Source organism: Moschus berezovskii, chromosome 15 (assembly GCF_049115385.1).
Source record: "Moschus berezovskii isolate FMDL1 chromosome 15, NW_MosBer_1.0, whole genome shotgun sequence".
NCBI classification, from domain to species: domain Eukaryota; kingdom Metazoa; phylum Chordata; class Mammalia; order Artiodactyla; family Moschidae; genus Moschus; species Moschus berezovskii.
The window spans coordinates 23215981-23359594 of NC_142474.1; the positions used below are offsets into that span (position 1 = coordinate 23215981).

At 43.3% G+C, this 143614-nt stretch overlaps 7 protein-coding genes across 8 annotated transcripts; 5 read left to right on the forward strand and 2 right to left on the reverse strand.

Moving 5' to 3' along the window:
- Nucleotides 1-17509: 17509 nt before the first annotated feature.
- On the reverse strand, nt 17510-29932 carry REM1 (RRAD and GEM like GTPase 1). Of its 2 annotated transcripts, none has more exons than XM_088843885.1 (5): nt 29830-29932; nt 28434-28807; nt 27260-27342; nt 22880-23081; nt 17510-21436 (listed from the first exon to the last, which is right to left on the reverse strand). In XM_088843885.1, the coding sequence occupies exons 2-5, from the start codon at nt 28771-28773 to the stop codon at nt 21165-21167; spliced, it is 897 nt and encodes a 298-aa protein (XP_088700011.1). In that variant the 5' UTR covers nt 28774-28807; nt 29830-29932; the 3' UTR covers nt 17510-21164. The 2 variants fall into 2 exon arrangements, with proteins under 2 accessions (XP_088700011.1, XP_088700012.1); XM_088843886.1 differs by having other exon boundaries at nt 28434-28962; nt 29830-29902.
- A 4133-nt stretch (nt 29933-34065) lies between these two features.
- Nucleotides 34066-36828, forward strand: DEFB124 (defensin beta 124). The gene is made up of 2 exons (XM_088843642.1): nt 34066-34132; nt 36680-36828. The coding sequence occupies exons 1-2, from the start codon at nt 34075-34077 to the stop codon at nt 36826-36828; spliced, it is 207 nt and encodes a 68-aa protein (XP_088699768.1). The 5' UTR covers nt 34066-34074.
- An 18771-nt stretch (nt 36829-55599) lies between these two features.
- Nucleotides 55600-65881, reverse strand: DEFB123 (defensin beta 123). The gene is made up of 2 exons (XM_088843643.1): nt 65824-65881; nt 55600-55745 (listed from the first exon to the last, which is right to left on the reverse strand). Exons 1-2 carry the CDS (start codon nt 65879-65881, stop codon nt 55600-55602), a joined length of 204 nt encoding a protein of 67 aa, XP_088699769.1.
- Nucleotides 65882-72884: 7003 nt separating this feature from the next.
- LOC148775385 (beta-defensin 36-like) lies at nt 72885-78896 on the forward strand. The gene is made up of 2 exons (XM_088844381.1): nt 72885-72977; nt 78692-78896. Exons 1-2 carry the CDS (start codon nt 72920-72922, stop codon nt 78841-78843), a joined length of 210 nt encoding a protein of 69 aa, XP_088700507.1. The 5' UTR covers nt 72885-72919; the 3' UTR covers nt 78844-78896.
- Nucleotides 78897-85502: 6606 nt separating this feature from the next.
- LOC148775386 (beta-defensin 122-like) lies at nt 85503-91935 on the forward strand. Its single transcript, XM_088843644.1, has 3 exons — nt 85503-85560; nt 90558-90691; nt 91822-91935. The coding sequence occupies exons 1-3, from the start codon at nt 85503-85505 to the stop codon at nt 91933-91935; spliced, it is 306 nt and encodes a 101-aa protein (XP_088699770.1).
- An 11405-nt stretch (nt 91936-103340) lies between these two features.
- LOC148775387 (beta-defensin 121-like) lies at nt 103341-104649 on the forward strand. The gene is made up of 2 exons (XM_088843645.1): nt 103341-103395; nt 104522-104649. Exons 1-2 carry the CDS (start codon nt 103341-103343, stop codon nt 104647-104649), a joined length of 183 nt encoding a protein of 60 aa, XP_088699771.1.
- Nucleotides 104650-130424: 25775 nt separating this feature from the next.
- On the forward strand, nt 130425-132025 carry LOC148775388 (beta-defensin 119). The gene is made up of 2 exons (XM_088843647.1): nt 130425-130428; nt 131832-132025. The coding sequence occupies exons 1-2, from the start codon at nt 130425-130427 to the stop codon at nt 132023-132025; spliced, it is 198 nt and encodes a 65-aa protein (XP_088699773.1).
- The last annotated feature ends 11589 nt before the right edge of the window (nt 132026-143614 follow it).

Here is a 143614-nt window from a genome sequence, read left to right on the forward strand (position 1 = left end):
GCTTCTGTTTGACCAAGGGCAATTCTCCAGAGAAGGTGGCAGCTGAGTATTTCTTAGCCAAAACTCACAACAAGTAGGGGTCAGGTCACTATGTCTGGTAAAGAGCCTCTGAATGGGGTGCCAACTACATCCCTTACAATACCCCTGACCTCCTCAGCATTTGTAGATGTTTAAAACATAGTGCTGAGCATTAAGAAAAATGTGTGATACGGTTTATGTAAATTAAAAGTACATATCACATTGATAAACCCTAATGGAAAAGAATATGAAAAATAAAGCATAACTTAATCATTTTGCTGTACAATATAAGTTAATGTGCGTGCATGCTAAGGTCGCTTCAGTTGTGGCCAACTCTTTGTGACCCCATGGACTACTAACTCACCAGGCTCCTCTGTCCATAGGGATTCTCCAGGCAAGAATACTGGAGTGTTGCCATGCCTTCCTCCCGGGGATCTTTCTGACCCAGGGATGGAACCCATGCCTCCTGCACAGCAGGCGGATTATTTGCCGCTGGGCCACGGGGAAAGCTCCCATGTAAATTAACAGAATGTTGTAAATCAATTATACTTCAATAAAATAAATTTTAAAAGTATGTATTGCATAGCAACATTGCAAACCTAACAAGGATATTTACATATTAAAGAACAGATATTGAGCACATTAGAATGGCTCCATACAGAGGGATGGGAAAAACAAGCAAAGTAAAGTAGGGACCTTGTGGAAAATAGTGAAGGTAGACTACTATGAAGCAAAGAGTATGATGAACTCATCCCTCTACTCCCAACTTTCAAAAAGGAAATAAAAGATCTTTGCAGACTTTAAGAAAAAGTCGTCACTTTGAACTCCCTTTCTTCCTTGTTGGTTTGGGGACAGATGCTGGGTTTGCCAAGGGAAAGACAGTGCTGTTCTGACAGCAGTGAGGCAGGGTGAGGGCTAGAAGACCAGCCGGATGCACTTTATGCAAAGGTAGGAATGTACGGGTTCTAGAACTCCTAGGAAGAGGTGAAAACCAACCCCTGGCTGGGGCAGGCAGGGACAGAGCTGGGCTTCAGTTACCCACTCAATACCGGGATGTCTGTATTGTCAGGATCTTTTCTTGGCTTTTTTCCTCACAGTGTCTTTATTTTCTTCCCTAGCAAACCTGTGCGTGACAATGGCTTGAGTTAATATGCTGTGTTTGCCTCAGGAACCCGGAGGCTCTCTCGACTCAATGTGGTCAGGGTGTCTAGCTGTACTGACACAAGTCTTCTTTTTTTGCGGGGAGGGGATAAAGCTTCTATTACATGGTCTGAGTCTGGGGTCAGTGAGGATTTACATAATCTCAGCCCATACCATAGGATGTTGGAATGATGGAATGTTAGTCATAGAATATTAGCACTGCACTGTACTCAGGTAAAAATGTTACTGTCTTGGCATTGATATTTTTCCTGGGGAGGGAACTGTATATATATATATATATATATGTATGTATGTATATATGTGTAGTATGCATATATACACATGCATACTGTACTATATATGTGTGTATATATACATACACACTGTACTGTATATATGTGCATATATATACATACCTGTGGTCATGTATGGATGTGAGAGTTGGACTGTGAAGAAAGCTGATCACCGAAGAATTGATGTTTTTGAACTGTGGTGCTGGAGACGACTCTTGAGAGTCCCTTGGACTGCAAGGAGATCCAACCAGTCCATTCTAAAGGAGATCAATCCTGGGTGTTCATTGGAAGGACTGATGCTAAAGCTGAAACTCCAATACTTTGGCCACCTCATGTGACGAGTTGACTCACTGGAAAAGAGTCTGATGCTAGGAGGGATTGGGGGTGGGAGGAGATGGGGACGACAGAGAATGAGATGGCTGGATGGCATCACTGACTCGATGGACAGGAGTTTGAGTGAACTCCGGGAGTTGGTGATGGACAGGGAGGCCTGGCGTGCTGTGATTCATGGGGTCGCAAAGAGTCGGACATGACTGAGCGACTGAACTGAACTGAACTGATACGTACCTACTGTACTGTATATATGTGCATATATATATATATATATATATATATGTAGTATGGGAAGAAAAGGCTTCCCAGGTGGTGCCAGTGGTAAAGAACCCGTCTGCCAACGCAGAAGACATAAAGATGTGGGTTCGATCCCTGGGTCAGGAAGATCCCCTGGAGGAGGGCGTGGCAACCCACTCCAGTATTCTTGCCTGGAGAATCCCATGGACAGAGGAGCCTGGCAGGCTGCAGTCCATGGGGTCGCAAAGAGACAGACATGACTGAAGCGACTTAGCATGCATACACGCGTGGGAAGAGAACCTTGACAATCTGCTTGAGAGAATGTGAGACCCCAAGAACCCTCTCTGGCAGGTGCCAAAGAAACAGAGATGGCAAATATGCTTTGCATTAGAAATGATCCGGAATTTGTGGGGAAAACAAGACAGACAGAAATGAAAGGGAGGATGGAGAAAGGAGAGGAGCCAGTGAGACAGTGAGGCTGGGACACCATGTGGAGAGAGGGGATGCATGCCAGTTGTGGGCGTGCAAGTGCATTTGTAAGGCTTTGATGTGAGCATCTCTTTTCTCCTGAATCTTCATACAGTTTCCCATGCCTGCAGTATGCCCTGGGTGGATGGGGCTGTGTGTACATTGGGGATTTCCCTATTGGTTCAACATTGAATGGCATGGGGGGCTTCCCTGGTGGCTCAGCTGGTAAAGAATCTGCCTGCAATGTGGGAGACCTGGATTTGATCCCTGGGTTGGGAAGAGTCCCTGGAGAAGTGAACGTCTACCCACTCTAGTATTCTGGCCTGGAGAATTCCATGGACTATATAGTCCATGGGGTTACAAAGAGTCAGACGTGACTTTCACTTCACTTTACTTGAATGATATGGGGAAATATACACTGAGGAGAAAGGATTTTGGAGTCAGAATATACCATGAGCACTCTGCCAGCTGAGTGGGAAATGGATTGGCCAGGACAAGAATGAAAGTGAACAAACAGACCAAAGGAGAGACGGTGGTGGCTTTGGCTAGGGTGTAGCTGATGGAGATGGAGAGAAGTGGACGTGATTAGATATAAGGACATTCCTGATTTAGGATTTGATTTAGAAAATAGGATCAACAGGACTCCCTGGTGGGGACCGAGGGAGAGCTACTGGATGATAGAGATTCTATTAACTCAAAGCGGGAAGACTGGATGCCAGCCAGATATCCTCTTTTACTTGAGAACTGTGATGCTCCCCTTGCACTAGTCCACTCCTCTGCCAGTAGAGGGCAGCCAAGGCCAGTTTACAGATTGGGCCCTGGGTGAAATGGGGATGTCCAAAGCGGGCCTGGCTATGGGAAGGCCACTGCCTGGCTGATGTAAAAACAGCAGGTCTGCTCTGAGGCTTAAATCCAGACTTTGATTTTGAGGCCGATTCAGATGCAGAAATCTGGGCTGTCCAAGTCCAAGGCAGCTGGCCAATCCAGGACACATCACCTCTTCCAGGCTATTTTAACAACTTCCTTATTTGTCTCCTGTACATCACATCTCTTTCCTTGAGACCCTTCAATGTCTCCCAAATGCCCCTGAATTGACTTTATGCTCCTCACTATGGGCTCTGAGGCCCTGCTTGTACTGCCCCTGCCCGCTTGTCCAGCTCATCCATAGCTGCTCTCCTCTTTTGCATTGAGCTCTTTTCTGCCACAGGCCATTTGCATAAGCTTCTCCCCTTGCTAGACCTTCTCTCTCCCTGATTGTTAAGCTAGTTCCTTCTCATGGATTTTGGCTTACTTCACCTTCCCTGACCACTTTCCTATTTTTTCTCAGCCATTTAAATAAAAAAAAAAAATCCTCATAGCATATCGCCCTTCCATGTGCAGTGTGCTATCTACCAGGATAACCTGATATCTTAATTTTTTTTTTCTCCTTCTATTTTCTCCTCCCCTTTCTGTATCTCTTGGAGTTTTCCCTGGTGGCTCAGATGGTAAAGAATCTGCCTGCAATATAGGAGACCTGGGTTTGATCCCTGGGTCAGGACGATCCCCTGGAGAAGGGAATGGCAACCTACTCCAGCATTCTTGCCTGCAGAATCCCATGAACAGAAGAGCTTGGGGAGCTGCAGTCCATGGGGTTGCGTGAGTCAGACACGACTGAGTGGCTAGCACTCTCAAGGGAGGCTGGGTCATAGGATTCACAGCAGAAGTTGCTTCCAAGACTCTTTCCTTTCGAGCTTCATTTTCCGTGTGTTTAAACCTCATAGAGCAGATACTGCGAACTGCATTTTACCCTGCTCCCAGATGTGTTCTGTATGACCTTCACCAAGGTCTAACAACTGTGTTCACTCAGTTGCCAAAGTAATAAAATAGAGCAATTTCGAAATAAAAATTTGGGTATTTGGCTTTTCTTGAGTATTTAGAATATCTGGCAGGCTCAGCCCTGCATTTTCGTGCAATGGGCACTAATAGTTACTGAGTACCTACTAACTTCAGACACTGTTCAAAGTGCTTTCTCACTTGAAGTTGTTGTACAAGAGGTATGAGTAGTATTCTTTCTCATGGTTAGGAAAACAGGCACAGAGTGGTTAAATCACTTGCCTAAAAACCCACAGACACTAAACAGCAGCATCAGAATTTGAACCTGGGCAACACAGCTCTAGAATGTGGGCTCCTAACCACCAGGCAACACTGCCTTATGGCAGTTTGGCGAGCTGAACTGCATTGCCCTCTTTAGGTGGGACATGCTCTTCAATCACCAAGTCTCACACTTGCTTTTTTTTTTTTTGGTTGCCTGTTTGGTCCCTGGAGTCTTAAAGACTTTGTAAACCTTTGGTGTAGAGAGGGTGCTCATTTCTTTGGAGGTCAAGGATGGGGGAGAGCAAGGAGCTCTTGGAGGTTGTGAAGTGAAGGAAGGTCAGTGAAGTCTGGGATCAGGGGATCCTCCCCATCTTGGCAGGGCCCCAAGAGGTGGCCAGACTGTGGGGATTAATGGACAGTGTGCTACTGAGAGGCTGGACCCAGCCCTGGTGATCCCAGTCTCCATCAAGGCTCCCAGGTTCCTCCTTGGCTTGGAAGCAGGGGCTGCTGGACCTCAGGCGCCCTTGAGGGCTTGGGTACTGTACTGAGAAGCCTTGAGTGGTCCAGTGCCAGGGAGAGCCCCCTCGCTTCCCTCCTTGTCCCTTGGCAGGAAGTAGCCTCTAGTAAGGATGAAGATTGAATTTCCTTTCAATCCAGAGGATTAGGGAATAGGAGTAGAATTTAAGTTGGTTTTTGAGAAAACAGGGAAATGCATATTTCTTGCCCACCTGAGTTTGGCAGTTAAGATTTATATCTGATGCAACAATTTGTAATTATTATTATTATTTTGGTGAAGCACAGTTAGCAGGGTCTTAGCTCCCCAACTAGGGATTGAACCTGTGCCTCCTAAAGCGGAAGCCTGGAGTCTTAACCACTGGATCACCAGGGAGGTCCCTGCAATTATTTTTACTGTTTCCATTTTTATGAAGTTTGAGGCTTTCAGCTTGTTTCCCCCATTAGACTGTGAGCCCCCTGAGGGCAGAATAATGTACTGTGTTTACCAGGGTTCACACTCTACATCTACTGTCTAGAGGGTGCCAGGCACATAGTAAAAGAAAAAGTGTTAGCACATAGTGAAAAGTGTCAGTTGCTCAATTGTGTTCTACTCTTTGCGACCCTAATGGAATCTCATTATTTATCTCTTCCAGTCTCTGGTTTGGAAGGATGGTCCCCATACAGGGAAGAGCTTGAGCAAAAGCAGGAGCTGGAAAGAATCTAGGAACCTGTGAGTAGTTCACTTGTGGAAGTGTAGCATGTAAAGCTAGGAATGAAGCCCGTCAGGCTCCTCTGGCCATAGAATCCTCTATGCAAGAATACTGAAGTGGGTTGCCATTTCTTTCTCCAAGGGATTTTCCTGACCCAGGGATCGATCCTGGGTCTCCTGCATTGCAGGCATATTCTTTACCATCTGAGTCACCAGGGAAATTTAGCACATAGCAGATGCTCAGTAATCATAATTATAGTAGGCATTTATGGAGCACCTGTTGTCATTCATTGTGGCTAACATTTACATGTATGTATTAACTGACTCATTTGAGTGTCACACCACCTATTTATGGGCAGGCATCTTCACACAAGTGGAATTTGAAATACAGAGAGGCCAAATAATTCACCCAAGGTCACACAGCTTGGCTGTGTCTAACAGACATTCGTTGGATCAATGGATGCACCTTGCTCTCTTTGTCTCCAGGCTGTCCCTCATCTCACTTAGTAGTATCCACAATATTGGAATTAAGTGGGTCAGACCCTGGAGGGGGACTGTCTCAGAGCCTTCAGTGAGTGCCTGAGGCCCACTGGCCAATGTCTTCACCCCTGGGGCTAGTGTGACTGATCCTTTTAATCACCTTTGAGCCCTCCTGTAGTCTCTCTTCATTCCCAGCTTTACACCCTACACTTCCACAAGTGAACTACTCACAGGTTCCTAGATTCTTTCCAGCCCCCTGCTTTTGCTCAGGCTCTTCCCTATATGGGGACCATCCTTCCAAACCAGAGGTTGGAAGAGATAAATAATGAGATTCCATTATTCTGGAAGATGCTAACAGGAAGATAGCAGGAAGTTCTTTAAACCACACCACCCCATTTCTGGTGATACTCCAATGCCAGATTGTATCTGGTCTCCAGCCACGTTATGATGGTGATGGTGATGGAGGTGCTTATAGAACACCATATGCTCATCCCCATCTCTCTGGTGGGATATGAAGTCCCAGAGAAGAGAAGGAACTTGATAAAAGCAAAACAGGAGACCAGATTCTGAGTGGGGCTAGAATGCAGGTTGCTGGCCTCCCAGCCCAGAGTCCTTTCCACAGTGAGGCAGCTCTCTGGCATCACAGAGGGTCTGACCACCCAGAAAGAGCACCTCAACTCTGAGCTAACAGTGCCTGAAGTTCTGCCACTGGAGATCTTTTCCTCTGGGGTGCTTAGGGTGTTGAAGGTTTTTCAGTCTTCAGGGAAACCCAGCTAATGATGAAAGCCCCTGCGATGAGTCCTCCACTAAGCTCATGTCAGCCAGTTCCCAGGAAGATGAGTAGCTGACAGGCAGCCAAGGGTGAGATGCCGTGGGAAGGAGATCTTGGCTGAGAGCAGGAGGAATATGGGAAGCACTAAGGCAGGCATAAAAACAGGGGCAGGGGTGGGGGTGTTAGCCATGGAAAAGGCGGGGCAGCTCTGACCTAGGGCTCGGAACTCAGGAAACTTGGCTTCACCAGTGACTTGCTCTGTGATGCTGGACAAGTTTCTTTCCTATGCCGAGCTCTGATCTAGGTCAGTGCGGTGGAACAAACTTGCTTCAGGGTTTATCTTAGGGCACTTGGTGTCAGGAAGTTGGGGCTCTGGGTGGTAATTGCCATGACAACTATCTCTGAGGTGATGGTGACCAAAGAGACTGTTGCCAAGTCTATGATTACCAGGTCCAAGAACCAAGTGGTTGGCTCTCAGTTCTGTCTTGGGACAGGTTGCTCCCTGTCACCTCCTACCATCACCTGCTAAAGTTTAGTGTTTGTGGGGCCAGAAAAGTTGACACCCAGGGATTTTTCAGGAGTCAGTCATTGTGTTCTAGTGCCCTTGCTTATGCTGGCAGGCTGTGTGACCTCGGGCAAGTCTCTGCTTTTCTCTCTGCCTTAGTCTCCTCATCTGGAAAATGAAGGATTTGCATAAAGCCCTTTCACCTCTAAATTTCTATCAATTTGCTTTGAAACAAGAGACAAAGTGAAAGCGAAAGTTGCTCAGTCATGTCCGACTCTTTGAGACCCCGTGGACTTTCCAGTCCATAGGATTCTCCAGGTCAGAATACTGGAGTGGGTAGCCTTTCCCTTATCCAGGGGATCTTCCCAACCCAGGGATCAAACCCAGGTCTCCTGCATTGCAGGTGGATTCTTTACCAGCTGAGCCACAAGGGAAGCCCAAGCAAGGAGGTCATTTCCAGGAATATGAAAAGTGTTAACTGTGATGACTGCCACTAACTAATGTATCCACACATTATGGGCAGGTACTAAGTCTTCAGTGGTTGTAAGTGGGGAGGTTTGTGTGGTTCCAGGGGAGGGTCTGGGGTGGCCATTACTCGGGGGGTACTTGGGGGCATTCGAGGCAGGGGTTCTTAATAGCTAGTAGCAATGTATCTAAATATTTTTGACAACCAATATGACCATACTTTGCATCCTGGCTGAACACCGGCCCCAACCATATCTGTGATGGTGGAATTGTAGGCATTGTGAGCAGCAAAGAGAGATTTTCCAGGCAAAGGGGCCGCACTGGTGAAACCAATGACTCTCAAGTCCAGCCCTGGTCAACATCTCTGAGAGTAGGATTAGTCCCTCTTCCTGGCCACAGCACCTCCCTGAGTCAGCTGTGCACAGTCCCCAGAGACTCGGGTTTGCCAGTGTCTCAGTTTCAGGATGGCTGATGCCCAAACAGGCGGACAGGGCACAGCAGGAGCTGGCAGAGCAGGAGAGCCCAAGGAGGAAGCAGGGAGCTTGGGGGATGCCTGCTCCTCCTCTCCCGAGAGACCAACCCTTGGGCCGATGCCAGACCCTTGGCCTCCCGGATCTGGTCCCCTCCCCTCTGCTTTCACCTCCTTGCCTCTCCCAGCAGGACTTTGCAAACAGCCTCTCCGGATGGGGGTGGACACGGCTGCCGCCTCCTCCCTGCACACTTTCCATTCCCAGCCCTGAGCCTCAGCCAGGGTTCCTCAGGAAAATTGGCTGAAAGAGACATTTTCCATGCTCTTGACTCCTCTTCTGGGTGGCTGTCCCTGCCTCCTCTCTCTTGTCTCTTTTGCAGCTGGTCACCCAGACCCAGCAGGAGGGGAAATACTTGGTCAACGGGTTGCTGCTCACTCACAATTTAATTTTATATGTTATTTTATCTCCCTGGACCTCAGTTTCCTATTCAGTGAGATGAGCTAACTACCCTGGGAAGCAGGTTTGGGAGTCAGACATCGTTGATTTAATCCTTAGCTCTGCAGGTTCCTAACTGGGTGACTTCGGACAAGATACTTAGTCTCTTGGAGCCTTGGTTTTCCTCATCTGTAAGATGGTGACTGATTCAATGTTGTGAAGATGAATGAAACAGCTCTGGTAACTAGAAGAAAGAACACCCCTCTACTCCAGGCAGAAAAGTATGAAGAATGGAGTAGCCCAGGCTAAGATTTCACTCCAGGACTTGGAAGCTGCGATTTCAAAGCTTTACTGGGATTTTGGGCAGTGAATAGGCACAATCGTTGAAATATTGCTCAACTTTTGAAGAATCAGAGAAATGCAAGTAAACAGTGAGACACCTTTTCTCCCAAACTTCTTTTACCCTGTGCCTGAGAGAACGTGTGTGTGTATGTGTGTGTGTGTGTGGTGTGTAGTGTCTGTGTTTATGTGTACTTCCTCATACCAACAAGCAATTCTTGGACACCTTGCTGGTATCAATTCTGACACCATCTACCCAGAGATAGCATCCGATCATGCAGGCAAAGGGCTCAGTCCCAACAGACCATCCTCCATTTTGGATGCCAATTGCCACTCTGGGTTGTTACCTGTTTCTGGCTGACTGGCTATAAATCAGAGGTTCCCACAATCCCCTTGGGCTTGGTGAATGGCTCACAGAACTCAGGAAACCCTTTTACTCACTAGATTACTGATATATTACAAAAGATATTAAAAGGACATGGAATCAACAGCCAGATGAAGGGTACATAGGGTGAGGTCCTTGGAGTCTGCCAGGGAGACACATGGAAATGATCTGGTTTCCCAAACTGGAAGCTCTCTGAATGCCCCCTGTTGGGTTTTCACCTGGGCATGATGGATTAACCCATTGGCCATTGGTGACTGATTCAACCTTCAGCCCCTTACCCCTCCCTGGAAATCATAGGGTGGAAACAAAATTTCCACCCCTTTATTCAGGGTTGGTTCCCCTGGCAACCAGGCCCCATCCTTAGATGCTTTCCAAAACTCATCTTCATGAACATCAACCGAGTTGTGACATAGGGTTTATGGGTGACATAGGGTTTATGAATAATAAGGAACTCACTTCATCTTTATGGTTCTGAAGCTAGTTCTCAAGAAACGAGGACAACAGACCAAATATTAAAACATTCTCCCATTGCTCTTATGACTTATCCCAAGAATTTTGGGATCTGTGAGGCAAGAGCAGTGGATGAAGAGCCAATATATATGAAGAATATATTTTGGTTGTCTGAATGACCAAATATATATTTTCTATAAATTACAATACAGCAACTGGTAAAATTTAGTGTAGGGAATTGGGCACTGTTGATTTGAATATAAATAAAAACACCTCTCTTGGAGGGCAAGCTGGCAGTCTGTCAAAATGTAAATGTACATGCCCTCTGACTTAGTGAATGTGAATTTGGTAATTTCTCCTCTAAGTTCAAGAATATTTACTGCCACACTATAAAACAGTTACATTAACCTAAATTCACTCACCTTTGATTGGTAAAATATGTACATCCATATTGTAGAATATTTTGCAGTGGTGAAAGAGAATAAGTTAAAGAAAAATGGATGGACTGAAAGAAGAAAAAGACCCATCACAATCATAATAGAAGATTTCAACACTCCTTTCTCACAAATTGATAAAACAAGTAGACATAAAATCACTGAGTATATAGACGACTTGAACAGCATGTTCAATCACTTAGCCCTAATTGACATTTTAAGAAGACTACACCCAACAATGGCAGACTGCGTATTATTTTCAAGTACATGTGGAACATGAATCATGATAGACCCTATATATAAAACAAATCTCAAATTCTCAATTGGATTAAATTAGAAATCAGTAACAAAAAGGGCATATAAAAACCTTTCAAATATTTAGAAATTAATATATTTCTGCATAACCTATGGGAAGAAGAAATCACAGAGAAAAGGGAAAATATTTTGAACTTAATGATAATAAAAACACAACATACTACAATTTGTAGGATGCATCTAGAGCGCTGCTTAGAGGAAAATTTATAGTTGATAGATTTTTTTTAAAAATATAGCTTTATGTGCTTATATTATGAAAGAAGAAAGGTCCCCCCAAATAATCTAAGTTTCTATGTGAAGAAGCTAGAAAAAGAAGAACAAAATAAATCTCCAGATAATAAGGTTCATCTATTTGTACTGGCATGGATAGAAGGGCAGGATAAATTAAGTGAAAAAAGCAAATTATAAGGACTTCCCTGGTGGTCCAGTGGCTAAAACTCCGCACTTCCAGTGCTGGGGGCCTGGATTCGATCCCTGGTCAGGGAACTAGATCCCACAAGCCATAACCGAGTTCACATACTGCAACTCACACCACAACTAAAGATCCTGCACACCACAACGAAGTTCAAAGATCCCGAGTGCTGCAACTAAGACCTGGTACAGCCAAATAAATAAATATGAAAAATAAGAGCAGATTATACATAATATGTATCATATCAAGGGAGAAATATCAATAACCTCATACATCCCTGGAGAAGGAAATGGCAACCCACTCCAGTATTCTTGCCTGGAGAACCCCATGGATAGAGGAGCCTGGTGGGCAAAGAGTCAGACAGGACTGAGTGACTAAACACATGACACCACCCTTATGGCAGAAAGTGAAGAGGAACTAAAGAGCCTCTTGATGAAAGTGAAAGAAGAGAGTGCAAAAACTGGCTTAAGACTCAAAATTCACAGAACTAAGATCATGGCATCCGGTCCCATCACTTTATGGCAAATAGATAGGGAAACAATGGAAACAGTGACAGACTTTATTTTCTTGGGCTCCAAAATCACTGCAGATGGTGACTGCAGCCATGAAATTAAAAGACACTTGCGCCTACACAGTGTATTAAAAGCAGAGACATTACTTTGCTGACAAAGGTCTGTAGAGTCAAAGCTATGATTTTTTCAGTAGTCATGTATGGATGTGAGAGTTAGACTGTAAAGAAGGCTGAATGCTGAAGAATGGATTTTGCACTGTGGTATTGGAGAAGACTCTTGAGAGTCCCTTCGACTGCAGGGAGATCAAACAAGTCAATCCTAAAGGAAATCAATCCTGAATATTCATTGGAAGGACTGATGCTGAAGCTGAAGCTCCAGTACTTTGGCCTCATGATGTGAAGAGCTGACTCATTAGAAAAGATACTGGGAAAGATTGGAGGCAGGAGAAGAGGACGACAGAGGACAAGATGGTTAAGTGGCATCACTGACTAAATGGCCATGAGTTTGAGCAAGCTCTGGGAGATGGTGAAGGACAGGGAAGCCTGGCGTGCTGCAGTCCCTGGGGTCGCAAAGAGTAAGACACAGCTGAGCGACTGAACAACAACAAAAATATCAAGGCAGCAATAGCTTGCTGCCCCTTGCTGCCCCTTCTTTCTCTAAAACATAGAATCCCTGATATTCCCTGATTTCGAGCTGGTATATGGCTATTCAGAAATAAAGTATCCTAGACTTCTTTGCAATTAAGTATGCTGATGTGACTAAACTCTGGTCAATGGGATATAAGCAAAAGTGATACATACATTTTCGGAGCGGTAGTGCTTTTTTTTGAGCTCCTAACTACTTCTTGTTGGCTGAAACGTGGATGTGACTACTGCAGCTTGAGCAGTATAATGGATCAAAGATGGTAGAGTCACAAGATAGAAGGAGCCAAGCCAGCCTTAGACTGTCTGCTTCTGGATTTCTTTTCCATGAGAGAGACACATACTTCTATCTTGTTTCCATCACTGCTATTTTGGATTTCATCTCTTCCAACTTTTCAGTCCCTTGTAGCTTTCATCCCTATGCAACTAAACACATATAACTATGACTCCATTTATGTGGGGAAAAACAGCAAACAAACCTATATATGTGTGCTAGATGGTTAATTTTTGACTTTGACACAGAAATCCCCAAGGTAATTTGCTTCAACATTGAAGATGTATTATCTTATGTGACAGTAAGTCCAGAGGCGGGACAGCTTCATAGTTGGCTTATGCAGTGGCTCAGTTTCATCACCAAGGACTCAAGGGCTTCCCATCTTTCAGCTTTGCCACCTTCTGGCTAGATCCCATCATAATTGCAAGATGGGATCAAGCTCTGGGAAACATGTTCATACACTTCAATGACCAGAAGAAAAAGGACTTCCCTTTTTTGCTGCAACTCTTTCGTTTGCTTGCTTGTTTTTCATCTCTTTTTCAGAGGCAAAGAAACTTCTTCTAGAACCCTCCAAGTTTCTAGGTCCATCTTTAATTTTATTTAATTAATTAAGCTGTGTTGTGGGGCTTGTGGGCTATTAGTTCCCTGATCAGGGATTGAACCTGGGCCCTTGGCAATGTGAATACTGAGTCCTAAACACTGGACCACTAGGGAATTTCCAGGATTTGTTCTTTATTCCAAGGTGGAAAAGGAGAACAACAGAGCAAAATGTGACTCTTGACAGTGTGGAAGAAAAGAAATATGGCCAAATGTCCACTACAATATATATATAAGTGGGCTGAAAAATCAGGATGGATACGCCCCAAACTGCTAACAGTGGGTACTTTTGGGGAGAGGAGTGGGATGGGGGGAGAATGAAAGGAGTCATGTGGAAAGTACTAAAACTGTTATCCAATAAACCTGACCCACTTCTCTGTTGCTTGCAAAAGGGATGACTCATTGGCTCAAGCCAGGTGTGGTGATCTCATGCCTTTTTGACTGATAGTAGCTTTCTCAAAGTCCCTTGCAGTTAGTGATGGCCATGAGACTCAGTCTTGTAAGTGAAGATACAAAAGGAAACTGTCAAGGGAATAATTTCCTCCTTAATAAAAAGAAAACCTCTTTCTGTTCTTTCCCCTTCCATTCTTGCTTGAAATACTGGTGTGAGGATGTGATGCTTGGAGTTGTGGCAGCCATGTTGCAACCATGAAGGAAATGCCTAGAGGTTTATGGAGATGCAGACCCAGTGTCCTGATATTATAAGGTAGATGAATCAACCTTAGAATTGCTTACTTCTGGACATCCTATAAGAAAATATCCTTATAAGGATTTGTATTGTGTGCAATTGAGGGCAGCTTAACAGATAAATGCATTTTTACTTTTACCATATCTTTTATGTGGTTCTGATTTATCTTTATCATTAAAATGTATTATTTATGTAATTCAAAGTTCAATTAAAAAAATGTACCACTTGGCATTGGGCACCTTTGGAATCCCAATAAATCTGAAGAGGCACTCTTGAACAAAAAGAACAAACTGTTCTTTATAATTAAGTACTAACTTCATGGTATGAGCGGGGACCTTGCAAACTGGGGGGTGGCTTAAAATACATTTCTCTATCACTATTTGGGTTTAGACCAAAGGTTACAAACTCTCAGCCTCTGGTCAGAATCCTACTGAGGGACGTGTTTTATTTTTCCTGTCTAGGGCTTAAAAAAAATTGGAATTAGCAGTAATTATTTAGGAATTGGGATACTTCACATAAATATCTGGCTTGTTGCCTTTCTTAGAAAAATTGAAATATCTGGCAACATGGGGTTCACATCCTAACAGGACTAACAGGAAGCTTAGTTCAGGCTCTCTCTTTAGGCAAGGCAGCACTTCAGTCTGCCACAGAACTTGATGCTTCCTAATGCCTGTTACCCAACTGACATCACTGATTTATATTCTCTGATTCTGTGAGCACTTGCATTAGTGACCCTTTTAGGTTTTGGAGTCACTGTGCACATGTGCATACATACACACGTGTATATAAGATTCAACTGTTTCCTAGACAACAGACTGTGAGAAAAGGCATGGAAACTTATTCACACAGGTGGGCAGACCTTAAAAAGGACTAAATCTGGAGTGGTCACATTTACTGTGGACTGTTTTGTAAGACTAGAAGCGGTAAAAAGAGCCAAGAGCAACCTTGACTGCCCTGCTGGGCCACCCGGGGTCTTAAGTGAAAGTCGCTCAGTTGTGCCCAAATCTTTGCAACCCCATTGACTGCAGCCCACGAAGTTCCTCTGTCCATAGGGATTCTCCAGGCAAGAATACTGGAGTAGTTTGCCATGCTCTCCTTTAGGAGATCTTCCAAACCCAGATCTCCCACATTGCTGGTGGATTCTTTACTGTCTGAGCCACCAGGGAAGACCAAGAATACTGGAGTGGGTAGCCTAGCCCTTCGCTAAGGTTTCTTTCAGACTCAGGACTAGAACCCAGGTCTCCAGCATTTCAGGCAGATTCTTTACCATCTGAGCTACCAGGGAAGCCCAATAACTGGGATCTTAATCCAACCCCAATAACTCAGACTTCTGAAGATTACTGCTGAGGGAGGGGGATAATTCTGAGGCAAGACTTACATCTGTCAGTAGGGAGTAGAGTTTTCCGAAAGGTGAATGGAGATTTCCTCAGGGTAGGCTTGAAAAAGCTGGTGCTTTTGGAGACAAGCATGGGCTTGAAAAAGGAAGACAAGGTCAGGCAGTGTCCTGTGACCCTGACATCCCACTAGGAAGGAACCCCTTTACCCTAGGGCCTTCTCTGTGTATTCATTAGAACAAGACTGAGTTTGTGTGTTGGGGGAGAGTAAAAACCTGGCCACAATCTTCCTACAGCCTCCACTTTATCCTGCCGTGGGTTGGCTTCCCCCTCCCCTCAAATGTCCATGTCCTAGTCTTTGGAACCTGTGAATATGTTACACAGCAAGAGGGAAATTGAGGTCACAGATGGAATTTCAGGTTGCTTATCATCTCACTTTAAACCAGGAAGATTATTCAGGATTGTCGGGGAGGCGGGGCTTGGTGTAATCATGAAGGTGGAAGTGTGAGGCAGAAGAGAGAGAACCAGAGAGATGGCAGCATGAGATGGACTTGGCTCCACAATGCTGGCTTTGAAGATGGAGCAACGGGTCACGAGCCAAGGAAAGCGGCTGACTTCTACCAGCTGAGAAAGGCAAGGAAACAAAAACCTCCAGAAATGAATGCAGCACGGCAGACACCTTGGTTTTAGCCCAGTGAGACTCAAGTTGGACTTTTATTCAATGGAACTATAATAGGGCTTCCCAGTTAGCTCAGCTAGTAAAGAATCCTTCTGCAATGCTGAATGGGTTCGATCCCTAGGTTGGGAAAATCCCTTGGAGGAGGGGATGGCAACGCACTTCAGTATTCTTGCCTGGAGAATCCCCATGGACAGAGGAGTCTGGCTGGCTGTAGTCCGTGGGATCACGGAGTCGGACGCGACTGAGCAACTAAGCACCCACATAAGATAATAAGTTTGTGCTGTTTTAAACCATTAAGTTTGCGGTAATTTGTTACAGCACCAACAGGTAACAAAAGCACCAGGCCGCCTAGAGAGGCCACGTGTAGGTGAGACTCCACTTTACTGCCAGGATCAACCTCCTCCAACGTGAATGATACCAGCTCGACATGTGAGATCATTCTAGTCACTCCGGTCTTTGTGAGTTTCCCAGCTGAGGTCCCAGAGAAGCGCCGTACCCACTTTGCTCTGCCCAAATTCCTGACTCACAAAATCTACGAGTATAATAAAACAATGTTTTTATGCCACTAACCTTTGGGTGGCTTGTTATGCAGCATAGAAGCTAGAAAGAAGAGCAATCCATCTTAGCCTTGAACTTGAATCAGGTGGAACTGGGGATAATGACACACACTGCTGAACCCTGAGCTCCCATCCCATCGTTAATATTATTTTTCACTAAACCCTGAGGTGAACAGAAGGAAACAGGGCCGAAATTAAAACTGGACTTGTATATTTTTTCAAGCTGTTTCACTAGAATATTCAAATATTCTTGAGACAGACGCACAAAGAACTCTACCCTAACCCCTTCACTCCATATATTTTGATTTGCCTAAGGTTACCCAGTCATGGCAGAGCTGAGACATTCTTAATCTTTAAAAAGAATTAAAAAAAAAAAACCACACGGCAGCCAATTGTGTCTGTCTTCCTTAACTTCCTTCAGAGCACACGCTCTTGTCAAAGTTTGAATAAAGGAAGGATTGAACTGTGCCTGTGAGATCCCACCATCCAAAAACGAGGGAGTTCCAGCCTGAACCTGATTCCTTCCTTGGGAGTCCCTGAGTGGAAGCTCCATGCCCTTGGCTGAGAAGCTGGAACTTTCCATCCAGGCCAGGATCAAATACGGATCCTCAGTATTTGAGCAGCTAGGCTGGGGTGTGTTGGGATCCAGGTGGCCTTCATCTCATCTGAATCAGGCCAGCACAGTTCGTGGCCCTCCCCTAAAGCAAAAGGAGCGGGGGAGACTCTGAGGAGACTTGGGTCCCCTGGGGAGACATTCATCTTTCCAGAGCTTTATCACTTTTTCCATAACAGTACCCTCCCTTCAAGGTGGAAAGTCCCAGCTGGCGGCTGAGGATACTCTCAATGTGCTTTTGTTCTTCACCCTGCTCCCAGCCAAGGCAGCAGGGTGCTGGGCAGACACCAGCTGCGCTGAACTTTCTGCACCATCGAACAGCACCATATAGATGGCCCCCCACAGCATGGGACTAGACTGTCTTGATTCCAATCTTGGCTCTGCTATTTGCTAACTGTTCAACCCTGGCAGGGTTTGAACCTCTCTCTACCAGTTTCTCCATCTGAAAACTGGCATGGTGATGATATGACCTGTTTTGAGGATTTAATATATGAAAAGCACTTAGCACAGTACCTGATATATGATAAGAGTGAAGGAACTGTTTTCTGTTATTATTACATAACCTTAGGCAATCCTCCTTTCTCTGGGCCTCTGTTTCCCCATATGTACAATGAAGATGGCAGTTCCTACCTGCCTCTTGACAACTTATCTTGTTGTGAATCCTGACTACCCTTTCTTGCTGTGTGGCCTTGGACAAATTTCTTCAGTTCTCTTAGCCTCAATGTGTTCATCTGTTATGTTACTTAACGATAACTATTAAGTAGATGGTGATGATGAAATGAGAAAACGCGTACCAAATATGGAACATGGGGACTACTACATAGAAAGAGCTAAAACAAAGTTAGCTTTTGGGTTTTTATTTTGGTTTGTTTTTATGTCTGAGAAAGAACTTTCTAAACTGTCATAGGCCATGTCCCTGGGAGGAATATTGTGGCTTTCTGGCATGCTTTCCCAGCCATGCCTCATTCACAGACTCCTAGAATCCGAGAGACTGGGATTGGAAGGGCCCCTTTACAGATTGGTTAATAAATCAATTCAGCAAATATTTACTATGATGAGTAGTGATCTCCTACGATGACACAGGTTTTTTCCCTAAGGTTTTAAGATATGATAGTAAGAACCAGCGGAGAAGGCAATGGCACCCCACTCCAGTACTCTTGCCTGGAGAATCCCATGGACGGAGGAGCCTGGTGGGCTGCAGTCCATGGGGTTGCGAAGAGTCAGAAACGACTGAGCGACCTCACTTTCACTTTTCACTTTCATGAACTGGAGAAGGAAATGGCAACCCACTCTAGTGTGTTCTTGCCTGGAGAATCCCAGGGATGGGGGAGCCTGGTGGGCTGCCGTCTATGGGGTCGCACAGAGTCGGACATGACTGAAGCAACTTAGCAGCAGCAGCAGCAGCAGCAGTAAGAACCAGCATTTACTGAATCTTCCTAGACACAGGAACTGTTTTAAGTCCTTTACACATCTTAAGTCATTTAATCCTCCCATCAATCCTGAGGGAAGGAACTGGCATGAATCTCATTTTATGGATGGGAAAACTAAGGCACAGAGAGATGGAGGGGGGCAGGGGTTGAACACCGAACCCCTGGTTTAGGGTCCATGCCCTCCACCACTGTGTTGTCTTGCCGTGTTGGCTGCATACCCAACCCTGTATGCAGTCTGCACTGTTTCTTTCACTTTTCCCTCCACTTCCTCCCCCTAATCCTGGTCTCAACAATTTTTCTCCACAATCTGAGTAGCTTCCTCTTGCTTTCGGCCCTCAGTTTCCCCATCGGTGAATTGAGAGAATAGGATTATTTTCATGACAACCTGATTTTTAGTGCCTTATCAGTCTGTAATTATTTTAAAGTGTACTTGTTTTCTAGTGTGTTCCAGGAAGTAACACCCTAGTCCTTCTGTTCACCACTGTCTCCATAGAATCTGGCACTCTGCCCTGTACTTAGTAGGCCCTCAATTAATATCTGTGGGTGAAGAAAAGAAGGAATCGTGGTGCCCGTCCCCGGGTTTTCCCAAACAGCTCCTGTGCTCTCTCCCCCGCCCCTCTTCTTGTCTCAGTCTGTGGGGCCTCCTCCTTCCCTCCCCCCCTTCCACCTCCCAGGGCCGGCTTGGGCCCTCCATCCGGCCTGCATTTTTCCGGGTTTGATATCATTTTTTCCACTCTCCCGCCTGCTGCCGGCTGCCTCTGCCAACTTTCCACAAGTGTAGCCCCTCCCCCATGACCACAGGCCTCCAGAGACCGCTTGGGGTGGGGGAAGACCCTCCTCCTTTTCCCTTCCCCAGGCTGAGGTTGGGACAGGAAAGCTTGCCATCACTGCCCACTGGCAAGATTGGGGGTGGGGGCAGGTCATAGCTGGAGGACATGGTGGCTCGCCTCCCTGTGCTTTGGTGTCCTGGCAGCAGGGACTCGGCCCACGTGCGGGGCTGAGGCATCTGAGCAGGCAGCTGGATGGGGGCAGGGGTGTCAGGCATCAGGGACACAATGGTCCAAACCGTTTGCATCTTGTTCTCCTCTCAAAGTAGTGTGACACCACTTCCCTTTAGGCTGGAAACTCCTGACCTGACCCCCAAGGCCCATCCCCAGCCAGACTGGATGCCTCATTCCCTCCTACTTCTCACACAGACGTCGGAGAAGGCTGGGCCCTGGGGTCTGGTCCTTACTCTCACTGGCAGGGTGACTCTGGGGCACTCACTTCTCCTCTCTGGGCTTCAATTTCCACAGCTGCAAAAATGAGTGAGTTGTATTACATTGCGGGTCCATCCTGGGGATTAACAGACTGAATTTCATGGAGTCCACCCACCCCCTTTATATTGTATGCAAAACTGTGTTTGAAAGTCCATTTCCCTGACAGTCTATAGTTTTTTTGTCACATTCGCCAAGAGAACGGTGGGAGATGTGAGGGACAAGGAAGCCTGGCGGGCTGCAGCCTACAGGGTCACAAAGAGTTGAACATGATTTAGTGACTCAACACCACCGCCACCCAGAGAGCTATGGATAAGATGGGCCCAGCCTTGAGGTCTCACAAGCCTGGATTGAATTCTGGCAACTTCACTTACAGCAGCTGTGTGATCTGCAGCATAAGCCTTCACTGTTTGTTCCTCTGTTTTCTAACTAGTTAAACATGGGTTGTGAAGATTAATTGTTGTGACAGCTTAGTATCCAGTCAGTTCCCAACAAACACCAGCTATTATATTGCTAGGGTGCGGGCTAAAATTCCTTTCAGAGAATATTTTGTGGATTTAAATTAAAAAATGGATTAATGAGAAAATAGGAGGTTATCACACTGAACTGTGATTGTTTGTGCTCTGCTAGGTCTCCCTCAGAGTTGTGGGGCAGGGGTTGTGCCCAGCAGTTCCGGGAGGAGCCTGAATACACAATTTGTCCAGTGATCTTACTGACTAACCCTGACGTCCAGAAAGTGAAAGTTAGTCGCTCAGTCCTGTCCAACTCTTTGGGACACCATGGGTGGAACTCTCCAGGCAAGAAAACTGGAGTTGCCATTCCCCTCTCCAGGGGATCTTCCTGACCCAAGGATTGAACCCGGGTCTCCTGCATTGCAAGCAGATTCTGGGCCACCAGGGAGGCCCCTACCCTGACACCCAGGTCAGCAGGCTAACCCAGTCTGCAGCCCTGTGTACACGGTTAAGCAGGACATGCAGACACCTGGACGAGCCCCAAAGAAGAGGTCTGGGCACTCAGACAGGAGATCCTTCTGGTCTGGTTTATTGTGGGGGGCATTTCTGCGGGTTGGCCAGAGCCCAAGGACAAAAGAGTTTTTTGCTTTTTTTTTTTTTTACAAAAAGACACCCACCGCATAGAAAACCAAATTTAGGCTTTGGCCCCGTAGTCTGTCCATCACTTCCCTAGGGCAGAGAGGTCCATGAAGATGTGGCTGGGGTGACGCTCTGTCCCTTGGGGCAGCGGGCGGCCAAGACCCAGGATACACTAACCACCAAGACTCTGCCCCTCGGTGGTGCTAGTGGAGCCTAGAACGCACCCCAGTGTCTCGTCACTCCTTGGAGGGCGGGTAGGCGGCCTCAGAGCACGGCCAGGTTGTGGCAGGACTTGGAGCGGGCCTTGAGAGCCCGCCGGCGTGCGCTGCGGGCTGTTAAGCGAGCCAGGAAGCGTCGAGCACGCTGCCCCAGGCTCGCCCTTCGCCTGGGCGCGGGCGGCTCCCCGGCTGCGCAGTCCCGGCGGCGCAAGCGCAGTTGGCGCACCACGCCTTCGAAGAGCTCCGCTACGTTGTGCTGCAGCGTGGCTGACGTCTCGATGAACTTACAGTCGAACACCACAGCGCAGGCGCGGCCCTCTGAGGGGGAGGGGTCAGATAAGCCAGGATAGAGCCACAACCGGAAAAAGGAGATAAAGGTAGCAGAAGGTGTGGTCAGTTTCAACCAGGGAGCACAGTTTTTCCTTTCCCCATACCTCATGCTCCATGCCAGGGGACTCAGACATAAATCTGGCTTTGAGGAGTTAGTTCACAGGCTAGTGATTGATACTGGTGGCAGAAATGAGGCTGGGAAGACAGTGAGGTTGGGAGCAGTTAGGTCCCACAGAAGAGTCTTGAATGCCAGGGAAGGGGTCTGATCTGTGCATCAGAATTATCTGGGGGAGCTTGTTAAAATGCAAGATTGCTGAGCCCAGCCACGGAGATTCTGATTCTGTAGGTGAGGCTTGGAACCTGCAATTTAACACAGTCTCCCGGGGGTCATGTTGCAGAATTTCGGGATGTCTGCTTATAAAGCATATGGTCCTCCAGCTGCAGGATGCCACTGGACTGGATGTAGGGCCCTGGGGTCTGGTTCTCAGTGGCTGGTGGCCTTGTGGAACTGGCTTCCCTGCTCTGGGTCTCAGGTTCCATAGTTTTTAGATTTTGCCCTATGAGTAGGGCCATTTTAAGATCTGTATCTTGGGATTTTTCCAAGGTGACACAGGGAATTATGGCAGCATTTGCCCCCCGATCTGTCTAAAGTATACACCTCATTCCCATTCTACTAGTTAGATCATCCCAGCCCTTCTTCCTCAGCCAGGGTCTCAGTACCCTGAGAAAGACCTGTATCTGTCTCACCTGATACATCAATCATATTAAAATATTCTTCATCCCACTTTAAATACAATTTAAATATAACTTTAAACATTTGGTTTGCAGTTGCTGGCTGACAAATATTATGTTTTGTAGACAAAGCTCTGTGAAATATGAATTTCTAATTTTCTAACTATTTTGGAGCCAATAATTGTCTTTTTCAGGTCTCAGAGGTTCCCTGAAAAGCTTATAGGCACTGGGCCTGTCATGCCTGGTGACTTGTGTCTCTGACTAAGGGCACTGGGGCACACAGGGGAGTTTTTAGGCAGAGAAGTGACAAAGTCTGCTCTAGTTCTGGAGAGCTCCGGCAACTGGTGAGGAGAACCCATGGAATGGGGACAGAGAAGTATAAGGGTTGGCCCAGGCTAAAGTGGAGATACCAGGATGGGGCAGAGGCTGTGGGCATGGCAGGGGGAGGGAATGTTGGGTTAAGGGAAGTGGACTTGACAGGATTTGGGGACTGCTTAGAGGGAGTGAGAGAGGAGGCAAAAATGGTTTCTAGCTTTTAGGTTTAGGCAAATAGATTTAGGATGGAGGTTGCCAGGGGGGTGGGGTGGGGTGGGATGGAGGTGGGGGGTGGAGCACGAGTTACTGAGAGGAAGAGGACTGGAGGAGACACGGTGACAGTGGGGCTGAGAGAAAGGCAGAGAAGGAGGGTGGAGGGCTCACCTTCCACGGAGACTTCTCGGCAGCGTGCCAGATCTGCCTTGTTGCCCACCAGGATGATGGGCACATGGTCCGCCTGATGTGTGCGCCGCAGCTGGATGCGGAGCTCAGAGGCACTCTCAAAGCTGCCCCTGTCTGCGATGGAGTACACGATGACGTAGGCACTGCCCACCTGCAGGCACGACTCCTGGCTCCAGCTTTCATCCTGCAGGCAGGGAATCAGAGGGTACTGAGGCCCTAGCTGAGAAAGGAAGGCTGGGATGGTCTAACGGGTGGGATGGGGCTGAGGTTTATACTTTGGACAGATTGGGGGGCAAATTCTGCCATAATTTCCTGAGTCACCTTGGGAAACCAGCAATTCTCTCTGAGCTGCAGTTTCTCTGCTTGAAAAATCTGGCTAATGGCACTACTTCGCTCCATTCTCTCATTCACTGATTCCTTCTATAGGCGGGACAGAGGGGCTTCCCTGGTAGCTCAGCTGGTAAAGACTCTGCCTGCAATGCAGGAGACCCCGGTTTGATTCCTGGGTCAGAAAGATCTGCTGGAGAAGGGATACGCTACCCATTCCAGTATTCTTGGGATTCCCTGGTGGCTCAGATGGTAAAGAATCCGCCCGCAATGCGGGAGACCTGGGTTCGATCTCTGGGTTGAGAAGATCCCCTGGAGAAGGGAAAGGCTACCCACTCCAGTATTCTGGCCTGGAGAATTCCATGGACAGAGGAGCCTGGCTACAGTCCATGGGGTCACAAAGAGTAGGACACGACTGAGCGACTTTCACACACACATAGGCAGAACATTGGAGACAAAAGATCTATTTGGTTCCTGTTCCTTCTAAGGAGCATTCTGGCTTAGACTGTTCAGCTCTTTTGTCTGGTTTGAGGAGGGTCTGGTCTTGCTGGACAGTTCTTTTGACCTTTTGCAGTCCAGAGTTAAGAGAGAAAGGAAGGGACAGAAGTGAGGACAGAAGGCTGTCTTCTGGGGGAAGACTTTTTCAGGGTAGTCTTGGAAAGTTGGAGGAGCAATGGTGGGTGTGAGGAAAGGTGGTGGGTGAGAGGCAAGGGGCATTTTAAAAAGTGGAGTCCTTTTAAGATGTTTGACAAAGAAAGGAAAGAACTTAAATAATTTTGATATTCTGTTTTGGATGATGGTCTTTTGACAGGGACAGCACTCAGACTGAACCACCTGGGTACAAGCTTTCTAAGTGTTTAATCAGACACAGTTCCTGCCCTCCAAAAGCTCATGATCAGGAAGGGATGCTATGGAAATGGAGATATAATACAGTGTGATAAATACCATTAAGAGAGGCACAGGCAAGTGGCTGCAGGAACCATGGGGCTTGAGGCAGGGGTAGACCAGAAGAACTCAACTGGGCAGCGTGTGAGAGGGCTTCCAAGTAGACTGTAAGTGGGGTTAGAAAGGATGAGCAGGCTGAGCAGGAGGGAAGACGGTGGGCAGGAGTGGGAGGTGCAGAGTGTGGTAGAAGCCTTGTTTGTTAGGGGAAAAGAAGCCAGGAAAGTTTTCTGATAACCAAATAAGGTAGATATGTAGGGAGGCATCGGTATCCATTATTGTCAAAGGGGCTAAGTTCTCAACAGTCATACTGATCCTTCCCAGATAACTCTGAACTGAGTCAGATGTGGGTTCTCATTCTGGGTTCTTGGCTTTGACTATGGACAGGTTCCTTTCTCTGAGTCTGTTTTTTCATCTGTAGAATGAGAGGGTGGGTCTTGACCATTCACTCATTCATTGCACATATTTATTTATGAAGGATTTGCTATGTGTTAGGATCACAAAAGCTGGTTGGTACATGGATTGGTAGGTAAGAACCCCTTGAGGGTTGATTAAAAACGTAGATTCAGAACCCCACTGTTATAGGTTCTGTTTTATTAGGTCTGGGGTGAGACTTGAGAATCTGATTTTTAATACCCTCCAGGTGACCCTGATGGACAGCAGCCTCGCAATCCTTTCAGATTTTGCCTCTCTGACATAAAAAAATATCATATAGCCCAAGGATGGAAAGAATGGATGCTTATTTCAATAAGGCTGCTGCTGCATGGACCCTCTTTGGCAAATGCCTTCAAGACACTAGCCAGGGAATCTGCAGGGAAACCAAGGGCCAGACGAGAAGAAAACACTTTCTTAGGTCACAGAACAGTTGGGCGTAGAATTCCAGTTCCTGCCACCTAGTCTAGTATTCTTCCTACTCTGTCTCCCAAATGGGACTCTTAGTCTGATTACTCTTCTTAAGTCCCTGGACTCTGCCTGATAAAATTCTCAACTGTATCCAAAAAGTGGACCTTCTCCAGACACCAGTCTGTGAGCTCCATGAGGCCAGAGGACATGTCTGCTTTATTCACTCCTGGGTCTCCAGTGTCCTGGTCCATGGTATACATGCACCAATGTTTCTTTCTTTCTCCTTCCTCCCCTCCCTCTCTCACTCCTCCCTCTTTCCTTCCTTCCCTCTAGTCTTTATTTAATAAATAGCTTGGGGTATGAATCAGTCACTGGATCCCCAAGGCTTTCCACTGGGGCAGAAGTATGTGGGACCCTGAAGGCTGCTGCCACCTGGTTGACCCCAAGGCTGGCCATGTGTAATGGGGCTGCAGAGGCCCAAGATCAGACCCTGGGGTGGGCCTTGCACACCTGGCCCTCCTCTTGCCTTGTTGAGGTGTGGACCAACCAGTATTTCTTACTGAACAAGTGAAGGAGGAGAACCTTGGATGGAGGTTCAGAAGGTGATGCTCCCAGTGGGGATAGAAAGGGGCAGTCCTAGTGCATAAGAGCGCAAACTTGGATTTCCCTGGTGGTCCAGTGGTTAAGAATCCACCTGCTAATGCAGGGGACACAGGTTTGATCCCTAATCTGGGAAGATCCCACAGGCCGAAGGGCAGCTGAGCCTGTGTGCTATAACTGCTGAAGGCCTTGCACCTACAGCCTGTGCTCCATAGCAAGAGAAGCCACCACAATAAGAAGCCCACTCACTGCAATGAAGAGTAGCCCCATTCGCTGTAAGTAGAGAAAGCCAATGCACAGTCAAAACAAATAAATAAATATTTTTAAAAAGAGTGCAAACTTTGGGGTCTTATAGATCTGAGTTTGAATCCTACTTGCTATCTGAGAACTTTGGACATGTTACTTAATCTCTCTGAGGTTTTGATTTCCTCATCAATAGAATAAGAATCAGAAATACACTCACTCAAGTTTTTGTCTTGACCGAGTATCATAATATATATGTCTAGTGCTTAACACTTAGGGCTGACACTCAGGAAGAGGGTGCTCCATCAGTGTCAGCTGCTCTTAAGAGAATCATCATCATTCTTATGATATTAATTTGGACCTGGGTTTCCTTTTATGCTGGTGAAGAGGAATTGATCCCATAGCTCCTTCATCCCTAAATTTGGGCCTATCACTGGAGCTGTCAGCCATTCTGGTCAATGACCCAACACTGTCCCTCTAAAGCCCCACTCTGTGGACAGGGCCTCCCTGAGTGTTAGGGGAGGGGCCTACCCCTTAGAGAGATGGGATCCAGGTGATTTTTGGATCCTTCTCTTTGCTTAGTTATATTTCTTCAGGGTTCTACATTGAGCATACCTGTATAGCAAGAAGAAAAGAACTCCAACAAGTTAAGCATATTGGGACATGTTCTTGCCCGATGCTCTCTTCCTGCTTTGGAATGGGCTAGTGAGGGACATCCTCGGTGTCCTTTTTTTCACTAGCTACCAAGTTATGATTAATAAGAATTATCTTTATTGCCAATTCTTCACTCATGTTCACCAATTTTTTTCATGCTCCAATCTGTGCTTACCTCTGTGAAACTGCATAAGAATGTTTAAAAAAACTGGCTGGTAAGGAAGGCAGGAATGATCCACTCATTTATCAGGTGAGAAAATTGAAGCTCAGAGAGGGTAAGCCAATTGCAGAAAGCCTATATGTTAAGACGAAGGAACGGCGGTGTGGGGGGTGTTCCCTCCTCTGTGCAATGTGAGTGGGTGAAGTGGTAAGAGGGTGCTTGTGAGAGGAGAAGGTTTGCAGGGGTAGAAGCACATCCTGGGATGCTTTTAGGAGGGGATGAATAGACTGGGAAAAGAGGGTCAGGGTCATTAGGTTCTGCTGGCTTTGGTTGGAAAGGCTGCTGAGGAACTGTGGGTTTGGGTACCACCCACAGCTCCATGAGGAGCTGAGGATGGGCCCTGCCCTGTCCCTGCTCTGTGGTGTCCTACGAGAAGACAGGAGTCTGGTACTAGCCTTAGCACTGCTGCTGTGTTTAGTCGCTCAGTCCGCCAGGCTCCTCTGTCCATGGGATTCTCCCAGGCAAGAATACTGGAGTGGGTTGCCATATCTCCAGATCTTCCTCAGCACCCCTGCCCCCCTGCTGTGCCATACCGGCTTCTCAGCCTCCCAGGTGTCCATGACCAGCAGCGTGGTGTCCTCCCCATCCACTGTGAGTGTCCTTTCATACACATCTTCTGCAAAAGAAGAAAGCCGGGTTTCAGGGAGGAGACGCAGGCCTGGGGAAGGGCATAGCCTTTCCTAACCCCTCTTTTGGGTCACATCGCACCCTCCACTTCTCCTTGAAGTGTTCACTATTCTTGTTTGACGTCTGTTCCTCCTGATGGGTCAACAAGCGCCAGGAGGAGTCCTGGCTCCCCAGCTCGCAGCACAGTACCTGGCACATAGTCGGTGCTGAGAAAGCTTTTGTTGGTTTGTTTGTCTGAACGGATGTGGAGCAGTGGGGTTAAAGTGGGGCTGGGAATTCTCCCAGTCCTGCTCCGTCCCTGGCTTAGTGTGTGCTTCAAGAAGGTCACGTCACCCCCCCTAGACCTCCGTCTCCCCAGCTGTTGTACATACCAGTGTACATGTATAGATCTTTCATGTAGATTCTCACTCTGCGCGACCAAGGCTGGAGAAAGAGCCTAGTCAGAGCGTCTCCACCTCATCTCTGCCGTTAAGCCTCCCCTCCCTCTGCCCACTCCACACACACACTCATCCTGGGTCCTTTCCACCAGCCCTGAAGGGACCCATCTTCATTTCCTCTGTCCTGTCCCTGATCCACAGCATCCTGGGACCCCCAGCCATCTCAGTTCACTGCGCCTCTTGGGATTAGAGGAACCCAGGGCTCAAAACTTAGCATCTGGGAGTTTCCATTTTGGGTAGGATTTCAGTTTGGCTGCAGGTCATGGTGGACATGGATGGTTGTCTGTGGGGCTGGTAGGGTCTGAAAATTGGGAGAAAGTCCACTGTTTCTTTATAACTGGGTCTTGTGGAACTCAGAATTGCTTCCCTTATGACAGGAAAATGAAGCACACACCTCTCGTCCATGAGAAATTAGCAAACTTCTCAGCTGCTATTCAAGGAATTCCCCCTCCTATAGATCTTTGTGTGGGTTATGCCCTGCACAGCTCTAGGGGGCCTCATTCACTTCATAGCCTGGGTGAATGATGCCCCTTAGGGTTGAGCAGGGCAGGAGGTGTACAAAGGTTCTTGGCAGCCGTATGTCCCAGATGACAGGGATTTGACTCCTTCGACCACAACCCAGCCCAGCCCACAGGGTCCCTACCTCCCAGCTGTTCGTGGAGGTCCCTCTCTTGCTTTCCTGCAAAGAGACTGGCCAGACTGGTCTTCCCGACACCAGGATCTCCAAGCAGGACCACGCGATACAGGGCCTCCCAAGAGCTTTCAGAGTCACTGGATTCAGAGGACCAGCTGTTGGGGGCAGGTGAAGGTTGCTGGGTAGGGGCGTTGAGGGAGACTGACTGGCCCAGTCGGGGATGCTGGGACTGTGTAGAAGGTGCTGTGCCCAGAAGGCCAGGCTGGTGGCCCCGGGCGGACAGGGGCAGTGGAGTGCTGGCTCGGCGACGCAGGGGGGTCTTTGCTTCTTGCTGAGTATTTAGGGTCATCCTTGGGAAGGGGGGTTTCGTTCCTTCCTTCCTTCTGCAAGAAGTGGGAGTGAGTGGTGAGCCAGGTGAGATGCTCTGAGCCCCTTCTGTAGAGTCCTGATGAACTGCTGCTCGGGCTTCCTCCAGAGCCCTTTCTTGTTCAGATGGGAGGAGGCGGCACCTCAGATCCTCCAGATGGGGGCTTTCTGGCTTCAGGCCCAGAATGAACTTGGGTCAGGCCAGGAGGGGTGAGTGCGCATGAACACACACATGCATAGACCCCCATAGGTCACTTCCTATGCTTTGAGGACGACCCACTCCCCCCAGACACACAGGCAGAAGGGCAGCAGGGAGACAGGATGTCCACACAGGCATGCACACAGAGCTGCCCCCCACGTTCATGAAAGCCACCTGAATTGCCCCCTCCACCGCTTCCCCACGGTTGGATTGGGGTTGGGGAGTATAAGGAGGGTTGAGAGCCCCTTGGTTGGGGGCGGGGGTGGGGTGGGGAATTCACTTCTGCTGCATCCCAGGAGAGCTGAGGAAGAGGCCCGGGAGGACAAATCCGTACTTCCAAAGACTGGGGGTCGCGGTGGGGGGAGGTTTTCCTCTGGCTGAAACCTGAGAGCCCCGGTGCCATGGGAACAGCGTGTCCGGCCCGCCCCCTCCGTGAAAAATTCAGGAGCGACTGGCACGACGGCCTCCAGCTGCTGTAGGAGGGCGGAGCTCGGAGGCAGCCAGACCCCAGGTCTGGTGACAAGAAGGGGTCCCGGAGGGGAGGGAGGTGGGTGGAGAGGAGACCCACAGAGCCCAGGAGGGCATGGCATTCTGAGTCCGAGCTTCCCTAGTCCCGAAAGTCCTGGGTGTGAGTCCCCAGATCCCTGGAGGGTTCCCAGGCTATCTAGCTCTCCCGACCCCAGATCCAGGGACCCTCACCCCGGGGGGCGGGTTCGAGGGCCCCCTCTCCCTCTCAGCTTGCGGGGCAGAACCCTTCCGCCCTCCTCCCTCCACAACAGATGCCTTGGAGAACTCCGCTCCAACTCGACTAAGTTGGTGGCGGGCTGCGTGGGCCTTTACCTTGGAGTGGGGAGGGATCCAGGGTCCTCGGCGGCCGCAGCAGCCGGGTGCTCCAGGCTGTACCACTGCCTCGCAGCGCAGCCCCTCGGCCGGGTCCCGCCCAGCCGCCCGGGCCGGGGAGGAGCCGCGACCCCGCCCCGTCCAGCCCCGCCCCATTAGGGCAGCCCCGGGGTCTCCGCCCCAAGGCTCTTGCTGCTGAATGAGTTTTTGCAGAACTCCGCTGACCCATCGCTTTAAGTTCTTTGCCAGGGAGGGGGGAATAAGAGAGTGGAAGGACACAGGTCCCAGATTCCTGATCCTGGATCCGCTTTGCATCCAAATCTATCCACTCCGCATCCAAATCTATCCACTCCAGCAATGGGGTGACCAACTCTTTGTCGTTGCTAAGTCATGCGGGACTCTTTGCGACCTCATGGACTGTAGCACGCCAGGCCCCACTGTCCCTCACTATCTCCCAGAGTTTGCTCAAATTCATGTCCAGTCTGATGATACTATCTAACCAGCTCATCCTCTGCCGCCCCCTTCTCCTTTTGCGTTCAGTCTTTTCCAGCATCAGAGTCTTTTTCCTATGAGTCCACTCTTCATATCAGGTGACCAAAGTATTGGAGCTTCAGCATCAGTCCTTCCAGTGAGTAATCAGGGTTGATTTCCTTTAGGATTGACTGGTTTGATCTCCTTGCAGTCCAAGGGACTCTCATGAGTCTTCTCCAGGGCTTCCCTGATGACTCTGTAGTAAAGCATCTGCATGCCAAGGCAGGAGACTTGGGTTTGATCCCTGATCTGGGAAGATCCCACATGCTGTGGAGCAGCTAAGCCCATGAACCATAACTACTGAGCCAACATGCTAGAGCTTGCAAGCCACTGACTCCTGATGCTCTTCTGCCCTAGAGCTCATACTCTGGAACAAGAGAAGCCACCACAATGAGAAGCCCGTGCATCGCAACTGGAGAGTAGCCAATGCCACTGCAACTAGAGAAAAGCCCTTGCAGCAACTAAGACAAAGCACAGCCAAAAAAAAGTCTTCTCCAACACCACGATTCAAAAGCATCAATTCTTCATCTCAGCCTTCATTATGGTACAACTGTCACATCCGTACATGACTACTGGAAAACCCATAGCTTTGGCTATATGGTCGTTTAGCTTTCACAAAAAGTCCTTGGGAAACTTGTTAAATATTCGGATTCCTGGTCCCACCATGCAAGAAAGACAGATTCAGCAGTCCTGTAGAGAGGTTTGAACATCTGCATTTTAAACAGAGGCTAACTGAGCCTGATGCAGAGTTCATAGACCCCACTTTGAGTAACTGCTTTGGATGGAGAATTAATTTTGGAAGGGGGCTTGGGGAGCGGAGGGAGCCCAGGAATTCTGCCTTGCAAGGTTCTGAATGTCTTGTTTTGATCATTCATTCATTCAACAAATTCTAAAGTAAGCGCCCCCTATAGGGCAGCTAGGGCTGTCCTGTGCCCGGAGGAATGGCTGTCCCTTACTTGATGAATATTTAGGAACCTTTTTAAAAAAGTATTTACTTATTTTTGGTTTCGCTGGGTCTTTGTTGCTGTACGTGGGCATTCTCTAGTTGTGGAGAGTGGGGCAACTCTAGTTGCAGTGACTTTTCTTGTTGTAGAGCATGGGCTCTAGGTTCCCAGGCTTCAGGAGTCGCAGCTTGAGGACTGTAGAGCTCCGGCTCAGTATTTGAGGTGCAGCTCAGACTTAGTTGCTCCACGGCATGTGGAACCTTCCTGGACCAGCGATCTAACCTGTGTTGCCTGCATTGGCAGGTGGATTGCTAACCACTGGACCACCAGGGAAGTCCTTACTGAACTCTTGTGCTGTGCCTGGCATGGTTTGAGCACGTTCCCTAGATTATTAGCTCATTCAATCCTGATACCACACTACAAGGATTAACATAGTGTGGCTCACCTGGGCGTGGCACTCAGATTTCTGTGTACTGTCCCTTTCTATCATGGTCTGTGCTCCTCCCCACCCCCTACAGTTTTCCTAGACCTGTAGGAGGAGAAAAGTGACATTGTGAACTTCATATAGAAGAGAAGTTGGCTGTAGGAAACTTGTGGTTTGGCCATCCATGGGTCTTTGAGCAGGGTGCTTCCTTTTAGGTCTTGATGGGCTGGGGTAGGTATCCTTGTGGACCCCATACGGACCAGGCTGTGCCTGTAGGTAGGCCTCATTGTCATGGCTGAGGGGGTCCAGGTGTCCAGCTCAGGGCAGCTCCCACAGCAGCCTGGCAGACTTGCTCATTTTCTGCAGGGCTTTGGGTAGATGCTGAACCTCCCTGTCCCCCACGCCTGGTTTCCTTCTGCGGCTTGGCCCTCTAAACTCCCATCTGCTACCTGCAAGATGGGATGTGAGTGGTGCAGGATTGTTTGGGAGTGACACAACTTTTAAAACACTTATTTACTTATTTGGCTGTGCCAGGTCTTAGTTGCGGCCTGCAGAATCTTCTATCTTCATTCCTTGTGCCATTCGGGATCTTTAGTTGGGTCCAAGTGCTAAAGATCCTGAGTGGCACAAGGAATGACAGTATTTTGGCTTGGAGCATTCCATGGACTGCATAGTCCGTCCATGGTATCGCAAAATCGGACACAACTGAGCAACTTTCACTCCCTGGCCAGGGATATATATATTTTTTTAATTGGAGTAAAACTCATTTATTTATTTTTAATTGGAGAATAATTGCTGTATTGGTTTCTGCCGTACAACAACATGAATCTGTCATAATTATATATATGCCCTCCCTCCTGAACTTCCCTCCCACCCCTAATCTAGGTCATCACAGATCACCAGGCTGGGTTCCCTGTGTTATAGAGCAACTTCCCAATAGCTATCTATTTACACAAAGCAGTGTATATATGTCAACGCTACTTTCTCAATTCGTCCCATCCTCTGCTTCCCCTGCTGTGTCCACAACTGACCAGGGATTGAACCTGGGCCCCTTGCAATGGGAGTTCGGAGTGTTAGCCACTAGAAAACCAGTGAGACTAGACCAGTGGGAGTGAGATAACTTTGAGTCCCATCTCTGCAACTCTATTGCTGTATGGCCTTAGGCAAGTCACGTCCCTTCTTTGGGTTTCAGTTTCTTTATTCAAGGGCTTCCCTGATAGCTCAGTGATAAAGAATCTACCTGCAATGCAGGAGACCCCAGTTCGATCCCTGAGTCAGGAAGATTCACTGGAGTAGGGATAGGCTACTCACTCCAGTATTCTTGGGCTTCCCTTGTGGCTCAGCTGGTAAAGAATCTCTCTGCAATGAGGGAGACCTGGATTCAATCCCTGGGTTGGGAAGAACTCATGAAGAAGGGAACGTCTTACCCACTCCAGTATTGACCTGGAGAATTCCACGGACTGTATAGTCTATGGGGTCACAAAGAGTCAGATATGACTGAGCAGCTTTCACTTCTTTATTCAAAACTACAGTCCGAACAGGTTACACTGTTGCTACGAAACGTAGAGTTGTCTACCAAATAAAAGCCTGAACTTGGCGTTCAAGGCCCATTGTGCTCTGGCTCCAGTCCTCTGCAGCGCCATTTCTAGTCTCTCCGAACAAACCCTTTGCTCTAGCTAATGCTCTTTTAGCCACATTCTGTTCCTTCAGACCGGAATACCCTTCCCTCTACTTATCTTTCAATATGCAACTCAGGTGCCTAGGTACCAGACCCTGTTATGAGCTCTGTACATGTATTATCTCAGTGGTCCTCAAGCTTTCAGCTCAGTTCAGTTCAGTCGCTCAGTTGTGTCCGACTCTTTGCGACCCCATGAATCACAGCACGCCAGGCCTCCCTCAAGCTTTAGTGGTGCATAAATTCACCTGGAAGACTTGTTGAACTATAGCTTGCTGGGATTCACCCCCAGAACTTTTGATTCACTGCATTTGGATTGACCTTGAGAACTTGCTTTTCTAACAAGCTCTGGGTATTGCCCCACCTCTCAGGTGGGGAAGCTGTCCAGTTTCTAACCCCAGGACATTGCTTCACGACATTCTGTCCCCTGCTTCAGAGCTCAGCGACCTGCAGATGGTATGGTTGATCAGTTCCCCACATAGCTGGCTAAGATCCAGCTGTATCCTTGGGACCACAAGGCCTCAGACTCCCACTTAGGTCTCCTGCTGCCCACACCCCTGCCTTGATCTGCAGCCTGATAAAGTCTGATCCACAGGCAGCAAGACTCAGCGTGCTTGGTTCCTCTTGTGCTCTCCCCAGTGGTCCCTTGCCCCCTCCGGAGCCCTGTAGCCATGACACAGCTGCTTCTGCTTCTTGTAGCTCTCCTGGTCCTGGGTCATGTGCCAACAGGTAACATCACCTGTGTGTGTGTGTGTGTGTGTGTGTGTATGTGTGTATAGAAACGAAGGACAGATGCTCAGCTGCTGGGGGATAGAGGAGGCCTAGATCAGTGTTTAAGTTCTGGCCTCACCACTGACTTTGCTGGGCAGTTTAGAGTGAGTTGCTAAATCAGCCTGCACTTCAGTTTCTTCAGTTTAAAAATGGGATTCACTCAACAAATATTCATTATGAAAATATTTACTGTGTGCCAGGCACTATTACAATTTCTGGGAATCAAGCAGTGAAAGCAAACAAGGTTCTTGCTTTCATGGAGCTGATATTTTAGTCAGTAGAGACAGAAAATAACCAAATAAACATATAATAATAGAGATAAGTACTATGAAGAATAAAAGCGAGGCAAGGGGCTAGTGTGTCAGGTGCATGGGGAGAGTGATGGAAGAGCTGATGGGGTGGTGAGAAAGGGCTCTGATCCTTTTTATTAAAAATAAAAAACAAACGCTTTCTATTTTGGAACATTTCAAGTTTACATGAAAGTAGAGAGAGTAATACAATGAACAAGGCAAGTTAAAAATCTGTTTATTATGGAAAAATTTAAACTTATACAAAAATAGAAAATAATGTAGTGTTTTTAAAAGAACTCTTTTTATTTTTAGAAATTTTCGAGCATTAAAAAAAAATAGTATAAAACTCACATGTATCTATCACCCAACTTCAACAGTTATCAACTTGAATCAGTGCTGTTATTCGCCTGCTGCCTCTTCCTCAGTGAACCATTTTGAAGTGAATTTCAGATCTTTTATGTGAGGGAAGCATGAGCAGAGATCTGACTACAGTGAGATCATTGCAGGCAGAAGGAGCAGCAAGAACCAGGGAGGCAGGAGGCGATGGGTGTGCTGGAGGAGCGCTGAGGAGGCCAGGGAGGCCAGGGTGCGGAGCACAAGAGAAAAGTGGAGAGGGGTGAAGTCCAAGATATGAGGAGGGGACAGCAGGTCACAGAGAAGAAAATAATAACCTCTGTATCTCAGGATTGTTGGAAAGTTGAAATGCAGTGATATACGAAGAGCAGTTGTTGTAGGAACTGCCCTCACCTGAGAGTCAAGGTCTTGCGTGCGTTCTGGTTCCACACCCACCACTTACTGGTGAGGAGAACTCGGGCAAATCCCTCCGCTTCTTTATCTGGAACCAGAGGGGTTGGCCAGAGTGAGCCCTGGGTGCTCCAACTCTTTAAGCTGTCATACTGATAAACCTTTCCATTTATTGAACATGTACTATGTGCCTGGCACTGTGCCCTCTGAAAGAGAGGTATACAGATGAGGAACCTGAGGCCAAGGTCACTCATCTGGGAAATGGCAGAGCTGGGATTTGGACCCAGGGAGTCTGAGCTGGGTTCACACCAAACTGTTAACCGTTGCACTGCATGCCCCCTTCGGAGTATGGGTTCTTTGCCTCATAGAGATTTTGATACCAGCTCTGTATCATTGTAAAATTCTCTACCTTGGCAGACGTGATGAGCTGAATAACACTTATGGGTAGGCCCAGGGGATCATGGGAGGATTCCTTGGGATTCTTTTAATCCAGGGAGAGGCAGGCAAGCTTTCCCCCTCCACCTCCCACTCAACCCCAGCTCTTCTGAGTTTCTGGGTCATATATCTGGAAATAGCGCTGTAACAGGCCCATCTAAGTGGTCCCCCTCTCTCCTCACTTCCCACAGCTGTACTCATTGCATCACAGCACCCTGATCACTTATTTCAGGACCCTTACTGCAACTCTACTCATTGTATTTATTTGCTTGAGTTTTAATCCCCTTTTCCCAGTTGACTGAAAGTTCCTTGAGGGCATGGCCACCTTGTCTCTGTGGACTCCCAATGCCCCATGTTTGTTGAATGAATAAATGAAGGAGCTGCCCCTCACCCCCCATGCTGTGACCAAAGACCGTTGGAAGGGATATTGACCCAAAGCCTTAACCTTTTCATGGCCCATTTTTTGGGAAATTTCTTCGCTAAATCCTAACATTAAACAGGTCCCTATGTATAAAATACACTTTGAATAATGGTTACAAATGTGGACTCTGGAGCCAGATGTGACCTTGGACAAAGTTGTTAACCTTTCTGTGCCTCAGTTTCCTTACTCATATACTGGGAATATAACAAGACAACTGTAATCGAATTCTGCTGTTATGAAAAGTGCTTAGAGTGTATTTGGGGTGGGCGTTAACGTGGACGAGAAATTCGTCTTTGACTTGTAACCAGTGGTCTAAATTGGGACGAATGGGTTAAACTGGACTGAGATCTGTGGTTTAAATTGTGACAGGTTGTCTTACCTATGACTCATGGTCTAGCCTGTTACGTCTAGTCTGACCCTTGACCTGAGGTCACAGCTCAACTTATGACCTGAAGGCTGCTGTATGACCACAGTCTAAGAGCTAGCTGGTGGCATGTGTTCTACCTTGTGGTCAGTGGTCTAATCGGTGACCCTGTTCTGTAGTAAAATCTGTGACCAGTGATCTAACCTGCACCCCCTGGGTGGCTCTGTGACCCTGGGCCTTCCTCTGCATAGGGAGAAGTGAATTCAAACGGTGCTGGAACGGCCAAGGGGCCTGCCGGGCTTACTGCACGAAGTATGAAACCTACATGCACCTGTGCCCAGATGCCACCTTGTGCTGTCTGCCTTATGGACTCAAGCCTGTCAAGACTGAAAAGGTGTAGCTGGTTCTGGGACTGACACTGTCGCCCTCCAGTAAAATGCAAGCTGCCGGCTGTCTCCTCTTGTCATTGCCTCGCCACCCTCAGGGCTGGAGTGAGGGGTGGGGGAGGTCCAGAGTGTGGGAGGGATGGAAGGATGGTTGATGGAGGGAAGTGAATTGCCCAAGGAGAGTGGGCACTAATAGCCACTGTAAATGGTTCCGGTCCAGCCTGTAACACTTTCACTCTAACTCCGGAAAAAGTACTCAACTTCCGTAAGCCTTTCCAGACTCCTCATCTGTAAAATGGGGATAATAATACTATCAGGAGGTTAGGAGTTTATGGAAGGGATGCAAAAAAGAAAGGTAGAGTTAATAGTAATGATAGTAAGAGTTAAGTAATGGGAATGATTAGTAAATAATAGAGTTAACAACAAGCTTCTGGTGTTCAGAATGGGATAGTACATTTGGCTTGAAGAACAGAGCCTGCTGAGAGTGAAAGGATTTTTCTGTGTTCATTTATCTTCTATGTTAATATTTCAAGAGTCTGCTCAGATGGAAAGGACCATGAGGATTTTCTGAAAGCAAAGTTCAATGCAGGGGACACAGGTTCAATGCCTGGTCAGGGAACTAAGACCCCACATGCTGCAGGGCAACAAAGCCCAGTGAGGTGCAAGAGTCAGAACAACCAAAAACAATAATAATAAAAACCAAGACCTGCCCCCTCCTGCCCCAAAACCCCTAAAGTACTTAACCTCAGAAGACATTTGAAGCCTGGAGCCTGAGCATAGTCTTGGCGGCTTCCTGCTGCGCCAGGTGTTAACTCTTTAGTTTCTTGTATGAGAGGGATCTGGAAATCCCTAGACCAGACACAGGAAGTTGCAAGTGAAGGGGGAGACACCCGAGGGCTTGGGATGGTAGCTTTTACCAACCAGGAGGGAAACAATGCATTATTTAATAACAAAGCATACCACCGAACATCAGTCCTTGCTCTGCACCTTCCTTAGTTTCTGGGTGGTCCAGACCAGAGGTCCCCAACATCTCTGGCACCAGGGACCAGATTCATGGAAGGCTATCTTTTCCATGCATGACGTAGGGACTGGTTTTGGGATGATGCAAGTGAATTACATTTATTATGCCGCTGAAGATCTGACAGGAGGTGGAGCTCTGGCAGTATTGTGAGTGATGCAGGAGTAGCTGTAAACACAGATGAAACTTGCTAGCCCATTGCTCACCTTCTGCTGTGTGACCCGGTTCCCAACAGGCCACGGACTGGTACCGGCAAGAATGAATCTCTGGCCCCGGGAATTGGGGACCCCTGCTCTAGACATTGAACTGATTGCCAGTGGGCCTGTTTTAGAACCCAGTGTGGTAGAAGCGAGGTGGGCATGGTGTCTAGAGCCTAGAAAGAGGATAAGAACCCCAGACATGGCCAAGGACCACAGAGATCTGACATAGAAAGGCGGGTCAGTCTCCTGTTCTGCCCCCAGGCCTCAGTGAGTCTGAGACGTGCCAGAACAGTTCACCAGCATCTTGACTTACGTGGGAAGCAGTGGATGTTTTCAATGACTGGCCCAAAGTCTCCAGACTCTAGCGGATGCCGACCAGCGAACCTCCTCACTTTTACCCCCGCCACTGTGTTTGGGAGGAGCAGGGAGACAGAAGAGGAATTCGAAACCCTGAGCAATTTTACCAAAGAGACTAAGTCCCTAAGAACTCAAGAAACCTCAGGAGACTATTTAAATTGTTGAATTAAACTGGCTTGAACTAAATTTAGATCTGCACTCAGACTCCCCTGCCCTCCCTCTCCCCCTCCCTGAGTTGTTTTACAAAGAATACAGAAGCTGTGTTTTCTTTGTATACTCCCAGATAGAGTGCAAGGGAATTTGTGACTTTTTTGCAGAGAAGATGGTGATGATTTCTAAGTAAGGAGTCAGACAGACTCAAGTTCATACTCTGCCACGTATAGGCCAAAGGCTGTGCCAGTGGGGCAAGTCACTTCCCTTGTCTGATGCCAGGGACCTTCTCTGCAAGATGGACATAATGACAGCTTTTTGTGGGGTAGCTTTTGGGTCAGAGTGGATTGTCTGGCCCTTCATAAGTGCTCAGCAAATGAAAGCTGCTGCAACCATTATCACTTCTATGGAGCAACAGACATGCCACTGGCCTTCTCCATGGAATTTCAGATCTACTGAAAATCTGCAAGAACAGTACAAAGAATTCCCATAGATCTTTCACCCAGATTTCCCAAATATGAAAAATTTACCACTGTAACCTTTTCATTTCCTCCTCTGTATATACATGTATATATGTATAAATATAGGTGGGCATGCTAAGTCACTTTAGTCGTGTCCGACTCCTTGAGACCCCATGGACTATAGCCCTCCAGGCTCCTCTGTCTATGGGATTCTTCAGGCAAGAATATGAGCGTGGGTTGCCATGCCCTCCTCCAGGGAATCTTTCTGACCCAGGGATTGAACCCAAGTCTCTTTTTCTGCATTGGCAGGTGGATTCTTTACCACTAGCACTACCTGGGAAGCCCATATACACACATGAAAGTGAAAGTGTTAGTCACTCAGTAGTGTTGGACTCTTTGTGATCCTATGGACTGTAGCCCAACAGGCTCCTCTGTCCATGGGATTCTCCAGGCAAGAATACTGGAATGGGTAACCATTTCCTTCTCTAAGGATCTTCCTAACCCAACGATAGAATCTAGGTCTTCTGCATTGCAGGCAGATTCTTTACCTTCTGAGCCACCAGGAAAGCCCATATACATATATATATAAAATTATATACAAATATAGTTTTTAAAAATATATGTTTATTTGTTTATGTTGGGTCTTTTTAAAAGAATAATTTTATTTATTTATTTTTAGCTGTGCTAGGTCTTTGTTGCTGCACAGGCTTTTTCTCTAGGTGCAGAGGCAAGGGCTACCTCTAGTCGTGGTGGGCAGGTTTCTCATTGCAGTGGATTCTCTTGTTGTGGAGCATGGGCTCTGGGCAGGTGAGCTTCAGTAGTTGCAGCACGTGGGCTCAGTAGTTGTGGCTCCCGGGCTCTAGAGCACAGTCTCAATAGTTGTGGCACGTGTGCTTAGTTGCTCTGTGGCATGTGAGATCCTCCTGCTTCTGGGACCAAACCCACGTCTACTGCATTGGCAGGTGGATTCCCCACAACTGAGGCATCAGGGAAGTCCTGAGTTGGGTCTTTTTGTTGCATTATGTAGGATCTTTCATTGAGGTGCATGGACTCTTGGGTTTATTTGTGGGTTTATTTGCTCTGTGGCACGTGTGATCTTTGCTTCCCAACCAGAGATCAAAGCTGCATCCCCTGCATTGCAAGGTGAATTCTTAACCACTGGACCACCAGGGAAGCCCCACAAATATAGTTTATATATGTGTATATATATATATATATATATATCAGATATGACAGCCTTTTATAGCTAAATAGTTTTGGATATTTTCTAGAAGCCAAAGGCATTTTCTTACATAACCACAGTACAATTATAAAAATCAGGACATTAACATTCACAAATTTCTATTGTCTAATATTTAGCTACAGAAAACTCCTGCATCACACATTCCATTCAGTTGTCATGTTTCTTTGATCTCTTTTAATCTGGAACAGTTCTTCATTCTTTCATGACGTTGATGGTTTTGAGGCATCCAGGCCGGTTGCTTTGTGAAATGTCCCTCAGTTTGAGTTTGTCTGATGTTTCCTTATGATTGGCTTCAACTTTGGCATTTTTGGTGGGAATTCTACTGAAGTGATGCTGTGGGTCTCTCAGTCATGTCAGAGGCAGCCATTGTCCTTCCAAGACTGAAACAGGACAAAACGGATGAGACGTTTCTGAAGTTTACACACGTGCAGGGCTATTTCCCACCCGGGATCCTAACAGACCCTCATTTAAGCCTACATTCAACCTCTTAAATCCCAAGGATGCATCTAACAAGCCAAGGAAACAGGGCAATTCTAGGGTAGAAGTTTCCTCAAGATACTTTATGAATGAGGTTCCAAGTCCAGAGAGAGAAAGTGACTTGTCTAAGGCCACACAGTTCCCAAGGCACACAGCTAGAGCTTGGACTTAAAGCTTTGGACCTCAAGTCAAGACTAGTTTTAAAGTAAAACAGGAGCCACCCATTGGTAGGATTGGCCAGTGTGAAGGGAAAGCTTTGGGAGGAAGGGAGCTCCATGGCACTGGAGGTGTGCAAGGTGAGCCAAGTAGGTGGGGGATGTTAGAGAGGAAGTTTTGCTTTGACATAGTTGCTTAGACATACTATTCAGAGAATAGACATTCCCAAAGAGTCACCGAATGGCTGCGTTAATGATAATAATAGTATCAGTTAGGCTTTAGCAAGTATATCTTGTAATATTACAATATCTTGTAATATCTTGTATTGTATCTTGTATATCTCTGCTTTATGTATATCATCTCATTTAATTTTCACAGTCGTTTGATATTATTAATAATTGTGGCACTCGGGATCTTGGTTGTGGCATGAAAACTCTTAGTTGCAGCACATGGGATCTAGTTTCCTGACCAGGGAATGAACCTGGCCCCTGCATTGGAATCTCAGTGTCTTAGACACTGAACCACCAGGTAAGTCCCCTTTTTGTACTTTTTAAATAGCATTTTTTTCTAATTGTAAAATTGATACCTGTTCACTGGAGAAAAGTTAGAAAACAGAGAAGCACAAATAAGAAGGCAAAAGTGAATATTTTCACTATACATATATATCCAATGTGATTTACAGATAAAATGGAATCAAATTGTACATTTTTTTGTGTGTCATGGTTTTTTAAAATTTGTCTAAGTATCATGAACACTTGCATTTGTGCTTTGTCTTCCAAAACAAGATTTTTAGCATTAAAATGCCTCTGGAAATTTCTTTAAAAATTTCCAACTTTCATAACTTGAATAATATGCTTAGAACACATTGTGGAAAAATGAAACATAGTTGAGCTTCAAAATATTCACCACTTTTTCATAATCCCTGTTAGCTTTTGTTACATACTTTGTCAGAATGGATATATACATTTTATATAATCACTAAAAATTACATATATATTTTAAAAGTTACATGGTATATATAGTGCACATATACAAAATATGCAATATTCATATATATGTATTTTCACATGCATCAGAGTTTAGAATAGAGTTCAGTTAGAATGGAAGGTAGAGGAGTTTCTCATCCTGCTGATCAGATGGATCCCTTCGGGCTTACAAGAAAGGAAAAGAACAAAGTTAAAATGATGGATACTGTAGGAGGCTCAGGGTGGGACTGGGGGACATCCCACCCCCTTCCCCACCTGGGTTTTTGGTGGCAGACTGTTTTGTACTGGGCCAGGGCTACATTTAAGTCTGAGAGCCAGGTGACAATCACATTTGGCCCAAATAACTCTTTTTTAAAATTTTGTTTATGTTAGTTGGAGGATATTTACTTTACAATATTGTGATGGTTTTTGCCATATATCAATATGAATCAGCCATAGGCATACATGTGTCCTCTCTATCTTGACCCCCACCCTCTTCTTTTCCCTCCCCACCCCATCCCTCAACTTACTCTTGAATCAGGACGTTGCCTTTCAGGAGACTGACAGAGATAGTGAGTTGTCCTCCATCAGTGGAGCACATTGTGTTTCCCTGGTGATAACACCAAAGTAAGTGATTGTTTATCTTTAGGGGCCATTTTAATGAAAGATAAATATCTCTGTGCAGTTGAATTACACAATGCAGTGTGATGTCTTCAATGACAGATACTTTCTGTGTGTAGGGATTGAGAGAAATCCCTTCTCCTATTTAGGCAGCCACTGACTGGCTCAAGGAGGGATTCTCCTGGCTTATTTAAACTGCTATTGTTCATATTTGCAATACATTTATCTGACAAAGGACTCATTTCCAGAATACACAAATAAGGCTTACATGTCAATAAGAAAAGGCAATGTAATAATGCAGTGGGCAATATTTAAATAGACATTGTACAAAAGAAGATGTACAGATGGCCAATAAGTCCGTGAAAGATGCTCAAAATCATTAGGCATCAGGGAAATGCAAATTAAATTCACAGTAGGATGTCATTACCTACCACCAGCATGATTAATATAAAAAAGACTGACCATAATGAATGTTGGTAAGGATATGGAGCAACTGGAGTGCTAATACATTGTTGATGGAAATGTAACTTGGACAACCATTTTGGAAAAGCAGTTGCAGAATAACTTACAAGAATAGAAATATGTACATATGAAGACTTCCCCAGTGTTTGTGGCAGTTTTATTCATAGTATCTCATAACTGGAAACAACATGTGAATGGATAAATTGAGTTACATCCAAATAATACAATAATAATAAACAACAATGACAATATACGGAAACACACAGCATGAATTAATCTCACAAAAACATTATGTTAAACAAAAGAAGCCAGATGCAAAGGTGTACATACTAAATGATTCCATTTACGTGACTATTTGAAAAAGCAAACCTCCCAAATGCCCATCAACAAATAATTGAATTAGAATGATACAGTGTCTATCAAAGGATTACTCAGTTCAGTTCAGTTCAGTCGCTCAGTCGTGTCCGACTCTCCGCGACCCCATGAATCACAGCACGCCAGGCCTCCCTGTCCATCACCAACTCCCGGAGTACACTCAAACTCATGTCCACAGAGTCGGTGATGTCATCCAGCCATCTCATTCTCCGTCATCCCCTTCTCCTCCCGCCCCCAACCTTTCCCAGCATCAGAGTCTTTTCCAGTGAGTCAACTTGTCGCATGAGGTGGCCAAAGTATTGCAGTTTCAGCTTTAGCATCAGTCCCTCCAATGAACATCCAGGACTGATCTCCTTTAGAATGGACTGGTTGGATCTCCTTGCAGTATAAGGGACTCTCAAGAGTCTTCTCCAACACCACAGTTCAAAAGCATCGATTCTTCGGCGATCAGCCTTCTTCACAGTCCAACTCTCACATCCATACATGACCACGGGAAAAACCATTGCCTTGACTAGGCGGACCTTCGTTGGCAAAGTAATGTCTCTGCTTTTTAATATACTATCAAGGAGCAAGTGTCTTTTAATTTCATGGCTGCAATCAGCATCTGCAGTGATTTTGGAGCCCAAAAAAATAAAGTCTGACACTGTTTCCACTGTTTTTCCATCTATTTCCCATGAAGTGATGGGACCAGATGCCATGATCTTTGTTTTCTGAATGTTGAGCTTCAAGCCAACCTTTTCACTCTCCTCTTTCACTTTCATCAAGAGGCTTTTGAGTTCCTCTTCACTTTCTGCCTTAAGGGTAGTGTCATCTGCTTATCTGAGGTTATTGATATTTCTCCCGGCAATCTTGATTCCAGCTTGTGCTTCTTCCAGCCCAGCGTTCCTCATGATGTACTCTGCGTATAAGTTAAATAAGCAAGGTGACAATATACAACCTTGACGTACTCCTTTTCCTATTTGGAACCAGTCTGTTGTTCCATGTACAGTTCTGACTGTTGCTTCCTGACCTGCATACAGGTTTCTCAAGAGGCAGGTCAGGTGGTCTGGGATTCCCATCTCTTTCAGAATGTTCCACAGTTTATTGTGATCCACACAGTCAAAGGCTTTGGCATAGTCAATGAAGCAGAAATAGATGGTTTTCTGGAACTCTCTTGCTTTCTCCATGATCCAGCGGATGTTGGCAATTTGATCTCTGGTGCCTCTGCCTTTTCTAAAACCTGCTTGAACATCTGGGAGTTCACGGTTTACATACTGCTGAAGCCTGGCTTGGAGAATTTTGAGCATGACTTTACTAGCATGTGAGATGAGTGCAATTGTGCGGTAGTTGGAGCATTCTTTGGCATTGCCTTTCTTTGGGATTGGAATGAAGACTGACCTTTTCCAGTCCTGTGGCCACTGCTGAGTTTTCCAAATCTGCTGGCATATTGAGTGCAGCACTTTCACAGCATCATCTTTCAAGACTTGAAATAGCTCAACTGGAATTCCATCACCTCCACTAGCTTTGTTAGTAGTGATGCTTTCTAAGGCCCACTTGACTTCACATTCCAAGATGTCTGGCTCTAGGTCAGTGATCACATTATCGTGACTATCTTGGTCATGAAGATCTTTTTTGTACAGTTCTTCTGTGTATTCCTGCCACCTCTTCTTAATATCTTCTGCTTCTGTTAGGTCCGTACCATTTCTGTCCTTTATCGAGCCCATCTTTGCATGAAATGTTCCCTTGGAATCTCTAATTTTCTTGAAGAGGTCTCTTGTTTTTCCTATTCTGTTGTTTTCCTCTATTTCTTTGCATTGATCACTGAGGAAATCTTTCTTATCTCTCCTTGCTATTCTTTGGAACTCTGCATTCAGATGCTTATATCTTTCCTTTTCTCCTTTGCTTTTCGCCTCTCTTCTTTTCACAGCTATTTGTAAGGCCTCCTCAGACAGCCATTTCGCTCTTTTGCATTTCTTTTCCATGGGGATGGTCTTGGTCCCTGTCTCCTGTACAATGTCACGAACCTCCGTCCAGAGTTCATCAGGCACTCTATCAATTAGATCTAGTCCCTTAAATCTATTTCTCACTTCCACTGTATAATCATAAGGGATTTGATTGAGGTCATATCTGAATGGTCTAGTGGTTTTCCCTACTTTCTTCAATTTAAGTCTGAATTTGGCAATAAGGAGTTCATGATCTGAGCCACAGTCTGGTCTTGTTTTCGCTAACTGTATACAGCTTCTCCATCTTTGGTTGCAAAGAATATAATCAATCTGATTTCGGTGTTGACCATCTGGTGATGTCCATGTGTAGAGTCTTCTCTTGTGTTGTTGGAAGAGGGTGTTTGCTATGACCAGTGCCTTCTCTTGACAAAACTCTATTAGCCTTTGCCATGCTTCATTCCGTGCTCCAAGGCCAAATTTGCCAGTTACTCCAGGTGTTTCTTGACTTCCTACTTTTGCATTCCAGTCCCCTATAATGAAAAGGACATCTTTTTTGGGTGTTAGTTCTAAAAGGTCTTGTAGGTCTTCATAGAACCGATTAACTTCGGCTTCTTCAGCATTACTGGTTGGGGCATAGGCCTGGATTACTGTAATATTGAATGGTTTGCCTTGGAAACGAACAGAAATCATCCTGTCATTTTTAAGATTGCATCCAAGTACTGCATTTCGGACTCTTTTGTTGACCATGATGGCTACTCCATTTCTTCTAAGGGATTCCTGCCCACAGTAGTAGATATAATGGTCATCTGAGTTAAATTCACCCATTCCAGTCCATTTTAATTCACTGATTCCTAGAATGTCGATGTTCACTCTTGCCTACTACCCAGTCATAAAAAAGAACAAAATACTGCCATTTGCAGCAACACGGTGGGCCTAGAGAATATTATACTTAGTGAAATAAGTCCAACAGAGAGAAACAAATAATATATGATATCACTTGCATGTGAAATCTAAAAAGTAATAAAAATGAATGTATATACTAAACAGAAACAGACTCACAGACATAAAAAACAAACTTATGATTACCAAAGGGGAGAATGGAGGGGAAGGGATAAATTAGGGATATTGGATGGACAGATACAAACAGTCATATTTTAATATAACATAGATAAGCAACAAGGATTCACTGTATAACACAGGGAATTATACCCATTATCTTGTACCAACCTATGATGGAATTTAATATGCAAAAATCCTGAATGGCTATACTGTACACCTGAAACTACAATATTGATTATCAATTATACTTGATAATTGATTTTACTTGATAATCAATTATAATTAATATTGTGATCAATTATACTTCAATTAAAAAAAATTTCACTTGAAGAGTCAGATCAGTTCAGTTCAGTCTCTCAGTCATGTCCAACTCTTCACGACCCCATGAATCACAGCATGCCAGTCCTGCCTGTCCATCACCAACCGCCGGAGTCTACCCAAACCCATGTCCATTGAGTCAGTGATGCCATCCAACCATCTCATCCTCTGTCGTCCCCTTCTCCTGCCCTCAATCTTTCCCAGCATCAGGGTCTTTTCAAATGAGTCAGCTCTTTGCCTCAGGTGGCCAAAGTATTGGAGTTTCAGCTTCAACATCAGTCCTTCCAACGAACACTCAGGACTGATCTCCTTTAGGATGGACTGGTTGGATCTCCTTGCAGTCCAAGGGACTCTCAAGAGTCTTCTCCAACACCACAGTTCAAAAGCATCAATCAGATAAATAAAGGAAAAAAAAAAAGTTAAAACTAAGTTGATGCCAAAGCTCCAATACTTTGGCCACTTGATGCGGAGCTGACTCACTGGAAAAGACCCTGATTCTGGGAAAGACTGACGGCAGGAGGAGAAGGGGGAAGAGAGAATGAGATGGTTGGGTGGCATCACCGACTCAATGGACATGAGTTTGAGCAAGCTCCCAGAGATGGTGAAGGACAGGGAAGCCTGGCGAAATGCAGTCCATAGAGTTGCAAAGAGTCTGACACGACTGAGTGACTGAACAATAACAATCAAGTTGATTTAAAAAGTAAGAAAATAAGTTGAATACAAACCCAAAATCCCCCCTATCTCTCTCTCAGCACATGTAGTTCAATTTGGGTAAATTATTTTGCTTGTGATGCAGCTCCATTTGCCTCAAAAAAATTGAGACTCCAGGGAGAGACTGTTAATGGCTAGATCAGATTATCAAAGGGGAGATAATGCCCTCTAGGGGTTACTTTGGGAATTTGCTGGGGGCATTTTTTGATCAAAATGAATGCGGCCCCTGCTGGAATTTGTTTATTGAACACCTGGGAAGCCACACGGTATCAACATGAGTGACTGTCCTGGAAAGTGAAGTATTGACCCATTTCCCAAATAAAATTCAAATGTACTGCCTGACATTTACTTAGGTGAGAACTCGTCTGTAGTTCTCCAAGTCCAGAATCTAAGGCTGTTTTGCAAGTATTTTTTGCCCATTGAGTTTTCCTGGAATGAAACTACCATGTAAATCAAGGAATGATTATATTTTGTTTTGGTTAGCACTTTATCCAAGCTGTTTACCATTTTGCAAATTCAGGACACAGATTGCAAGCACTTTAGTTTGTATTTGAATTTGCATATGTAACACATTCATTCCTTGGGGCCTGTATTAGCAGCTGTTGCACTCATGATATGTACAAGATCTGACTACTTCATTCTATTTTTAAGTGTACTGACACACTGAAATGGGCTTCCCAGGTGGCTCAGTGGTAAAGAATACGCCTACAAGTGCAGGAGACTCGGGTTTGATCCCTGGGTCGGGAAGATCCTCAGGGGGAGGAAATGGCAACCCATGCCAGTATTCTTGCCTTGGAAATCCCGTGGACAGAGGAGCCTGGTGGGCTACAGTCCATGGGGTCACAAAGAGTCGGACATGACGAGCAACTGAGCACACACGCACACATTAAAGTACATATAGTATAAATAATTTCTCTTCTCTTCTTTTATATTATAGTTGATTTTTCTTGAAATTTTGTGAGTAGATAGGTTACAATATGGGCTTCCTGGTTGCTCAGCTGGTAAAGAATTCGCCTGCAATGCTGGAAACCCCAGTTCCATCCCTGGGTTGGAAAGATCCCCTGGAGGAGGGTGTGGCAACTTTTTTTGTTAAAAAAACTTTTTTTTTTTTCCAGTAAAGAATCTGCCTGCAATTCGGGAGACCTGGGTTGGGAAGGTCTCCTGGAGGAGGACATGGCAACCCACTCCAGTATTCTTGCCTGGAGAATCCCTATGGACAGAAGAGCCTGGTGGGCTATGGTTCATGGGGTCGAAAAGAGTCAGACACAACTGAGCGACTAAGCACACACACACAGAGGTCAGATGATATATACATTTTTGGATCCAGGATATCTCATAATTGAACCACTGGATCCCCTGAACCCTTAGGAGATTCTGCTCCATTTCTGGATATATAATTAGAATAGACATATTTTGTAGCTGGCAGAATTTCACGTTGGTCCCCTGTTCTAAGGAGGGAGGGCTATTATGGTAGAAAGGGACAAGTGGGAGCCACTGAAACTTTCCCTACATACTATAGTAGAGAACCAATAACAATAATGTTTCTCTGGGGAATTGCAGAGACTACAGCCACTTGAAGATGCAAGAATATTGATTCTCATCACATTCACATTCTATTTTTCCCATATGCCCTGTGCAAAAGGCAGATGGAGCTCAGAAAATGACTGTGGAATCTATCATCTATCACCTATCATCTATTTAAACAACAACAACAAAAAACTGTTTTCAAAAGCCCATTCCTTATCACTTCAGTACAGCATAGGAGTAAAAAACAGTCACACTGCAAGGATGAGAGTTAACTAATTCAGATGGCGACTCTACACAGAGAGAGGTGGTATGGTAAACACCTGAACTTTACTCCCTCCTCCAGAAATCTTGCTGAGGTTACCCCACTTCTGAAACCCAACTGAAGGCCAGAGGTAAGAGATCCTGTTGATTCAGAGGGTCAGACAGCTGGGTGGAGAAGGGTGGAGAATGGAACTGGAGGAACCAGAGGCGGGAAGGAAGGGGTTGGGAGTTGTGGCCCCTTCCTGTAGTTACTAACCTGTAGATAACTTTAACTTAGTTTTTGGCTTCAAGTTTTCCAACAAATGTGTGACCAATTTTCAGTATTAAATCCCTTTAAGAAAAAATACTTAGTCTGTTTTTTGTTTTCCTGTCTGTACTCCTTCTTTAGGTAAAATAAAATGTTTTCATGCTCAGTTCTTTGACAAATAAGCCTAATGTATATTCAGTGTGGGCTTCCCAGGTGGCTCAGTGGGTAAAGAATCTGACTACAGTGCAGGAGACGCAGGTGATACAGGTTCAATCCCTGGGTTGGGAAGATCCCCTGGAGGAGATCATGGCAACCCACTCCAATATTTCTGCTGGGAGAACCCCATGGACAGAGGAGCCTGGTGGGCTACAGTCCACAGGGTTGCAAAGAGTCAGACATGACTGAGCAACTGAGCACCGCATGACACATATTCAGTGTACCTTTATCACATTCTCATGGAGGGCAATAAACACAATAAAGAAAAAAATATGATAGATGCAGCAACATACTATGCAGAAATTCAAGCCCCACAGAAGCACAGGAGAGCCGTTTTTGAAGAAAATTTTAAAATAAAGTATTTGGTGCAGGCTGCAGTGAGAAGGTGATATATGAACAAAGACCCAAAGGATGTTAGAGACAAGTAGAGGATTGGGGATGAGAGTTTCAGTCAGAAGGAACAGCAGCTGCAAAGGCCTTGAGTTGATGAAACAGAGCAGGAGCCTACACATAGTCTTTGCTTCCCATGTCTTCAGCCTGTTTTTGTCTGTGGAAAAAACTTCAGCCAAAGAATAAGTTTAATCAGAGAAGTGAGAAATGCAGAAATAAGAAGAGTCCAACAAGACTGAATAGTCATTTAAGCAAAATTAAGGCCCTCCTTCTCAAGGGCTATGGATAATATTCTAAGTCATAGCCTGTGAGCGACCTTGTTTTACTGAAGTCCCCTCCCCCTGCCTGCAGCCCCCATTGCCAGCATCCAAAATAAAACAAACTTTCTTTTCTGCCAACCTTGCCTCCATATTGGCATATGAGTGGCGAGCAGCTGGACCACACTTTCAGTTACACTGGGATGATGCCTGGTGTGTCTGAGGACTAGCAAGGAGGCCAGGATGACTTGAGTGGAGTGAACCAGTGGAAGAGTAATTGAAGATGAGATCCGAGAAATAATGGAGTCCAGTCTGCATGGAAAGGAGGGCGCCCAGTAACCAAATGGACAAAAGCAGTCAGGGGAGACTGGACTGAAAGAACACTAAAGATTTGGGGATTGATCCGCTGCCTGAAATGGATTCTCTGCCATTAGTATCTACATTTGCAAAAAGATTTTTAACTTGGAAAGTCCTTCACAATCTAGCCCTTGTCCACCTCTTTGGTTTCATCACATACTATTCACTTACTCTCTTTTAAATAACATCTATTTTCCTTTAGCCTTTTTTCTCCTAAAAAGCATTGCTTATTTACTTTATTGAGGTATAATTGATATATAATAAACTGTACTAATTTAAAGTGTGCAGTTTGATGTCATACATGGCATCCATATGAAATTATCACCAAAACTCAAGATAATGAACATATCCTACCATCCCCCCAAATTTCCTTGTGCCTCTTTGTAATCTCTTAATACTCCTCTCTGTTTCTCCTCCTCTTACCCTCTGTCTAGTACTGACATACTCTTACTATAGATTAATAGTTTCTCCTGGGTGTTCATTGGAAGGACTGATGCTGAAGCTGAAACTCCAATACTTTGGCCACCTCATGCGAAGAGTTGACTCACTGGAAAAGACTCTGATGCTGGGAAGGATTGGGGGCGGGAGGAGGCGGGGTTGACAGAGGATGAGATGGCTGGATGGCATCACCGATGGACATGAGTTTGAGTGGACTCTGGGAGTTGATGATGGACAGAGAGGCCTGGCGTGCTGTGATTCATGGGGTCGCGGAGAGTCAGACACGACTGAGCGACTGAACTGAACTGAGAGCTTTTTACTCGGAGAAGGCAATGGCACCCCACTCCAGTACTCTTGCCTGGAGAATCCCATGGATGGAGGAGCCTGGTGGGCTGCAGTCCATGGGGTCGCTAAGAGTTGGACACGACTGAGCGACTTCACTTTCACTTTTCACTTTCATGCATTGGAGAAGGAAATGGCAACCCACTCCAGTGTTCTTGCCTAGAGAATCCCAGGGCCGCGGGAGCCTGGTGGGCTGCCGTCTATGGGGTCGCACAGAGTCGGACATGACTGAAGCGCCTTAGCAGCAGCAGCAGCAGCAACAGAGCCTTTTACTAATGGAGTCATACAATATATTTGTTTTTGTCTGTTTTATTTGGCATTATTATTTAGAGAGTCATCCATGGTTTTCTGAGATTCAAAAGTTAGTTGCTTTTATTGCTGAGTATTCTGGTATACGGATACCCCACAATTTGTTTATCCATTCACTTGTTGATGGACATTTGGATTGTTTCCATTTTTGGCTACCACAAATAAGGCTGCTCTTCACATTTATGTGTAAAGTTTTCATGTAGACCTATGTTTATATTTCTTCTGGGTAAATACGTAGGTATGGAGTGGTTGGATCTTGTGGTTCATTAGACTTTTCAAGAAACTTCCCAACTGTACAAATAGTGTAACTCCAAAGCAGTTGTACTACTTTACATTCCCCCCAGCAGGGTACAAGCGCTTCCACTGCCAACACTTGTTCCTCATCAGCAATCATTATGATCAATTACTTTTAGACACTCTGATATATGTGTAGTAGTATTTTATTGTGATTTTAATGTGCATTTCTCTGATATCTATCCATTTTCATGTGCTTATTTCTTACATGTGTAACTTTTTCATTTAGCTCATTTTTTTATCCAATTTTGTTTCCTTATATTGAGCTTTGAGAGTTCTTTACATAATCTGAAAAAAACATTTTATGGGACATGTAATTTTCAAATATTTTATTTTCTGGGACTTTTAGCTAATTTAGCTTTTTCATTTTTTTGTGTTCATAGCCTTTATCTCCTTTTTTAAAAACCTGATTTTTATTATATATTGAGAAAGCAAAGTAATATTTTAAAAGATATAAAAAGTAAAAGCCAAGACAAGAAACATCTCTATTAACTACAACCCAGATAAAAAATTAGAATATCAGCATTGCTTCTTGTAATTCCTATATTCTTAGAATTAACCATCATCCTATATTTGTGCTTTACTGATAGTTTTGTCACCTATGTCTATGTCCCCAACAAAATATTTGTTTATCTCTACACAATTTTCTACAGATACTGGAAAAAATTCTGTTAGTTTTTTGACTGGAATTTCAATGAATCTAGGAAACAGTGTAGAATTGACATCTTTAAAAAAATTGTTTTAAAAGTCCTTATTGAAATTGTTACAATATTGCTTCTGTTTTTATGTTTTGATTTTTGGCTGTGAGGAATGCGGGATCTTAGTTTCCCAACAAAGGATCAAACCTGCACCCCCTGCATAGGAAAGAGTGAAAGTCACTCAGTCGTGTCCTATTCTTTGCAGCCTCATGGACTACACAGTCCATGGAATTCTCTAGGCCAGAATACTGAAGTGGGTAGCCTTCCCTTCTCCAGGGGATCTTCCCAACCCAGGGATCAAACCCAAGACATACATATATAGGAAGGTAAAGTCTTAATCTCTGAACTGCTAAGGGAGTCCCAGAATCGACATCTTGAAGATACTGAGTTGTCTAAGTCACAAAATAGTATGTCTTTATTAATTTAGGCTTTTTATAGTATCCTTCAATAAGGGCTCCTGATATTCTCCATAAAAATTCCTGAACATGTTTTGTTTGAAATGTTCACAGTTATCAGGAAATACTTTTTCTTTTGGTTGTTAATAGTTTGATTATGTTATGTTATTTTGATTTTCTTTGTGTCTATCTTGCTTGGAGTTCACTAAATTTTGTGAGTTTGTGGATTAATATCTTTCCACAATTTTGTAAAATTTTCAGCCATTGTCTTTAAAAAAACATTTCTTCCCAATTCTTCTTTCTCCTTCTGACTCCAGTTACATATATGTTAGACCATTTGGTATTCTTCCATAAGTTTCTCATGTTCTGCCCTATTTGTTCTGCATTTTTTTCTCTCTGTGCTTTGATTGCATTTCCTATTCAACTATTTTTGAGTTACTGGTTCTTTCTTCTACTCTGTTCAATCTGCTAAGTGCAACCAATAAATACTTAATTTTAGATTTTGTATCTTTTAGTTTAGAACGCCCAGTTTATTCTCAGAGATCCCATTTGTAATAGATTGATACGTTGATGATCACTGGTGGAATCATTCCTCCAGTATTCATGTCCTTGTGTAGTTTTTCCTATATTGACCTCAGGTCACATGACTTCCTTTGCCCAATGGGATTTATAAAAACATAACATCACAAGTTTGATAAATTATGGATATTGGGGCTTACCTTCTTAGACCTAGCCATTGTGTTAGAAGCCAAAGTTAACTTCCTTGAGATGGGGAGGCCATATGGAGAGACATGTGATTATATCCGTGACCCCAGGTGAGAATATCAGAAGAACCAGTTAATTAACACACATAACTCTGAGAAATAATGAATAGTTGTTATTTTAATCCACTAGATTTTAGAGTGGTTTGTAATGCACTGATAGAAAATTGATACTTTTTTTCCCCTGTGTATTGATTAAATTATTCTTTCAGTCAATCATTTCCTCAAATTTCCTTGACAAATTTAAAATAGTTACTTAGAAGTTGTCTGTTGCTTCTACAACTAAAGATATAAAAAGGAACCATAGTGAGGTGGATAGGAGTGGGTGGAGTCATGGTAGAAGTCAAGACCTATAGCCCCTGGGGTGGGCGATCCACACATAGGAGGGTAATTACAATTGCAGAGGTTCTCTCCAAGGGGCGAAGGGTCTGAATCTCACATCAGATTCCCCAGTCCAGCAGTTTTGCACCAGGAAGATGAGAACCCAGAATGTTTGGCTCTGAAGGTCAGTGGGGCTTACTTTGGGGATAGCCAGAGCACTGTGGGAAATAGAGACTCCAGTTTTAAAGGGCGCATGCTCTGGGACCCGTCTGCTGATCAGACCCACCTGCTGATCTTGGAGAGCTTCCTGGAGAAGTGGGAGGCAACTGGAGCTTACCCTGGGACACGGACACTGGTGTCTGTGGACACTAGTGCTGGTAAGAATCCTCCCTCTATCTTTACAGTTCCAGGGGACCTGATTCCCCACTAGCCTTTTGGCACTAGTCCTGGGACACCTCAGTGTCCAGAAGGAGAAAAGGGCATCAGAGGATAAGATGGCTGGATAGCATCGCTGATGCAATGAATATGAACTTGGGTAGACTTCGGGAGATGGTGAGGGACAGGGAGGCCTGGCGTGCTGCAGTCCATGGGGTTGCAAAAAGTTGGACACGACTGGACAACTGAACAACTGGGACACCTCAGGTCAAGCAAATAGCTGGGAGGGACACAGCCCCACCCCACCACCCCCACCCCAGCAGGCATAACTGCTCCAAGATTCCCTGAGCTCACAGATGCCTTGGAACCTGGCTCTGTCCACCAGAGGGCCTGGACCCAACCCTGCGCACCAGTGCACTAGCACTAGCTCTGGGACCCTGAGAGCCCTGCATCCAGTGACTCTGGGATCTTGCTCCACTCAATAGTGGGTGGGCACTACTAGCCCTAGGACCCCAGTCTTGGGACTCCCAGATCCTGCAGACAACAAAAATGCTTTTAGTTCTTGTTGTATTTCCATATAGGTTAAAGCAATGATTTATTAGATGATTGGCCACCTCATGCGATGAGTTGACTCACTGGAAAAGACTCTGATGCTGGGAGGGATTGGGGGTGGGAGGAGAAGGGGACGACAGAGAATGAGATGGCTGGATGGCATCACCGACTCTGTGGACATGAGTTTGAGTGAACTCCGGGAGTTGGTGATGGACAGGGAGGCCTGGTGTGCTGTGATTCATGGGGTCGCGGAGAGTCAGACACGACTGAGCGACTGAACTGAACTGAACCTTTCACTAACTGCCAGAATAATGGTGTTATTGTATATCGTGTAGATTTCAGAAAATTCCACTGGGTGCTTGTGAAATATAATGAAATGGTTTTGACTTAAATGGACCACCTGAAAGAGGACCTTCTGAGAACCATTGGGTAGACTAACAGGCAAACACAGGGATCAGCCAGAGATGTTTATTGATAGAGTTCAAGAATCTACTGGGGTCAGACTCAGGGTAGCTTCATCTGCCTTTGATAACTTTGGGCTTCAAGGAACTTAGATTTGCCATGGTAAGTTTTTTGGCAGGTACCTGGACTTCACACAGCACAGTTTATTATTTGTGCAGTAAACATAGACCTTTTCCTTCTTGAAGCATTTCTGGCGGCACTTGCCATGAAAATTCCAGCATTTTATGGTGCCACCTGAAAAGAAAGAACAGAGACAGTGTCAGCCCTAAGAAGAAGTAGATTCTGGGTTTGAAAGGTCTGTAAAAAGATTAAAACCGATGTGATAGAGGGTGCTCAGTGTCCTTTGACTTTCACCCTGGTCCTTCTTTCTCTTTTTTCCTTCTCTCTCTTTCTAAAAGTTGTGGTAAAATACAAATAACATAAAGCTTATCAGTTTAAGTATTTTAAGGTGTACAGTTCAGTGGCATTACGTAAAGTCACAATGTTGTGCAACCATCATCACCACCCAGTTCCAGAACTTTTAAATCATCCCAAACAGAAACCCTGCACCTGTTAACTATTCCCATTTCCCCTCTCTTCATCCGTGGGCAATGACCAGTTTGCCATCTTCTCTATAGATCTACCTAATATATATATTTTATATCTATATAGATATTTTATTTATCTATATTTTATAGATATTTATCTATATTATATATATCAATGGGATCACATAATATGTAGCATTTTACGTCTGACTTCTTTCACTTATTCACTTATTTTCAAGGTTCATCCATATTTTTTGTTTTTAATTAAAAAAAACTGAAGTACAGTTGAATCCAGATGTTTCATGGATCTGCTTCTGCGCTCTGTTGTTTATACTGGTTCTCAGTCGTGTTTTCTTATTTCCCTGTGTGCCTAGAAAATCTTTGTTGTTGTTTAGTTGCTAAGTCATATCTGACTTTTTTTCAACCCTATGGAATGTAGCCCACCAGGCTCCACTGTCTATGGGACTTCCCAGGCAAGAATACTGGAGTGGGTTGCCATTTCCTCCTTCAGCGGATCTTCCTGACCCAGGGATTGAACCCACGTGTTCTGCATTGGCAGGCAGATTCCTTATCACTGAGCCACCAGGGAAGCCCAGTAAATCTTTAGTAGTGTAATAAACATCATAGTTGAAAAAAAAACTGAAGTATAGTTAATTTACAATATTATGTTAGTTTCAGGTATACAGAACTGTGATATATATATATATGTATGTACACATATATATTGGGGCTTCCTTGGTGGCTTAGAGGGTAAAGCATCTGCCTGCAATGCAGGAGACCTGGGTTCGATCCATGGGTGGGAAAGATCCTCTGGAGAAGGAAATGGCAACTCACTCCGGTACTCTTGCTGGAAAATCCCATGGAAGGAGGAGCCTGGTAGACTACAGTCCATGGGATCACAAAGAGTCAAACACGACTGAGTGACTTCACTTTCACTTTTCATAAATATATTTCTTTTCAGATTCTCTCCCTTGTAGGTTATTACAAAATATTGCATATATTTCCCTTTGCTATACAGCAGGTCCTTGTTGGTTATCTATTTTATATATATAATAGTGTATATGCTAATCCCAACCTCCTAATTTATCTCTCCCTTACCCGTCTTTCCCCTTTGGTAACCATAAGTTTGCTTTCTATATCTGCGAGTCTATTTCTGTTTTATAAATAAGTTCATTTGGATCATAGTTTAGATTCCACATTAAGTGATAGCATATGATATTAATCTTTCTCTATATGACATTTCATTTAGAATGATAATCTCTATGTCCACTCATGTTGATGCAAATGACATTATTTCATTCTTTTTTTATGGCTGAGTAGTGTTTGATCATATATATACCTGCCTGCCAATGCAAGAGACGCAGGAGATGTAGGTTTGATCCCTAGGTAAGAAAGATCCCCTAGAGGAGGAAATGGCAACTTATTCCAATATTCTTGATTGAAGAATCCCATGGACAGAGGAGCTTGGTGGGCTACAGTCCGTGGGGTCGCAAGGAGTCGGACATGACTGAGCGATCAACACTTTCACTTTCTTTCAGGTCTGTGCCTATGCAGAGCAAGGCTCAGTAAACACTTGCCAAATGTGAAAAAATAAACCTTAGAGCAAGAATACTGGAGTGGGTTGCCATGTCCTTCTCCAGGAGAGCTTCCTGACCCAGGGATCAAATCCGTTTCTCCAGCTTAGCAGGCAAATTCTTTACCACTGAGCCACATGGGAAGCCCAGCCTTTGAGCAATGATTTAAAGAAAAAGGTACAATTAATAAGGCAACGGTAGATAAAAATTTGAATCATAAAAAGACTCAGGTAATCTAAAAGAAGACAAAGTAAACAAAGAAAGGATAGGCAGATAGAAAACAAACAGAAAGATGGTAGGTTAAATGCAACCATATTGATAATTCTATTAAGCACAAATAGTCTGAACGTCTCAATTAAAAGGCAGAAATTGTCTGATTGGATGAAAAAGCAAGATCTATTACATACTGTCCACAAGAAATTCATTCTAAATGGAGAGACGTAGTTATGTTAATAGTAAAAGGAAAAAAAATCATGAAATCACTAATCAAAGATAAGCTGGAGTATTATTAATATACTAGCTATATTAAGATTTAAAAAGTAGACTTCAGAACTAACTAAACTTCTAAGTATAAAAAGGTTATTTCATGATGACAATCTCAGCTTATCAAAAAGACATTAATCCTCAATCAAATGCACCAAATAACAGAGCTTGAAAATACATGAAACAAAAAGCTGAAAGAACTGAAAGGAGAAATAGACAAATTCATAATGATAATCTCAGTTTTCAACATTCCTCTATCAATAGTTGATAGAACAATTTAATACAAGACACAGAATATTTGAACTGATGAGTTTATCAACCAACTTAATAGATATTTATAGACCACTCTACCCAACAACAGAAAAACAGAGATTTTTTTCCAAGAGTCCACAGAATATTTACCAAGATATACCATACAGGATCTCAATAAAAATAAAAGGATAGAAGTCTTTTAGAGAATGAACTTATGGTTTGGGCGGGGGAAAGAAGAATGGGGGAAAAGATAGGGAGTTTGGGATCAACATGTACACTCTGCTATATTTAAAATGGATAACCAACAAAGTCCTACTATACAGCACAGGGAATTCTGCTCAATGTTATGTAGCAGCCTGGATGGGAGGGGAGTTTGGGGGGAGAATGGATACATGTATGGATATGGCTGAGTCCCTTTGCTGTCCACCTGAAACTATCACAACATTGTTAATTGTCTACACTCCAATATAAAATAAAAAGATTTTTAAAAAAAGAATTGAGGTCTTATATAGGTGTATGTCTGTCCACAGTAGAATTAACTAAAAATTAATAGTAGATATGCGTCTGGAAAATTCACAAATACTAGGAAATCGAACAATGTACTGGTAAATAACTAATGGGTGAAAGAGAAACCAAAAGAGAAATTAGAAAAGTTTGAATTGACTAATTAAAAGTACAATACATAAAAATATTTGTGGAACTGAGATTAAGTAGTAATTAGAGGGAAATTTGCAGTTTAAAATGTGTACTTTAGACAGAATGGTCTTAAATAAACCATCAATGCTTTATATCTTAAGTGAGAAAAAGAAGAGCAAATTAAGTGAGAAAACAAGAGTAAATTAAGTAGAAGAAAAAATTATTAAGATTGGAGCAAAAGTAAATAAAATAGGAAATTTGGGGTTCCATTTCCTACTCCAGGGGATCTTCCTGACCCAGGGACTGAACCCAGGTCTCCTGTGTCTCTTATATTGGTAGGTGGCGTCCTGGATTCCACTGGATACCACTAGTATCACCTTGGAAACCTCAGAAAAATAATAGACAAATTAAAACTGAAAGCTGGTTTCTTGAAAACATAAAAAAATTTCTAAATTTCTAGCCAGGCAGGCTGACCAGGAAGAAAGCAAAAAAGAAGAAATAAATTGTTTATTATCAGGAATGAAAGAGAGGGGAATTCCCTGGCTGTCCAGTGGTTAGGCCTCCATGCTTTCTCCGCAGAGGGTGGGGGTGTGATCCCTGGTTGGGAACTAACATGCCACAAGCAGTGCAGGGTGGCCAAAAAAGAAAAAGAAAGAAAGAGAGGATTTCATTATAGATTCTAAGGATATTTCAATGTTAATAAGGTCATAACAGAGAAAACTTCATGACTATAAATAGAACAACTTACACGAATTAGACAAATTATTTGAAAAACACAAACTACTGAAGTTCATACATGAAGAAATACATAACTCTAAAGCCCTTAATTTTTTGAAAGAAATTGAATTTGTATGTAATACGAAAACTCTAGGTTGAGATGGCTTCATTGGTGAATTCTATGAATACCAAGCATTTAGAAAGAAATAATACCAATTTTTTTCAAAGTCTTTCAGCATTACCCTGACACCCAAGCCAAAGACATTCCAAGAAAATAAAACTAGACTTATATCCCTTATGAACTTAGATGTAAAAACCCTTACAGACTAACATCCCTCACAAACCAGATGTGAAAATTCCTAACAAAATATAAACTGAATCCAAAAATGTATAAAAAGGATAATACATCATAATAAATGTGAATCAGTCCCAAAATGTAAAGGTCAGTTCAACATTTGAAAAATCAATCACTATATTAATAATTCACCACATCAGCAGAGTAACCCTCCCACCTCACCCAATCATATGATCACTTCAATAGATGCAGAAAAAGCATTTGACAGAATTCATAATACCTGATTACCAACATCTGTGAAAATTCTGCAGATACTATCATACTTACTAATGAATTAAAAACAGATTTTAAAAGGAGACATAAAACTACTACTGTTTAAAGATGACATGATCATCTATGTATAAAATCCTCCCAAAAGCTGTGAAACCTATTGAGTTTAGCAAGGCTGTAGGATGTAAGATTAATATATAAAAACCAATTGTATTTCTGGATCATATAATAATTCTATTTTTAGTTTACCAAGGAACCTCCATATTGTTCTCTATAGTGACTGCACCAACTTACAATCCCACCAATAGTGTAGGTCTGCGCACGTTCTAAGTTGCTTCAATAAAGTCCAACTCTTTGCAACCCCATGGACTGTAGCCCATCAGGCTCCCCTGTCCATAGGATTCTCCAAACAAGAACACTGGAGTGGGTTGCCATGCCCTTCTCCAGGGATCTTGCCCACCCAGGGATCAAACCCACATCTCCTGTGTCTCCAGCATTGCAGGGAGATTCTTTACCACTGAGCCACCTGGGAAGCTCAACAGTGTAGGAAGGTTCCCTTTTCTCAATATATTCTCCAGCATTTATTATTTACAGACTTTTTAATGATGGCCGTTCTGATTTGTGTGAGGTGGTACCTCACTGTAGCTCTCTTTTGGCCACACCTGTGGGATCTTTGTTCCCAAATCAGGAATTGAACCTGGGCTCCATGCAATGGAAGGACAGAGTCTTTACCACTGGATCACCAGGGAAGTCCCCTCACTGTAGTTTTGATTTGCATTTCTCCAATAATTAGTGATGTTGAGAATCTTTTCATGTGCCTACTGGCCACCTGTATGTCTTCTTTGGAGAAATGTCTATTAAGGTCCTCTGCCCATTTTTCAACTGGGCATATACCCAGACAAAACTATAATTCAAGGGCTTCTTTGGTGGTCAGGTGGTCAATCTTGCAACACAGGGGATGCTGGTTCGATCCCTGGTCAGGGAGGCTCTCACACGCCACGGAGCAGCTAAACCCATGCGCCGTAACTACTGGAAAGTGAAACAGTGAAAGTGTTAGTTGCTCAGTTGTGTCCAACGCTTGTGACCCTGCAGACTGTAGCCCTTCAGGCTCCTCTGTTCATGGGATTTCCTAGGCAAGAATACTGGAGTGGCTTGCCATTTCTTTCTCCAGGGGACCTTCCCAGCCCAAGGACTGAACCCAGGTTTCCTGCATTGCAGGCAGATTCTTTACTGGCTGAGCCACCAGGGAAGCCCCAGAACTACTAGGCCCATGTGTAATTCTGTGTTTTATTTTACAAAAAAGGTAAGGCACTCCTCTCCACAATTTAACAATAAAATCTGAAATTTTGATTCAAGAATGTCAAGATGAACTGTTGTTGAGAGTGAGAGGAAAGATGGTCTCATATCCTTTGTTTCAGCCTCTCTGGAGGCTACTTGGCACATTTTCAGATGGTGCAGTCTTGACCCACAATTTCCTTTCTAGATGTCTATCCAAGGGAAATACACACGTAGACTGAGAAGCCTGTACACTGGAGATACAGTTACAAACAAGTTAGAGACAGACAGCTGCCCTCAGAGACCTTCCATTCAAGTGGGGGAGGGGAGACGAGCAACAACTATTAAAGAAATAGCTGCCCAGATATTTGATTGACTAGACTTAGGCTGAAAATTATAAAGGAGGAACTCTGGGTGCTATGAGGAGGTATAATGGAAAAGGATGTGACATACCCCACCTAAATCTAATCTCTGCTGGGTTCTTGGGCTTTATACATATCTCCTGAATTTCACAATTAACCTAACTTAAAAATTAAAAAAAATATTAAAGTGATACATACTTCATCCTCCTTTAATCATGAGACCCTTTGGTTGCTGAAAAGCAGAATTGGGCAGAGTTTCTGGCCTTTGGGGGAATGGTAAACAACAGAATGACAAAGTTCATTGCTCAGCTTAAATGAGATGAGTTGTTGTAGTTTATAGCAAGACAACACCTTTAAGAACCTAATGTATTTAGAAGGGTCAGGGGTTTCCAAATTTCAAAGAACTCCTTTATATATTACTAGCTGAGCCTGGTGGATTCAGATAAAACCATCTCATCTCAAGCCACAGGAGGCAAAGGCTGAGGGTCTGGCCAAAGCAACTTCCATTCAATCTCCTTTACCACCACCACATCCAATAGAAAGAAGAGGAAATATTCTCCTTAGAGGAAACTGGGGCACTTAAATCTAATTTTGCAGCAGCAGCAGGAGGCCTTAGAGCTCCACCAGAGCCCACATCTTGTTTCTGCCAGCCAGGACAATGAAGGACCTACCAGCAAGCTAGAGGCAAAGCCCCCCGCCCCCCTACTGGGCCCCCGGACTAGGGCCTGCTGGTTAACCTGAACACTTAAGAAGTAGAGATAAGTCATGTGAGAAAGGCAGGGGGCAAGAGAATCTCTTGTTACAAACACCCAGGTTGGCCTGGAGAAACTACTAGAGAAGAGGGCGTTTACTTTCTGCCCTCAGAGGGTAGCCCAGGGAAATTGCTAACAGCATCAACACATTATGGTGCCATCTGGATGGGGATTAGATTAGAAATGCCTGAGGGAAGTGGTTGAGCATCTCCCTCTCCTCTCCTACAGCAGAAAGTAATGAGTTCCCTCTTGTCTCCAGTGGAAATAGGAGAATGGGTAATGAGCTGAGAACCTGAGAGACCTGCCAGCAGTAGACCCCTGTGCAGAAAGGGAGCGAGAGGGGCTGTGTGTGAACAGCCTAAACCTAGGGATTGGATGGAAGATTTGACTGAGATGAAGGGCTGAGTCAGTGGGGCTCTCAACAGGACCAAGAAGTTTCCTCAGTCATGGATCACACACAACGAGGCACCTTGCCGCAGAAGTCAGTGAAGGTCCAGCACTGGGCCCTACCCCCTCATGGGCCTGCCCCAGGGCCTTTGCACTTCACATTCCCACCAGCTTGAATATTCTCCATAAATCCATAGGGATCACCTCTTATTCTCCCTCAGGTCAGGGTGAGCCATTCCATGAGCACCCCTTTAAAACAGCAAATTTACATCCCTGTGGTATTTGCTATCCCCTTTCCCACCTACTCTGCTCATCATACTCACCACCTGACATTTCATATGTTTCACTTATTTAAAAAAATTTCTGCTTCTCTCAACAGAATGCAAACTCCAAGAGGCTAAAGACTTTGCTTACCTTGTTTTGTTCTCACTGCACTACCTCCTGCACCTATCACAGAGCCTGGAATATGAAATTTGTTCAACATGTTTATTGACAGCTCAGTTGGTAAAGAATCCGCCTGCAATGCAGGAGACCCTGGTTCGATTTCTGGGTCAGGAAGATCCCCTGGAGAAGGGATAGGTTACCCACTCCAGTATTCTTGGGCTTCCCTTGTGGCTCAGCTGGTAAAGAATCCGTCCACAATGTGGGAGACCTGGGTTCAGTCCCCATGTTGGGAAGATCCCCTGGAGAAGGGAAAGGCTACCCACTCCAGTATTCTGGTCTGGAGAATTCCATGGACTGCACAGTCCATGGGGTCACAAAGAGTCAGACATGACTGAACGACTTTCACGTTTATTGAATGAGCCAATAAATTAAATCATGACATCTAGTTAACTTCTAGATCCAGGTGCTATCCTCAGAAACAGAAAGGAAACAGAAGGAGAAATTCTCAAAGACTAAATATTTATTCAAAAGAGACTGAATTAACTTGAAACTGTTTTAAACCAGAACTGATGAGCATTTATTTAACTGTGGAGTTTAGGCACAGTCCCTTAGTGCCTTCCACCACCCCTCTCCCGCACCGTTGCATCAGCAGGATGGAATTTCCTGGGAAAATTGAAATGAGTTACATAAAATGAAGAAGCTACACTTTCTCTTTTTGCATACCAAAATTTCAGTGTGTTCAATGTTGTTCCCTCAAACTGATGTTACTATACACATGCCTTTGTTGTAGCAGATTGAGAAATGGGGACGTTGAAACTCTGAGCTGCTGAGCTGCTTACTGGAGGTCACAGAGTTAGATAATGATTGAGCAGTGCTTAACCCAGGTTCTGGGGCTTTCCTGTCTATCCCCAGCTAAGTAGTATTTCAGGCATTTGCCACAGGCAGGTACAAGGGCTGAGGTAAGGAAATTTATACATTTCAGCCCTGTGGACAGGTGAGGTGAAAGCCTTGGCTGAGCAGAAGTTTCTGTCTGTTGAGCAAGAGGGGCCAGACAGTGATGCTAGAGTTGGTGGAATAGCCCATTTTTGCTTAAGCTTTTCCACGGCACCTCACCTGGCAGTCAAGGCTCATCAAGACCTGGACCTTGACTGCTTCTGCAGTCTTAACCCTTGCCACACCCTTAACCCAGGATCTGGGCTTCCCTGGTGACTCAGACAGTAAAGAATTTACCTGCAATGCAGGAAAGCTGGGTTCAATCCCTGAGTTGGGAAGATCTCCTGGATAAAGGAATGGCTACCCACTACTGTATTCTTGCCTGGATAATCCCATGGACAGAGGACCCTGATGGACTACAGTCCATGGGGTCGCAAAGAGTCGGACACTATTGAGTGATTAACACTTTCGGTCTTACCCCTTGCCACACCCTTAACCCACCCTTCCATTGTGGGCGAGTTTCCTGAAGGCATGGTGCTGTCTCCCATATCCGGACCTTTGTTATTAGCTGACTTCCGACCGGGACACCCTTCCTTTTCCACCTCTTCTCCCTCCCCTTCTAATCTCCACCCACTTTTCAGGACTCAGAGTATCCCTCCAGGAGAACTCTCCTGGCTCTCAGCCTGGGCTGGTCCCTCCCTTGTGCACCTCAGGACCACAGATCCCCTCTAACACAGCTCACTCACGACACTCTGGGTAAACGCTATTTCATATGTCTCCCAGTGAGTGCCTCCCAGTGTGGGTGCTCAGTTGCTTCAGTCATGACCGACTCTGCGACCCCATGGGCTGCAGCCCTCCAGGCTCCTCTGTCCATGGGATTCTCCAGGCAAGAATACTGGAGTGGGTTGCCATGGCCTCCTCCAGGGGATCTCTCCCACTCAGGGATCGAACCCGAGGCTCTTACCTCTTCTGCACTGGCAGGCGGGTTCCTTACCACTGCGCCATCTGGGAAGTCTGAATCTCTCCCAGGCCATGCCATTTATCTCTGTGGTCCTAGCTTCCTAATACAGGGACTGGCACAGAGATGGTAACAAGTTAAAGATAAGCTTTGCTTTCTCCTTAAGGTGGTTGCAGTTTGTATGCAGCCTAGATCATTCTGGGGCCTATTTTGTGACATGGCCACTATTGGGTATCCTCCTCCTGCTTCTCCTACTCATTCTATGCATTCTTCTTCACACGCTAACCCACCTGAGCATGCTCCCTGGGACAGCAGGACGGGGTGACTGAGCAAGAAGTTCTCCATGTTGTAGTTGGTACCTAGATCTGCTGCCTGGCCGCCAGGGAGGGCTCCTCCTCCACAAGGTGACCGCCCGAGGCCCAGCAGCCCATCCTCTCCACCCGTGGGATTCTGTGTACAGATCTCTCTCGGCACCCTGTGCCCCTCCCCTGAAGAGGTCCAGGTTACCTGGAGTGAGCTGGGACAAGAGCAGCAGTCCGGCCAGAATCAGCGAGAGGAGCTTCATGGCTCCAAGTGGCCAAGGGAAGCGGCAATGGCAAAGCAGCTTGGCAGTGTGATGCGATGGCAAAGCTAATGGTGGAGTGCTCTGGCCTCTCTGGCTCCCTCTCCTTTGCTCTAACCGGAACAGATGTCACCCGCACGTGCCCTCCGCCGCCCGCGGGCACGGCCCCCACACGCCCTGAGCTGGCGAGCTTGCTTTTCCCATTTAGGTCACGCGATAGGGTTCGACTGCCAATCAAGGGACCACCAGGGGGCGCTACGTACGCGGAACCCAGAAGGTCAGGGAAGATTTCGTAGAGAAGATGGCAGTGAACCGTGTTTTGAGAAACAAAGACCAAAACGCCAGGTGGATGAGCCCACGTGGCTTTCCAGGCAAAGGGAAATCTGTACAGAGGCTTCTGTTGGTGTTGAGCATGAGAAATATACTGTTCAGTTCAGTTCAGTCGCTCAGTCGTGTCCAACTCTCCGCGACCCCATGAATCACAGCACGCCAGGCCTCCCTGTCCATCACCAACTCCGGGAGTTCACTCAAACTCATGTCCACAGAGTCGGTGATGCCATCCAGCCATCTCATTCTCGGTCGTCCCCTTCTCCTCCCGCCCCCAACCTTTCCCAGCATCAGAGTCTTTTCCAGCGAGTCAACTCGTCGCATGAGGTGGCCAAAGTATTGCAGTTTCAGCTTCAGCATCAGTCCTTCCAATGAACACCCAGGATCGATCTCCCTTAGAATGGACTGGTTGGATCTCCGTAACTGGGGCTAAAATCGGCAGGAGAATGGAAGGAAGAGATGCAGCTTCCAGCAGGAGTCTGGCTGTGCCCTCTCACCAGTATTAGCAGCCCTAGCCCCCTGCCATCTCAGGGCTACCCTTGTGGTCAGGCCTTCCGGGGGCCAGGCTGTGCCCCGTCCTCAGAGGTCCAAGAACCAGCTATTGTAGTGGGGAGGTCCCTCCTCTGAACTCTTAGGGTTTGAAAATCCATTCTCTTCCCTCAGTTACGGCTACCTAAGGGTAGTAGCTGCATTCTCTGGCTGCTGTTGTTCAGTCGCTCAGTCGTGTCCAACTTCTTGCGGCGATCCCATGGACTGCAGCACGCCAGGCTTCCCTGTCCTCCACTATCTCCCAGAGTTTGCTGGAATTCATGTGCATTCAGTCAGTAATGCTATCTAACCATCTCATCCTCTGCTGCCCGCTTCTTCCGTTGCTTTCAGTCTTCCCCAGGATTAAGGTCTTTTTCAATGAGTTGGCTCTTTGCATCAGGTGGTCAGAGTATTGGAACTTCAGGATCAGTACTTCCAGTGAATATTCGGAGCTGATTTCCTTTAGGATTGACTGGTTTGATCTCTCAAGAGTCTTCTCCAGCACCACAATTCAAAAGCCTCAATTTTTCCGCACTTAGCCTTCTTTATGGCCCAACTCTCGCATCCGTACATGACTAATGGAAAAATCTGTGGTTACTAATACCTGTTTCCTCAGGGTCTTTTTTTTTTTGCTGTTTCTGCCTTCCAACAGCAATGTAACTGATTCCATACAATAAGTATGCTATATGACTTCCATTTCTTGACTGGACCCTATTTGACACAGATGTCAAGGGTATAAAAGCATGATCCCATGGACAGAAGAGCCTGGTGGGCTACAGTCCATGAGGTTGCAAAGAGTAGGACATGACTTAGCGACTAAACAATAGTGGCTTCCAAGACAACATTGAAAACCATTTTTGTAGGGACAGAAAACAGATTGAGGAGGTTGAAGACTGAAAAGTAAGTGAAGGAAGGAGATCAGTAAGTGTAAACAACTCTTTCTAAAACCTTTAAGATGAAGAAGAGACAGTAGCTAGGAAGGATTCAGTGCCTAAGGCCTAGAAATCCATGATTGTTGCTGATTTCTGTTGCATGTGTATACTCAGTCATTTCTGACTCTTTGTGACCCCAAGGACTGTAGCCTGCCAGGCTCCTCTGTTTATGGGATTCTCCAGGCAAGAATATTGGAGTAGGTTACCATTTCCTCCTCCGGGGGGATCTTCCTGACCCAGAGATAGAACCTGCATCTCCTGTGTCTCTTGCATTGGCATGCGGATTCTTTATCACTGAATCACTTGGGAATCCCTTCATTTCTGTTAAGGAAGCTCATCTTTTCAAACATATGTTAGTTAAAACTCAATTAGGGAAGCAGCAGTACTGCTATCAGCATTATGGGCTAAGGAATTTATTACAAGGATGAGACTATTCAATTGTGGGAAGAGCTGGAAAAGTAAAGAGCTCTCTGGGGTCGCTGAAAGAGCTGGTGCAGAAGCCTGTGAAAGGTCACTTGCTCTTCAAAACTACTGCCTATTTGAATTCATTTGTTGTTCAGTTGCTTAGTTTTGTCTAACTCTTTGTGACCGCATAGACTGTAGCACGCCAGGCTTCTCTGTCGTCCACTACCTCCCTGAGTTTGCTCCAACTTATGTCCATTGAGTCGGTGATGCTATCTAACCATCTCATCCTCTGCTGCCCCCTTTTCCTTTTGCCTTCAGTCCTTCCCAGCATCAGGGTCTTTTCCAATGAGTTGGCTCTTGGCATCAAGTGGCCACGGTATTGGAGCTTCAGCAACAGCCCTTCCAGTGAATATTCACAGTTGACTTCCTTTATGATGAACTGTCTTGATCTTGAAATCCAAGGGACTCTCAAGAGTTTTCTTCAGCACCACAATTTAAAAGCGTAAGTTCTTCGATGCTCAGCTTTCTTTATGGTCCAACTCTCACATCTATACATGACTACTGGGAAAACCATAGCTTTGACTATATGGGCCTTTGTTGAGTTCATAGAGAGGTGTTTAGTTTTGGGCCTGAACCTGGGTCAGTTTGGTCAGAAGGGCTGGCAGTTGGGAAGGAGAGTTGACGTATAGCAAAGAACAATGAAGACAGACTGAAACTTGCAGACACCCCTTACTGCCTCTAACCAGTGACAGCCTTCAGAACACAGGGATGCTGTTTCATTTCCAACACCCCAGTATCATGCAAAAAAAAAAAAAAAAAAAGGAAAGAAAGAAAAAGAAAAGAGAGAAAAGAGTTTGTGGCAAAGCCTAACTTGGTTCCATACAGGGAAAAGAATTGCGAAATGTAATTTTATCCTAGTTTGGGCTATAAAAACAGCACCAAATGCTTATGTTCAAACTCATCACATTGTATGCATTAAATATATGCAATTTTGTTTCTACTCAACAATTTGTAAAAAAAAAAAAAAAAGAAAATTGCAAAATGCAGTTTTCTATTCTGGTGGCTAGGGAATGGGGCAGAAATGTATCTGTTGGATGCTGTCCTCCCTGAGAGAAGAGACCCTATTGTCTAAAGTGCCTGGACACATGGAGAATTTTGGTGTGGAAGGTGGAGGAGGCAGAGCTGAAAACATACAGTCCTGACTCTGTGATTTTCTGTTAATAACTTTGCAGTTTTGGATAAAATTCAAACTCTTCTCCTTGACTTATCTGATCCAGTTGCTATGTAGCTCTCTGGCTTTCTCTCATATCAGTTCCCACTCATGCCCTATTCTTCAGCCATACTAGCCTTTATTCTTTCCATTGAGCACACTATATCTGCTTGTACTTGCTATGCTCTTCACCTGAAATATTCTTATCAATTTTCTTTTAATTGGCTCCTTTGTGTCACTTATGTGACTTTATATTGAATTTATCAAGCCCCTGCTGTATACTATTCCAGGATCATGAATTTTTAAGTTAGATAGATTTAGGTTGAGTGCCTAACCTTCAAATTGTTAGCTTTCTGAAATTGTATAAATAACTTAGCCTCTACTGACTTAAGGTTTTCATGGATAAAAAGACTTACTGTTACATAGCTCACTGAATTGTTAAAAAGATTAAATGAGTAAAATATATAAAGTTCTTAGAAGAATACTTAAAACAGAGTAACTTCTGATTAATTGTTAATGATCATGACATTAAAAAATCATTTAATTAATCCCAAAATGTACAGAAAAAAGCATGTAATAACAATGCCTGGGGCTTCTTCTGGAAAGACTCTATGGTTTTCTGCTCATATCTGTCACTTTAAGACTGGGCTTACCTGGGAATGTCAGAGTTTCAGGAGGTGGTAATACTGAGCATTGATAGTTTAGTAATCAATGAACTAACACAGACAGGAATGGGTGAATTTAATTCAGATGACCAATATATATCTTATGGTGGGCAAGAATCCCTTAGGAGAAATGGAATAGCTTTCATAGTCAACAGAAGTCTAAAATGCAAGTACTTGGTTGCAACCTCAAAAATGACAGAATGATCTTGGTTCATTTCCAAGGCAAAACATTCAGTATCACAGTAATCCAAGTCTATGTCCCAGCCACTAATGCTGAAGAAGCTGAAGTTGACCAGTTCTATGAAGACCTACAACACCTTCTAGAACTAACACCAAAAAAGGTGTCCTTTTCATCATAGGGAATTGGAGTGAAGTCAAGAGATACTGGGAGTAACAGGCAAGTTTGGCTTTGGAAAAGTGAAACAAGGCCAAGACTAATAGAGTTTTGTCAAGAAAACATGATGGTTATAGCAAACACCCTCTACCAATCATCCAAGAGACGACTCTACACATGGACATTATCAGATGATCAATGCCAAAACAGATTGATTATGTTCTTTGCAGCCAAAGATGGAGAAGCTCTATACAGTCAGTAAAAATAAGACCTGGAGCTGATTGTGGCTCAGATCATGAACTCCTTATTGCAAAATTCAGGTTTAAATTGAAGAAAGTAGGGAAAACCACTAGGCCATTCAGGGATGACCTAAATCAAATCCCTTAGGTTTATACAGCAGAGGTGACAAGTCGATTCAAGGGATTAGATCTGGTAGACAGAGTGCTTGAAGAACTATGGATGTAGATTTGTAACATTGTACAGGAAGCAGTGACCAAAACTATCCCAAAGAAAAAGAAATACAAGAAGACAAAGTGATTGTCTAAGGAAGCTTTACAAATAGCTGAGGAAAGAAGAGAAGCTAGAGGTAAGGGAGAAAGGGAACAATATACCAACTGAACGCCGAGTTCCAGAGGAGAGCGAGGAGAGATAAGAAGGCCTTCTTAAATGAACAGTGCAAAGAAATAGAGGATAGTGATGGAATGGGAAAGAGTAAAGGTCTCTTCAAGAAAGTTGGAGCTGTCAAGGGAACATTTCATGGCTGGGCACAATAAAGGACAGAAACAGTAAGGACCTAACAAAAGCAGAAGAGATTAAGAAGTTGCAAGAATACACAGAAGAACTACACAAGGAAGGACTTAATGACTCAGATAAGCATGCTGGTGTGGTCACTCACCTAGAGCCAGACGTTCTGGAGTGTGAAGTCAAGTGGGCTTTGGGTAGCATTACTGTGAACAAAGTTAATGGAATTGACAGAATTCCAGCTGAGCTATTTAAAATCCTAACAGATGATGTTCTTAAAGTGCTGTTCCTAGTATATCAGCAAATTTGAAAATCTCAGCAGTGACCATAGGTCTGGAAAAGGTCAGTTTTCATTCCAGTCCCAAAGAAGGACAATGCCAAAGAATATTGAAACTACCCTACAATTGTGTCTTTGACTGTGTAGATCACAATACACTGTGGAAAATTCTTAAAGAGATGGGAATACCAGACTATCTTATCTGTCTCCTGAGAAACCTGTGTACTGGTCAAGAAGCAACAGTTACAACTGGACATGGAGCATAAATTGGTTCAGAATTAGGAAGGGAGTACAATAGTTGTATACTCTTACCCTGCTGATTTAATCTCTATGTAGAGTACATCATGTGAAATACCAGGCTGGATGAATCATAAGCAGGAGTCAAGATTGTCAGGAGACTCTGTTTTCTTATTTATGAAGTGAAAATAATTATAGTTACCTCATATGATTTTTGTGAGGAATATTCAACTCTTGGTGCAGAGTTGAATATTCAACAGATGAAGGCTATTATTATTACTTCATTTTTAGATCCATACATAATAAACTTGTAACAATGGCTGTTTCCAGAAAGAAATGGGTCTCTGGGAAAGGGAGTGGAAGGGAGATTTACATTTTGGTGTATTTATCTTTTTATACTTTTCAAACTCTCTACCCTCTATATACATTACCAATTCAAAATAAAGATTGGTTTTAAAACTGAAAAAAAAATTGTCAGGAGAAATATCAACCTCAGATATACAGATGATACCACTCTAATGGCAGAAAGTGAAGCGGAACCTCTTGATGGGGGTGAAAGAGGAGACTGAAATTCATTCAGTGAAAGTCTGAATGAATATTTTTCCTTTTCTACTCCTCCACTGCCAAACTGGAAAATTACATTTGAAGAAAAGAGTTTGCTCAACTTACACTAAAACATGATAATAGTGGATCTCTGGCAAGCCACTCCAGTACTCTTGCCTAGAAAATCCCATGGATGGAGCAGCCTGGTGGGCTGCAGTCCGTGGGGTCGCTAAGGGTCGGACACGACTGAGCGACTTCACTTTCACTTTTCACTTTCCACTTTCACACATTGGAGAAGGGAATGGCAACCCACTCCAGTGTTCTTGCCTGGAGAATTCCAGGGACGGGGGAGCCTGGTGGGCTTCCGTCTATGGGGTCGCACAGAGTCGGACACAACTGAAGTGACTTAGCAGCAGCAGCAGCAGGACAGATAATGAGGTACTTTATAGAACTTAATAAAGGCTACTCATTTTTTTCAGTGTGTAACATGGAGACTTGGAAAATTGTAGACTGAGTTATAACAAGGGCTGAGATCTATTTTTAAAAATCCCTCTGGCTTGTGTGATTTCCCTCTGCTGTCCCTTAAAAGGTGGAAGTAGATAAAGGGAGGCATATCAGCTCAGGGGTGTGTGGTCCGAAGGTGGATGCACGAGCATTGGGATAGTAACTGAGAAGCCTGAGGGAGACAGGATGTTCCAGGGCCAACTGTACCCGTGGGCAGCTGAGAGCACGTGTCTGTGACACGTGTTCTAGTTGATTAGAAGGAGCAGAGAGTCTAGAACTCTTCTTCATTTGGTGTCTCTTCCCCAGAACTGAAACTACCTCCTGGGCTCCCTGAAGTCATGAAGACTTTTTTGCTAACTTTGGCTGCACTGGTCCTCTCATCCCAGGTCATTCCAGGTAACCTAGGCCTTTTCTGGGGAGAGATGGAGGGGTGGAGAGTGGATCTTGGTTGGGACACTCCAGGGCTTGGGAGAATGGGCTGGCAGGCAGAAATCTGAAACACCATTGATCTGGGGGAAGAGGAAAAAGCCCCTAGTTTCTGAGTGAGACCCCACCCCACTATTTAATAGTGTGCTACTTGACTCCTCTGAATTTCAGTGTACTTATTATTTATCAATTTGAAATAATGAGGTTGAGGGATCAACATCAAACACACTGAAATTTTGTTGTGCAGCCAATGGAACTGTTTAATTTTTCAAACCCACATAAGAAGGGATTTGGCACTTAAATGCTCATCTTTGCCAGTGAGAGGTGCCAGGTCTTAGACAACAACTGTAACCTCCAGAATTTTTCCTCAATGCCCCCAAATCCCTTCTCTTTGGTCAGCTCCAGGGGTCAAGGGCAGGGGGTCAGATGTGTGAGGAGTGGTGGCGGAGGACATGGGAAGCAGGAAAGAAGGAAGCCGATAGTGATCTTTTCTCTCAGTGTCCCTGAAACCACTTGGATTTGCACTAATCACATCTGCCTTAAGTGAGGTTGAATCTCATGATTACTGTTGCCTTTCTGTGCCAGCCCTGATACTGGAGGGCAAACCTTCCTTTTAAATGGACTTAAGTTTCTACTCCCACTGCCCTCCAGTTATCTCTTTAACCTTCCACAGTGTCAGGATGTGGGGGGGTTGCTTAAGAGCAGTCTGGACCCGCACCCGTGTCTGCTCATGGTAGACACGTACAGTAAACAGCGTCACCTGACGAGGAGAGAAGAATCTCCAAATCCTGGGTTAGTGAGAACCGGCTTCATCATTTACTAGTTCCAATTTAGTCACTTTGAGCTTCCCTGGTGGCTCAGTGGTAAAGAACCCACCTGCCATTAAAGAACCCACCTGCCAATGCAGGAGATGCAGGTTCAGTCCCTGGGTGGGGAGAAAGAAATGGCAACCCACTCTAGTATTCTTGTCTGGGAAATCCCAAGGACAGAAGAGCCTGGCGGGCTACAGTCCATGGGGTCCTAAAAGAGTCGGACACAACTTAGTGACTGAAACAGCAACAAAAATTATTAAGTTTAGGGTTCAACATTGAATACACTGAAATTTTTGTGTGCAACAACTGTATCTTTTCTATTTTTTATGACTCATGAGAGTTTTCCCAGGAACTTTCATTCTGTTGGTGAGAAAGTTGGAGGTTAGAAAGGCCCCAGGGGCCATAGGTAAACTCAGCATACAATTTTATCCTTCTTTTCTGGTTTGAGAAACAGTCTCTTGGATTAATTCATTCTGCTTTGGGTAAATGTTTAGTCTTTCAGTGTTTTTTCTCCTTTTCCTCTTTCCCTTTCTACTTCCCTTGATGGCAGCTGGATTTAGGCGCCAGCAGCTTTGCCATTACTTAGTTAAAGAATTCACTTTTTCAATAAATATTGTAGAGTTCATTCCATTTGTCAGGCAATGTGATAAGTGCTGGAGATAGAGCAGTGAACCCACCCACCAACCAACCATCCACCCAAAATCTCCATCCTCTTGGAGTTTACATTCTCTGTGGGGAGGCAATAAACAGAGTAAGCAAGGAAATGGATAGCAAGCATCAGAGGAGGGAGATGTAGAATTTAAGAAGGGATGTAAGGGAATACCCCACTGAAACAAATTAGAACAAAGACATGGAGGAAGTGAGAGGGTTAGCCATGCAGATATGCTGGGAAGAACATTTTTTTATTAGCTGAACTGCTTATAAAAGAGATGCTTCTCTTCATCTGCTATTTGGTTACCTTGTAATTGTGAGAGTTCAGAGGGGAGAAGAGGGACAAATGCTTGATTCTGTCTTTGCTTTTCAGTTTGCAAGTTAATGAATTCATTTTCTGTTAACCTTTGAGGACAAACAATTTGTTTCTCCTAAATATTATTTTGGACTCATGGTTCTAAGCCACAGTTCCAATCTATTGCAATTATTCCTGTTAAAGCACAAAGTTCTCTATTCTTGACCCATGGGAATTACTTCCATTTGGCTCTGGGCATGATAGAATAGTTTTAGGCTCATCATACAATGTCTTGACTAGAACTGGAAAAAGTCACATTGCCAAGGTATTGGTTTCTTTTATTTTAGTGGGAAATGATATTTTTAGACTACAATATGAGCCCTAAGAACACTAATTTATATTGGTTGGTCAACATTTCTTACCTTTTTTTCTTTCATTAGAACTGGAAAAATTTTTATCCATCCATCTGTCCACATACTTAGAAAATAAAATACTTGTGGGTTTATACTGGTACTTCCAATTCAAATACAGAGCACAAATTCAGAACAATTTCTATACCACATCAGATTTTTAAAAATTGAAGTATAGTTGATGTACAATATTATATATGTTTCAGGTGTATGACATAGTGATTCACAGTCTTTAAAGGTTATATTCCTTTTAAAGTTGTTATAAAATATTGACCATATTCCCTGTGGTATACACTGTAAGCTTGTAGCTTATTTTTTTATATATAGTAGTTTGTGCCTCTTAATCACCTACCTCCATCTTGCCCTCCTTGGTCCCCTTTCCCAGTGGTAGTTTATTCTCTATATGTAAGTCTGTTTTTTTTTTTGTGTGTGTGTGGTTGTTATATTCACTGGTTTGTTTTATTTTTTAGGTTTATAATTTTACTTGGCATAATACCATCCAAGTCATTCCATGTTGTTGTAAATGGCAAAATTTCACTGAGTACTATTCCATTTTTTCTATGTACCACGTTTCTTTTTCCATTCATATCTGTTGAAACCAGTATTTTTTCCTTGTATTGAGCATCTTGGTTTTCAAGATCACAGAGGATGATAGAGTTAGAGTATTCCATAATTACTCAGTTCATGTCACCCTCATCACATATACAATAGTTTATGTATTCTGTATAACAAAATCAACAGTACCAGACTAGTACTCAAACTAGTCAAAATTTGTGCATAGACTGTCACCAGTATTCTCCCATTTTTAAATTGTGGTGTCTCTATATTGTCAGAACATATATCCACTACACGTTTCAGTATGTTGATACAAGTTTGTTTTCATCCTTTGTATTTAGAAGTTAGTTTTTTGATTATAACACTTTTCTTTTATTAATATCTTGAAAATATGACACCATTTTTTTCTGGGATAAAGCATTGCTCAAAGTCCAAGTACAGTTTAATTTTTTTTTTCCTTTATGTCATCTTATATTTTAGGGGCCTAAATGCCCAAAACTTTGTTTCCTTTTGTCCAGTAATTTTAGGAGAATGTATCTTGTCTTGGGTCAATATTTTCATGTATGCTGTATAATTTTGCAGTTCAGTTCAGTTCAGTCGCTCAGTCGTGTCCGACTCTTTGCGACCCCATGAACTACAGCACGCCAGGCCTCCCTGTCCATCACCAACTCCCGGAGTTCACTCAAACCCATGTCCATCGAGTCGGTGATGCCATCCATCCATCTCATTCTCTGTCGTCCCCGTCTCCTCCCACCCCCAATCCCTCCCAGCATCAGAGTCTTTTCCAGTGAGTCAACTCGTCGCTTGAGGTCGCCAAGGTATTGGAGTTTCAGCTTTAGCATCAGTCCTTCCAATGAACACCCAGGATTGATCTCCTTTAGAATGGACTTGTTGGATTTCCTTGCAGTGCAAGGGACTCTCAAGAATCTTCTTCAGCACCACAGTTCAAAAGCATCAATTCTTTGGCGATCAACTTTCTTCACAGTCCAACTCTCACATCCATACATGACCACGGGAAAAACCATAGCCTTGACTAGACGCACCTTTGTTGGCAAAGTAATGTCTTTGCTTTTTAATATGCTATCTAGGTTGGTCATAACTTTCCTTCCAAGGAGTAAGCGTCTTTTAATTTCTTGGCTGCAGTCAGCATCTGCAGTGATTTTGGAGTCCAAAAAAATAAAGTCTGACACTGTTTCCACTGTTTCCCCATCTATTTCCCATGAAGTGATGGGACCAGATGCCAGGATCTTCGTTTTCTGAATGTTGAGCTTCAAACCAACCTTTTCACTCTCCCCTTTCACTTTCATCAAGAGGCTTTTGAGTTCCTCTTCACTTTCTGCCTTAAGGGTAGTGTCGTCTGCTTATCTGAGGTTATTGATATTTCTCCCAGCAATCTTGATTCCAGCTTGTGCTTCTTCCAGCCCAGCATTTCTCATGATGTACTCTGCATATAAGTTAAATAAGCAGGGTGACAATATACAACCTTGACGTACTCCTTTTCCTATTTGGAACCAGTCTGTTGTTCCATGTCCAGTTCTAACTGTTGCTTCCTGACCTGCATACAGGTTTCTCAAGAGACAGGTCAGGTGGTCTGGGATTCCCATCTCTTTCAGAATGTTCCACAGTTTATTGTGATCCACACAGTCAAAGGCTTTGGCATAGTCAATGAAGCAGAAATAGATGTTTTTCTGGAACTCTCTTGCTTTCTCCATGATCCAGCGGATGTTGGCAATTTGATCTCTGGTGCCTCTGCCTTTTCTAAAACCTGCTTGAACATCTGGGAGTTCACGGTTCACATATTGCTGAAGCCTGGCTTGGAGAATTTTGAGCATGACTTTACTAGTGTGTGAGATGAGTGCAGTTGTACAGTAGTTTGAGCATTCTTTGGCATTGCCTTTCTTTGGGATTGGAATGAAGACTGACCTTTTCCAGTCCTGGGGCCACTGCTGAGTTTTCCAAATTTGCTGGCATATTGAGTGCAGCACTTTCACAGCATCATCTTTCAGGATTTGAAATAGCTCAATTGGAATTCCATCACCTCCACTAGCTTTGTTCGTCGTGATGCTCTCTAAGGCCCACTTGACTTCACATTCCAAGATGTCTGGCTCCAGGTGAGTGATCACACCATCGTGATTATCTTCTTCGTGAAGATCTTTTTTGCACAGTTCTGTGTATTCTTGCCACCTCTTCTTAATATCTTCTGCAGTACATGCTTTCAAGTCATTTTCTATTTAGGAACATTTATTGAACCTAGTTTGTAGTATTTTTTCCATTCCCTTGATTTTGTTTTCTTCTCTGGTAGTTCCTACTATTTGTATGTTGAAATTTTTTTGTTTGTCGTGAATATTTGTGACATTTATTCCTTTTTATCTCTTTCTTTTTGATTAAGAAATCCTCTTTATCATCCTGTATTTATTTTAAGCCATAATCTCTTGCATTTTTTGATCATATGTTCCTTCTAGTTTAATCTTTACTTATAAAATAGTTTTTAAAACTTGTGACTCTTTCTGAGGTTCTGTAATGTTACATCTAAATTTATTTAATGCTTGTATTTTTATGCACTATTTCACTTAATCCCGACAATAGCTTGAGACAAGTGCTATATCTCCTTTTTAGAAAAGAGAAGTGGATGATCTGAGAAGTGAAATAACCTGCTTGAGGTCTTCCAGTTGGCTTGTGTTGTAGACAGATTTCAAATCCAGCTGTATGAGTTCCAAGAGTCCATGCTCCTAATCATTATAACCCACTGACTCAAAGAGAAGGACCACTGGGGGTGGGCTGGGATTGGAATGGGGTGCCCAGAAAGAGTGTGAGACTCTAACACCACTCTGTAAATCTAGAGGTGATGCCCCCATTTTCAGTGGTCCTCCTTTTCTGCCTGGCTGTTCGTCCTTTCAAGCCAGGATTTATTTCCCCACAGGACTGATCCTGGCTTCCTTCTTTTTTTTCTCTTTGTATCAGGCAGCACTGAAAAATGCTGGAATCTTCATGGCAACTGCCGTGACACATGTTCCAGGAATGAAAAAGTCTATGTTTTCTGCCTGAGTGGTAAACTCTGCTGTGTGAAGCCCAAGTTTCAGCCAAATACATCGCCGCAGTTAATTAAGGCTTGAAGCCGAGGGCACAAAAATGAAGATAACGTTGCCCTGAGCCTGTCCTCAGCTGATTCCTGGGTTTTATTAAAATGCTTTTGGCTGACTTCTGTGTGTGTCTCTTAGTATACCTAACCAAACTCCAGTAGAAGAAGTGGGTAAGGAAGCAAACATTGGGGCAGAACCTGGACCTACTATGTGCCAGGTATGCACCTACTACCACACCTATTCCTTTCAAGTAACCTAAGAGGAAGATACTGCCATCACTTTTATTTTATGGTTGGGGACGCTCAGGCTGTTGAAGTCATTCATCCAATTCCAGTTATATAGCTAACATGAGCAGGTGTTGAGATTATATATTAGCTTGCATATAGCCTTGTAATTAGCTCCATGCCTCCTGGACATTCATTAATATACATACAAAGGCATATTGTATTTCTTTGAATCTCTCAAATGAAAAACTGGGGGGTAGGACTTCCCTGGTGGTGCGGTAGAAAGAAATCAGCCTGCCAATACAGGGGACACAGGCTCGATACCTGTTCTGGGAAGCTATCACATGCCACGGAGCAGCTAAGCCCCTGTGTCACAACTACGGAAGCCTACACTCTCTAGGGTCTGCAGGCTGCAGTTATGAGCTCCTGGGCCACACCACTGAGCCTGCACTCTGGAGCCCATGCTCTGCAACAAGAGAAGCCACTGCAATGGGAAGCCCACACACCACACAAAGCGTAGTTCCTATTGGCCGCAAATAGAGAAAGCCCTTGGGCAGCAACAAAGACCCAACATGGCCAAAAAAAGAGAGAGAGATGGAGGGGTAGACAGCGTTACATGCATGCTCATTTGCTCAGTTGTGTCTGGCTCTTTGCGTCCCTAGGGACTGTAGCCTGCCAGACTTCTTTGTCCATGGGATTTTTCAGGTAAGACTACTGGCGTGGGTTGCCATTTCCTCCTCCAGGGGATCCTCCCAACCAAAGGAATCAAACTCATGTCTCCTAGACAGCCTTATACGAGGTCCTGTTTTCTGGGTTTGTTATAGAAACTCTTAAGCAGGAAACTGTTAATCCCCAGATCCAGTTCTTACCCCACTGCTTCTCTCTTTTTTTATATCTAGTTTAAATTGTCATCAAAGTCATACAACCACACGATTTAAAAATTGAATTTATTTAAACGAAAAACAACCCCAAAATGTTCATCCATGTGATTTTAAGTGTCAACTTTGAATAAAAAACTATAATAAAAATAGGAGTCACCCATTTCCCTTTCTCCATTTCTTGCCTCTTCCACAGAGACAAAACCACTTGTTTCTTTGGATTCTACCTCTCTAACTATTAATGTAAGAGATATGCTTACTTACATTGCTACTTATTTCTTTTTTCAGTTTCAGGTGTTATCCATTGAATTCTTGCTACAGAAGATGAGAATTTAACTGTCTTTCATATCTTTTGAATACATTCAGAATCACCGGTAGCTCAGCTGGTAAAGAATCCGCCTGCAATGCAGGAGATCCTGGTTCAATTCCTAGGTCGGGAAGATCCACTGGAGAAGGGATAGGGTACCCACTCCAGTATTCTGACCTGGAGATTCCGCGGACTGTATAGTCCGTGGGGTTGCAAAGAGTCAGACACAGACTGAGCAACTTTCACTTTCTCTTCCTGTTGGCCTCTCTCCCTGGGCAGTCAGATCTGCTCTACTCTGAATTGGTTGCTTCTATACCTGGAGAAGGAAATGGCAACCCACTCCAGTGTTCTTGCCTGGAGAATCCCAGGGACGGGGGAGCCTGGTGGGTTGCTGTCTATGGGGTTGCACAGAGTTGGACACGACTGAAGTGACTTAGCAGCAGCAGCAGTAGCAGCAGCATACCTGGTGACCAGCTGCCATCCTGGAACTCCATTTACATCATCCTGGGGTTCTCTTTGATTTTATCCTTAGATAAATGTCCTGCTTTTGGGTTTCAAGGTCTTTCTTGATATATTCCTTTATTTTGGCAGGGCATCTCCTGGTAGCTTCCTGAAAATGTCTGACTTCATGTACTAATCTCATGCTAGTTTAGTAGTTTGGCTGCTCATTTCATATTGGAAGTGATTTCCTCTGAGAATTTTGAAAGCATTGCTCCTCTATCTTCTGCTGGGTGCTTAATGGGCCCTGTCAATCTGGAAACTCATGAACTTCAATTCTAGGACATTTTTTTTTTCTTGACTCATTTCTTTCATGATTTCTTGCCCTTTGGTTTCCTGCTTCCTATTTCTGGAATTCTTATTTTTTAAATGTACAGTTGCCTGAATGATTCTCTATTTTATATTAGTCTTCATTGCTTTTATCTCTGCCATTTTATTTTTATTCCTAGGCATTTCTTTGTACTTTGAGTCTCTAAAGTTTTTTCTCATTCTTTCTTATTCTTTTTTCTTTTCTTTTAAAAATAACATCCTCTTCTTGTTTCATGGTTTCTGTCTTGTACTAGTTATATTTCCTCTGGAAGAATGCTCTACAATCCAGGTAGATTTAATGTGTTCAGTCGCTCAGTCGTGTCTCTTTGTGACCCCATGGAGTATAGCCCACTAGGCTTCTCTGTCCATGGGATTTCTCAGGGAAGAACACTGGAGTGGGTTGCCATTTTCTTCTCCAGAGGATTTTCCCCATCCAGGGACCATACGGTTGTCTCCTGCATTGGCAGGTGGATTCTTTACCACTGCGCCACCAGGAGAGTCCTAGATTGAATGTGTCCCCCCTATAAATTCATATATTGAAGTCCTGAACCTCAATATGATTGTACTGATGGACAGAGCCTTTGGGGAGGTGATTAATTCATGAGAGTAGATCCCTTATGAATGAGTTTACTGCCCTTCTAAAAATGAACCCAGAGAGCTCTCTTGACCCTTCTACCAAGTGAAGACACAATGAGAAGGCCATCTCTGAACCAGAAGATGAATCTGCTAGTGCATTGATTTTGGACTTCCCAGATTCCAGATCTAAGGGAAATAAATGTTTATTGTTTAAACTACCCAGTCTGTGGTAGTTCGTTATAGCAGGCTGAACAGATTAAGGCACATGGCGTCTATGTCTTCAGGTTTTTCCTCTGATATTGGGCCAATTTCCTTGGGAAGGATCCTGCAGTCCTGCTCAGAAGGTACAAGTTTATCACTATCGTCAAAATGGAGATGGGAGAGAAACTGAGTTTTTACTTATTTATTATTTATTTTTGGTTATACTGGGTCTTCGTTGCTGCACATGGGTACAGGCTTCTCATTGTGGCGGCTTCGCTTGTTGCAGAGCACAGGCTCGAGGCTCACGGGCTTCAGCGGTTGTAGCACCCGGGTTCAGTATTTGCGGCTGTGGGTTCTAGGGCATGCGGGCTTCCATAGCTGTGGCCCAGGGGCTCGTTAGTTGTGACTGGTGGGCCCTAGAGCCCAGGCTCAGTAGTTGTGGCTCACGGGCTTTAGTTGCCTGTGGCATGTGGATCTTCCCAGACCAAGGGTTGAACCCGTGTCCCCTGCATTAGTAGACGGATTTCTATCCACTGTGCCACCAGGAAAGTCCTGGGTCTTAACTTTAAATATGTAAAAGTTTACTTGACTCTCCTGGGTTCAGTATGATACCCTTGCTTTCAACTGGCATAGTATCCCTTGCCCCTTTAACCAGGCAGTGTTTGTATTAGCCTCCTCAGACAGTGAGGCTCTAATTTTCTGCTGGGATAGTAGAGGGATGGTCATGGGCATCACTGAGGAAGCCTACAGAGCTTGCCCACAGGGGATCAGACAGAGACGGAGAAGGGAGCCAGGGCTGACAGCAACCCGGGCTCATATTTTGGTGGCTATGTTCTTGCTTGCAGTAGAGCCTGGGCAGGAATCCCGACCAGCATCTCTGATCATCTGCAGAGCCAAGCTCAGTTGGCCTTTGTGTCTGATTTTGATTTCCAGCCAATTAGCCATACCAGTCGTGGAGCCCATTCTATGACCACCCAGGCAGGAAAGCCAATTCACAGCCCTGCCCCAGTGTTGAGTATAGCCTCCAATGCCTCTGATCAGCAAGCTTGACCAGAGTCCTGGGAACCCACAGAGCCTATTCTACAGCCCCACTTGGGCAGGCAACCAGGCCAGCATCTTGCTCAACTGTTCAGTTTTGCCTCTGGGCCTACCTTCCCAGAGAGGCTGAACAACAACCCTGGGCAGCCTTAGAATTCAGCCCAGGGCTGAGGGTAGCCTACAGTTCTGCCCTGTAGATCAGCCCAGCCTATGGCCTTATCCAACTGCTAAACAAAGCCTGTGGCTCTACCCAGGCAGAGAATCTGGCCAGTGACACCACCCTATCATGGAGCATAGCCTGCAGCGCCACCCAACTGTAGAGCACTGTCTTCCCTTGGGTTGGTTGTCTGGATTAAGAAAGTTAATCTTACTTAGGAACATAGGTGTGCCAATCCTTTGAAAATTTCCCCATTAGTTTCTGAGAAATTTTAAACATGTTTATTTTCTAGTTTTTTATTAATATTACTTTTCCATTTTATGCTATCATATTTTAATTTCTAATTGTGTGTGGTGGGAGAACATGGTTGGATTATTTTGCATGTAACTATCCAGTTTTCCCAACACTATTTATTGAAAAAACTATCAATTCCCTATTATATATTCTTGCTTCTTTTGTTGAAGATTAATTGGCCATATCAACATGAGTTTATTTCTTAGCTCTCTGTTCTGTTCCATCGATCTATGTGCCTTTTTTGTCCCAATACCATATTCTTTTGATTACTGTAACTTTGTAGTATAGTTTGAAATCAGAGTGCATGATACCTCTAGTTTTGTTCTTCATTCTCAAGATTGCTTTGGCTATTTGGGATCTTTTGTGCTTCCATACAAATTTTAGAATTATCTGTGGTTATTCTGTGAAACATGACGTTGGTGTTTTGACAGCAATTGCATTAAGCTTGTATATTTCCTTGGGTCATATGGTCATTTAAACAACATTAATTTTTCCAATTTGTGAGCATGATATATATTTCCATTTGTTTGAGTCATCTTCAGTTTCTTTCATCAGTGTCTCATGGTTTTCAGAATATAAATCATAATCATCTGTTGTGGGTTGAATTGTATCGCCTCTTCCAAATATGGGCTTCCCTGATAGCTCAGTTGGTAAAGAAACTGCCTGCAATGCAGGAGACCCTGGTTCAATTCCTGGGTTGGGAAGATCCCCTGGAGAAGGGAAAGGCTACCCACTCCAGTATTCTGGCCTGGAGAATTCCATGGACTCAAATCCTAACCCAAGTACCTGACAATGTGACTTCACTGGAAGTAGGGTCTTACCGTGTAAGAACAGGGTCTCCTATGTTCCTTTATTAGTATCCCATGGATCTTACTCCTAAAACAACCTGGTGTGGTGAGACCCATTCAAGGATCCTAGAGAGAACTTAAGCCTTTATAGTAACCAGAGCAAATATTTGTGCATTGACTCTGTAAGGAGCAGGCACAAAGTGGGACTGTGTTTTGTAAGTGCCAACTAACATATAAGATGTATGTACCAAGGGAAGAGGCCTCTGGTCCCAATGTAAAAAGAGAGCTGGAATCTGATGAGGTAGTCCTAGGAATCCTTAGGTGTAAACTCAATCAGCATGGCCTGTATTGGTGGTGGAAGCATGGAGTTCTGCAGCATTCCATTTTCTGTGCCTTTTTAGCACCCAGAGGACCACAGCATGGGCTTCCCTTTGACTCAGTGGTAAAGAATCTGGCTGCAATGTCTGAGACACTGGTTCGATCCTTGGGTTGGGAAGATCCCCAAGTGGAGCACATGGCAACCCACTCCAGTATTCTTGCTAGGAGTATCCCACAGATAGAGGACCCTGGTGGGCTAGAGTTTATAGGGTTGCAAAAGATCACACATGACTGAAACAACTGAGTAGCAGCAGCAGAACCGTAGCATATAAGGATTGAGTTGATCTCTATGACCCATCTATTCCAATCTGTGCATTGGTGAGATTAAAGTCCAAGAGGAAAGGTGACTCCCCTAAAGTCACATAGCAAGCAAGTGGCACAGGCAGTACATGTCGCTGAGTATTTTCAACTCTTCCCACTCTCAACCTCAATGCCAAAAATCCTTTCGAAACTGAGCATTTCAGGTAGTGGGGTCTACTCTCAGAAAGTAACTATATAAATGTAGTCTTCCTAAAGTCTGAATGAACGCTTTCCCTTCTCTACTCCTCCACTACCAAACTGGAAAATTACGTTTGAAGAAACGAGTTTGCTCAACTTACACTAAAACCTGATAATAGTGGATCTCTAGGATAGATAATGAGGCATTTTATAAAATTTAATAAAGACTACACATTTTTTTCAATGTGTAACATACAGTCTTGGAGAATTTTAGATTGAGTTATAACAAGGGCTGAGATCTACTTTTAAAAATCCCTCTGGCTTGCGTGATCCCCCTCTGCTGTCCCTTAAAAGGTGGAAGTAGATAAAGGGAGGCATATCAGCTCAGGGGTGTGTGGTCTGAAGGTGGATGCATGGGCATTGGGATAGTAAGGAGAAGCCTGAGGGAGACAGGATGTTCCAGGGCCAGCTGTACCCGTGGGCAGCTGAGAGCACGTGTCTGTGACACGTGTTCCAGTTGATCAGAAGGAGCAGAGAGTCCAGAACTCTTCTTCATTTGGTGTCTCTTCGCCAGAACTGAGACTACTCCCTGGGCTCCCTGAAGTCATGAAGACTTTTTTGCTAACTTTGGCTGCACTGGTCCTGTCATCCCAGGACATTGCAGGTAACATAGGCTTTTTCCGGGGAGAGATGGAGGGGTGGAGAGTGGGATATGGTTGGGACACTCCAGAGCTTAGGAGGATGGGCTGGCAGGAAGAAATGTGAAACACCATTGATCTGGGGGAAGAGGAAAAAGCCCCCAGTTCCTGAGTGAGACCCCACCCCACCATTTAGTAGCACACTACTTGGCTCCTCTGAGTTTCAATGTACTTATTTATCCATTTGAAATAATGAGGTTGAGGGATCAATATCAAACATACTGAAATTTTGTTGTGCAGCCAATGGAACTTTTTAATTTTTCAAACCCACATAAGAAGGGATCTGGCACTTAAATGCTCATCTTTGCCAGTGAGAGGTGCCAGGTCTTAGACAACAACTGTAACCTCCAGAATTTTTCCTCAACACCCCCAAATCCCTTCTCTTTGGTCAGCTCCAAGGGTCAAGGGCAGGGGGTCAGATGTGTGAGGAGCGGTGGGGGAGGACATGGGAAGCAGGAAAGAAGGAAGCCAATAGTGATCTTTTCTCTCAGTGTCCCTGAAACCACTTGGATTTGCACTAATCACACCTGCCTTAAGTGAGGTCGAATCTCATGATTACTGTTGCCTGTCTGTGCCAGCCCCGATACTGGAGCCATGGAAAGGTTTTAAGCAGAGACAAGGTCTCTTCAAACTTGCCCAAACCCTCCTTTTAAATGGACTTAAGTTTCTACTCCCACTGCCCTCCAGATATCTCTTTAACCTTCCACAGTGTCAGGATGTGGGGGGATTGCTTGAGAGCAGTCTGGACCCGCACCCGTGTCTGCTCATGGTAGACACGTACAGTAAACAGCGTCACCTGATGAGGAGAGAAGAATCTCCAAATCCTGGGTTAGTGAGAACCGGCTTCATCATTTATTAGTTCTGTGAACTCCAACAAGCCACTTGGCTTCTCTGAGTTCCAATATAGTCACTTTGAGCTTCCCTGGTGGCTCAGTGGAAAAGAACCCACCTGCCAATGCAGGAGATGCAGGTTCAATCCCTAGGTGGGGAGAAAGAAATGGCAACCCACTCCTGTATGCTTGTCTGGGAAATCCCAGGGACAGAGGGTCTACTGTCCATAGGGTTGCAAAGAGCTGGATATGACTGAGCGTCTAAGCAGAGCACAACACAGCTATGCTATTATTTGGTTAAAGAATTCACTTATGCAGTAAATATTGTAGCGTTCATCCCAGGTGTCAAGCATTGTAGTAGGTGCTGGACATAGAGCAGTGAACCCATCAATCAATCAAAAAAACCCAGTATACAAAATCCCTGTCCTCTTGGAGCCTACGTTCTCTGTGTGGCAGCAATGAATAGAGGAAGCAAGGATAGCAAGCATCAGGGGAACTGGATGTGCAATTTAATAAGAAGGGATGTAAGGGAATGCCCCACTGAAACAAATTAGAATAAAAACACGAAGGAAGTAAAGGGGTGAGCCATGCGGATATGCTGGGAAGAACATTCATTCAATAGCTGAACTACTTGTAAAAGAGATGCTTCCCTTCATCTGCTATTGTGGTTTAAAGAGTTCAGAGAGGAGAGGAAGGGCAAATGGCTTGACTCTATCTTTCCTTATCAGTTTGCCAGTTAATGAATTCATTTTCTGTACCTCTGAGTTCGATCAATTGGTGTTTCGTAAGTATTATTTTGAACTCATGGTTATAAGTCACAAGTAAAATCTATTGCAATTATTCCAACTGAAGCAGCAGTATGTAAACCGTGAACTCCCAGATGTTCAAGCAGGTTTTAGAAAAGGCAGAGGCACCAGAGATCAAATTGCCAACATCCGCTGGATCATGGAGAAAGCAAGAGAGTTTCAGAAAAACATCTATTTCTGCTTCATTGACTATGCCAAAGCCTTTGACTGTGTGGATCACAATAAACTGTGGAACATTCTGAAAGAGATGGGAATCCCAGACCACCTGACCTGCCTCTTGAGAAACCTGTATGCAGGTCAGGAAGCAACAGTTAGAACCGGTCATGGAACAACAGACTGGTTCCAAATAGGAAAAGGAGTGCGTCAAGGTTGTATATTGTCACCTTGCTTATTTAACTTATATGCAGAGTACATCATGAGGAACGCTGGGCTGGAAGAAGCACAAGCTGGAATCAAGATTGCTGGGAGAAATATCAATAACCTCAGATATGCAGATGACACTACCCTTATGGCAGAAAGTGAAGAGGAACTCAAAAGCCTCTTGATGAAAGTGAAAGAGGAGAGTGAAAAGGTTGGCTTGAAGCTCAACATTCAGAAAACAAAGATCATGGCATCTGGTCCCATCACTTCATGGGAAATAGATGGAAAAACAGTGGAAACAGTGTCAGACTTAGTTTTTTTGGGCTCCAAAATCACTGCAGATGCTGATTGCAGCCATGAAATTAAAAGACGCTTGCTCCTTGGAAGGAAAGTTATGACCAACCTTGATAGTATATTAAAAAGCAGAGACATTACTTTGCCGACCAAGGTCCGTCTAGTCAAGGCTATGGTTTTTCCCGTGGTCATGTATGGATGTGAGAGTTGGACTGTGAAGAAAGCTGATCGCCGAAGAATCGATGCTTTTGAACTGTGGTGTTGGAGAAGACTCTTGAGAGTCCCTTATACTGCAAGGAGATCCAACCAGTCCATTCTAAAGGAGATCAATCCTGGATGTTCATTGGAGGGACTGATGCTAAAGCTGAAACTCCAATACTTTGGCCACCTCATGAGACGAGTTGACTCACTGGAAAAGACTCTGATGCTGGGAAAGGTTGGGGGCGGGAGGAGAAGGGGACGACGGAGAATGAGATGGCTGGATGGCATCACCGACTCTGTGGACATGAGTTTGAGTGTACTCCGGGAGTTGGTGATGGACAGGGAGGCCTGGCGTGCTGTGATTCATGGGGTCGCGGAGAGTCGGACACGACTGAGCGACTGAACTGAACTGAACTGAACTGATGACAGAGTGTTTTTAGGCTCATCTTACAGTTTCTCACCCAAGAACTGGAAAAAACCACGTTGCCAAGGTATTGGTTTCTTTTATTTTAGTTGGCAATGGTATTTTTAGACTACAATATGGGTACTAGGAATACTGATTTCTTTTGGTTGGTCAATATTTCTAGCCTTTTTTTTTTCAGTGATTAGAAATGGAAAATTTTCTATCCATCCATCCACCCATCCATCCACCTATTTAGAAATAAAATACTTGTGGGTTTATATTGGTACTTTCAATTCAAATACAGAACACCAATTCAGAACAATCTATACCACATAAGAATTTTTAAAAATTTAAGTATAGTTGATATGCAATATTATAAAAATTTCAAGTGTGTGACATAGTGATTCACAATTTTTAAAGGCTATATTCCTTTTAAAATTATTGTAAAATATTGACTATATTCCCTGTAGTATACAATATAATCTTGTAGCTTGTGTTTTTATATACATAGTAGTTTGTGCCTTTTAGTCTCTTACCTCTATGTTGCCCTCCCCTGGTCCCTCTTCCCACTGGCAGGTTTTTCTCTATCTGTGAGTCAGTTTCTTTTTTATTACATTCATTAGTGGGTTTTACATTTTGGGTTTATTATTTTGCTTAGCATAATGTCCTCCAAGTCATTCCATATTGTTGCAAATGGCAAAATTTACTCTTTTTTAATAGCTGAATAGTATTCCATTATTTGTATATATCACATTTATCCATTCATATCTGTTGAAAAAATATTTTTTTTCCTAAGGTCACAGAGGATTATAGAATTAGAATATCCCATAATTAATCATTTGATTTCTCTGTCATCACATATACAATAGATTCAGTATAATAAAACCAACACTACCAGTATAATATGATTACTCAAAGTAGTCAAAGTTTTTGCATAGGCTTTCACCATTATTCTCCCATTTTTGTACTGCGCTATTTCCATATTGTCAGAACATATATCCATTACATATTCTGCTCTCTCTTTTTAAGCTCTAATTATAATTCTATGAGTATATTTAATGTTTATTACTAGTCCTGTGTCATGCCTCTCTCATTTGATTGTTTAGCTCTTTCCCTGTTTTATTTCTTAGGAAGGGCACATGGGAACAATATCTCCTGAGTTTCAATATGTTAATACTTGATTTTGTCCTTTGTATTTAGAAGTCAGTTTTGCTGGATGAAACATTTATTTTTTCCTTGAATATCTTAAAAATGTGACACCATTTTTTTTTTCAGGGATAAAGCATCGCTGCCAGAAAACCCAAGTACAGTTTAATTTTCTTTCCTTTATATCATCTTATATTTTGGGGACCTTCTAGTTTAATCTTAACTTATGAAATAACTTTTAAAATTTGTAACTCTTTCTGAGGTCCTGTAATGTTATACCTGAATTTATTTAATGCTTGTATTTTTATACACTATTTCACTTAATCTCAGCAACAATTTTTTGTGACAGGTGCCTGCTTTCTAAAATAGAGGAAATGGGTGATCTGAGAAGTGAAATGCCCTACTTGGGGTCTTCTGGTTTGGCTTGTGATGTAGACAGATTTCAAATCCAGCTGTATGAGTTCCAAGAGTCCATGCTCCTAATCATTATAACCCACTGACTCTAAGAGAAGGACCGTTAGGGGTGGGTTGGAATTGGAATGGGGTGTCCAAAAAGAATGTGGACTGCGGTGGTGGTGGTTTAGTCTCCAAGTGGTGTCTAACACTGAAACCCCATGGACTGTACTCTGCAAGGATCCTCTTCCCATGAGATTTTCCAGGCAAGAATATTGGAGTGGGTTGCCATTTCCTTCTCCAGGGGCTCTTCCTGACTCAGGGATCGAACCAGGGTCTTCTTCATTGCACCAGGATTCTTTACTGACTGAGCCAGCAGGGAAGCCCCTGAGGCTGTACCACCACTACGTAAGTCTAGAGGTGACTTTTCCATTTGCAACGGTCCCCCTTTTCCAGCATGGCTGTAAGTTCTCTCAAACGAGGGTCTATTTCCCTACAGGACTGATCCTCATTTTTTCTCTTTGTATCAGACAGCAGTGAAGACTGCTGGAATTTTCATGGTAACTGCCGTGACAGCTGTTACAAGAATGAACAAGTCTATGTTTTCTGCCTGAGCGGTAAACTGTGCTGTGTGAAGCCCAAGTACCAACCACATTTACCAAAGGTAATTAAAGGTTGAAGCCCAAGGGTACAAAAATGAAGACAACATTGCCCTGAGCCTGACTGCAGCGGATTCCTGAGTTTCATTAAAACGCTTTTGGCTGACTTCTGTGTGTGTCTCTTAGTATACCTAACCAAATAACAGTAGAAAAAGTGGGTAAGGAAGTAAACATTGGACAGGAACCTGGACCTACTGTGTGCTAGGTAGGCACTTACTACCTCACCTATTCCTTTCAAGTAACCTGAGAGGTAGATACTGTCATCACTTTTTTGGTTGGGGAAGCTCAGGCTGTTTTGAAGTGATTCACCCAACTCCAGTTACATAGCTAACATGAGGAGGTGTTGAGATCACACATTAGCTTGCACGTGTGCGTGTGTGCTAAGTTGCTTCAGTGGTGTCTGATTCTTTGCGACAGTAGCTTGCCAGGCTCCTCTGCCCATAGGCTTTTCTAGGCAAGAATACTGGAGTGGATTGCCATTTCCCATCCCAAGGGATCTTCCAACCCAGGGATCGAACTGTCGTCTCCTGCAATGGCAGACGGATTCTTTACCAATGAGCCACCTGGGAAGCCCCAGACTGAATGTGTTCCCCTCTAAATTCATATATTAAAGTCCCAAGCCCCAATATGATGGTATGAAGGGGCAGAGCCTTTGGAAAGGTGATTTGGTCGTAAAAGTAGATCCTTTATGCATGAGGTTAGTGCCCCTTCTAAAAAAAATCCCGGAGAGCTCTCTTGCACCTTCTACCAAGTGAAGACACAATGAGAAGGCCATCTCTGAACCAGAAGCTGAATCTGCTGGTGCACTAATTTTGGACTTCCCAGACTCCAGATCTATGGGGAATAAATGTTTATTGTTTAAACCACCCAGTCTGTGGTAGTTCGTTATAGCAGGCTGAACAGATTAAGGCACATGGCGTCTATGTCTTCAGGTTTTTCCTCTGATATTGGGCCAATTTCCCTGGGAAGGATCCTGCAGTCCTGCTCAGAAGGTACAAGTTTGTCACTATCGTCAAAATGGAGATGGGAGAGAAACTGAGTTTTTACTTATTTATTATTTACTTTTGGTTATACTGGGTCTTCATTGCTGCACATGGGTACAGGCTTCTCATTGTGGCGGCTTCGCTTGTTGCAGAGCACAGGCTCGAGGCTCACGGGCTTCAGCGGTTGTAGCACCCGGGTTCAGTATTTGCGGCTGTGGGTTCTAGGGCATGCGGGCTTCCATAGCTGTGGCCCAGGGGCTCGTTAGTTGTGACTGGTGGGCCCTAGAGCCCAGGCTCAGTAGTTGTGGCGCACGGGCTTTAGTTGCCTGTGGCATGTGGATCTTCCCAGACCAAGGATTGAACCCGTGTCCCCTGCATTAGTAGACGGATTTCTATCCACTGTGCCACCAGGAAAGTCCTGGGTCTTAACTTTAAATATGTAAAAGTTTATTTGACTCTCCTGGGTTCAGTATGATACCCTTGCTTTCAACTGGCATAGTATCCCTTGCCCCTTTAACCAGACAGTGTTTGTATTAGCCTCCTCAGACAGTGAGGCTCTAATTTTCTGCTGGGATAGTAGAGGGATGGTCATGGGCATCACTGAGGAAGTCTACAGAGCTTGCCCACAGGGGATCAGACAGAGACGGAGAAGGGAGCCAGGGCTGACAGCAACCCGGGCTCAGATTTTGGTGGCTATGTTCTTGCTTGTAGTAGAGCCTGGGCAGGAATCCCGACCAGCAGCTCTGATCATCTGCAGAGCCAAGCTCAGTTGGCCTTTGTGTCTGATTTTGATTTCCAGCCAATTAGCCATACCAGTCGTGGAGCCCATTCTATGACCACCCAGGCAGGAAAGCCAATTCACAGCCCTGTCTAAGAGCTGAGTATAGCTTCCAGCCCTCTGATCATGAAGCTTGACCAGAGTCCTGGGAACCCACAGAGCTCATTCTACAGCCCCACTTGGGCAGGGAGCCAAGCCATCAGCTCTGCCCAACTGTTAGCTTTTGCTTCTGGACCTTCATAGCCAGAGAGCCTGAACAGTGACCCTGGGCAGCCTTAGAATTCAACCCAAGGCTGAGTCTAGCCTACAGTTCTGCCCTGTAGTTCAGCCCAGCCTATGGCCTTCAGTTCAGTTCAGTTCAGTCGCTCAGTCGTGTCCGACTCTCCGCGACCCCATGAATCACAGCATGCCAGGCCTCCCTGTCCATCACCAACTCCCGGAGTACACTCAAACTCATGTCCACAGAGTCGGTGATGCCATCCAGCCATCTCATTCTCCGTCGTCCCCTTCTCCTCCCGCCCCCAACCTTTCCCAGCATCAGAGTCTTTTCCAGTGAGTCAACTCGTCGCATGAGGTAGCCAAAGTATTGCAGTTTCAGCTTTAGCATCAGTCCCTCCAATGAACATCCAGGGTTGATCTCCTTTAGAATGGACTGGTTGGATCTCCTTGCAGTATAAGGGACTCTCAAGAGTCTTCTCCAACACCACAGTTCAAAAGCATCGATTCTTCGGCGATCAGCCTTCTTCACAGTCCAACTCTCACATCCATACATGACCACGGGAAAAACCATTGCCTTGACTAGACGGACCTTGGTTGGCAAAGTAATGTCTCTGCTTTTTAATATACTATCAAGGTTGGTCATTACTTTCCTTCCAAGGAGCAAACGTCTTTTAATTTCATGGCTGCAATCAGCATCTGCAGTGATTTTGGAGCCCAAAAAAACAAAGTCTGACACTGTTTCCACTGTTTTTCCATCTATTTCTCATGAAGCGATGGGACCAGATGCCATGATCTTTGTTTTCTGAATGTTGAGCTTCAAACCAACCTTTTCACTCTCCCCTTTCACTTTCATCAAGAGGCTTTTGAGTTCCTCTTCACTTTCTGCCTTAAGGGTAGTGTCGTCTGCTTATCTGAGGTTATTGATATTTCTCCCAGCAATCTTGATTCCAGCTTGTGCTTCTTCCAGCCCAGCGTTCCTCATGATGTACTCTGCATATAAGTTAAATAAGCAAGGTGACAATATACAACCTTGACGTACACCTTTTCCTATTTGGAACCAGTCTGTTGTTCCATGTCCAGTTCTAACTGTTGCTTCCTGACCTGCATACAGGTTTCTCAAGAGGCAGGTCAGGTGGTCTGGGATTCCCATCTCTTTCAGAATGTTCCACAGTTTATTGTGATCCACACAGTCAAAGGCTTTGGCATAGTCAATGAAGCAGAAATAGATGTTTTTCTGAAACTCTCTTGCTTTCTCCATGATCCAGCGGATGTTGGCAATTTGATCTCTGGTGCCTCTGCCTTTTCTAAAACCTGCTTGAACATCTGGGAGTTCACGGTTTACATATTGCTGAAGCCTGGCTTGGAGAATTTTGAGCATGACTTTACTAGCGTGTGAGATGAGGGCAATTGTCTAAGTGTTAAACGCAGCTTGTGGCCCTACCCAGGCCCAGAATCTAGCCAGTGACACCACCCAATTATGGAGTATAGCCTGCAACCCCACCCAGTCATAGAGCATTGTCTTCAGACCCACCCAACAGTGGGATACATCTGTAGGCCCCTCCTGGCCAGAAAGCTGGCCAGCAACCTTGCCCAACAGTGGCCACAACCGTGGCCTACCTGATTGTGAAGCCCAGGCAGGAAGTGAAGAGGAACTAAAGAGCTTCTTGATGAAGGTGAAAGAGGAGAGTGAAAAAGCTGGCTTAAAACCCAGAATTCAAAAAACGAAGATCACGGCATCCAATCCTATCACTTCATGGCAAATTGACGGGGAGAAAATGGAAGCAGTGACAGATTTTATTTTCTTGGGCTCCAAAATCACTGTGGACAGTGACTGCAGCTATGTAAATTGATACAGCCACTATGGAAGATGGTATGCAGAGTCTTTAAAAAAATAGGAATAAAATCACCATATGACCCAGCGATCCCATTACTAGGCATATACCCTAAGGAAACCAAAACTGAAAAAGACACATGTATCCCAATGTTCATTGCAGCACTATTTACAATAATTGGAACATGGAAGCGACCTAGATGTCCATTGACACAGGAATGGATAAAGAAGCTGTGGTAAATATATACAATGGAATATTACTCATCCATAAAAAGGAATGCATTAGAGTTAGTTCTAATGAGGTGGACAAACCTAGAGTCTATTATACAGAGTGAAGTAAGTCAGAAAGAGAAATATAAATATTGCATACTGACACATATATGTGGAATCTAGAAAGATGGTGCTGATGAATTTATTTTCAGGGGAGCAATGGAGAACCAGACATAGAGAACAGACCTATGGACATGGGGGAAGAGGAGGAGGGAGAGGATGAGATGTATGGAGAGAATAACATGGAAACTTACAATACCATTTGTAAAATAGATAGCCAGTGGGAATTTGCTGTATGACTCAGGGAACTCAAACAGGGGCTCTGTGACAATCTAGAAGGGGAGGTGAGAAGGGAGATGAGAGGGAGGTTCGGGAGGGAAGGGACATGGGTGTACCTATGGCTGATTCTTGTTGATGTTTGACAGAAAACCACAAAATTCTGTAAAGCAATTATCCTTCAATTTAAAAAATAAAGTGGCAAAGAAAAGACACCTTCTTCTTGGAAGAAATGTTAAGACAAACCTGCTGCTGCTGCTGCTAAGTCACTTCAGTCGTGTCCGACTCTGTGTGACCCCATAGATGGACAAACCTAGGCAGCATATTAAAAGCACAGACATCTCTTTGCTGACAAAGGTCCATATAGTCAAAGCTATGAGTTTTCCAGTAGTCATGTATGGATGTGCAAGTTGGACCATAGTGAATACTGAGCGTTGAAGAACTGATGATTTTGAATTGTGGTGCTTGAGAAGACACTTGAGAGATCAAACCAGCCAATCCTAAAGGAAATCAACTCTGCATATTCACTGGAAGGACTGATCCTGAAGCTAAAGCTCCAATACTTTGGCCACCTGATATGAAGAGTCAGCTCTTTGGAAAAGACCCTGATGCTGGGAAAGATCAGGAGGAGAAGAGGGCAACAGAGGATGAGATGGCTGGATGGCATCACCAACTCAATGGACACGAGTCTGAGCAAACTCTGTGAGACAGTGAAGGACTGGGAACCCTGGTGTGCTGCTGTCCATGGGATCGCAAAGAGTCAGAAAACAGCAACCAAACAACAACAAAATGTTCCATAAATGGTTTACACTTATACATAACAAATGAATTTCAAGTAAAAATTTTAGGTACTTTAAATTTGTTACTCTGAGTGTTTTAAAATTTTATCATTTTGAAGCTTCTATATGAAAATGTTCCATTTTTACTTTCCCTTTACATTTTCATGTCTTCCCCAATCATTTCTCTTGTGTCTTTGCTCCCATATTGTCACTCTGAGACTCTGTACCTACATTTTCTGAGACTTTATTTACATGAACTAACTTTCAATTTTAGTGTTCCCTTTCCTATCATACTTCCTGTTCACGTTTCCTTGACCATGTATCTTTATGCCTCCCCTTTGGTTCTGAGTCTCAACCAATCAACCAACAAATAAATAAATTTTGGCTGATTAAAGAAAAACAATTTATTAAAAATGTGTGATCAGAGATAATGTCAAGTGTTGGTAAGAAGGTATAGCAACTCTCATTACAGGGTGGATAAAAATATGAATTGATAAAATCATTCTGGCAAATTGTTTAGAAATGTATTTGTGGGCTATGAAAGAGAAAATACACTTAAAACACCTAATTGCAGTGCATGGGCTTCTCATTGCAGTGGCTTCTCTTGTTGCAGAGCACAGGCTCTAAGTTGTGAAGGCTTCAGTAGCTGCAGCTCAAGTGCTCAGTAGTTGTAGCCCTCAGGCTTAATTGCTCTGTGGCATGTGGGATCCTAGTTCCTGGTGCAAGGACTGAATCCATGTCCCCTGCATTGGCAGGTGGATTCTTAACCAATGGACCACCAGGGAAGTCCCCATCTATACCAAATTTGATGAGAGTTTTTATCATGAATGGATGTTGAATTGTGTCAAATGATTTTTCTGCATCTATGGAGATGATCATGTGATTTTATTCTTTGTTTTGTTAATGTGGTATGTCACATTGATTGACTTTTGGCTTTTGAACCATTCCTGCATTCCTGGAATAAATTCCACTTTATCATGGTGCATGATCCTTTTTATATATTGTTGAATTCAGTTTGCCAATATTTTGTTGAGATTTTTGCGTCTATATTCATCAGAGATATTTCCCTGTGCATTTTGATGATGACTTTTAAGGTTTACTCTCTTCGCAACTAGCAGAAAACTTTTCAAAAACAAAAACTTGGAACTCAAGGTATCAAACATATTGGAATGAATCTGCTCAGCTTAAAGCAAGAATTGAGAAGGCAGGGACCAGAGCCCTACCTTCTTAGCCTCTCAATTCCCTGATTTTGCCTTGAGAACCTGGTCTAAGTATCTTAGATTTAAACTCAAGGATTTAAAAATCTTATCACTATACAATTCTCTGATTTATTTGGTGCCTGAATTCCTGGCGACGGCCATGAAGTATTTAAATTATCTCCAAATGGATTACAAGCCACCATTCCTCTGTTCATGTAACTCCCCTAATCTGGAGTACCCTCTCATCCCTCTCTTCTTCTTCACCATTTCTCTGAAATCTAACTTCCTTCAAGACTTCAAGGAGTTTCATGAAGACTTCCCTGAAATCCTGCCCTTTGTTGATTGTCTCCATGTTCTGTCCTACTATAATGTGTTTTTTTATTTGACTCAGCACAGGTTACTTCGTATTGTTTCTAGTCATGCAGCAGTTCTGCCTGACTACAGTGAGGATATATTTGAAGGTCATCAATGGATGTGAGAGTTGGACTGTGAAGAAAGCTGAGCGCCGAAGAATTGATGCTTTTGAACTGTGGTGCTGGAGAAGACTCTTGAGAGTCCCTTGGACTGCAAGGAGATCCAACCAGTCCATTCTAAAGGAGATCAATCCTGGGTGTTCATTGGAAGGACTGATGCTGTAGCTGAAACTGCAATACTTTGGCCACCTCATGTGACGAGTTGACTCACTGGAAAAGACTCTGATGCTGGGAAAGGTTGGGGGTGGGAGGAGAAGGGGACGACCGAGAATGAGATGGCTGGATGGCATCACCAACTCTGTGGACATGAGTTTGAGTGAACTCCGGGAGTTGGTGATGGACAGGGAGGCCTGGCGTGCTGTGATTCATGGGGTTGCAAAGAGTTGGACACGACTGAGCGACTGAACTGAACTGAACTGAACTGAAAGCTTTTCATCAAACATTTCTGGCTTTCAGCATTCTACGTTCATGGCCGGATTCTACATTCATGGTAGGATTCACTTGGTCCTCTTGTGGTTGTATGGGGCCATGTCACTGTCCTAGGCAGTGAGCTATGAACGTCACTTCCAAGATCAGGGTGTCCAATGGCCTGTTCAAGGCCCTCCAGAACTCTCTTTCCCTCTGCCATGGTGATCAGCAACAACTTAGTGGCTATCAATCAGTCAGGGTTCCAGAGTGAGAAGACACAGAGAAGTGACCCTAGCAAACCTGCAATGGATATGCAGCATGAATGAAAATTAAACCTTTGTTCTTATAAGTTTTTTTTTTTATTACTGCATTATAACCTAGTTTATCTTAATAGATTGGATAATAGAGAACAGTATTCTATACTGTTCTATATTTCTGGTGTTCAACAGAGGACCCTATATATTGTATATACTCAAGCGAGATTCAATTTATTTGGCAAATTATTCTTGAATGTTTTTGAAAGGATATGAAGGTCATTGAAAATTGCCTACTTTCCTTTTCCTAAAGAAGGTGTAAGCTTTTTAAGGACAGGAACCCTCTTAGACAGATCTTCTTCCATCACTCTCTAGCATTTTAGCCTGCAGTCTACAAGAAACTCTAAATAGCCTGGGTAGTTTTGGACAGGGTGATGTTAAAGGACATTCTAGAGGGATAAAAACATGGCCTGATGTGGAGAGATCAGTAGTTGGTTCCTGGGAAAGAAGACAATGAAATGAAGTATTTAGGGAAAGAACAGCTTTTAGAAAAGTTCCAGTTCAGTTCAGTTCAGTTCAGTTGCTCAGTCGTGTCCGACTCTTTGTGACCCCATGAATCACAGCACGCCAGGCCTCCCTGTCCATCACCAACTCCCGGAGTTCACTCAAACTCATGTCCATCAGGTCGGTGATGCCATCCAGCCATCTCATTCTCTGTCGTCCCCGTCTCCTCCTGCCCCCAATCCCTCCCAGCATCAGAATCTTTTCCAGGGAGTCAACTCGTCGCATGAGGTGGCCAAAGTATTGCAGTTTCAGCTTTAGCATCAGTCCTTCCAATGAACACCCAGGATTGATCTCCTTTAGAATGGACTGGTTGGATCTCCTTGCAGTCCAAGGGACTCTCAAGAGTCTTCTCCAACACCACAGTTCAAAAGCATCAATTCTTCGGTGCTCAGCTTTCTTCACAGCCCAACTCTCACATCCATACATGACCACTGGAAAAACCATAGCCTTGACTAGACAGACCTTTGTTGGCAAAGTAATGTCTCTGCTTTTTAATATACTATCTAGGTTGGTCATAACTTTCCTTCCAAGGAGTAAGCGTCTTTTAATTTCATGGCTGCAATCAGCATCCGCAGTGATTTTGGAGCCCAGAAAAATAAAGTCTGACACTGTTTCCACTGTTTCCCCATATATTGTTTCAGTTCAGTTCAGTCTCTTAGTCGTGTCCGACTCTTTGCGACCCCATGAATCACAGGACTCCAGGCCTCCCTGTCCATCACCAACTCCCGGAGTTCACTCAAACTCATGTCCATCGAGTTGGTGATGCCATCCATCCATCTCATTCTCTGTCATCCCTGTCTCCTCCCGCCCCCAATCCCTCCCAGCATCAGAGTCTTTTCCAGTGAGTCAACTCATCGCATGAGTTGGCCAAAGTATATATTGTTTAGCAACAATAAAACTAAGAAACCAAGGGAGACATCCTGGGAGGAACAAGGAGAGCTAGGAACAGGGATAAGCTTGGAAACACTCTCTGATAAAATGCTGGGAACCTTCCCGATTATCTTTCACTACAGCTCAGAGTTACATTGTATACACTCCAGACATAGAGGAGAGATGTGTCCTTGAGGTTGGATTCTGAGTAAGTTCTCTGGGTCTCAGATTTGAGACCCAAAATTTAAACAGTTCCAGCCTTGATTTTAAAAAACATGGTGAACATAGTGGTCTCTGAATCACTGAAAATTCTTGTCCCTTTTACTAAATATTGACTATGTTGACAAGAAAGGAGAACCAAAGGGGCTTCAGGGAGGAAAGAAGTCAAATCAAATGCTCCAAGAAATCAAGTTGAAAATTCATAGAATAACATTGGGGGCTTCCTGTATGCCAGGTATTGTTCTATGGGCTTTATTGGCATCTCCTCATTTAATCTTCACAGCAAAGCTCCTGAGATCAGTGATGAGGTTCAGATACATTAATTGGCTTATTCAAAGTCACATGGCTAATAAGTGGCAAAGTGAGAATTTGAACCTAGATTTGTCTGTCTCCAAAGCTCATATTATTTTCATTACCCCACACAGACATTGGTGATAGATTGTCAAGTATCATATCAAGTAATTTGAAAAAGAAACACAAAACCCCAGTATATCTATTGCCATTGCTAATTGCATTTAGCACCAGGAGGAGTCGGAGTAGGAATGTAATAAAAGACAGCAAATGTCCAAGCCTTATTTGAACTAGGTAGTTTCATCTTCTTTCCCCACTTTACTCCAATATCTCCCATCACTAAAAACTATAAAGAAATGAAATGTAGAATTTTACTTTCCTTTGATGCAGTGATAGAAACAGGGAAAAACCAGGAGCTGGTGGCTGAAATCTGAGAAAGTTGTGGAAGAGTCCCAGGAAAGATGTGATAAATCCCCTGGAAACATAAGAAAGTTCATTTTCTTGGCTAGGCAGTCTCCAATGAGAGAGGCTTTGGTTTACACTGGACAACTGGGTTCGATCCCTGGGTTGGGGAGCCTCTAGAAAAGGGAATGGTTACCCACTCCAGTATTCTGGCCTGGAGAATTCATGGACTGTATAGTCCATGGGGTCACAAAGAGTCAGACATGACTGAGCGACTTTCACTTTTATAGTAAAAGTCAATGGTCAGGCAGAGAAGAGATGTAGAGTTTTCTGAACCTCAGACACCACCCTATCTTGCACTAGGCCAGAGATGGCAATGGTACCCACTTCAGGCTCAGAAAGAGGTAACTGGTGTTGAGTAAAGGACCACAGCACTGCAGGAGCCTATTTAAAGAGGTCAAGCACAAGTATTTGGCCTCAGGGCTGGGTTTCTGACCACACCTTCAATATGGGGACTTTAAGCTCCTGAACATTTCACAGCAAAGTCCATTCATCAGTGTGAACTCCTTCCTGCTGAATGCCTCCTACTTTTTCACACTCTCAGATAATCTTCTCAATGGACCATTAATGGATTTATAGACTCCTTTTTTTTTTGGCTTTGTCCCATAGCCTGTGAGATTTTAATTACTCAACCAGGGATTGAACTCAGGCCCTCGACAGTGAATTGGTAGAGTCCTAACCACTGGACCACCAGGGAGTTCTCTGGATTCCTTCTTTCTAAATCTGTAATCTTGTCTGGAAAGCACATATTCTCACAAAGATTACCTCTAATCTTTATTCATTTCTCTCCCTCTTTTTTGCTCTGCTTCTACAGTTTTCTTTGCTCCTTTTCTTACTGACAGGCATTCACCTCACTCATCAGGTGCTTATGACTTCATGTTTGACAATAGAGAAAAGCTCAGATTGGTAGATATCAGTAAGAGAGGTGGTTCTATTGTTTTCTGTTCTTTTACAATAGTTTATGTCTATTAGCTAATGAATCAGATTCTTTTTAGCCAGGCAGATTATTTTTCTTGGAGAGCTTTGAATGAAAGTCATGGCAAAATAGTTGGCTATCAGTAGAAATGAGGAAGTGGAGATGTTTAAGCTGAAGAATGCTGGATACCCCAGAGACAGAGATGAATATAGCTCAGGTGTGGGGGGATCCCTTTTTAGCTTGTGAAGTAACCAGGGCATTTTGTTTTATAGTCCCTTGTGCTAGATGGGAAAGGATTTGTTATGAAAATCTCCTCTAATGATGAAAACCTGTTAGATAATGCACATAATGGATTCAGGTCATCTCTTCATAAGGCTTCCTTATTCTGCTAATCAACAATCAGAAGAATGAACATGCAGGGCTATGATGGAGTTCTTTACTGAAGGAGAAGTAGATCTCAAAACAAGAGTGCAATACTAAGAGAAACTCTGTGTCACTAAGGGTTCTTTGGATGTACAAAGGAAGTCCTTTAAATTTCTGTAAGAATAGTGCCCCTGTGAGTTTCCCCACTTCTCAGTCTCCAGTCCTTCAAGACTCTCAGCCGAGTGTCCTACTCTTCTAACTGGAAACATTTCCTTTCTCAAGAATGGAGGAAGTTGTGCCCTTTGGTCTTGTAACTCAAATGGCACCTCAGGTTTCATTTCTATAGTCCTTTCTAAAAGGAGAGGAAATGAGTTCCAGGGCCAATTTCCTCACTACTAATTCTTAGAAGTAAGCCCCTTGTCAATAGAGCACCTTTTCCTTTTTCATTCCTCTGCTGCCAAGGGTTGGGTCAATTATTATGATGAATTTGTCATCATTGATCTTATACAAAGCCTTTTCCTATATATTTTACTGATTTATTGATTTTTACCCTCATAATCATGTTGCGCAGAGTCGGACACGACTGAGTGACTGAACTGAACTGAACTGAACTGAATCGTGTGAAATCACAAACTTGAATCAAGATTGCCAGGAGAAAACATCAACAACCTCAGATATGCAGATGATACCACTCTAATGGCAGAAAGTGAACAGGAACTAAAGAACCTCTTGATGAGGGTGAAAGAGGAGAGTGGAAAAGTTGGCTTAAAACTCAACATTAAAAAGCCTAAGATCATGGCATCCTTCCCATTATTTCATGGCAAATAGAAGGGGAAAAAGTGGAAGCCGCAGAGACAGATTTTATTTTCCTGGGCTACAAAATCACTGTGGACAGTGATTGCAGCCACAAAATTAAAACACACTTGCTCCTTGGAAAGAAAGCTATGACAAACCTAAACAGTGTACTAAAAAGCAGAGCATCACTTTGCTGACAAATGTCCATATAGTCCAAGCTATGGCTTTTCCAGTAGCGCTTGTAAGCATCTTGTAGAGTATACAGAAGTTAAAATACATGTAAAATGTATATAATGTAATAAAAAAGTTACCTCAACAAAAGATTTGGGGAACAAGACACAGAAAGACAAATACTGTATGTGATATAACTTCTTTGTAGACTCTAACAATTTTTTTAAAAAGTCCAACTCATAGAAACAGAGAATGGGATGGTGATTGCCCAACTCTGGGGGTGGAAGTGGTGGGACAAATATATATATGTATGGCTGGAAGAGCACAAGAAGGTTGCGTATCCAACAGCCATTCTACTACTGTGGTTGATTACTTATCTGTCTGTCTAATCTGAAATGACTGTTCCCTTTCTGGTTCACTGATCATGGCTCTACCATGCTCGTTGGGGCAATAAATACCAGTCTGGACTGCTCAGCATGGAGTCTTCTGACTGTCTTGCCAGCCTAGAAGCCTCCTATCTCTATCCATAATTCATGAAGTTCCTTCTGATTTTGACTGTTATCCTGCTCCTGGCCCAGGTCACCCCAGGTAACCAGGATCTTTCCCAAGAGAAAGTGGGTCAGGGATGCATGTTTAGGGAATTCTGGTGGCTCTAATAGCTTGGGCTGGGAGAATGGCCCTGGGCAGGGAGAATGGCCTTTGGATACCTCTCTAACTATATCTAGGATATCTCTCAAACTCAAAGCAGAAGTTTGAGTTCCCTGGTGCTGATTTTTCAGTGGCGTTAGTTGACCACTCTGACCTTGCTATGGTTGGCTCTGGAGAAGTTGAACATGATGATGGCGAAGACAGGGTAGGTACTTGGAGGGGAGAGACTTGGACACAGAGTATGGAGAAAATTGGAGTTTTTCCAAAAACATTCCTTGGGATAATTTGAATTTTGATCTATTTTTGCCTCTATGAAAATGGTTCCTTGATTTCTGATTGTTTGAGGATTCTGATTTTACTCTCTCAGGCAACCTCAATTTATCTGGGCTACTTTAGGCTGTACCAGAGAGCTGTTTCTAATTATCTTGACCTGTTAAGACCAGTGAAAAGCTCTGGAATGTTGTGGAAAAGGGTTTTACAGATGGCATGCTGCAGTCCATGAGGTTGCAAAGAGTAAGACAAGACTGAGAGAACGAACAACAAAGAAGACTTGCAGATGTCCTGATGGATGTATTTCAGATTCCTGTCCCTTTTCACTGATGTGGTCAGAGAGGGTACCCAAAAGCAAAGGGAAAGATGGTTAATTGACACCTGGCACCTGTGTGCATGTCTGCTCAGTCACTTCTGTTGTGTCCTTGGCACCTGCGTACCTTATAATGGGGGGAGATGAAACTCTACCTGGGTACCTTATAATATGGGAGAGATGAAAGGAGAGAGGGGCCCTCTTGCCTCCCCAAAGGGAGCTGGTTGGGGTGGGGAAGCGGCCAAGTGGGGCCCAGGGCACTGAGTGGGGAGAATTTTGGAATTGTGACACAAGTGAGAAAAAAGAAAAGACAGTGAATATAATCTCGCTTAAACCTGGAGGATGACTTAGAAGGGCTTTTTCTTTACATGTCTCCTTATTTCCCTATAACTGTCTTTTCTGTTGGGCTTTGGCCTCCCCCTTCCCCAACCTGCTGCTTATTTCTAGACTGATCCACTCCTCTCCTTTTCCTTTTAATTTCAGCCATGAAGTGTTGGAATAATTTGGGAAGATGCAGAGAAACGTGTGAACAGAATGAAGTGTTCTATATAATCTGCAAGAATGAGGGTATGTGCTGTGTATCTCCCAAGCACCTGCCTGTCACAAACTGAATCTTCAAACATAGCTGGAAGATTGAGATAAATTTCCGTGGTCCGACACACCTTATCCAAACTTGAGTCTAACATCATTGGACCTTATGGTTCTGGTAAATCATTCTTGCCTGTACTTTTTGTGTCTGACAGTTCTATTTAGTTATATTGTATTTAGAAATATTAAATATATTATATTGTATATAATTTATATATATTATATTTAGAAATAAATAAGGAATGGAGTAAGGTACATATGGGTACTGTGGAAAACAGGATGGACCTGTTGGTAATAATTTCAGTCTTCTGCACATCTCTTGGCCTGCTGGCCCATGGCTGGTCCCACATGATGTAAATAAGAAATGTTCGTTCTACGCTCTGATTCTTGTTTTCTAGACCAGCACTGCCAATAGAACTTTCTGCATCAAAAGAATTGTTTCTTATTTGTGTTGTCCAATGGTAACTCCTAGCCATGTACAGCTATTAAGCAGTTGAAATGTGGCTAGTGTGACTGAGGAACTGAATTTTTAATTTAATTTATACTTCAATGTATATAGCCAACTATGGCTAGTGGTTATTGTATTGGACAGTGTAGCTTTAGAATTTAGAGATATAAAGTAGAGACAGGCTGGGGGCTCAGCCTCAGGTATTTTAGGTGAAGTAAAGGAGGCAAACTAGGATCTGCAAAGAACATAAGAACCCATTCTTAGCCTGCCGGTTCTCTTTCTGTATTTTCATGCCAAGGGCTGCAACTCTTCCTTGATAATACTTGCAGTTCTGTCCTGTTTGGGACTCCAGGATTGTGTCATTCACCCTGGAGAGAGTTGATATTGGGCCCAATGTGGATTCCTGCTCCATCTCTTTCCTTCCCTTTCTCCCTCGTTGGCACGGTTTGCTACTGAACTTCTGGCCAGTCCTTTTCCAGGACTGAGTCGGACCTGAGACAACAGGGATTTTCCTGTCTCCAGATCCATGATGTGGGTCATGGTCGAAGTAGTCCCAACCCATTGCTACTTATCTGACTAATCAGAAAGAACTGATTCTTTATCCTGAGTCAGAAAGTTCTATTCAGAGTTACCTGTCTACTATTCAGTCCCTTTATATGAGAACACTGAATCTGGCCTCAGCCATATGGCTTGATTCAGTCATCTCCAGCCTGCCTATTTGATGATTATCTCTAACCCTAGAGTCTAAGTATTACTGCTGCTGTCAAAGGATAAGCATTGGATTCAGGATCACAAGGTCTGGCTTCAAATCCTTATCAGATGCTTCTGGGCAAACCATTCAATCCTCTCTGCTTTATTTTATCATCTATAAAACAAGCATTTATCTTACCCAAAGCACGGGGTTATTATGAGGATTAAATAAAATAACAGGTAAGTGCCCAGTACAGAGTCTAACACACATTTGATTCAACACAAGTTGAATCTAGATTGATCTAACTCCTTAATTTTCTACTCTTAGACTCTGCATAGAAATACCCTATTTGTCAAAAATTAAGATCCACCTTCTCCAGTTTGTCCCAACTCTTACTTGCCAGAATGAATCAGTTTTAAAACTGAAATGAAGCCCTAGGCTCACTATGTTTTCACTAATCATCTGAACCTCCTGATTTCACTTCCCTCCATGCTCAGGTTGGAGATAATGATCTAGCCCTATAGCAGTTCTTATGCAGAGAGTCTCAATACCCATATCCACACTGCTTGAAATAGTCCTAGTCTAGCAGAATGCAACCACTTGTTTGGCTTCTCCATATGTATGTTTTATCAGCTGGTTATTTGTGGAGAAAATTATCTACCTGGCCTCAGTGATTGCATAGGCAATTCAGGGCCTCAAACCTCAAACAGCGTTCAACTCTCCTACACCTAATTTATTCTTTTGTTCTAGGAAGCTTGGCTTCTCACTCTCTGAAATCACCATTCCACGATTGTTTTCTCTCTCCTTAATTTTCTACTACTTCCTCAACAACTCTTTCATCTTTTCTTGACCGCTGCTGCTGCTGCTAAGTCGCTTCAGTCGTGTCTGACTCTGTGCGACCCCATGGACGGCAGCCCACCAGGCTCCTCTGTCCCTGGGAGTCTCCAGGCAAGAACACTGGAGTGGGCTGCCATTTCCTTCTCCACTTTTCTTGACTAGATCTACCTATTCTTTCATTCAGCTCTATAACTCCTGTCTTCCTTTTGGATAGAGCAATTTTGCCTGCTCCTGAGAAACCAACCCCTCCACTTGTCCATATTCCTCTTTTCCTTCCCTACTCAAGGATTTCATTTACAATTCTTCTCTTCATCCCCCTCTTCTCTTCTGGACCATTTATATCACTATACAAAGATGCTCTCATACCTCCCATCTTAAAACAAAACATCCCTTAGTCCCATTCAGGATTATGCCCCATTTCTTTGCAATTCCTCAAAGAAAAATTTCTCAAAATGCTCTCTGCCTTCACTTCCCTACTTCCTCACTTCCCATTCACTTTTCAACTGAATTCAATTTGGCTTTAACTTTGCCATTGAAACTTTTCTTGTAAAGGTCCCTAACTATCTCTGATGTTGTCAAACTCAACAGAGGCAACCCTATTTTCCTTTTATTGACTTCTAGGCAATATTTGACACTGGGGCCACTACCTGCTCATTGAAATGCTGTCTTCTCTTGATGTCGAAGTTACCAGATGCTTAGGTTGCCTTTAACTGGCCAAGCAATTTCCTTTCAGTCTTCTTTGTAGTCTCCTCCTTTACTCCTGCCTGATCACAGGTCTTCTTTCTTTTTTTTTCCCCACTGGGTGCTTTGAACACCTTCCGTGTGCAGAGCACTTCCAAATTCATATCTCTGACCCCATTCTTTCTCAAACCTCTAGTTGATATATCTGCCTTCTTAAGTGACATCTTCATTTGGATGCCTAATGTATCCTTTTGGTGGGGATCTCACTTCACCAAGCCTTGTTATTACCCTATTATCTCCCTTTTCAGTAAATAGTAACAATATGTACCCAGTTGTTCCAAACTAGAAGGCATCCTTTGTTCGTTACTTTGCTTCACTGCATTCAACTTATCAGCAAATCCTATGGCTCTACCCTAAAAATGTCTCTCAAGACCATCCATATCTTTCCATCTAGTTCAAGCTATTAGCTTCTTTGCCTAGTTTTTCTTTAAAAAAACTTTTTATTTTATATTGGAGTATAGTTGATTAACAATGTTGTGATAGTTTCAGGGGAACTGCAAAGTGATTCAGATATATGTATTGTATTCTTTTCCCATTTAGGTTGTTAGATGATACTGAGCAGAATTCCCTGTGTTATACAGTAGGTTCACGTTGGTTATCCATTTAAAACATAGCAGTGCATACATGTCAATTCCAAACTCTCTAACTATCCCTCCCTCCACCTTTCCCCTCACCTCTGGTAACCATAAGTTTGTTCTTAAGTCTGTAAGTGTGTTTCTGTTTTGTAAATAAGTTCATTTGTATTATTTCTTTTTAGATTCTGCATAAAAGGGATGTCATATGATATTTCTCTTCCTCTGATTTACTTCACTCAATATGACAACCCCTAGGCCCATCCATGTTGCTGCTAATGACATTGTTTCATTCTTTTTAATGGCTGTGTAATATTCCATCGTATATATGTACCACATCTTCTTTATCCATTCATCTGTGAATGGATGTATAGGTTGCTTCCATGTCTTGGCTATTGTCAATAGTGCTACAACGAAGCCACTATTAATCTGAATTTCTATAGTAGTGCCCTAACTGATTTCTTATTTAATCCCCTAATTAATTTTCTACACAACCAAAAGATAAATTATATCCTTTAACTGTTCTGTTTGGGCTTCCCTTGGTGGCTCAGTGGTAAAGAATCCACCTGCCAATTCAGGAGACACTAGTTCTATCCCTGGGTTGGGAAGATCCCCTGCATGAGGAAATGACAATCCTGGGAAATCAGGATTACCTGGGAAATCCAATGGCCTGGTGGGCTACAGTCCATGGGGTCACAAAATAGTCAGACATGACTTAGTGACTAAACAACAACTCTGTTCTGTTTTACCCCAAACTATGACTTCCTGTTTCCCTAAGAGTAAAATCTAAGCTCCTTGCTATAACTGGTGAGACCCTGCCCAACCTGACTTTGCTTACCTCTCTGGCATCTTCCTTCCTCCTTACAGTCAGGTCACTGTGGCCTCCTTTCTGTTCCCTCATGTCAACAATCTCTTTCCTGCCTTAGGGCCTTGCTGCATGCCATTCCTTCTGCCTAAGAAAGCTCTTCCTCTGATATCTGTGTAGCTGTGTTTTGGTCTCATCTTCCAGGCCTTACATCTTTTCTTCTGGACAAACCCTATTTTCATATGAGTAAACTGAAAAAAAATTTAATAATCTGATTTCTTTTTTTAAAAATTTAAAGACTCAGCAACACAGTTCCTCATTCCTGAAAAGTGTCGATCTTCAGGAATCCTCAGTTTGCCACAATCCTCACCTAAAGTTTCCCTGATGCAGAAGCTAGATATCAAGAGTGGTACTAAAAAACCCTGATTGATGACTCTGATATACCATGGTAGTACATCTGGCCTTCTTCCTTCATTTGTGCTACTTGCCTGTCACCAAAGACAACTGAACTTGGGGCTTTGGATTTGCAATAGATGTGTTTCTATGAAGTACTGGGGGAAATATAATTTATAAATCAAACTACATCTGAAGTGTATATAGTTTACTATTCAGTGAAATCAACTGTAACTATAAACAACCTCTTTTGTATATCAAATGAGCACACTTGATTATATTTCTATTGCCTTGACAAGAGCTACATCCTAGCTTGACATGTAATTTTGAGAGCTTAATTTGACCTACTAAACTTTTATAAAAATGTCTTCCTTTTATTATTATGACATTTACTTTTGCACCTAGGAAGCTTGAATTCAGAGTGACTGTTCTTTCTTTGCAAGTAATCTGTCTGACTTTCTTTTCCTGCATGGATAAGATAATTTTTCTTATACAGTTTTTTTAATTTAATTTTTAAATTTTATATTGAAGGGTAGTTGATTTACAATATTGTGATATCTTCAAACAAAACTGTTACTAAGACAAGTTGAAGATGGAGTAAATTAATTTTTGCCAGGGACATGGCAAACTCATAATAGCTATAAATCTAGACTTTTTTTCTGCCCTAGCAAGTTTTCCTTTTTGCATATAGCTTTAAAAAGAAACTTTTACCACTACATAAATTTCATATAAAGTTTACCCACGCTAAGTGGTATGGTTCAATGATTTTTGGTTTTAGAACGTTTCCATCATCTCCCAAATTTCCTTTGCAGTCATTTGCCATTAATCCCTGCTCCCACCCTCCAGCCCTAGCTAAACTTGAGCCAGGAATATACTTGACCCAGTCATGACCTCAGCCTTAGCCAGGTATTGGCCCTCCTTAATCATTCATCACTGACATCATCACTTCCATCAACAATGCCACTGAACCTGGGTGTTCAGGTCTTAAGTTTAAATATCATCCTTGATTATCATAGCTAATAAAGTTCTTTATGTCACTGCTATGTCTTTCTTAGCACTTCTCAAAAATCAGTGATTATTTTGTGCATTTACCTGTTTCTTGTCTATCAGGAGAATTTGGATTTCTTGTCAGTTTCACTCTTCGCTCCATCTGGAATGTAATAAATATTTGCTAACTCTATGAATATTTAAAGCTCAAAAAGGTCACCTTTTCCCTTGAACAGGTGTCCCTTCCCAAGTTCTCATGCTTTACCATCGTCTGAGATGTAAGCCTTTTGATGCTACCCTCTTCACTTTTCATGTCAAGTCAGCCCTCACAGCTTCTCGAGTCTTCCTGCACAATATCTTTGTACAAATTCCACTCTCCCTCACTATTGTCAGGGCTGCCCTCTCACGTCAGTCTTTCATTAGCATCCTCTCTCGTCTTTTCTCCAGGCCTTCTCTCCTGAGTTTTGCTGCTGATCTACCTCCCTGCCAGGTCATATTCTGGCATTCAACCTCACAAGGGTTCCTTGTTGAGTAATAGAGCAATTTTTTCTCAACATATTTGGTGATAAAACACCTTAAATTTATTATTGGATATAATGATTAGAGTTCATCAGAGACCAACTTAAGCAGAAAGAAAGGAAGGATAGCAGGAAGGAAAACATGGAACTCACAAAACTGACTGGAAGTGTAGACCATTGTTCTTGGAAGGACAAAGCGTTTGTAGGGAATAGAAAAAATGTACCAGGGTCCCACCACCAGCATTGTTGTCCTGGGACTGGACACCAACATCAAATCTGCCTGAACTTCTCCCACAGTGGCTTTGCCTGCTGCGCATACATGAGTATTTTCTCTACTTCTTCCGTGGTTTGGATTTAGTTCTTTATGATTCAGATTTTTTTCATTGCAGCATCCAGTTGGCTGAGCCTGGGTTGTGTGTCTGCCTGCTAACTCCCAAGGTGGCACAAAAATATTCGCCCTTAGTACTTTCTGTAGTATTCAATCTTTCTCAAGATTGAGAAAGGGGTAGGACGGGGCTGTCTGCTGTCACCCTGTTTGTTTAATCTATACGCTAAGCACATCATGAGAAATGCCAGGCTGGATGAGTTACAAGCTGGAATGAAGTTAGGCAGGAGGAACATCAACAACCTCAGATATGCGGATGACACCACTGTAATGGCAGAAAGCGAGGAGGAACTAAAGAGCCTTTTGATGAGGGTGAAGGAGGAGAGTGAAAGAGCTGGCTTAAAACTAAATATTAAAAAAAACTAATATCATGGCATCCAGCCCCATTACTTCATGGCAAATAGAAGGGGAAAAGGTGGAAGTAGTAACAGATTTTCTCTTCTTGGGCTCTAAAATCACTGTGGATGGTGACTGCAGCCATGAAATCAGAAGACATAAAGCTATGACAAATCTAGACAGTGTGTTGAGAAGCAGAGATGTTACTCTGCCGACAAATGTCCACATAGTCAAGGCTATGGTCTTCCCAGTGGTCACATATGGTTGGAGAGCTGAACCATAAAGAAAACAGAATGCCGGAGAATTGATGTTTTTGAACTAGGGTGCTGCAGGAGACTCCTGAGAGTCCCTTGGACAGCAAGGAGATTAAATCAGTCAATCTTTAGGGAAATAAACCCTGAATACTTGTTGGAGGGACTGATGCTGAGGCTGAAACTCTAGCATTTTAGTCATCTGATATGAACAACCAACTCACTGGAAAAGCCCCTGATTTTGGGCAAGACTGAGGGCAGAAGGAGAAGAGGGTATCAGAGGATGAGATGGCTGGATGGCATCACCAATGCAATGGACATGAACTTGGGCAAACTTTGGGAGATGGTGAGGGACAGAGAGGCTTGGCGTGCTGTAGTACATGGGGCCACAAAGAGTCTGACACAACTGGGCAATTGAACAACAGCAACAACTTTCTGTAGTAGAAGGTCAGCCCTCCTTTCCATCAAGATCCAAAGAATGGAGAATTATTCCCAGACGAAAAGGGATTCAGATGCTGAGTGTCCAAAGATGCGGCACCAAGTGATCCCTACTAGGGACTATTATCCTCAACCCTTTCCTTTTACCTGGAGTGTTTTCTGTTCCACTTTGACCTCTCTGATTGCCAAGGCCAGGACGAGGGAGAGAAGAGGGAGATGCCTAGAGTGCAACCTAGACGGAGGCCCTCACTCTCAAGGTCATGCAAGTGTCTCCTTACCTGCTGCACCTCCTTCCCCTCACCCTAATCCCGACCTTGTCGATGGCATCCTGCGTTTCCCTTTTTCAGCGCCCACCACGCCTGCACCTATGCTTGTTCAATGTTTGTCTTTATGATAGACTGTAGTCTCCCGGAAGACAGACCACAGATGATTCATTTTCTGTCCCAGAACAGAATCGGCATAAACTGGGGACTCAACCAATATTATTTTAGCGATTGTCTGACTTAATGACTTATACGTTTGGCTTAAAATAGACAGTAGAAATGGCCTTGCAAGAAAATTCCTTCTTTTAGGCATAGCTTCACATTAGAATAGTCTGATATGAATAAGCATGGAATGATACAAAGAATACATGTTGAGATAATAAGACAAGATGCTTAGCAGGAATGGGTAACACTGTCCATTACTGTCATACATTGGTCAATCCTTCTATTATTGCTGAGCAGATTGAAAGGTATGCTTTTGTGAGTCAAGTGACATCTCTGAATATCGGGAGTTCTTGAGGACAGTGAATAACTGGCAGAGTTCATCAGCAGTATCCTGAGCATTAGGAAAAGAGAAATGAACGTCATCATCATGGTATAGGGATCAGGTCCTTCCTCATTTCCCAGAACCACGAGGAACGAGTGAAGATCAGGAAACCCCAGTAACAACTGGCTCTGGACATCTCACTTACTTTGCAAGTGGTATCTTGGAGTGAAATTAAAAAGAAAAAACAGAAATACAGCATTTCCCAAGTCTTGAATGTAATGGGGCATTCATAACTGGTATGTGACTATTAACATTTTAAAGAATTTTAGAATTTTTTTTATACTAGTATCTATTTCTTTTACAGAACTTTGCTTGAAACAAGACACAGTTGGGGCTATCTTGGTATAGGGGTTTCTCTAGCATCCATACCCTCTTTAGTAGCCTGCCTCCCAAACACACACAGTTTCATGTGGACTTGGCATTGGTATCACCTTTCTCTGAGCTACAGATGCTCACCTGGATACTTTTCCTTCCTTGCTGGGGAAGTGAGGAAACGATGTGAATGTATGAGAGTGAGAAATGTCTGTAAAAGGTGGTGACTCTGTGATTCTCATTTATTTTACCTTCTTGTTATGTTATTAACAAGGTTGGTGGGAGGAATAAATGGGATCAGGCAAAAATACCGCCCTGGGAACTGGATAATTGGCACTTCCCGCCTCCTCTCTACCGTGGGATTCAGGCTGTAGGAAGTGGGCAGTCCCTTCAAAAACTTCAAAATGCAACTTGCAAAGATTTCAGGGGTGGGTGGTGCCGGTCTCAGAGCACTGGCCAGGCCGGAATGTACCCATGTGGGAGGCATTACAAAGGCCAAGGCTACAGTTTGTTCTGGTCTTGGCAGGTCCCAGGTGATACCATACAATAACCGGGGTCCAAGTTGACTCTGACCAAAGCCTGCCTCTTTCCCTGTCTCCTGCCAGCTTCTCCCACAGCGGCTTAAGCTTGGCTACCTCGACAGCTCCTGCTCCCTTCAACCCCTTCAGCCCCTTAGCTGTGGCCCAGATTTCCCAGCTCAGCAGAAAAATCACCATGCAACTGTCATGGACAGAGCTCTAGGCCATGGCATTTGAAAATCTGAGAAGAAACACACAAGCGCATATATACTCAGAAGTACACAAATACTTGCCCACACACCAATTACACATCTACACACAAACTGCAGGCAACTACAAACATTCTTGTACATTCAAATATCATGTATACAAAATACAAACAACACATGCACAAAATAAACATAAAATATATATTTGAGCATACACAGCTATTTTTAGATTTTATATGTATTGAAGTTGAAATTGTTAGTCACTCAATCGTGTCTGACTCTTTGTGACCCCATGGTCTGTAGCCCACCAGGCCCATTTTCCATGGAATTCTTCAAGCAAGAATACTAGAGTGGGTTGCCACTTCTCTGTCCAGGGGATCTTACTGACCCAGGGATTGAACTTGCGTCTCCTGCACTGCAAGCAGATTCTTTACCACCTGAGCCACTTACAATATATAAAAAAAAGTAATACATAAATGCAGACACCCAAATATGAATGTGCCATAGCAATTAAACCAACTTTTTCAATTTCTCCTTATCTCAGTCAAGGCCATTTCTCTGAATCATTGCAGAGCTTCTTGGGCAATCTGTGTATACAAGGATTCATAGGGGGCTTATGAAATATTGCAAAGAGGAAGGACCTGGAATCTCTGGGTTGGAATCCTCTGATTTATTTCAGTAATCACAGCAAATACTGCAGTCACTAAATGTCAGGTGGTGTTCTAAGTGTTTTACAGTATTCACTCATTTGATCTTCATCAATAACCTTATGAAAAAAATACTATTACTACCCCACTGTATAGCTGAGGAAACAGGTACAGAGTTCATGAAAATTTCCAAGATGATGCAACCAGGAATCTAACTTCAGAATACAAGCTTGTCAACATTTTGCCATGTTGTCTCATTCAATCCTGAGTCCTGCAGCATTGAATTGAACCATCCTTTTCACTGACTGATATCATCGAGGAAACAGTAAGGTGTTCGGCCCCTAAACCTGAGCCACACCCAACCCCTGGCATCTCCATCACTTAGCTGAATACTGCCCCCACATTCCCTCATCCTGAGCAGCTCCACTGCCCACTGAGCAAGTCCTGCCAATACCTAGAGTCAGTGACCTCAAGCACAGAGTGCATGGTGCTGCCCAAGTAGCTTTCAAAATCAGGCAACAGTCAACTCTGGAAAAAGAATGTGCTTCTGAAGAATGACACAAAATATGTTCTTAGGCTGAAAGGAAAACAGGTTTTCAGATTTTTTGACTTTATCTTTGGCTTGTGCCTTGCCAGGATTCCTGAGGATGTACTGTTTTCCTGTTGGGCCGTCCAGCCCTGGCCCTGCTCACAGGTTTTTCCCTCTCAGATTCTGTCACCCATGGTGGCTTCTCTAGACTATTCATTTCTATTCATTTTCTCTAACTCCCATCTCTCCACCCCACTGAGGAAGTTAGCTCCACCATCACTGAGACTGTAGAAGCTGAACCCATTCAAGGTTCCCATTCCTTTCTCTCTCACCTCAAAACAAAGGAATTGGGACTTCCCTGGCTGTCTAGTGGTTAAGAATCCACCTGCCAATGCAGGGGACACAGGTTCGATCCCTGGTCTGGGAAAATCCCATGTGCCATCGGGCAACAAAGCCAATGTTCTGCAGCAAGAGAAGACACCGCAGCGAGAAGCCCACTCACTGCAATGAAGAGTAGCCCCTGCTCAAGGCAAATAGAGAAACCCTGTGTGCAGCGAGGCTGACCCAGTGCAGCCAAAAATAAATAAGTAAATATTAAAAAGAAAAGCAAACAAAGAAATTGTAAGTAAAGTGTGTTATTACTGGCCATGCACAGCACTAAACACTGGTTAGACATTTTTAACCACTTAAAGGTCACAGCAAACCATCAGGTACATATGATTATCATCCCCAAATTGGTTAAACAATTTGCCCATGCTCACTGCGTCAGTTAGAGTTTTTAGTGAAGGAAACTTTGACTATTTGGCAGCTCAGAGAATGCATGGAGTCAAGCTGAGAAAATGGTGGGGTGGATAGAGCCAGGGTGAAGAATCAGCCTTCAGACCCAGTACAGTGAGGACAGAGCTGCCGTTGAACCCCATTGTTTGGGACCCTGAACTCCACTCCTAGTTATCATGCTTCCCTACTGCCCAGGGCACTGGCTTTCTCTGTGGGTGGGTTCTTTTGCTAAGATAAGCCCTCCACTGTTACTGCTTCCTGGAATCCCAAGCACTTGATTCAAAGAACAGAAAGGGAATCTAATTGGCTGAGCCTAGGCCATGTGCTCACACCTCAGCTGCAAGAGAGGCAGGAAAACGAGTGTTTGAACAATGGGAGGTGACACTGTCCTTCCACAAGACAGCTATGGTGACAGGATTGCCTCTAAATGGGAAGATGAGGCTATCTTGAACAGTTCTGTTCTGTTCTGTTCAGTCGCTCAGTTGTGTCGACTCTTTGCGACTCTGTGGATTGTAGCCTACCAGGCTTCTCCATCCATGGGATTCTCCAGGCAAGAATACTGGAGTGGGTTAACATTTCCTTCTCCAGGGGATCTTCCCGACTTAGGGATCGAACTCGGGTCTCCCGCATTGGAGGCAGACGCGTAACCTCTGAGCCACCAGGGAAGAAGGCAAAAAAACCAAAACAGACAAATCTCTACAGTAGTCACATAGATAACAACTCACAGAGGTGGATCTGAATTCAGGTTTGTTTGACAAAAAAAGGGCTTTCCTGATAGCTCAGTTGGTAAAGAATCTGCCTGTAGTGCAGGAGACCCTGGTTTGATTTCTGGGTTAGGAAGAGCCGCTGGAGAAGGGATAGGCTACCCACTTCAGTATTCTTGGGCTTCCCTCGTGGCTCAGCTGGTAAAGAATCCACCTTTAGTAATATGGGAGACCTGGGTTCGATCTCTGTGTTGGGAAGATCCCCTGGAGAAGAGAAAGGCTACCCACTCTTATATTCTGGCCCGGGCAATACCATGGACTACAGTCCATGGGGTCACAAAGAGTTGGACACAAAATGAGCGACTTTCACTTTCACTTTTGACATAAAAGTTTCAGGTTTTAAGGGCAATGCTATGAAGTCATTTTATAAACCCTTTCTCTCTCAAAAGAATCTTCCTCTGTTAAGGTCCAGTGTTTTTATCTAATTATTTGACTCCATTCCCTTTGGCTTGTCTAGAATTTTCTCCACCAGAAACCCTGTCGTCTTTTGTATTTTCAATATCTCTTGTTATACAGTGTATTTCACCTCAGCTTAAAAAATGATACATTTCCCACTCTTTACAAATATATTTCTTCAGGATCTTCCCCTTGATCTGGATCCTTTTGGAGAGAGTTCTGAGTTTGAATCCTGACCGCCTCAGTGGCCCTGGTTTATTCATTTTATCCCCCGAGCCATGGCTTCCTCCATAGTCATACATATCTTCTCCTTGTGAGGATTAACCCAGATGATATTTAATATATAGTTGATGGTGTTCTTCTAAACCGTGGTTCCATCATGGCTGGGGGTGGGAAAGGGTAGCAACTACAAATGGGTGTGAGGGATATTTTTGGGGTGATGAAAATATTCAGGATTCGACTATAGTGACAGTGGTACAGCTCTGTATAATTCATTGCTTTGTACACTTAATGAGTGGATTTTATGGCATGTAAATTATACTTCAATAAACCTGTTATAGAATAAGGAGAGTCACAAACAAGTGACCTTCATGTCTCTGATCTTACCTCTGCCTACTTTCTGCAGAGACTTTTCAAATTTTTCTAGGCAAGAATCACTAGAGGTTTCCTTTTGACTGGCTTCCTCACTTAGAAGGGACCCTTGCTATCCCAAGTCTGAAGAAACAATGGGAGACAGGTCGTGGATAGAAGTACCATAACTGGGAGCCAGTCAGACCTGAGTTCAAATCCTGAAATCCCCATTTGGTCAGAGTTGGGCAAATTGCTTGTGCTTCTGTACTTTAGTGTCCAAGCTAGAACAACGAGGAAGGAACTCTGTTGGTTTTGTGAGGATGAAGTGAGACTATACTTGTGAAATACTTGTCACCAACCTATCAGAGTGAAAGTGAAAGTTGCTCAGTTGTATCCCACTTTTTGTGACCCCACGGACTTTATAGTCCGTGGAATTCTCCAGGCCAGAATACTGGAGTGGGTAGCCATTCCCTTCTCCAGGGGATCTTCTCAACCCAGGATCGAACCCAGGTCTCCCACATTGCGGGTGGATTCTTTACTGTCTGAGCTACTAGGTAAGCCCAACCTAGCAGAGGGTCAGTGCCAATTAGCTGGTTATTGTGGCCACTCCCATAGCTTGGGAGAGAGTGTCTTCTCTGAGGGTTCCAACTTTCAGTGGTGCTTTTCTTCTCTCACACCTTTTATGTGAATCAGTTATACATACATATGCATCCACTCTTTTTAAGATTCTATCCACATATAGGTCATTACAGAATATTTAGTAGAGTTGCCTGTGCTATGCAGTAGGTTCTTATTAGTTATCTAGTTTATATATAGTAGTGTAGAGTCTCTTAAAGGGTCCAGCTCTTATTCAGCTTCTTCTGAAGCTTGACTGAAGGGGCACAGTCCACATGCTTTCTGTATACTCTAGAATGACTTGAGTTGCCTCCCCTTTAGATTATTTCCTATAACCTTATTCAATGTGTATGATATTTACTCAGTCTACAACATTTTTAAGCACCTGCAATGTGCCAAGTGTGTCAGAAATTTCTAGCTCTTCCCTAGTATCTGTCTTCCCCTTCTTCTTAGTAAGACAACCCCTGAACTTCAGCTAGCCACAGTTGCCCAGAATAAAGAAACTATTTCCAGCCTACCTTCCAGCTAGGTATGTCTGTTTGAATGAGCTCTGGCCAATGGACTGGAATGCAAGTGATGTGTGCAGATTCTGGATGGGGTCCTTAAAGGAAAAATGGTGCACTTCATTTCCTTCTTTCTCTTCTTCCTGATGGCCCCACTGGGGACTCGTGGTGGGAACCAGAGTATCAAATGAAGCTGCCTGATAAGAATGGCACAGCATCAAATCAGAAGGAATCTTGTGCCCTGTTTTTAATGGTATGGTTTATGGTTTAGTCACTAAGTTGTGTCCAACTCTTTGTGACCCGTTGGACTGTAGCCCACCAGGCTACTTTGTCAATGGGACTTCCCAGGCAAGAATACTAGAATGGGTTGCAATTTCCTTCTCCAGGGGATCTTCCAGACCCAGGGATTCAACCTAGGTCTTCAGCATTGCAGCATGGCTCTTTACCAATTGAGCTGCCAAGGAAGCCCTTGCTTTTAATGATGAAGCTTTTTACATAAGAAAGGAATTTCTTTTACATAAGAAAGGAATTTCTTTTACATAAGACAGAAATCAATGTCTGTCTCTTAGAATTATTGTTTGCGGGGATCATCTGTTAAAACAGTTGAATTAATATCCTGATTAATACACCAGCTGATACTATTATGGGCACTAGAGTCACAAAGCAAATTTCTGACATTCTAATGGGAGAGGCAAAGATTAATCATGTAGAATAAATTGAAAAGGAACAAGTAACTATATGAAGCTCACAAAACAAGTTATTACGATACAGAGTGACTGTGTGTGTGGGAGTACCCTTAATCTAAGGTGACCAGGAAAAGCCTCTCTGAGAAGTGACATTTAAGATGAGACTGAATGGTGAACAGAGGCCAGTCTGAAGGAAGAACTTTATAGGAAGAGCAAGTTACAAATGCTAAGGGTCTGAGCTGAGAATGAGATTGGCAAGTTCAAGGTTCAGAAAGACATACACGTGTGTGTTTTTCTGTTAGAAAATTGAGAATAAGATTTTTTTAAAAATTAAATATTTTGACTTAGGGACACAGGGCAGGGGGCAGGGAGTAAGGAGAGTGTGGGATGCATGAAGAGAGTAATGTGGAAACATACATTACCATGTGTAAAATAGATAGCCAGTAGAAATTTGCTGTATGACTCAGGGAACTCAAATTGGGGCTCTGTAACAACCTAGAGGGGTGGGATGGGGAGGGAGGTGGGAGGGATGCTCAAGAGGGAGGGGACACATGTATACTTATGGCTGATTCATGTTGATATTTGGTAGAAACCAACATGATACTGTAAAGCAATTATCCTTCAATTAAAAACAAATAAATTTAATTTAAAAAAGAAAAAAAGTAAATGTGTCTTGATATGCATTAATTGATTAATCCCTTTGTGGATCTCAAAAGGCCGAACGGCTTTAATTTGCCTGTCTCCTTACTAGGAGAGAAAAGCCCTTTTGGCATGGATGCTGGCCGGTTTCCCATCCTCTCATCTCGTGCTTTGCTGTGGAATCTGCTACACATTGTCCTTCAGCTTGTTTGATCTGATATAAATCCTCTTCTGCTGTAATTCACTGCCCACGGTCCTGCCAATAAAAACAAGACTCATCCCTGCAGAGGATAGCTCTATTCTCCATAGCCTGCAGCACAACCACAGCCTTCTCCTGTGACCTTCCAGTCATGAAGTTTCTTTTCCTGTGTCTTGCCATCCTTCTGGCCGTGGAACCAATGGTATCAGGTAATTCGGGTGTCTCTCAAATGTCTGGGATCTTGGTCATAAGTGTCTCTCCCTCTTCTTCCCCCTCACTGTGGGCAGCATCTGAAGCCCTTTCTCAATTCATGTGGTTTTGGGAGGTTTTCTCATAATCATCTCATGTTCACATCTCTTCCTGATTCTTTTTTTTTTGCCAAGGTAGGGGGATGGAGATATTTGGAGTACCTAACCCTGAAGGGAAGGCTGGTATTCTGCTGGCATCATGGAGGAGGGCTTAGGGGCAAAGGGTCTGGTGTGGGTTGGGGACTTCTTGGGGATCTGGGAGATTACATTGAAGGTTGGGGGTGAGTTGTGATGGGGTGGCAAGACTTTGGATTGGAGTGATAGTGGGAAAATGAGGAAGAGCCAGAGGCGAAGAGTTGGGCTTCCTTGATGGTTTGAAGTAGGCTGGAGGGGGTATGAAATTTTGGGTTGAGTGGATTTGGTGTTAGGAATTAGATTGGGGCTTGGACTGAGGTTGAGAGTTGGTACTGGATGGTGCCTGGGTGTCTGAGGTTCAGCTAGGTGATGGAATGCTGCTTAAGATTGAAATTGGTGACTTGATTAGACTTGGGTTTGACTGGGAGTTAGGGCTCCAGGGGCATTGAGTTGGGTAAGGCTGGGAGTTCTAGTTAAAATTGGCCTGGGTATTTGCGTTTGAATTGGGTGAATATGGGGTCAAGGAGGATTGGAGGTTGAGTTGGGTTGGAGTTGGGATTTGTTGGGTTCAAGCTAGACAACTGATAAAGAGCTGAGTCTGTGGAAACGTGAGGGAATCTCCTCCATTCCTTAATAAGACAGATGTTCATTGTCCTTTCCCCATCATTCCCAAGCTCTGTTAGGTGGGAATTTCATTGGCATCATTTGATCTCAAAGTTAGGAGTAGGAGGTGGGGGGATAGGAAGACAGAAATGTGAGATTATGAAAAAGGCTTTCTTAAAACCCTTGCGTTCCCAACCTTGGAAAAATTGTCTCAATTCTCTCCCTTTGTGAGATCTCTTCTCTCCTTTCCTGGGGCTGGGTCTAGCATTAACTCTCTCCCTCCACTCCTCCCCTAAACTCCTGCACCTCCTCTGCTTCCCCTTGTCTATCCAGCTGAGGAATACTAACATCTACTTAATGGTTGTTCCTATGTCCAGAGGAAGAATGTTGGATGAAGGGAAAATGCCGGTTGGTGTGCAAAAATGATGAAGAGAGTGTCACACGCTGCTCAAATCATAAACGATGTTGTATCCTTAGTCGTTATTTGACGATCGTACCAATGACAATTGATCGAATGCTCCCTTGGACCACTCCTCAAGTGAAACAAGAAATAGACAGTTAAGGCCAAACTTGTCAATACAGGGAAGATACATGGAAATCATGGATAGAAATGACTTTGTTTCCTGTTCTTTAGTTCCTACATTCCATTAAAACTTGCAAATCTGTTTCTTGTGTCTGTCAATCATGAGGAATGATACTCCAAATGGATTGAGGGTGGGAAAATGGCAGGAAGGGTGTTAAGAGTTAGCAGAGAGACGTCTCTGGGGCTTGGCTACAGCATTTGGGTAATGATTGCAGTCCTGAACGTAATTCTTCATCTGCCAGCTGCAGGGAAGGCTACTGGAGCTGGAATGGACTGAAGGGCATGTGTAGGAAACCAAGAGACTTAAAAACACAGTTGCTCCCTAGTGAGTGGGAGCGTCTTTAGGCTGAGACAGTTGGTCTGGTTTTGGAGTGAATGAGCTGGGGTGGACAGGGACTTAGCTGAGCCCAAATCCTTGGATTTCTAGGGAAGCTGGCTGACGTGCCTTTTGATGCTCAAGAGACCACAGCCCAAAGAATCAGAAGGTTTCCAAGTACTAAAGAAGGATAAAGCACATAAATTTACTCATTGAAATGATAGCTCAGCTTCATTTCCCATGGCTGCTGCTCACAGACTTTCTCTTTCAGCTCTTACCATCCTCCCCTGCCCCTCCTGCTGCCTTAGTCCATGGCTCCCCTTCACCTTGTCCAAATCAGTAGGCTCATCTCTGTGATGAACTCCTTCTCATCCTTCAAAGACCGGCTAATGCCCCTACCATTAAAAGTCTGCACAGAACTCTGTCTCACTGTTTCTTAATGATTATAATAACAGTAGCTATAAAATAGTTGTCATTGACACTTCTTATGTGCCAGGCACAGTGATGGGTGCTTATAGACTTGAAATCCTCCTATTCTTACACAACCCTCTTATTATCCCTATCTTACCAATGCAGAAACTGAGGTCTAGAGAGGTGATATAATTAGCCAAGGTTGCACAACACTGAGATAGAGGAGGTGTTCAGACTGGCTTCTGACTGGCTTCACAAAGTGTTCGTCTTTTTTTACTTTTTAATTTTAGATATGTTGCTTTTATTTAAAAGAATAACTACTTGACAAACTTAAATCATCAAGTTTGAACCAAACTGTCACTCCTCTGAAATAACTCTGTGAGGTAGGTATCTGCAGAGCCGCAGGGACCAATACAGTCCTTTCTTCCCATGTTGTTTTCAGATGCCCACAACAAGCCATTCTTAGAGTATATATCATGTTCTTGTATAATTATTCCAGTCACTGTTCCCTTCTCACTAATCCCCAAGTACACACACACCAGATGGAAAGCCTTGGGGGTTGAGATCACTCTTATTTACATCAGTATGCCTGTGGTTAAGCCCAGCACTTGGGTCAGATTTGACATAGTGTGTCCTGGGTGAATGAATAGGTGAATTATGAATTCATATGTGAAAGTACGTGTGGATTTGGTGTGTGTGGAGAGTTTTATAAATAGCTGCTCCATCAAGCATGATTCAGGGTGGGATCCTTTCTGGGCTAGAGGGATCAGAGTTCCATTGTCTCAGGTGAATTTGGCTCCAGCTGGCATATTAGGAAGGTTGCAGAGCAGATCTGGGGACTTGCTCAAGGGGATTCTTACAATTCATTCATTAGTTAGCTCTTAAAATACATAGGTTTCACAGTGTGAAAGGGAAGAGTCTAGGGATTCCCCAATTCCTGGGGCCTGGTGTTAACTTCTTCACACACAGCCAGTCATACTCTCACTAAATTAATTCACTATGAGGCATGGATTTTTCACTCATCAACAACCTCCTCTGTACTTTAGGTAGAGACAGCCATGGGGAGTGATACAATGGAGGGATGAAAAAAGGGCTTGGAACTCACCATTGAGTCACCATAAGTCTTCAGAAAACACATAACTCCCTTGTCTGAATCTCTGAACTTGAGTCTCTGGGGTCTGGGCATGTGAAATTTTGAAAATTATCTTAGATTATTCTTTTTGGAAATAAAACCTTAAACCCTACAACTCCCTGTCAAACGTTCTCTACTCCAGATAGCCCCCAAACTGTGAGAATCTCTGGTCTAGGCAACTTTGCTCTGCCTTCCCATTTCACAGATTGGGAAACTGAGGCCCAAGGAGGAAAAGTGATCCATTTTCAGAAGTGGGTCCAAGACAATACTGGGAAAAATAAGCAGATTTTTTTCTGGCTGCTGGTGAGAGGGCTGCGGGAACATTGAAGGTGATGTTAGGTTGCCATGGTGATAAGTGAGCGGTGGGGCACAGTGATAGAGGCTAGTAAAAGTGCAGGTGCTAAGTAGTGCAAAGACCCCAACAAAAGCTTTGAGGGTAGTTTGAGCACTTTTGAAACTTCTTTCTGGAGTGCCATAGCCTTTCTCCAGGGCAGAAAGATTGAAGCAGGCTAGCCTGCTTGCTTTACCATGTCAAATGCACTCTTCTGTGTACACTTTTTTGGATGTAAATCTCATCTTGGCCCTTCTTCTCAAGGAAAATGGAAAGGGATCTTTTCTCTGGGGAAATGGCAGAAAGAGTTGTTTTTGCTTTTGGAAGGCCTACTTGAATCTTTCTTTTTATTCCTTGTAGGCTAAGAGATCAAGAGGAAGAGTAGAAACTTTGGCAGGGGAGAGCAGAGCCCCCTGGGGTGGAGGGGTTGACCTAGCAGCTGTAGAAGCATTGTGACCCCAAAGCAAGGAAGACTGGGTATCCATCCAAGACTTTTTTTCACCTGCCTCACCGCTCACCAGGTTGTAACTGGTGTAACTTAAGCTCAAGTCAGCCTCTGTTTGTACAGCAGTACAACTGATACTGGTGCAATGAATGTGCCTACTTCCATGACATTTTATCACAAGTGTAATGTGACCATTATTATGATCAAGATTACAGAACTCTTCCGTCACCAAAAAGATCTCCCTCCTGCTATTCCTTTCTAGTGGCACAGACTCTCCTCTCTGTCCTCACCTTCTGTCACTACTCATAATCCCTGATAACTACTAATCTGTTTCCCTTCTCTATGATTTTGTCATTTCAGGACTTATATAAGTGAAATCATATTTGATCTTTTGAGAATGACTTTATTTTCACTCAACATTATGTTCTTGAGATCTACCCAAATTATATGGATCAATGGTTCATTCCTTTTAATTCTGGGGAGTTCTAGAAGGTGCATTAAGGCAAGAAAAGGAAATAAAAGGCAAATAGATTAGAAAAGAAGGAATAAAACTGTATTTGCAGGTGCCATAATGATTTATGCAGAAAATACAAGAGAATCTATGAAAAATCTAGAACCAATGAGTAAGTTTAGTAAGGTCACAGGATACAGGATAAACATACAAAAGTTAGTTGTATTTCTAATGATGATATTACCTAAAGCAATCTGCAGATTCAGTGGAATCCCTATCAAATTACCAGTGGCATCTTTCACAGAATTAGAACAAAAAATTTCTCAATTTGTGTGTAAACACAAAAGACTCCACATAGCCAAGGCAATCTTGAGAAAGAAAAATGAAGCTGGAAGAATCAATCTTTCTAATTTCAGACTATACTACAAAGTTACAGTCATCAAGACAGTATGTACTGGTACGAAAACAGAAATGTAGACCAATGGAACAAGATAGAAAGCCCAGAGATAAAACCACACACTCCTGGGCACCTTATCTTTGACAAATGAAACAAGACCATACAATGCAGAAAAGATAGTCTCTTCAATAAATGGTGCTGGGAAAACAGGACAGCTACGTGTGGAAGAATGAAATTAGAACACTTCCTAACACCATACATAATGATAAGCTCAAAATGGATTAAAGACCTAAATGTAAGACTAGAAACTATAAAACTCTTAGAGGAAAACATAGGCAGAAGACTTTTCAACACAAATCACAGCAAGACCATCTACGATCCACCTCCCAGAGTAACGGAGATAAACGCAAAAATAAACAAATGGAATCTGAAAGTGAAAGTGTTAATTGCTCAGTTATGTCCAACTCTTTGTGACCCCTTAGGCTATGGGGTCCCCCATAGGCTAGAGGAACCCCGTCAGGTTCCTCTGTTCATGGGATTCGCAAGGCAAGAATACTAGAGTAAGTAGTCATTCTCTTCTCCAGAAGATCTTCCCAACCCAGGGATTGAACTGGGGTCTCCTGTATTATAGGTGGATTTTTTACCAAATGAACCACCAGGGAAGCCCATAAATGGAACCTAATTAAACTTAAAAACTTTTACACAGCAAAGGAAACTGTAAACAAGATGAAAAGACAAACCTCAGAATGAGAGACAATAATTGCAAATGAAGCAACTGACAAAGGATTAATCTTCAAAATATATAAGCAGCTCATGCATCTCAACATCAGAAAAACAAACAACCCAATCAAAAAATGGGCAGAAGATCTAAACAGACATTTTTTCCAAAGAAGACATCCAGATATCCAGATGGATAATAAACACATGAAAAAAAAAGCTCAACATTGCTTATTATTAGAGAAATGCAAAGCAAAACTACAGTGAAGTATCACATCACACCAGTCAGAATGGCCATCATAAAAAAATCTACACAAAATACATGCTGGAGAGGATGTGGAGAAAAGGGAACCCTCCTGCACTGTTGATGGGAATGTAAATTGATCCAGCCACTATGGAGAACAGTATGGAGATTCCTAAAAAACTAGGAATAAAACTATCATATGACCCAGCTGAGAAAGCCACAATTTAAAAAGACATATGTATTTCAATGTTCATTGCAACACTATTTACAATAGGACATGGAAGCAAACTAGATGTCCATCGACAGATGAATGGATAAAGAAGTTGTAGTACATATATTGGAGAAGGAAATGGTAACCCACTCCAGTGTTCTTGCCTGGAGAATCCCAGGGACGGGAGACCCTGGTGGGCTGCTGTCTACGGGGTCACACAGAGTCGGACACGACTGAAGTGACTTAGCAGCAGCAGCAGCAGCAGTACATATATACAATGGAGTATCAACCATAAAACAGAACAAATTTGAGTCAGTTCCAGTGAGGTGGATGAACCTAGAGCCTGTTATATGGAGTGAAGTAAGTCAGAAAGAGAAAAACAAATATTGTATATTAACGCATATATATGGAATCTAGAAAAATGGTAGTGATGAACTTATTTGCAGGGCGGGAATAGAGACTCAGACATGGAGAACAGACTTATGGACACAGTGAGGGAAGGAGAGGGTGGGACAAACGGAAAGAGTGGCCATTCTTTACCATATGAGCCACCAGGGAAGCCCATAAATGGAATCTAATTAAACTTAAAAGCTTTTGCACAGCAAAGGAAACTGAACAAGGTGAAAAGACAACCCTCAGAATGAGAGAAAATAATTGCAAATGAAGCAACTGACACAGGATTAATCTTCATTTTTATATACATTGCTACTGCTGCTACTGCTAAGTCACTTCAGTCGTGTCCGACTCTGTGCGACCCCATAGACAGAAGCCCACCAGGCTCCCCCGTCCCTGGGATTCTCCAGGCAAGAACACTGGAGTGGGTTGCCATTTCCTTCTCCAGTGTGTGAAAGTGAAAAGTGAAAGTGAAGTTGCTCAGTCGTGTCCGACCCTTAGCGACCCCACGGACTGCAGCCTACCAGGCTCCTCCATCCATGGGATTTTCTAGGCAAGAGTACTGGAGTGGCTTGCCATTGCCTTCTCCGTTATATACATTACCATTTGTAAAATATTATATACATTATCATTTGTAAAATGGGCTTTCTAGGTGGCGCTAATGGAAAAGAATCTACCTGCCAATGCAGGAGATGTAAGAGATGTGAGTTCGATCCCTGGGTTGGGAAGATCCCCTGAAGAAGGGCATGGCAACCCACTCCAGTATTCTTGCCTAGAGAATCCCATGGACAGAGGAGCCTGGCGGGCTACAGTCTGTAGAGTCGCAAAGAGTAAGACACTAGAGGAGTGGGATAGTGTGGGAGGTGGGAGGGAAGTTCTAGAGGGAGGGGACACATGTATACCTAAGGCTGATTCCTGTTGATGTATGGCAGAAATGAACACAACATTGTAAAGAAATTATTCTCCAATTAAAAATAAATGAATTTAAAAATTAGTTATATTGCTACATCCTATCACAGATCATATGAACACTGAAATTAAAAACACATCAGTCACAATCATTTCAAAAAATTAAATGCTTAAGTGAATATTTAATAAAACATGTACAGAAATTATAGGCTGAAAATTACAAATGTAGATAAAAAAGAAGATATAAATAAATGAAGACACACTGTGATTACAGATTGTAAGATTCAGCTAGGAAAGATGTAAATTCTCCTTAAATTTATAGATACGTTTAACACAATTTCTATCAAAATCCCAGTAAGGTTTATTGTGGATATAGATAAGATTATCTGCTCTATATTTCATCTGTAGAGAAATTTGCAAAGGAATGAGAATAGTTAAAACAAAGAACAAACGTGGAGAAATTATTCTACCGGATTTCAAGACTTACATAGCTAAAGTAATCAAGACTGTGTGGTCATGGTTGAGAGATAGACACACAGTTCAATTGAACAGAAATAACCCTACACAAGTGCAACCAACTGATATTTCACAAATGTGCAAAAGTAATTCAATAGAATAAAATATCTTTTTCAACAAATATTGTTGGAGTAATTGGAAGTCTGTAGGCAGAGAAAAAAGGCTCTCAACCTAAACCTAACAACTTACACAAAAATTAACCCAAAGTGTATCATAGACTTAAAGATAAAATGTAAACTTCTGGAAGAAAACACAGGAAAAATGTTCAGACCTAGGGCTAGGTGAAGAATTCTTAGAGATGAAGAGCATAACCTGTAAAAGAAAAAAAATATTAGATTTAATCAAAATTTAAAACTTTCACTCTGTGAGATCCAGTGAAAAGGATAGATGAAACGACAAATTAAAAATTGGAAAAAAAATTGGGTGAAATTTTTGCAAACCACATATGTGACAAAGAATTTGTATTTGGAATATAGAAACAACTCTCAAAACTCAAGAGAAAAAACTACATAATCTAATTAGAAGAAAAACGTGAAAAGATATTTCACTGAAGAGGGTATATGGATGGTGAAAAGATGCTCAACATCAATAGCAATTCAGTTCAGTTCAGTTCAGTGGCTCAGTCGTGTCCGACTCTCCGCGACCCCATGAATCACAGCACGCCAGGCCTCCCTGTCCATCACCAACTCCCGGAGTTCACTCAAACTCATATCCTCAGAGTCGGTGATGCCATCCAGCCATCTCATTCTCGGTCGTCCCCTTCTCCTCCCGCCCCCAACCTTTCCCAGCATCAGAGTCTTTTCCAGTGAGTCAACTCGTCACATGATTAGAAAAATGCAAATTAAGACCACAATGAGATTCGTTACATATCTATTAGAACAGTTAAAATTAAAAATAGTGACAATACCAAAGGCCAGCCATAATGCAGAGAAACTGATTCTTTAATACATTGCTTGAGTGAATGTTAAATGGTACAACCACACTCTAGAAAATAGTTTGGCAGTTTTTTAAAAAAAAAACTAAACTAAATATATAATGACTTTGCTGCTGCTGCTAAGTCGCTTTAGTCGTGTCCAACTCTGTGCGACCCCATAGATGGCAGCCCACCAGGATCCCCTGTCATACTACCCAGCAAATGCACTCTTGGGCATATATTCCAGAGAAATGAAAATGTAGTTCCAAAAACCTATGGACAAGTGTTCATAGCAGCTTTATTTTAAGGTATTCACTAAAATGGGTTTTATTTTTTTAAGCCAGTTTTAGGTTAACAGCAAAATTGAGAAGAATGGACAGAGATTTCCCATATGCTGTCTGCCCCTACTCATTCAAGGCTCCTCTATTATAACATCTGCCACCAGAGCTGTGCATTTATTATAATTGACATATCTACATTAACCCATCATAATCCAAGTCCATAGTTTCACCTGAAGATTCACTCTTGGGGTTGTACATTCTATGGATTTGGATAAATGTGTATTGACATGACTTCCACCTCCCACATCATCTGTGCCCTACGTACTCATCTCTTCCCCCATTCCAACCCTTGGCAACCAATGATCTTTTTATCTTATCCTTTTCCAGAAAGTCACATAGCTGGAATTATACAGTAGGTAGGCTTCTTGGTTCAGTTTCTTTCACTTCAGTTCAGTTCAGTTCAGTCGCTCAGTCGTGTCTGACTCTTTGCGACCCCATGAATCACAGCATGCCAGGCCTCCCTGTCCATCACCAACTCCCGGAGTTCACTCAAACTGACGTCCATCGAGTTGGTGATGCCATCCAGCCATCTCATTCTCTGTTGTCCCCGTCTCCTCCCAACCCCAATCCCTCCCAGCATCAGACTCTTTTCCAGTGAGTCAACTCGTCACATGAGGTGGCCAAAGTATTGGAGTTTCAGCTTTAGCATCAGTCCTTCCAATGAACACCCAGGATTGGTCTCCTTTAGAATGGACTGGGTTTAAGCTTCCTCCAAGTCTATTCATAGCTTGATCATTTTTTTTCTTTAGAGCTGAATAATATCCCATTGTCTGGATGTGTCTTAGTTTATCTTCTCACCTACTGAAGGGCATCTTGGTTGCCTCCAAATGTTGTCATTTATGAATAAAGCTGTGTGCAGATTTTTGTCTGGACATAAAGTTTCAAGTCCTTTGGGTACAGAACAAGGAGTGCAATTGTGGGATCACATGGGTAAGAATATGCTTAGTTTTGTAAGAAACCACCAAGCTGTCTTCCAAGATCTCTATACCATTTTTCTTTCTCACCATCAATGAGTGAGACTTCCTATTGCTCCACTTCCTTGCCAGCATTTACTGTTTTCAATAGTCTGAGTTTGGGTCTTTTGTTTTTAATTTTAATTGGAGGCTAATTACTTTACATTATTGTATTGGTTTTGCCATATATTGACATGAATCTGCCCCAGGTGTACATATGTTCCCCATCTTAAACCCCCCTCCCACCTCCCTCCCCATCCCATCCCTCTGGTTCATCCCAGTACACCAGCCCCGAGCATCTTGTATCATGCATCAAACTTGGACTGGTGATTTGTTTCACATATGATAATATACATGTTTCAATGCCATTCTCCCAAATCATCCCACCCTCGCCCTCTCCCATAGAGTCCAAAAGACTGTTCTATACATCTGTGTCTCTTTTGCTGTCTCGTATACAGGGTTATCATTATCTTTCTAAATTCCATATATATGCATTAGTATACTGTACTGGTGTTTTTCTTTCTGGCTTACTTCACTCTGTATAATAGGCTCCAATTTCATCCACCTCATTAGAACTGATTCAAATGTATTCTTTTTAATTGCTGAGTAATACTCCATTGTGTATACGTACCGAAGCTTTCTTATCCATTCATCTGCAGATGGACATCTAGGTTGCTTCCATGTCCTGGCTATTATAAACAGTGCTGCAATGAACATTGGAGTACATGTGTCTCTTTCAATTCTGGTTTCCTCGGTGTGTATGCCCAGGAGTGCGATTGCTGGGTCGTATGGCAGTTCTATTTCCAGTTTTTTGAGGAATCTCCACACTGTTCTCCATAGTGGTTGTACTAGTTTGCATTCCCACCAACAGTGTAAGAGGGTTCCCTTTTCTCCACACCCTCTCCAGCATTTATTGCTTGTAGACGTTTGGATAGCAGCCATTCTGACTGGTGTGAAATAGTACCTCATTGTGGTTTTGATTTGCATTTCTCTGATTATGAGTGATGTTAAGCATCTTTTCATGTGTTTGTTAGCCATCTGTATGTCTTCTTTAGAGAAATGTCTATTTAGTTCTTTGGCCCATTTTTTGATTGGGTGGTTTATTTTTCTGGAATTGAGCTTCAGGAGTTGCTTGTATATTTTTGAGATTAATCCTTTGTCAGTTGCTTCATTTGCTATTATTGTCTCCCATTCTGAATGCTGTCTTTTCACCTTGCTTATAGTTTCCTTTGCTGTGCAGAAGCTTTGGGTCACTTTAACAGGTGTGAAATGGTACTTATTATTGTTTTAGCTCTTTATGCTTTCACTATGCTCCCTGACTTGTCAGATTTGTTACTGCTAAATAGAAATTAACTATCTGTATTTTTTTTTTTTGGCCAGGCAGACGTCACGTGGTTCGATGCATGGGTAACTTGGGAATCTGTAGACCCACTTGCAGACAGTCTGAAGAGCCCTACCTCTATTGCAGAAATTATCAACCCTGCTGCCTCCCATCCTATGTAAGGATAGACATTTCTGGCAAAGAGGGGAAAAATGACTGGAGCCGAGAGAATCGCTGGCCAAAAGTATCTTGAGTGGTAGTGGTCACTATCCTCAACCTGCTGCCAATACTCCTTTATTAAAATTCATGCACCTGCACTCTTGTGTATTTCTTATCCATTGGAAAACATAGTGAGAGATTAAGTTTTGCTTGGTAAGATATCTTTCCTATTCTGGGTTGCCATTTCCTTCTCTGGGGGATCTTCCCAATCCAAGGGTTGAATCCACGTCTCCTGTGGCTCCTGCATTGGCAGGTGTATTTTTTCTTTTTTAACCACTGAAACACCTGGGAAGTCTTTTAGGTAGTATCCAACTAATTTACTCAGATAAAGGAAAATGCAAAGATTAGAGCCCCAAACTGTAAAAAGGAAAGGAAAGTGAAAGTTGCTCAACTCTTTGTGATCCCATGGACTATACTGTCCATGGAATTCTCCAGGCCAGAATACTGGAGGGGGTAGTCATTCCCTTTTCCAGGAGATCTGCCCAACCCACGGATCGAACCTAGGTCTCCTGCATTGAAGGTAGTTCTTTACCTGCTGAGCCACAAGGGAAGCCCTCCAAATTGTAAAACACACAAGGAAATAAGGCATGAATTTAAGTTAGTAGAAACCATAGACCAGAGATTCAACCTTTCAAAGACTTAAAATATTAGAATTACTAGTAATAATAATAATTTAAAAATTGAATTAATAAGACTTGAATTTCCTATCATCAGTTGGGTATTATCTGATCCCTATGAAGAAGCACCCTAATGTTAAGCGGAAATGGTATGTTCAGAACTGGGAGTTAACAGGCGTGGAAAGCAGAAATGAACCGCATGAACAAGTGGCTCAGGTGCCTATGTTACTTGATTTATTGCCTCTCCTCTGTCACATATTGATGGTATCACTAATGGTATCAATTCCTATGGTTAGCTAACAAAGGAGGAAAAAGCAAGGCTTTACATGATACGTAGAGTGGTTTACACCATATGTGAGCACCAGCCAAGAGTGCTGATAACCTAATTTAGAGGTGGCCCTGAAATGAGATAGTGAGTAAGGAAATCTTTTCGGTAGAAAGAGGGAAACTCTAAGGTTTGGATCTATAGTAATTCATGCGCAGTGATATAAGGTTGAGCGGTAAGTTGCTCAGGAGCTCAGAGCAAGATTAGTAGATTTGTAACAGTGAGGTATGTGGTAGAGTTTCATGGACCTTTCTGAGAAGAGATGGGGTGTGAATATATGTTTGTGCCATCAGGGGGAGACAAAGCTTTCAGCAATAAGGTGGACAAAAGGACCCACCTTTTCACCCCTAGTTAAGGGACCATCCCGGTCCTTGAATGTCCACATGTGAATAAGGCTTGGTTAAGGAAACAGGTCTATGAAGCCAACTTTTCAATAACTTCTATTCCAACCTTGAAGCAACTGGGGTAAAAAGGAGTTCTCATAGCTCATAGCTGGGCCAGCCAGTTTCCTACAGTGAGTGATAATGTTAAGGCATTTATAAAATGCATCCTTTTATCTGAGGTATCTGCTGTTTTGAAGAGAGCCCTTGGTGTCCTAGAACTACTCTCCTAAACACAAGGACTTGGAATTTTCATTGTCATCATTTATGCTGCCATCAAGGGGCAGGACTAACACAAGAAGTGCCTCTGGTATCCCAAAACACTTGCTGAGAAGGCAGAAGGGCAAATGGAAAGATCAGAGTTGGAATACTTCAAGTAATTAAGGCTGTGCATAGGTAAACTACAAACGAGGAACACTAAAAATTGATTAAAACTTGTGGAAATAATCTGAAATTTCAAGAAAAGCACCAAGGAGTTTATCCACTGGAAATGCTGGAAATTCGGGGGACTCCTTTACACAGCCTTTTACTCTAGAATTACACATTGATGGAGGGTGGGAGTGGGTGACTGTGATATTTTTCAGTGCGTTGATCTATACGACTTAAGCTATCACTTTGAAGATAGGGAGAGTGATGGTCAAGAGGAAGTCATGAGCTTTGAAGAACATATGGGAGAGAAATATGGTTTTCAGGGCTGGGTCAGACTTTTAATCTTCTTTATTCCTGTTATTTATTCCCAGTAGGTTGAAGCAGATACTACTGATACAATTCTATCCATAGCCTCTTCTTCCCAACCGTACGTGGATGGGGAAGAAGTGATAGTTTCCTTGACCGAAACCACTAGTCTGTGGCGTGGAATACAGCAGGATTGACGATTCTTACATACTGCTTTTATTACTTCACCAGCAGCGCATTTTTTCCTGCAGTGCCCTGAGTTGTTCCAGCATCTTCTTCTACCACCATAGGCTGAAAAATAAAAGGAAAGAGCACTGATTTTAGGTTTGAGTCAACTTAACAAGCATGACTGTATATTTGGCAACCAGCAACTTACAAGATTCCCAGCTCAGGCCTGGTAAATACCATGTTTCTAAAAATATCTGTTCTGAACCTCATATCTGCCCATTTAAAAATGTTTTCTGAATGTAGAGATGCATCTTGCATCTCATAAATAAAAAGCAACTTGTTAGTCACAAAGAATTGGAACTAGTAATGAAGTTCCCTGAGCTGTGTGAAGCAATCTGCATTAAGCAAGTTCATCCTGTCGTCAGTGTGACTGGGTTATTTGCATTGCTCATACCCTATGTGGCTAAATTTCTTTGAATGCATTCAAAATATACATTCAAATAAGTATATAGAATGTATCTCTGTACTTTAAAAATAATAAAATGAATACCCATGTACCTGCATTCTGATTAAGAAATAAAACATTACTAGACCATTAGAATGGGCTTTCCCGGTGGCTCGGTGGTAAAAAGTCTGCCTGCCAATGTAGGAGATGCAGGTTTGATTGGGAAGATCCCCTGGAGAAGCAAATGGCAACCCACTCCAGTATTCTGACTTGGGAAATCCCAGGTCGGAGACCAGAGGGCTAAGACAGAGGAGACCAGAGGGCTAAGTTCATGGGTTTGCAGAGTCAGGCACAACTGAGCAACTGAGAAATAAGACCTCAGAAAAATGTAGATACTCCTAAGTGAGATGCTTCATTTGCTCAAATTTTAGGCCAGTACTTCTTACACTTTGTAATTTTCATACAAATCAGAAGTCTTGGTAAAATGCAATTTTTATTTCAGTTGATGGAAAAACACCTGAGTTTCTGCTTTTCTAGCAATCTTCTAGATGATGTCAGCACTGCTAATCCATGGACTACATCTTATGCAGCAAGGTTTCAGGCCATTAAAAAAACCTTAATAAGTTCCATTTGCTTAATATCAGACAATCTATGTTTCCCAATCAAATGTAATAAAATTAGAATTAAAAATCCCATGTATTTGAAAATTAAACAATATGATAAAAATTAAACAAATTAGAAGCGCGGTAATAAAATCAGAAATGATAAACTTAGAAGTTAAGGAAATCAGAAAACTGGAAAGAACAATCAAGAAAAAAAAGAGGAAAATAAAAACGGCATCCCTAGTGAAATGGTGAAATAAAACCAGATACAACATATTAAAAACAACAGAAACGAATGATCAACAATTGTATGCTAATAAAATTGAAAACCTAGATGAAATGTGTAAATTTCTAAAAATATTCCAGTGATGGCCTAGGAAGAAAATGTAAACCTCAATAAATCAAAAAGTGTTTGGAAATTGACATTGTAGTGAAAAAACTCTTCTTCCCCAAAGACTCAGCCCTAGATGATTTTTACAATTTTGGTAAAATACATATAACATAAAATTGATCAATTTAACCATTTTAAAGTAGTACAGTTTGGAATAATTCAGGGCTTCCTACGTGACTCAGTGGTAAAGAATCCTCCTGCCAATTCAGGAGACGTGAGTTTGACTCCTGGATTGGGAAGATTCCCTGGAAGAGGAAATGGCAGCACACTCCAATATTCTTGCCTGGAGAGAAGACTGGTGGACAGCAGTCCATAGGGTCACAAAGAGTCGGACGTAAGGTCGCCCGCGCGCGTGCGCACGCACACACACACGCACATCGGTATAATTCACTTTGTTGTGTTGCCATAACCAACATACACCCACTAAACTTTTCATCTTGCAGTGGAAATTTTGTACCCATTAAAACCCTCACCCCCATTCCCCTGGCAACTATCATTTTGTTTTTTGTCTTTATGAGTTTGACTACTCTAAATACCTCATGAAAGTAGAATCATACAATATTTGTCATTTTGTGACTGACATCTCACTTAACATTGTGTCTTCAATGTTCATACACAGTGCAGCGTGCGTCAGAATCCTTTCCTTTTTAAAGCTGAATAATATTCCATCGCATATATGTACTACATTTTACTTACCTATTCAGCAATTAATGAACATTTGGATTGCTTCCCCTTTTTAGCTATTGTGAGTAAAGCTGTTATTCTGGGTGACTTTAAAGGTGAGTTCTACTAATTTCACAGAAGATCCAAGTATTAATCTTGTATAAAATGTTCCAGAAAATAGAGGTGGAGGAAGAAAGGAAAGCTGTTTGGATCATTTTATGAGACAACTATAATCCAAAACTAGAAAATAATAGGTCTATTTTCTTTTTAAATATAGATTTCAAAAATCCTAAATAAAGTATTAGTTAACTGAATTCAACAATGTATTAAAATACAGCATGATCAAGGAGAGTTTAACCCCCAAAGCAAAGTTACCATCCAACATTATGAAATCCTCCAGTGAAATTCACTACCTACATAGAATTAAGGAGATAAATAATAAAATTATTTTATTTTATACAGAAAAATTACTTGATAAAGTTCAGTGCTTACTTATGATGAAAACTAGGCAAAGCAAGTATAATGGGGATTTCCTTAATTTGGTGAAGGTTATGTATCAAATTCTAGAACTAACATTATCTATTGGAGAAACTTATTCCCTCTGAGATCAGGAAAACAAAGATACTCTTCTATTACTACTATCTTTTGAAATAATAGTGGGGGGCTTGGCTAATGTTTTAAGGAAAAAACCAAAACCGAACAAGAGTATAAGGATTGGAAGAAAAGGGAGAAAATTGTCATTCATTTTAGCAGTGATGATTATAATATAAAAAAGCAACCAACAAATTATTACAATTAATAGGAGTTCAGTAATTATGTCAGATGCAATATCAACTTACAAGACGCAATGGCACTTTTCTACACCAACAGTAATTGACTAAAAAGTATAATAAAATATATGTCATAGTCATGAAATAGCTTGTTTTAAACAGAATATCTAAGACCTCTATGGGATATATTTTAAAATCATAACAGAAAGTGTGATCTTGAAAGAGATGACAATTATTATATAGATTTACTTTTCTGTAAATTAATCCACAAATTTAATGAAATTCTCATCAAAATCCCACTGGGATTTTTGGGAAACTTCATCGTTTTAAGATTTATAATGAAGAATAAAGGCCACCAATAGCTAATATTACTTTAAAAAAGAAGCAAGACAAAATCTTGCCCTTCTAGACACTGAGAGCCTATCAAGACATTGTAATAAAAAATACATAGTAGCTTGTCACCAGAACAAATAAACCAATAGAACAGAGTAGACAGTTTGCAATAGACCCATGGAGAGCTTAATATGGTCTAACAATGACATGTGAATCAATGAAGAGGCATACATTATTTAGCATACAGTATTGGGAAAACTGGTCAACTCCATGAGAAAAATAGAAGTGGATTTACACATTCCATCTTGTGACTTAAAGATTTAAATGTGAAAGGCAAGGCTGAAAAGTTATTAGAAGATAACATCAGAGATTTCCTTTGAGACCTAAGAAGAGGAAAAACTTCTTTAAGAAAATCACCAAGCACAACTCACAAGGCAGAATATTGTTGAATTTGATTAGACCAGAATTAAGTTTTCTGTTCAGTTGAAGGATGTGTAATGAGCAAAGTTCATAGATAGGTAGATGACAGGATAAGGAATAATACTCAGTGACTGAAAGGGCTTCCCTGGTGGCTCAGAGGTTAAAGCGTCTGCCTCCAATGTGGGAGACCCGGGTTCGATCCTTGGGTCGGGAAGATCCCTTGGAGAAGGAAATGGTAACCCACTCTAGTATTCTTGCCTGGAGAATCCCATGGACGGAGAAGCCTGGTAGGCTACAGTCCACGGGGTCGCAAAGAGTCGGACACGACTGAGCGACTGAACAGAACAGAAACCTGACTAGGGAATAATACGGAGAAGGCACTGGCAAGCCACTCCAGTACTCTTGCCTAGAAAATCCCATGGATGGAGGAGCCTGGTAGGCTGCGGTCCATGGGGTCGCTACGAGTCAGACATGACTGAGCGACTTCACTTTCACTTTTCACTTTCACACATTGGAGAAGGAAATGGCAACCTACTCCAGTGTTCTTGCCTGGAGAATCCCAGGGACGGGGGAGCCTGGTGGACTGCCGTCTATGGGGTCACACAGAGTCGGACACGACTGAAGTGACTTAGCAGCAGCAGCAGGGAATAATATAAACAATAGATAAAGATCTGCCTATCAACAAGAAAGCATCACCTGCCAAATATAAACAATAAGCAAAGGACATAAATAGGCAATTAACAGAAGTGGAACCTATTTATTCATTCAACAAATGTAACTTGTTTATTTATTCAACAAACGTTGAAGGCACTGTTCAGGATACAGGAAGGTATATCTGTTAGCAGAATAAACTAAGCTTTCTGCTCTCCTGGAGATTTGTCTTTTTGAGAAACAATCAATGAGACTGTAAGTAAGAGAAGAAAGTAAAATGTTCTTTATTTAAGACGCCATTAGATATAGACGAAAAATATTCTGAAGAGCACTGTAACAGGGAAAGCGGAATAGGAAGCATGTGTTTGCAAGAGAAGTAGTAAAAGACCTCATTGAGAAGGAAGTGAGAAAGGGAGCTTTTGATACTGATTGGAGGAAGAGTGTATGTACCAGGCAGAGGAAGCTGCAAGTACAAACGCCCAGAGGCAGGATTTATCTCAAAGTTTTTGAAGATAAGGTTGTCATGGTGACTGTAGAATAAATTAGGTGGAGAGTCATGGAGAAATGTAATGGAGGTTGAGATCTCACGGGGTCTTGCAGGTCTTTGAAAGCAGGCTGTTCATAAATATTTGGATATATACAGGATAGTTCTACCCTTGCCGGGGACATGGTTCCAACATGGGGACCACAGAGCTGCTCAGGTTGGGGGAGTACCAAGCCACATTGGAAATTTACATGGACCAGAACCTAGTCTACCTCCGTTTTTGCAGCTTCCCTGGGTTCTGATTACCTGGGGTCACTTGTGGTAGGAACACAAGGACAGTAAAAGTCAGGAGCAGGAGTCTCATGGTCCTTAGGAAGTTGGAGGCAGTGGATCCAGGAGTCAAGAACACTGTGTGCAGTATGAATTTGAAATAGAGTTTTATTGGCCTCTCTGGAGTGGGGGCAGATGGATGGGGCACTGAACTGGACAGATATGTAAATGTTAATCCATGCAGAACATTAGTCTGTTGGCTGGTACATCAATCAAGCATCTGATACAGGCATGGGGAGGGTACGCAGAGGTTTTATAACTTACAGGCTTTTAGGAAGTATTTGGAGATATGGAGACAGAGGAACTGCACACCAAGATATTGTCCCTGGCTTCCACAGACCTCTCATCAGGGTCCTGCCTTCTCTGGTCACAGTCCCTCTCACTCCAGGATAAGCCTGCTTTTGCCTTATCTAGTTGTGTCTGTCTCCCAACTGGATTGTGAGATTCCTGACAGTAAGGACTGTGTCTCTTATTTTTGAACTTTCAAGATACAAACCATGTTCTCAGTAAAGGTTTATGGAATAAAATATAGTGAACATATGTCAATTTCTAGTCCCTCACACATGTGCCTACCTGGGGAAGTTACTTGTCTGAGATAGTAAAGCTGATTTGCTGCAGAGTTTGGGAAGATTGTTTAAAACAGGGCTAAAAGGGGGATGTTACCCAGTGTCACCAGAAATGCTTTCTACCCAAGGCAGCTCCATGGTAGCTTGGGATGTTACTTTTGACAACGCCACCCTGAAGGCCATTGATGGAGTTACCTGTGAAAACTTTATTGACTTAATTAACAAACCATAATTGTACATATTTAAAGTATACAATTTTGACATGTAGGTACTCATGTAAACAGTGACAGACTTTATTTTCTTGGACTCGAAAATCGCTGCAGATGGTGTCTGCAGCCATAAAATTAAAAGACGTTTACTCCTTGGAAGGAAAGCTATGAAAAACCTAGATAGCATATTAAAAAGCAGACATCATTTTGCCAACAAAGGTCTATATAGTCAAAGCTATGGTTTTTCCAATAGTTATGTACAAATGTGAGAGTTGCACCATAAAGAAGGTTGAGAGCCAAATAATCGATACTTTCAAATTGTGGTGCTGGAGAAGACTCATGAGAGTCTCTTGGACAGCAAGGAGATCAAACCAGTCAATCCTAAAGGAAATCAACTCTGAATGTTCTTTGGAAGGACTGATGCTGAAGTTGAAGGTCCAATACTTTGGCCACCTGATTCGAAGAGCTGACTTATTAGGAAAGACCCTGATGCTGGGAAAGATTGAAGACAGAAGGGGACAACAGAGGATGAGATGGTTGGACGGCATCACCGACTCAATGGACGTGATTTTGAGCAAACTCCAGGAGATGGTGAAGGACAGGGAAGCCTGGTGTGCCTCAGTCCATGGGGTCACAAAGAGTCGGACACAACTGAGCGACTGAACAACAAAATAATAACCTTATCCAAGTCAACTATCTTGCAAATGAAAGCTCATTCTCTTAGGACCCACAAGTGTACTCGAACATATACATAGCTATTTTTATAATCTTTCAGTGGGGAAAACACTTTCCAAGTATGAAACTCAGACCAGATTTCAAGGAAAAGATAGGTAGAACGAATACTTAAGTTTATATTGGAAATTTTTACTGCAAAATATACCTAGCAATTAAGTGACAAACTGCAAACATGTTAACTTATTAAGGGTTTCAGGAAGAATCCTGTAGTTACATTTCTGATGAGCTATGTGTTCTGAAAAGTTCTAAATTTATATCTTTTGCTTCAAATTTGCTTTGAGCTACTGTCTCACATATCAAATTGTATGTGGGTCAACTCCACTTGGATTTGTCATAGTTTTGTCCCTATAACCCATTCTACTTGCTTTCATTTCTGTCTTCCCCATTTCAGTAAATGGTATCACTGTTTACATCAGTGCTTAAATGTTCAGAGTCATTATTGATCCTGACATTTCTCTGTCTCATTTCTTCTAACTACACCTAGTCCACACAAGGCTTCCCTGGTGGCTCAGAGGGTAAAGCAATTGCCTGAAATGTGGGAGACCTGGGTTTGATCCTTGGGTGGGGAAGATCCCCTGGAAAAAAAAGGAAATGACAACCCACTCCAGTACTCTTGCCTGAAAAATCCCATGGCTGGAGAAGCCTGGTAGGCTACAGTCCATGGGGTCGTAAAGAGTGAGACTCGACTGAGCAACTTCACTTTCACTTTTCACACCTAATCTATTAGCAAATCATTCCCTTTGTGCCTCCACCTCCAAAACATATTGCTTACCTGTGAAATCTATAAAAACTACAAATGAACTTATTTTTAAAACAGAAATAGACTTAGAGAATGAACTTATGGTTACTGGAGGGAAAGAGTAGGGGGAATGAATAGATTGGGAGTTTGGAATTGATATGTACACCCTGCTATATAGCACAGGGAATGCTGTTCAATACTCTAATAACCTAAGTGGGAAATGAATTTGAAAAAGAACAGATACATGCACATGTATAACGGAGTCAGTTTGCTGTAACCTGAAACTAACACAATATTGTTAATAAGCTGCTCCAAAATAAAATAAAATTTAAAAGATGAAATAAAATAGACATCACAGTTACATATTTTTTTTTCCCTACCGTGAACATCCTGATTAGGCCACCTCAAATGCCTCCTAAATCATCTTTCTTTTTCCATGTTTTCCAACTTTAGTTATCACAATAGCTACACAAAATCTCTTTCCTACTGGAGCGGAAATTGTTAGAGTTCACCAAATATTCAAGCGTTGCTCTGCATTCCTCAGTTTCTCATGGGACCATTTGACTGGACTGTGGCCGATAGGATTCTTATATAAGTGTTGTGTGTCACTTCCAGGCCTGGCATGTGGCACATTCTGTGTGTCTAGTCAGTCCTCATTTCCCCTGACATGGTGAACTTGGGGGCCTTGTGTTCCGCGTATTATAGCTACAAGTTGTGAATGGACCATTTGATCTACGTGGGACTCTGCATTCAGTTCAGTTCTGTTCAGTCGCTCAGTCTTGTCTGACTCTTTGCGACCCCATGAACTGCAGCACGCCAGGCCTCCCTGTCCATCACCAACTCCCAGAATCCAGCCAAATCCATGTTCATTGAGTCAGTGATGCCATCCAACCATCTCATCCTCTGTCGTCCCCTTCTCCTTCTGCCCTCGATCTTTCTCAGCATCAGGGTCTTTTCAGATGAGTCAGCTCTTTGCATCAGGTGGCCAAAGTATTGGAGTTTCAACTTCAAAATCAGTCCTACCAATGAACACCCAGGACTAATTTCCTTATAGGATGGACTGGTTGGATCTCCTTGCAATCCAAGGGACTCTCAAGAGTCTTCTCCAGCACCACAGTTCAAAAGCACCAATTCTTCGGCAATCAGCTTTCTTCACAGTCCAACTCTCACATCCATACATGACCACGGGAAAAACCATAGCCTTAACTAGATGGACCTTTGTGGACAAAGTAATGTCTCTGCTTTTTAATATGCTGTCGAGGTTGGGCATAACTTTCCTTCCAAGGAGTAAACATCTTTTAATTTCATGGCTGCAATCACCATCTGCAGTGATTTTGGAGCCCAGAAAAATAAAGTCAGCCACTGTTTCCCCATCTATTTCCCATGAAGTGATGGGACCAGATGCCATGATCTTTGTTTTCTGGATGTTGAGCTTCAAGCTAACTTTTTCACTCTCCTCTTTCACTTTCATCAAGAGGCTTTTTAGTTCCTCTTCACTTTCTGCCATAAGGGTGGTGTCATCTGCATATCTGAGGTTCTTGATATTTCTCCTGGCAATCTTGATTCCAGTTTGTGCTTCCTCCAGCCCAGCATTTCTCATGATATACTCTGAATATAAGTTAAATAAGCAGGGTGACAGTATACAACCTTGACGTACTCCTTTTCCTATTTGGAACCAGTCTGTTGTTCCATGTCCAGTTCTAACTGTTGCTTCCTGACCTGCATACAGATTTCTCAAGAGGCAGGTCAGGTGGTCTGGTATTCCTATCTCTTTCAGAATTTTCCACAGTTTATTATGATCCACACTGTCAAACGCTTTGGCATAGTCATTAAAGCAGAAATAGATGTTTTTCTGGAACTCTCTTGCTTTCTCCATGATCCAGCGGATGTTGGCAATTTGATCTCTGGTTCCTCTGCCTTTTCTAAAACCAGCTTGAACATCTGGAAGTTCATGGTTCATGTATTGCTGAAGCCTGGCTTGGAGAATTTTGAGCATGACTTTACTAGTGTGTGCGATGAGTGCAGTTGTGTGGTAGTTTGAGCATTCTTTAGCATTGCCTTTCTTTGGGATTGGAATGAAAACTGACCTTTTCCAGTCCTGTGACCACTGCTGAGTTTTC

What these genes read in the sequence shown, in the direction of transcription:
- REM1 (XM_088843885.1), bottom strand. Translation starts at nt 28,773, where the DNA reads ATGACCCTAAATACTCAGCAAGAAGCAAAGACCCCCCTGCGTCGCCGA. An exon ending in CCTCCACGAACAGCTGGGAG is followed by an intron (nt 27,343 to 28,433) that starts GTAGGGACCCTG and finishes CTTCTTTTGCAG; the next exon opens with AAGATGTGTATGAAAGGACA. An exon ending in CCGAGAAGTCTCCGTGGAAG is followed by an intron (nt 21,437 to 22,879) that starts GTGAGCCCTCCA and finishes CCTCCCCCTCAG; the next exon opens with AGGGCCGCGCCTGCGCTGTG.
- DEFB124 (XM_088843642.1), top strand. Translation starts at nt 34,075, where the DNA reads ATGACACAGCTGCTTCTGCTTCTTGTAGCTCTCCTGGTCCTGGGTCAT. An exon ending in CCTGGGTCATGTGCCAACAG is followed by an intron (nt 34,133 to 36,679) that starts GTAACATCACCT and finishes TCCTCTGCATAG; the next exon opens with GGAGAAGTGAATTCAAACGG.
- DEFB123 (XM_088843643.1), bottom strand. Translation starts at nt 65,881, where the DNA reads ATGAAGCTCCTCTCGCTGATTCTGGCCGGACTGCTGCTCTTGTCCCAG. An exon ending in CTTGTCCCAGCTCACTCCAG is followed by an intron (nt 55,746 to 65,823) that starts GTAACCTGGACC and finishes CTTTCTTTTCAG; the next exon opens with GTGGCACCATAAAATGCTGG.
- LOC148775385 (XM_088844381.1), top strand. Translation starts at nt 72,920, where the DNA reads ATGAAGACTTTTTTGCTAACTTTGGCTGCACTGGTCCTCTCATCCCAG. An exon ending in CTCATCCCAGGTCATTCCAG is followed by an intron (nt 72,978 to 78,691) that starts GTAACCTAGGCC and finishes TCTTTGTATCAG; the next exon opens with GCAGCACTGAAAAATGCTGG.
- LOC148775386 (XM_088843644.1), top strand. Translation starts at nt 85,503, where the DNA reads ATGAAGACTTTTTTGCTAACTTTGGCTGCACTGGTCCTGTCATCCCAG. An exon ending in GTCATCCCAGGACATTGCAG is followed by an intron (nt 85,561 to 90,557) that starts GTAACATAGGCT and finishes TCTTTGTATCAG; the next exon opens with ACAGCAGTGAAGACTGCTGG. An exon ending in ACCAACCACATTTACCAAAG is followed by an intron (nt 90,692 to 91,821) that starts GTAATTAAAGGT and finishes CGCTTGTTGCAG; the next exon opens with AGCACAGGCTCGAGGCTCAC.
- LOC148775387 (XM_088843645.1), top strand. Translation starts at nt 103,341, where the DNA reads ATGAAGTTCCTTCTGATTTTGACTGTTATCCTGCTCCTGGCCCAGGTC. An exon ending in CCTGGCCCAGGTCACCCCAG is followed by an intron (nt 103,396 to 104,521) that starts GTAACCAGGATC and finishes TTTTAATTTCAG; the next exon opens with CCATGAAGTGTTGGAATAAT.